At 40.2% G+C, this 121,896-nt stretch overlaps 2 long non-coding RNA genes across 5 annotated transcripts; one reads left to right on the forward strand and one right to left on the reverse strand.

Moving 5' to 3' along the window:
* Positions 1 to 47,288: 47,288 nt before the first annotated feature.
* Positions 47,289 to 102,214, reverse strand: LOC123593260. 4 transcript variants are annotated; one of them, XR_006710217.1, is made up of 6 exons: positions 102,118 to 102,214; positions 101,561 to 101,651; positions 92,248 to 92,358; positions 73,521 to 73,554; positions 58,698 to 58,996; positions 52,570 to 54,016 (listed from the first exon to the last, which is right to left on the reverse strand). It is a non-coding gene; the product is annotated as an uncharacterized LOC123593260 (long non-coding RNA). The 4 variants fall into 4 exon arrangements; XR_006710216.1 differs by lacking the exon at positions 52,570 to 54,016 and adding an exon at positions 47,289 to 47,440 and having other exon boundaries at positions 101,561 to 102,203; XR_006710214.1 differs by having other exon boundaries at positions 101,561 to 102,203.
* Positions 102,215 to 102,326: 112 nt separating this feature from the next.
* LOC123592874 lies at positions 102,327 to 120,933 on the forward strand. Its single transcript, XR_006709988.1, has 3 exons — positions 102,327 to 102,416; positions 120,140 to 120,239; positions 120,375 to 120,933. It is a non-coding gene; the product is annotated as an uncharacterized LOC123592874 (long non-coding RNA).
* The last annotated feature ends 963 nt before the right edge of the window (positions 120,934 to 121,896 follow it).

Below are 121,896 nucleotides of genomic sequence, written 5' to 3' on the forward strand. Positions count from 1 at the left end.
AGTGAACTTGAAGATATAATAATAGAAATTAAAAACAGCAAATCTGGGGCGCCTGGGTGGCGCAGTCGGTTAAGTGTCCGACTTCAGCCAGGTCACGATCTCGCGGTCCGTGAGTTCGAGCCCCACGTCGGGCTCTGGGCTGATGGCTCAGAGCCTGGAGCCTGTTTCCGATTCTGTGTCTCCCTCTCTCTCTGCCCCTCCCCCGTTCATGCTCTGTCTCTCTCTGTCCCAAAAATAAATAAACGTTGAAAAAAAATTTAAAAAAAAAAAAAAAAACAGCAAATCTTTAGTGACTTGCAGGACAATATCAAACACTGCAACAGGCATATAATAATTTGAGTATAAATAAGAGATTATGGGACAGAAAAACAATGGAAGAAATAATGGTGGAATCACCCCCAAATTTGGTGGAAGGTATAAAGACACAAATCCAAGAACATCCAAAAGGGAAATGAGAAAAATTCCCCCAAAAGGATAAAAGCGAGGAAAATGACATCTAGGAACATTATAGTTAAACTATCAAACATTTAAAAAAATATATTGAATGAATCCAAATAAAATGACACATCAGATATGGTAAAACAAGGATGTAAATGATCGGTGATTTCTCACCAGAATCAATGGAGAACGAAAGATGACATCTTTCAAGCACTGGGGATGGGAGTGGGAAACTGTCAAGCTAAAAGTCCATATCCAGTGAAAATATCCATGAAAAATGGAGGCAAAATGAAGATATTTTACTTTTTTTTAAAAATTGATATAATTTGTCTCCTAAAGCTGGAATTCAAGAAAGGCTGAAGGAAGTTCATCCTGCTAAAGGAAATTGACAGATTTTTAGAAAGAGGTAGTGGTAAGCATAAGGGCAAACAGAAAAGACAATTTTTAAAGTTTTCTTAGTATATTTCAATGCATATGATTATTTAAGGCAAATACAAGACATAAAAAAGTAAGATGGTAAACAGAACTCTACTGTTGCAAGGACCTTTCACTTTACTGGAAATAGTGACATTAAGTAGAGTGTCATAACTTAAGGGTGCATATTGGAATCCTTAAGGCAATGATTACCAAAAAAAAAAAAAAAAAAAAAAAAAAAAAAAAGTGAAGAGGTATAGCTGAAAAGCCAATAGAGGAATTAAACTTAAATGCTAGAAAATATTTGATTAACCCAAATGAAGGCAGTAAAGGACAAATAGAAAAGTAATAAGAAAAGGGTAGATGTAAATCCAACTATGTGAATAATAATATTAAATCTAGACGAACTCAGCATGACAATTAAAAGGTTAAGATTATCAAACTAAATAAAAAAGCAAGACGCAATGCATCAGGGAGTACTTCAAATATGAAGTCGCAGGTAGTTTGAAAGTTAAAAGATGCAATAAAAACACGACGCACACGTTAAGATGAAGAAAGCTGAAGTGACTCTATTAATATCAGACAAAATAGAGTTCAAGACAAGGAGCACTTTAATTTTAAAATTGTTTCAGATGTGTAGAGAAATTGTGAAGTGCTTTTAAGAATTTTTGTATACTCTGCACCCAGATTCTCCACATGTTAACCTCCACTCCTCTCAATATCACTCTTCCTGTGTCTCTTTTCCTCTTGTTCCTCCTCCCTCTCCTTTCCCTTCCCTGTGTGACAATCTGTCCACACACACCCAGGCCTGCAGATTTTGTTTTTCCTGTGCCCTTTGGGAATATACTACATACATGATTCTCATTTACACTTACATATTTCATTGTGTGCTCCCCCAAACCAGCACAGTCTCTTACAGAAACAGGAATACAATGATAAAAATCAGGAAATCAACATTGCTACCATATTATTACCTAATTTACAGATCCTGTTTCATTTTTCTCAATCATCCCACTGAGGTCCTTTTTTTCCCTTTTTTCTTTTTTCTTTCTTTTTCTTTTTCTTTTTTTTTTTTAGCAAGTGTAATTTTTCTTCTCATTGAGAATTTAATCTGGAATTAAATGTTGAACCTAATTATTATATCCCTTTACTTTCCTTTGACGTAGAAAGACACCTCGTCCTCTGGCCTTCATGACCTTTAGTTTTTAAAAAAATCACAAGTCTTCTTTGGTAGCATGCTCCTCAAATTGGATCAGTCTGCTGTTTCCCCATAATCAGGCTCAGGTTATGTATTTTTGGCAGAAGTACCTTGGTAATGATACTGTGTCCTTTTCTCTGCAAAATATTAGGAAGGAAATGTTGTCTATTTGTCCTGTTTCTGGTGATTAACTCTGATCGTTCAGTCAACGTGGTGTCTGATTTTCTCTTCTAATGTTGCCATTTGTCATTAATAACTATCTTATTGGAAAATTCTTTGAGACCACGTACCATGTGAATATCCTGTTTCTCATCAAGCTCTTACCTACTGGTTTTAGTATCCATTTAGTAGATCCTTACCTGAAACAATTATTACTCAGGTAGTTTCCATTTGAAAGCAAGGAGTATAGCCAAAGATAAAGAGCAACAATTGATATGGTCAATTCATTGGGAAGACATAGTGATCATAAATATATACATGCCTAATAACAGAGCTTCAAAATACATAAGGCAAAACTAACAGCATCGGGGGGAAATACATAAATCTACAATTATCACTGAAGATCTTAAAATCGTGAAGCAAACTGACTAAAGAAAGATAAATCCTGAAGCATAATTGAAGATTTCAATACTGTTCTTCAGTAAGTGATAGATAACAAAAAGTCAGTAAGGATATAGCTATGAGTAACACTATCAACCACCTGGACATAAGTGACAATTATACCACACTATACCCAGGAACTATAGAGGGTACAAACTTCTACTATATATATAATGTTCACCAAGATAGACTATATGCTAGAGTATTAAATAGATGTCAGTAAAATTAAAAAAAGATATCATATAGAGTATGGCCTCTAATCAAATGGAATTATATTAGAAATCAATAACTTTAAGATATCTAGAAAAGCCCCAAATATTTATAAATTAAAATGCTACTGGAGTGCACAATGCATTCGCCAAGGAAGTGACCTTATCAACAAGTTCTAAACATAACTTCCACTGTATGATGCGCTTAGAGGATCTTGAGAGATAAATACTATCATAATGTATTTTGTTATTGCTTGATATTTGCATATTTCAACATTATGAACAGGTAAAGAAAGGATGACAGTTATAACTAAGCACAGATGCAGATGCTTAATCCCATGACTTGGCAAACACTTTTATTGGTGAGGGAAGTAAGGCCTGGGCCAGACCCCATGCCACCCTACTGGCTAGACACAATGATTCCCCCAGACGTATATAGGAAAGAGACCCGGTCCATTTCATAGGACCTGCATAGGACCCCGTGGGTTCAGTGGCTATCTTCTCCATAATTTTGGAAGGAGGGGTACCTAACAACACTGCTTTCCCTAGGTTCCAGCTTTTAGAGAAGTTGACATTATTCTGGCTCAGGGAACTATAGAAATGAAGCAGCCGCCGAAGAATTACCTGGCAGCACATCTCTGCATAAATGCCACAGGAACTTTATTAGAATGGGAACAGAATGCTTCAGAGCGGCTGACCTCAGGGGGTTATTTCTGCCAGTAGACTGTGGAATGAAATTGCATCTATATCCAGAAATACATGTATATATTTTATTTTCTTTTGTTTCACCTCTAGTAACTAATTTTTCTATTATGAACACTATTCTTTATATAAGATACATATATGTGTGTGTCTATAGTTTTTTTTTTTTTATTTTAAAAGGAAAACTGAATTCAATGCTTATAGCAAGGGAAGTTTTTCTTTGTTCATTACCCTCTTAGAACATGGTACTGTCCCTGTTATTTTGGGAGGTAAATCAGTGCTTTAAAATGATTAGGAAACTAAAGGGGGAAAAGTCACACTTGATTTGTTTTTTTCAGGTGATAAACTTCACACTTGGGAGGGAGAAAGGGAACCGAGAATGTATCTGTGCAAGTTAGGAACCAGTGTGCTAGTCAAAATGGGTGTCAGGAAGAAAAAGGCAGAAGGGGGGCATTGCAAATTAAGAAAAAGCAATTCGGTGACGAAGTGACTCAAAAGGTCAGGCTGATAAGAGTCCCTGCAGGGCGAGAACCAGAAATCACAAGATGCAGCCCACGCAGGCCCACATGAAGGACCAGAATAATTGATGATACGGGAGCCAGGATCTGCGTAATTCACAGGATCTTAAACCACCCACAGACGTGCAGCCCAACTGTCTCTGCAAAACTCCCAGAGTCTGGGCAACCGTGGGAGGTTTGGGGACCGCAAGGTGATAGGGGAATGAAAGAGAAGGTTTATACAGACTGAGGCCAGAAACTCACCCGTTTGCCCTCCTATGGTTTGAAGATAAACAGGGACAGTGCTCACACAAGAATCAAACTCCCCACTCAGTGTGAGTGCGTGTGCCAGTCTCTAGTAACACAGGGCAGAAGTCTCTGGTCAGAAGCTGGGATGGAGTTGATGTGTGGCTTCAAAGGTTAAGGAGACATCCTCCTGCTCCTCAAATCTGACTTGAGCTGCCACACTCAAGCCTGCTTGGGGGAGAAAGACATGGCTGTTTCCCAGTGGGGACTCAGGTGTAACTTTTGCTTTCTGCCTCTTGAAGAGGTAAAGGGCGTGCAAAAAGATGCTAATATCTAGTCCCAGCTTTCTAAGGCACAGTAAGCCTGTTTACTATTAACTTGGCTCAATGAGTGACTCAGACTTAACCAATCAGATGAACAACTCTTCCTGCCTTGGAAGAAAGCCAGGCAGTGGGTGAAGAGTGGCCAGCCTGGTGTGGAGAGAGGGGCAGAACTGTCCCCTTATGCCATCCCAGGGAAGGAGTTGTCACCTTCCAGCATGCACATTTCAGCACGCGTGAGCCTGGGTGTTGTTTCCTAACCACTTGTCCCCTTGAAGGGACTCTGGCTTCTCTTGATAGCTATTCTCAGTGCTTCCTAAACCCACAGTCTTGTTACCTTGGACCTGACTCCGATGACCATCTCTTTGCGATTTCTCCAAATCAAAGCCAGGAAGGGTCAGCTCTTGGGCTGGTACAGAGGGAACTTGGGAAATCACTGAAACCCTCTGGGTCTGCCATTTTTATTAATGTTGAGATTCATTCGCCTGGTGCAAAGCCTAGTGCTAGGAACCTTGGGCACAAAGGTGAACAGCTGCTGTCTTAGATGTTCTCACAATTCAGTAGGGGAGGGAACAAAATCATACATACGGTGGCAGGCGCCAGTGGTCTGCTACGGCTGCCATAACAAAATTCTCACAGACTGGGTGACTTAAACAACTGACATGGTCTCAAAGCTTCTCACAGTTATGAAGTCTGGAAATCCAAAATCAAGGTGTCAGCAGTGTTGGTGTCTTCTGAGGCCGCTCTCCTTGGGTTGCAGGTGACCACCTTCTCACTGTGTCCTCAATGATCTTTCCTCCAGGCACACGCTCGTCTGTGTCCTAATGTCTTCTTATAAAGACATTGGTTGTTTTCTATTAGAGCCATCCATATGACCTTGTTTTACCTTAATTGCCTCTTTAAAAGCTCTCTCTCTAAATGCAATCACATTCTGAGGTACTGGGGGTGAGGACTCCCACGTGAATTTTAGGGGAGGGGGGACACAATTTGGCACATAAAATAGGCACTGTTTCAGGCATAAAAATCAAGAAAATATAGTCCCCACCTTTGAGATATTTTCAGGCCATTGGGAAAGGCGAGACGCCCATCTAAATATAAATCCGGAAGGGATTTAGCACTTTAGAAGCTTACATTAAAATTGAAGACATAAAACATGTTTGCAAATACATAGTATTACATGTATATTTGGAAAGTTTTCATGGAAGAGATAGGAAGAATGTTAGGCCTTGAATAGAAGGAACTTTCCCTTCACTCCCTACTAATAACATTGATCCTTATTAGGACATTTGTCTTCCTACCCAGGAGTAAACTGTCAACGCAATAATGCTACTGGGGTAGGTGGGGGGAAGCAGGAGGGGTGAGAATCTGGGCCCTGTAGTTCAAATTAGCACATCTCATTTGATAAATTCAAACTGTCTTTTGTTCAGCATTCTTTATAATATCAAAGATTGTTATTAAGTATTGCCATTCAGCTCAGCAGTCCTAATTCATTCAAATATACCCATGCCACGTAAGAGCTAGAAGGAGCCTTAGTATTCAGGGAAATCGAGAAGGAACGCGGATGGTATCTAGGGAGAGCTGGGATCCTCCAAAACAATAACCGATTTTGTGATTGTGTGCATTGTATTATGGATGGGGTCCAGATTTCTCATTGCATAAAGATCATGTCACTCCTTTACAGACGACCCCCAAAGGCTTCTTTCCATGGGACTTGGAATGAAACCATTCTTGTTACCAGGCCCTACATGATCTGACCCTGTTTACCCTCTAGCCTCATCTCCGACCACTCTCCCCCTCAACTCATTGAACCACAGCTACCCCAGCCTTCTTTCTATTCTAAAAACACACCAAACTGATTGCTGCTTCAGGAAATCTGCACTAGATGTTGCCTCCACATGGAACGTCCTTCCACAGATCTGTGTCTACCTCGTTCCTTCTGGTCATTCAGATCTTAACTTAAATATAACTTAAAAATCACCAAATTATTAACTTTCTCAAGCATTGTTTATCACATGACCCTCACCATCCTCTTTTGTTTTTGCAATAACCCTATCATGATCTGAAATTATTTGCTCTGTAAGTGGGTTAACTTGCTTATCTCCTCTCCTATGAGTAGAATGTAAGCTCCATGAAATCAAGGCTTACGTTTATCCACGACATCCAAGAAACTGCAATTGCACCGGGCACGTGGCAATTTGATGCCTGGATCCTCAAAGTGATCCATCATCCAGTGTTCTATCGAATGCTCATCAAACAAACAAATAGCAAAGAAGTAACACCGAGGAACACTAATTGCACTGAATCTGTTCATTTTTTTTAAATGAGAGGGGCGCCTGGGTGGCTCTGACGGTTAAGCGTCTGACTTCGGCTCAGGTCATGATCTCGTGGTTTGTGAGTTCGAGCCCCACGTTGGGCTCTGTGCTGACAGCTCAGAGCCTGGAGCCTACTTCAGATTCTGTGTCTCCCTCTCTCTTTACCCCTACCCCACTCACACTCTGTCTCTCTCTCTCTCTCTCTCTCTCAAAAATAAACATTAAAAAAATTAAAAATAAAATTACATTTATATTTAAATAAATAAATAAATAAATAAATAAATAAATAAAATGAGAAAATGAGGCCCAGAGTTCATTCATTTTAACAAGCCCTGTATCATAGCGTTCCAGCCCTCTTGCCATCCAGGAACTCTTGTTGGGGTCTGATCCTATTGTCAATATTCTTCCTGAAACATGGCCCCGGAAACACCTCATAATAGGGTGGCTGGAAGAGAACAGAATGATGTCCTCGCTTACCCTGCCCTGCCCCCCATACTTTGGATTCTCTTTCAGTATCTTCCTTGTGCCATCAGGCAGCTCATCCCTTGCAGCTCTTTTAGAAGCAGCTGCCATATTTTCTGTTATTCGTTATTACCAATCCAAACAAGCACTTCAGTTTTCCCAAACTCTAGCAGGAGATATTTTTTTAAAGGCCATCTTAATTATGCATAAGCAATGGAGAATCACAGAGGGCTCATTAACATAATAAACAGAAGTCAGTTTCCAGCATATCCGCAAAGCAAGGTGATATCAAAACAGCCAACCTTTGCTGCTCAGCAACTATGAATTTCTTTTCTAGTCTCCTCCTGGCTTCCTTAGTTTGGGGGGGACTCGCTTTCACCTGAGGGCAAGGGGAGGGCTTTATTTTTAAAAAAAAATTTTTTTTTTCAACGTTTATTTATTTTGGGGACAGAGAGAGACAGAGCATGAACGGGGGAGGGGCAGAGAGAGAGAGGGAGACACAGAATCGGAAACAGGCTCCAGGCTCTGAGCCATCAGCCCAGAGCCCGACGCGGGGCTCGAACTCACGGACCGCGAGATCGTGACCTGGCTGAAGTTGGACGCTTAACCGACTGCGCCACCCAGGCGCCCCAAGGGGAGGGCTTTAAAGAGGAGGTGGAGCTTGATCTTTGCCTTGAGAGAGAGATGGACATAACATCAGGAATTCAGCCCAATAGAGAGTCTTAAAACAACAGAGATGATGAAATATGAAGAGTGGAAATAGGGCACGGTCTTAGCACCAGAGAGACAGGAGATTCAATCCCAGTTCCACGACTCACTAGCAGTATAACTTCTCTGAGTCTATGGCATTATCTCCTGCTTCACTGGGTTATGAGATAAATTTGCAAGTATGGGTCTCCTAGACGAGTGCCTGGCACATCCTCAGAAACTCAAGTTCCCAGTCACCCAAAGTCTTCAGTAGAGTGCGACGCCCTTCCCCACCTCTTCCCCTTATCCCTTCTTGGGAAGTTGACCGAACTTGATTCTTCCCGGGGCCTCGGGGCTGGATGGAGAAGCCTGCAGGCTCTGAGTGGTAACTGCCTGCCAGTTGGCAGGGAAGAAGGGTGTTCTGGAGTGGAGATTGAAGTGTTGCCATTGGAGATGGCAACAGATGCTTCCTGGTTGAGACTGAGTTGGCTAAATCATGGCTCTGTGGTTTGAGACAGAATCCCAATTATTTCCAATTAGGAGATCGCAACGACAGCTGCTCTTTACCCAGCCCCTCCTCTCTGCTGCCGACCTGGCCTCCTTCACTGGAGAGCTGTAACCTGAACTAGAGATTTGTACGGGAGAGCATCTTCAACACACATTGTATTTGAATTCTTTAAATCTGCCTCTCTCTCTCTCTCTCTCTCTCTCTCTCTGTCTCTGGACCTGGCATCCCACATCTCTTAGCTTAACAGTAGTCCTGGGAGAAGGCAAAGGCCAAGAGAAGAATTGGATTCAGTTCCCAACTCTACCACTTGCTGGCTGTTTGACTTTGGGCTTGACCTCGGGGACCTGTGATCCTCTGTTTTCTCATCTGATATGAGGATGATAACTTGAGGCCTGTTTTGGTGCTGAGAGTGAGATGCCCAGTGTGAAAGGGCATTGGGAATAGGGAGGGCCTCTGTGCAGTCCTCCGTGTCACTGGCGGCCCCTTCACTCTGAACTCAGCCTGATGTAGCCAGTGGCAGGTGAACTTGAACTCAGGGCAAAGTCAGATCTGGATGATGCCAATATGCTGCAAGGCTTAAGCCAGTCATTTACCCTCTCAGAACATTTTTGTGTCTTTCAAATTGAAGTAGAATTAATAGTGGGTTGCTTGCCTCACAGGGCTTACAGTTTTATGAGTGTAATGTGGAGTCCTTTGTAAACTGTAAAGTGCTGTGTACACATGAGCAATTATTATTATGTTCTTAGGGCTTTTTTTGGTTTGGCACCAGTTGAGTCAGCTGAATGCTCTGAGCAAGAACAATCTGTTTTCTTTCCTCTTGGCAAAGAGCACAAAAGACAGAGCAGCTCAGAGAAACTGGGGCAGGAGAGAAAAGTTAACTCTGTTTCTCTCCTCCTCTCTCTTTCCCCTAGACACACACACACACACACACACCCCTATTCAGGACTCCCCCACAGATTCCCACAAGTCCAGCATCCCAAATACCACAGAGGAACGTGGGAAGTGGCCTCATTTCTTAACCGGTTTCTGTATCCCTAGTCCCGATGCTCCCTGCTCATGCCCAGATATAGTTAAGATCTAAATTAAGAACCAGTCCCTGGCAGCAGGCCTTGCTTGTCACATTGTGTGCAGCCCTAGACTTGGACCCCAGGTGACCGACTCTGCCACTTTAGCTTCTCCTCAACCCCCTAGTCAATCAGGCTCCAAATTATGTTCATTTTATGTCAGAAATCTCTGAGACCCACCAGCTTCTTTTCCATCCTAACTCAGGCCATTACCCCTCCTCTCACCCCTTCCTTCCCGTCCTCCCCTTCCCTCTCCCCTCAACTCCTCCTCACTCCTGAAAGAGCCTCCTTCCCACTCCCTGTGTCTACTCCAGCTCTTGTCCAATGTACACCCTCCACTCTGCACCAGAGGGAACTTCTTAAAATGCAGGAGTCACTCCTCTGCCTGAAACTCGTCAGTCTCCCTGCTCCTCTATGGGGAACCTACAAAGGCCTTCACAGCTCATAGGACCCTGCATGATCTGGCTCTCTCTGTTTTACCTCTGCAGTATTGTCCTCTGAACACCAGGAATACTGCCCCTCTGTCTGTTCGGGGAGCCCATTCTGTCTGCTTCAATCCATCTGGGGAATGTCTCAGGCAAGCCTCTCCTACCCTGCCTACTTTGGCCCACTTCCAGCTAATTAACCCTGCACTCCTCTGCAGGTGCTAGTTCCCAAGTCCGTCCACCAGGAGCATCTGCCTCAGTTTCTCAGAGTGGGTTAATCCTTGTACCGGACATGCTGATGGCACTTGACCTTTTCCCGTATGGCTGTATCCCCGCTTGCCATTATTTTTGTATTTCTGTGGTGACGTCATCAATGAATCATAAAATCCTGAGCTCTGGGAATGCAGGAATCGTATGTTTGCTGACCACACGGTTGTAGCTTCTCACACACTCCATGGAACAAAATATTTTTGAAGGAATGAATGTGAATTGGGGCAATTCACGTATCCTGTCTCCCTGTCTCCTTTCTCATCTACAAAGTGGAGATAATATTACTTTCCCTACCTATTTGAAACGATATATAGAAGAGACAAAGGAGATAATTCATTTGATAAGGGCAGTGAAAATAAAACATCATCTTTTGTGGGCACCTGGGTGGCTCAGTCAGGTAAGCGTCCTATCTTGATTTGGGCTCAGGTCATGATCTCATGGTTCAGTTCGTGAGATTGAGCACCTTGTCGGCTCTGAGCTTTGTCTCTCTCTCTCTCTCTCTCTCTCTCTCTCTCTCTCTCCCTCCCCTGCTCTCTCTCTCTCTCTCTCTTAAAAATAAACATTAAAAAAAAATCATCTTTTGAACCAGCACAATGTCAAGTGAGTCAGCAGAGGCTGTAGAAGTCAGAGGGAGGAGGCATTGCTTGGGTTTGTATCCCAGCAGTGACACTGTAAATTCAGCATAGGCATCTACAAAATTGGGTTATACACCAAAACTGCCGCATTATTGTGACTCTCAGGGATTATGTACATAATGCAGCTGGCAGCGAGTCTAGAGCATATAGGTGCTCAGTAAAATTTATTACCATTACTGGTACTATTATTATTACTGTAGGTACTCGGGAAAAAAGTTGATTTTTACTTTGCTCCGTTTCTTACCTCCCTCAAAAGAGTATTTCCTGCAAGATGTAGTTGGCATTGCCTTCCTTTTCTGACAAGCCATCTGCATTATGCATGTCAAATTCAGTATCATGAAATGTATGTATTTTTGTCATCCATTAATTAATGTATGTTTACAAATCCTGCCAGTCCTTAAGGGCAAGGACTGTTGTATGGAGCCATTTTATCACTAGCTGCCCAACCCCTAGTACAATATGTGTTGCAGGTGTTTGAAGAACTGATTCAGGAGATAGGAGTAAAGTTAACTCACTAATTCACACTTCAGTAATTTGCACTTTGCAGTGAGTGGGTCAGGAGCTGAAGTGTGTCTGTAGGGAAGCCAAGCATATTCACAGATAAAGCCCGGGTGTTTAAACTGAGGGGGGAAATGGAAGGCTTTAAGAAGAATTTTGGAATCAACTTATCATTAGCCTCCACCAAGAGGTGAATAATTCACAAAGTAGAGCGGAATTGGATCGAAACACAATCCACTTGGAGGGACGTCTAACACAGGTGACGGCAAGAGGTTGGTGAGTCCTCGCTGCAAAATCAGGTGTAAAACTAAATGCATTAAATTTACTCCGATGTCAACCTTGTGAGAAAGCAAGACAGAGATAGGCAGAGTGAGAAATATAAACATTAATATAATTTGGGAAAACGTTCTCAGCAGGCCACTCAATGTGCGCATGCTCGAGGCGCATCAGCAGCTCTCACACCAGGGAGGGAGTCTCAGTCCGCGGTTGCCCCATCATAGTGTGAGCATCTTGGCAGCATGGGTATGCTTCTGGTGCTTAAAGAAATGATGATACACCATGACCCCTAAATCAGGTCAGCTGCTGAAATGAGGAAGGCTATTTTATGGATAAAAGGCAGTAGGGTGTGGTGGTTAAGGGCAGTTCCTGGAGCCACGTTGGTTAGTTAGTTCTAACTCCCAGAAGCACCATTTAATAACAATAGGACACCGACAAATGATTCGATCTCTCTGCGACAACGTTCTCTTCTATAAAATGTGGATGATAATTGGGCTTCCTCATAGGGTTGTTCTGAGGGCTGACTGTACTCATATACAAAGTACTGGGCACATATTAAGTACTCTCTACTTAGTGTTGTTATTATTTGAGGGATTTTCAAGGGCAATTTAGATCACACACAATTTTTGCCTTAAGCATTGACTATGGAAACTTACACCCAAGGAAGGTACACTTCACTAAATCTATACGATAATTACAAATTATTTTAGGTGATTATTAAAGGAGATATTTCATGGACCTGGCTAAGGTAGTGATTTGTCATCCCGATTCAAATAATTGACTTTGTTTCTATATACTCTTTAAATGGTCATAGGATGCACCTGTATTTAGTACAAGTCCATTTTTTTTAATCCTATAAACCTGACTTTTCATTAATTTCTACTTCCTATCTTCCTCCAGTGTCATTTGAAATAATAGGGAAGATTTGTTTCACATTACTCAGCATAAACTCCAGTTGGAAACTTTGTGACTCACTGGGTAGCTGGAAGTCTCTGTGCCAATCAGCTGTAGCAGCATATGGGGAAGAAGAGGCATTTGGAAGGAAATAAAGCATAGGAATTCAAAACAAGTCCTCTGGATTTGGATATGGTAATTAATCCCTGAAGATTAATTTACTTATCTGGCAAATGGGGGATGATAGTGGCATAAGTGTCAGGAGATTTATTGAGATAATAAATGGATATCAGCTGTACAGTATAGCTGATTCATACATACTGTTATCATGAACACCTACCTATGCCTGTGAACATCCCAGTTGTCTGCTATTCATTTAGGAAGTGTTTGCTAAGCTAAATAAAACTCAGAGTTGGGAATCATCAACTAGACAGTTTGGGGAACTGATCTTTCAGAAGACCCTCCTCCCAGACACATCCCTTTTTCTCACAAGGAACATTCAAAATGAGTTTTTAAAAATAATTTTTACACATCTGTACGTCTCCTCTCCTCTAGAATTGTAGAAGACCTTGGGTCAAGAACAGGTTGACTGAGAAGCCCTGTTAAGAGCATATCTAAACATGGGTTTATGCCCTTCCTTTAGGACAAAGTACTTACCAATTACCTGAGGACCTGACAGGTTCCAGACGTGATGTCAGTGTGTTCGTTGCCCAAGAGAAATAAAACACTAGATGCAGATGATCTCAGAGGCTCTGAAATGTCCCTTCCTGATCCTCTCCATCTGACAAAATAACACCTATTTCTTAAAACACAACTCACTAGCCACCTCCGTGTGAATTTATTACTGATCATTTCCAGCCTAAACTGAGCACTGCTTTCTCTGAAGTCTTGCTCAGCACATGCTGACCATCTTCCATGAACACCTCTTGTATGCTTCATTGGACCAAAGTTAGACCCATAGATTTTGTATCTTTGTATATTCTTTTCAGACATCTGGATTTAAATCCCAACTTCTTTACCTGTTTGCTGAGTGATGTTGAAAAAGTTAGAGCCTAAGCTTCTGGAAGGCAGATGACAGGGCCTCACCAGAGTTTTCCAGGATGTATCTGATGAAAATGAAATAAAAGGCAACTTTTGTGAGTCCATAGAGTTTAGCTTTTGTAGGAGTCAAATATTTGGTAGTGTTTCCACAGAAACCTTGGCAAGTGCTCTCTGATGAATTTCTGGAAACTACACGTAAATAAGGTGTGGGCTCTGATTTTGTACTTTTTTTTTTCTTGAGCTCCCTTCAGTCTCAAGGATCTGCATGAACATCCTTAGAATTGGTAGACTTGGGATCCTATCCCACCTGCCAACTTTTTCATTTACTCTAAGACCTAGATTAAGTCTTGGTTTACTTATATGCAAAGAGGAATAATTTAATTTTAATTTTTAACTAAATATTTAACCCATAAGATCCTTATGAAAATTTATTTGGATCAGCAGATCCTCAAGAATGTTCTGTAAAATGTTATTCACAGAGCACACAAACAGATATTTTATTTGGCGTGACCAAATGTATTTGCAGGTTGCTGGATTAAAAACACAATTAAGCAGATTTATTTAAGGTAGAACTTTATAAGACTTTTATTGTCAATATGCATTATAAATCTCCAGAAATGATATGTAGAATTCAATGTCTTCCAAAAATACTGTTGGTAGAATCTGTGGTCACCAGAGCCCTTGATTACAAGTGACGGAGACCAACTCAAAATAGAGGGAGAGACAGAGAATGCATTTGCTCTTTAACTAAAAGGTCTCCAGGAAGGGCTATATTCAGAAGATCCAATGTGGTCATTAGAACTGAGTCTGTTTGTTGTTAAGTTCTGATTATTCTTCAGTGTTTTTATTCTGTAGATACAGAATTGGGTTCTTTATCCATCTCTGAACTAACCAGTGATTATAGTCAGATGGATTTGATGCTCGAACCCTGGAGCCTCAGATAAGCTACTTTCTTTATTACTTACATAGGTTAACAGTAGGAAAGGAGTGGCTTGAGGTCCCATTATTAGAATGGGTGCAAATAGGTTATACATAACATGATATATACTACCGAATTATGCCCTCTTCTTTTGGGTAGAAAATGAAATGACACAAATATACAATATTCCTTGGGAAATATGAGTTAGATAGGTGTTTAAAGGGCCTGGCCATAGTCCTCATGAAATATCCATCTCCTTTATTATTTTTTTTCAGTCCCCATATGTTATGTCAGTGTCTGGATGGGCCAATCAAACCATGTGGAAAATTCTGTTAATACCTAAAACTCAATCCAAGTGTCAAGTCTTACAACGTAAATCAAACTTCCAAGCACTTGAGAAATTCTTTAACCTTGGTCATGAGATCAGTCCTATAGGATGCCTGACTATATTCTACTGAGTATTCTTTAATTGAATACCAGAGAAATAGCCATGTTTCCAAATACCACACATCATACAGCCCCTAAGAGTTATACATATTTATTACTTTAAATGCCACAGGAAAGACTTTCACAACTTTTTTCCATTACTAAGGGTGTTTTTTTTCCCCCATTCTCTCTGAAGACATTAATACTTCAAGGTGGCCTTGACCTGTTTCTCCTTTCTTCTCTTCCCTAACTGTTTTGAGCTTCCACTTTACCTTTCTCACCTCCCCTGACCCCTCTCGATTTACGTCTTGCACTCCCCTTGCCCAGTCTCTCTCTGGCATCAGGGCAGCCTCTGCCCCTGCCTTCTTCTTGATCTTTATCTATTTTTGCCATTGTGTACCTCCTCTTGGACCCTTTGGACGCCTTTCCTCTTGAACTTCTTTCCTCACCTTAGGCCCTCATGGCATTGCATTCTTAAATATTGTGTCCCCCAAATGAGAGTCATATGACCTTTTGTTTGCAGAAATCATATCCATATTCATAAGTAGCAAGGCATATTTTATAAATCATCGTGAAATACATTAACCCCCTCCTGCTGTTTCAGCTTGCCCAAAAGAGGAAGCTGCAGTCTCTTGCAATTTTGTTCCAGGGAATACAGGCAATGTTTGGCAAATGAGAGCTCAGTCTAGCTCCTGCTATAGGGAAGATGCCAATAAATCATACTCTGCTAACCTGCTGGGGCTTTTGTCTCCTTAGTAGTTGCTCTGAGTGCAGGTAAATAATATAATGGAATGGAGTTCCACATACAAATACATTTGTCATCGGGAGGTTTCCCTCCTTATCCTCAAACACCTTCGCTTCTGGAACAGTTGTCAAGCCTCCAGCTCTGTTGTCCAAGAACCAAGAAGGAACTAACAGCCAACAAAGAACTAAGCTAAATTACTGACTTTTACGGTAAAACACAAGAGGAGATAAGAATTAGTGTTTATTGAATATTCCTTGGCAGCAGTAGGGTAGATATTTGACCTTATTTGAGCCTTAAAATTGTATCAATATGTATCTGTATCTATATCATCTGTATCTATGTGTAGGTATGTAGAGATATACATAGAGATCTAAATAGATCTTAGTCAGCGTAGGCTGCTATAACAAAATACTGTATACTAGATGACTTAAATAATAGGAATTTATACCATACAGTTTTGGAGGCTGGAAGTCTGAGATCACGATGCCAGCATGGCCCTATTTTAGGAAAGGCCCTCTTCCTGGCTTGCAGATGGCTGTTTTCTTGCTATGTCCTCACATGGCAGAGAGATCAAGCCCCAGGCTCTTTCTCTTCTGATAAGAATCCCGTCATGAGGCGTGACCTCATCTAAACTTAATTACCTCCCAAAGTCTCACCTCCTAGTATCATCACACTGGGGGTAAGGGCTTCAACATATGTATTTGGTGGAGGGGAGTGGGGAGGAGCACAAGCATTCCCAGCGCATAACAGTATAAGATCCCAGTTATTACAGAAGAGGGAACTAAAGCTCTGACAGAGCCCAAGATTACACAGTGATGGAATAGGGTGAGTTCTGAGCCCCAGTGTCTCGGGCCTGGTACATTTTAGGGCTGATTCCTAAAGAGAGAGAGAGAGAGAGAGAGAGAGAGAGGTAGACAGACAGTATAATAAAATAAAATAAAATAATTCAAGTTCACTGTGAATGTTACAGTGTTAGGGAGCACACTTCCTCTCAAGCCACCCTGGTGTTTTTATAGCGTGGGCATTGAGGCATGGATTGAGAATTGTTCTCACCTAGTGTTTAGACTTGCTGCCTCCACCAGTTCCCTCTCTGGGGCTCCTCATTTCCTAAATAAAGGGGTTAGGAGGTTCTGTATAAGGTCTTTGTTCTGAATGCTTAAAGCTCTTATTTGTAGAATGGTCACAATGCACAGGGCTTAGTAAGTGCTCATTTAAACCACCTACTGGCAACAAACCATTTTTCAGATGAGGAAAACAGGAGCTCAAGATGTTAAGTAACCAGGCCAGGTTAATCCAAGTAGCAAATAGAGGGCATTGGAGCCCAGATCTGACATCAAGCGTGAACTCAACCACAATTCCAAGCAAGAGTTTAAATATTCTTTCCCAAGGAATAAAAATTCCTCTCAAAATGTAAGAGGCAGAGCCAGTGTGGTCTTCCACATGGAGGTGGCCAGTGAACCATCACCCCATTGATCTGTCTGCTATAAACACAGACCCTCAAAATGAAGGACATATGCAGTCTGCCTCCAAGACCAAATCCAAGCCCCTGCTGAGGCCGAGGATGATTGTAGTCCATTCACCCAACCACAGCCAGAGGATGAAAACATTGAGGTTTCTCTGCTGGGATTGGAACCTGTGCCTCCCAGCCACCTCAGGTGTGTGCAGGTGTTGTGCTAATTAGGCCCTCCCACTGACTCTGCCTGCCTCACTGGCTGTATGTCATCTTTGTTAGTTCCCTGCACACCATGCCTATACTGCACCAAAACTGTGCACTCTGATAAAACCTTTCATCTTCATATCTCAGGCTGCTTTACAAACAGTAATTAATTAGGCCCCATAACCCCCTGATGAGATTATTATGTATAAACACAGTCCTGTGTGTGGCCCGGGGAATTTTGTCATCAGGAATTGTGAGTTCAATTCACACCTCCACCATCGACCTCAGGCTACCTCCAGAAAGGCAAAAAGAAACATGAGAAAGAGTGACATTGGGATTCAGATCATGAAACCCCTACTACTGAGCAAAAACAGAAGTATTTTTGAGCGCACGAAGTCCATCGGTAGCGTGACGGTCATTCGTGAAGCACTGGAGTTGGAGGATGGAAGAGGACCAAAGTCACAGTAGTGATGTCACCAGTGTGGTCTCGGGAAAGCTCATTAAAGCCCCTAAGCTTCAATTCTTCATTTGGAAGTGGAGATAATGAGTTCCTGTTTTTCAGACTTTGAAGAAGAATCCTTCAATCAAGTCAGGACATAAATAACAAAGTGTTTTGGGCCTGTGAAGTGTTACACAAACATGAGTATTTGCGTATCATTATGATCTGAGCTCAGGATAACCTGCAGGACAGAAAGATCAGTGTTGTTCCATTTGCCATGTACCCACAGAGCACCTGGGAATCCTTGCAGTGCTTTTGGACACAGAAGGTGTAGAGATAAATCGAGTTCATTTTCTGAGGGCTTGCTGCCTCCTTGGGTCTATGCCAGGATACTATGGAGACAGATTTTGGAATTTTAGTCAGCACTCGTTGCAATTCTGTAATCATTCCCTTGTTTGCTTTTTGTTGTTGTTGTTGTTGTTGTTTTGCTATTCATAGACGCTGTGAACACAACCTCTAGGTGGGGTAGCTATAGTATGAATATTTCTGTCCCCTCCCCCGATTTATATTGAAAATTTAACCCCCAAAGGTGATGGTATTAAGTAGGTGAGGACTTTGGGAGGTGATTAGGTCATGAGTGGAGCCCTCATGAATGAGGTCAGTACTTTTATATGAGTGATCACAAGGAGCTCCCTTGCACCCTCCACCATGTGAGAATCCAAGAAGTCTGAGACCTAGAGTACCCTCACCTCACTAGTTTCTGTTGTTTCTAAGCTATCCAGTCTGTGACTTTTTTAGAGAAGCCCAAAGGAATACAGCTAGCCCCTGATGGGGTTTTGGAGTGATGAGGGTCTGGAGCCAATGACCCAGAAAGAACTTTCCAGACATCTGTGGTGCAAAAAGGTGATTTTATTGAAGCATGGGGACAGGACCTGGGGGCAGACAGAGCTGAACCGTTGTGAAGAATGACTGGTTATTACTATGGAGTTGGGGGAGATAAATTCAAGAGGAAGTTTCCTAAAGGGATTTCCATATGCTAAAGAAGACTCACAGATTACTGCAGGCCTAGCTATTGTCAAGCTAAGGTTGTTTTTCCCTCTGGCAAACATTATCATTAAGACAGTAGGGAGTTCCTGGAGATTACGCTATTGATAAGATTTATAAACTGATGGAGACTCTATCAGTTTAACCACTTGTTTTCTGTCCTTTCCTTTGTTCTTGGGCAGCCAGGAGTGCCTGAGGAGTGTTATATATCCCACCTGGGGAAGGGGGTGGTTTGTGGGGTGTCAGCTTGCCTTATGCTCCCTCATCAGCCTCCTTGGCAAGGCTGTGCACTTTTCTATAACATAGGACAAGATCCTACTATCATATGACAGAAAAGGGAAGCAGTATATATCAAAAATCTGTTATTTGTGGTTGGAATATAAATAGCTTCTCTTGCTTAATAACATACTACCTGTATTGCTCACTTTGAATCTTTTTCATCAGATTCATGGTATTTTAAACTCTACGTATATAGCATTGTGCTGAAATTTATTTTTACAACAATCATAAATCTGAGGACTTCATATTTCTGAAAGCGGTTGGGTGATCAATTTAATATGTACAATGACCCCTCTCGTGACTCTATTAAGAAAAAAGAAACAATTTCTCACAGAGAAACTTGTTGTAGAATTATTTCATGGAAAGTTGAGGTCCTCTGATTCCATTATTCATTATTAATAAGGTAATTAATTAAGAAATTATTAACTTAACAAATATTTTTTGAACATGTGAAAATTAGTAGCCTCACTAGAACAGAGTCGGGAGTTTTCAGCAGGGGGCGTTCTCACCCTCTATCACTCCTAGTCAATTGCAGACCCAACAGGAAGAGAGGGACTTGACCTTATGCGGACTTGACCTTGTGGTTGGATACTACTCTACTACTCCAGCCAGAGGAAGAGATGCCTTCCTTATCCCCACCACAGGGCAACAATGGCTCAGCCAATGAAAAGCCACCACACTTCAAACTCCCAGTTTAGTCCAATGAGCTTTTAGTTTATAACAGCCTTCTGGACTCACCCTTGTCTCCTTTAAAAAGCGTGCCTCTGCTTTGTTCCCCTGATTTGCCTATGGTTTTGCTGCAGCTGCATTGTCCCTGACTGCGATTCTCTTTTAGTCATGAATAAACCCCATCTTCTGTGGGTAAAATAACTGTCAGTTTTCATTTTTAGGTGAACTAGCAAACATTACTGGTAGAAGGTGCAAAATGGCACAGGTTTTGACAAACGGTTGGGGAGTAGCTTATAAAAATAAAAATATCTGCCTACCCTTTGATCCCAAATTCCCCCAATAGAAATGAAAATATCTCTTTATCCACCCCCTGCCCATCCAAAAAGAGAAAATAACTGTTCACAAAAAAAAAAAAAAAAAAAGACTTATACAGGAATGTTTGTACAGCTTTATTTCAGCTTTATTTAAAATAAAGTTTATTTATTCCAGTTTATTCCAAGACCTGGAATAATGTCCAACAACTGGTGGCTGGATCAACAAATACGGTATATCCATAGTATGTGACACTAATCAGCAATACAAATAAACTCCCAATATATGCATCACATCAGTGTGATGGTTAATTTCTTGTATCAACTTGATTAGGACCCAGCTAGCTGGTTAAACATTACATTTGGGTGTGTCTGTGAGGATGTTCCAGATGAGATTAGCATTTTATTGGTAGACTGAGTAAAGTAGATGGCTCTTTTTAAAAAAAAAATTTTTTAACATTTATTTCTTTTTGAGAGAGAGACAGAGTGTGAGTGAGTAAGGGGCAGAGAGAGAGAGAGAGAGAGAGAGAGAGAGGGAGACACAGAATCCAAAGCAGCCTCCAGGCGCTGAGCCGTCAGCACAGAGCCAGATACAGGGCTTGAATTCACGAACCATGAGATCACGACCTGAGTGGAAGTTGGATGCTTAACCGACTGAGCCACCCAGGTGCCCCAAGCAGATTTCTCTTACTGGATGTGGATGAGCTTCATTCAATCTGCTAAGGACCTGAATACAGCAAAAAGCAGAGATATGTTGAATTTGCCGTCTGCCTAACTACTTGAGCTGGGACATCAATCTCTGACCCTCAGATCTTTGACTATATGGCTAGCTTTCCTTGATTTCCAGCTTATAGATAGTAGGTCTTAGGACTTAAATCCTACATAATTCTGTGAGCCAATACCTTATTAAAAGTCTCTTTATATAGATACTATATATGTATGCTACATAGACTAATTACTATACACTGTGCTATATTATACTATACTATACTATACTATACTATACTATACTATACTATACTATACTATACTATACAATACTGTGTATATATCTATATCTGTCAATCTCTATATATCTATATATTGTGGTAGAGCCCCTCCTTAAGGAATGTCGTGAAAACTTCAAGACAAGGGGAGGCAACCTGGCTATGTGTGCATGTGTGACATTCCTTACATCTCTGTAACATAGACCACCCTTTCAGACTGTATCCTACCATATATGGGAGACAAAGGAGCAAAAATTGTACAAAAGGCTATACCCCCTGCTCTTGGGGCTCAGGTTTTTTGCGTATGAATCCACTGAGCCCATGCCGGCACAACAAATAAAGTAGCTTTCTGGACAGAAAAGCCTCAGTGTCCCATTTCTCTGTGAGAATTCTGCTACAATACACACACACACACACACACACACACACACACACACACACAATTTCTCTGGACAACTCTGACTAATACAGTCACTGAATCTCAAAAACAGTATGCTGAGCAAATGAAGCCTGACACAAGAGAATATTCTGTGTGATTCCACTTACCTAAAGTTTTAGAATAGATAAAATAATCTATTGTAATAGAAGTCAGATTAACAGTTGCCTGGAACAATGGGTGGGGAATTGACTAGAAAGGAACAGAGTGGAGCTTTTGGGGATGATGGAAGTGATCTGTCTTTTGATTGAGGTAGTAGTCTTATTGTTGTGAATTATGCCTCAGTAAAGTTGATTTTAAAAGTGTAGACAATGATTTTTATCACATTAAAAATTGTCAATAATATTGGTTTCTTCCTCACAGTCTAACACATGACTTATTCATTAAAAGAGAGCTTTTAAAAAGCACCCCCCCACCCACCCATTGTGAGTTTCTATTGTATCTAATAACCCATTTGAAAGTCTAGGAATTTGAAACTCCACATGGAAATTTTTTTTTTTTTTCATATACAAAGGGATAAGCTGACAGCACCTGGTCTGAATTGTCAAACCAAAGTTATTTCTCCCATATGGTATCTCACAACTTTGGGAACTGAACCAAGCCTTTCAAATAGTACATGCACACATTCAAAGTATGTTTTGGGCAGGGGCGGGGGGAGGGCGTATATATATGTATATACACATACACACACACACATACAGTTCTACCTGTAAGTACCTGCTGTTCAGGTGTGCTTAACTCACGGAAGATTAAAATATCTCATTCTTAAACTTTCTCAGCAGAATGTCATGTTTTAAAAAAAAAAATTTATGTTGATTTGTTTATTTTGAGAGAGTGAGAGACAGACCACAAGCAGGGGAGGGGCAGAGAGAGAGAGAGGAGAATCCCAAGAAGGCTCTGCACTGTCAGCACAGAGCCCAATGCAGGGCTTCATCCTGCAAACAGTTGAAATCAAGAGCAGGACACTTAACCAGCCAAGCCACCCAGGTGCCCTGAATGTCATCTTTAATCGACCCCTCTTCTGTAAGGTATCTGAAGCATAAAGTTCTCACTTCAAGGCTAGGGTGCTATATAAGCTTCAGCTCTGGATAACAAGTAAAATTTGCTGAGTTCTTACTCTGTTCCAGGCACTATATTAATAATCATTTTATGGACATTACCTGATTTATTTCTCAGAGCAACTTGAGAAAATATGATGTTCTTCCCTTTTTGAGTGAATAAAGTGACTAGTGGAAGAACACACAGGGCACATAACTATGACATACCTGGATTCCAATCCAAGGGGAGTGGTGACAAGCATGTGTGTAAACCATGGAGTAGCCTCTCCTTCCTTGACGACACAGCATCTGCCAGAAGCTGACTTACGACTCCTGGTTTTGGAGACAGCCAAGATAATATAACTTCTATCCCTGGATGAAGTCCTATCATCTGAATAAAGTTGTCCAGAACATATGATCTCAGGCCACTGGCAGAAACATCATTTCTGTGATTCTCCCCTCAGTTGTATCCTCTGATTTGGCCAAGGCCAGGAGACTCCATTTTAACTGCATTTGTGTTTATGTTTTTTAAATAAAGCCATAGTAGAGCATAAGATCAGCAACATAGTTTGCAGGGATAAAGGCAAAATACATTGTTGGGTATTGGCCAAGGGTGGAAATGTCAGTCTCCACTTCCCACAGGTCCATTGCCCCAGCGCATGCCACAGAGGTTTCACTCTAAGAGATTTCCAATCCTCACTGACAACAGAGGTGTGTTAAGTGCTTTCTTGGATCATGGGTAAGCAAGAAATCACTGCTGTGACTTGCCCAGTGAATGCATCATGGTGATGCCAAGGCACGGCAAGATACCCACTACCTTGCCCCATCCCAAGATTCCACAAGACACATGCCTGACTCCGGCCTGCCCTGTGACTTCATGCAGGCCCCCAGTGGGGACAGGAGGTGGTGGTGAAACATGAACTTTTTGCTCTGTCAGTGTGATCTGGTCACCACCCTGGGTGAAGGGTGGCAGTGGCCAAGAGGTGGGGTCGAGAGGTGGAGTCTGGACAAGGCCCAGGACACCATGGATAGAAAGCTGAATCTGAGAACACATCTCAAGGAGGTGGAACCACATGTAAGCAGTGGCTCTCTACCCTCCAGACACGCTCCATCATCCCATCCACCTTCACTCACAAAACAGAATTCAAAGGTAAAATTACGAAGACTTTGAAGACAGCATCAACAGAATATTAAACCCCACACATGGAACCTTTCCAAGTCAGAGGAGGTCTCCGTGTGGTGTAAGTGCATTGGTCACACATCCACAAAGCCACTGGCTGAAGGCAGGGTACGTGATGAGTAGGAGCATGAATTTGGGGCTAAGACCACGTGGATTCAAATCCCATTCCGTGATTTAGTAGCTTTAAGACTTCTGGCCAGTTCCTTAACCACACTGTGCCTTACTTTTCTAATCTGCAAAATAGTGTCATTAAGAAAACTTCAATGTATAAAATGCATTAGGCTCACAGGCTATAGTACCTGGCACATAAAAATTTATAAGTGTTAGCTATTTACTGATTTTTTATACATTTTTCCCACATAAATGTCCCAAAGCCCTTGTATGCATGTCTCTAAGCGATTTTTTTTTACCTCTAACTCACTGATGTGAATTATAGCAAGCGTGCTTCTGTATTTAGTCATCTCCTGCTGCATGTTTTTATTATTGAATAGATGGTTTCAAAGCAATATTAAAAAACAATTTGTAAAAGGGAAAAACAAATCTTTAAGGGTACACCCGTACATAATTACTTCGGTGTTTGCATATAAGATGCTAGTAGTTGCCAATATGCATGCATATTTTTACAAGGCTTCTATAGTACTGTATATATCATTTGATATGTTTTTCACTTACCATGAAATTGTAAGCGTTTGTTCACGATGCTGCATTGTCATAATTATCATTGTAATGGTTGCATAATACCTTATTATGTTGATACATCATAATTTAATATAAATTATTCCCCTATTGATGGACATTTAAGTTGTTCCTTTTTTTTTTTTTTTTTTTGGCAATTACAGCTAATGCTATAGTGATGGGCTCTTAGCTTTATCCTCTTGTTGAATTATTTTATAGAGATCCATTTCCAGGAGGGGGATGGCTGGGGCAAAAGGAATACATATATATATATGTGGGTCCTTACTACTGAACCATTGTTTTCCCAAAGAGTAACTGCAGTAACACTAATAGTAATAATTATGGCAATAAGGGGCATTTCATCTGCCTTACTCTCTGTCCTAAACTCTCTGTACATATCATTGCATTCTATCTATGGCCCTAGGTACTATAATCCCCATTTTACATCTGAGGGAACTGAGGCCACAGTTCAATTACTGGCCCAAGGTATATACTTACTAAGTAAAAAAGCTGGAAAAGGAACTAGTCTAGTCTGGCAGTAAAGCCTGGTGGTTAAACCAGGCACTGAAGCCCTGAAGCCACTGACGTACTCCCTATACTTCTAGCTGTTGATATGGCTAGGATCTTATAAATTATCTCATAATTTCCCTTCAGACTCCCCAGAGAGAGCCCCCCCTAGCACTCACTCACAATGAATGCTTGCTCCTTTGAAATGCCTTCTTATCCTATGTAATCTCAAAAAATAATGACAATTATTTGTTCTGCCTTCTTCTCTTCCTTTTCCCTCCATTATCCATCATTCTTTTCCTTTCCTTCTTTCATTCTTTCTCTTCTTCCTTCCTCTCTGATTTTCTTCCCTCCTTCCTTACTGCATATTTGAAGTATGCATCTTTTATGTGCTAAATTTCATGAGAAGGTGATATGACATCCTTATTTTCTTTGTTTTATTCAGTGGCCATCGCATTTTTTCCCTTCCAAGTCTTTAAGCAATTGTGCCAAATGTTAATATAAATTTTCATCTACTTTGCATTTACTTTTTGCACTTACTTGTAGTCCTATTAAAATTTAATTGGTAAGTTCATATTTTTCTTTAAATACTGTAAGCTTTTAAAGAAGGTTACAGAAGTCTTGACTAATTTGTATCCATCTTGGGACTTGTTTTCCCAAAAGAACATTTCATCATATATATCACGTTTTCATCATATATATTTTCACAAGGTATGAGAGAATCAGTCTAGATGTAGGTAGACTTTCTTCACACACCTTTTAAGAATAATCATTTGAGATATTTTATTCTACAAAGTTCATACATTGTCTAAACATTTTCAGCATGGAGTTGCTCTAGTCCTATTGTTTTTGATATCATTTCTTTTTTTTTTTAATGTTTATTTTTTTAGAAAGAGAGAGGGAGAGAGAAAATCCCAAGCAGGCTCCATGTGGTCAGCACAGAGACCCATGCGGGGCTTGAACTCACAAACTGTGAGATCATGTCCTGAGTTGAAATCAAGAATCAGGCATTTAACCAACTGAAGCACCCAGGCACCCCTTGCTATCATTTCTGTTGCAGGAAGGGAATGTTCAGATGGCTGTGAGCAAACATTTACTTAGCCTCTATTATGTAACTTGTAAATAACTATGAGAAAAAAGAGATGGGGAATTAAGAAGTTAAAAAAGGAAACAAAGAAACAAAACACAAGAGGGATTTGAACAGGTTGCAGAATGTCCTGAAGTTGAGGAATCATTGCACGCCCAGCACATTCCATTACAGGTGTTCCAAGGGCACTAGAGACAGTCTCTCAACGTCCAACACATAATTCAGTAGTGAACTTTAGAACTAAGCCCAGCTGAGAAATAACTTTCTGGATCACAACGCCCATCTCTTGGGTCTCACACGTCCCTCTATCTCATTCCTTCCCTCCTCACCTCTTTCCCCCTTAATCCCCTTTCAATCTACAGCAAAATGAAACATTCAAATACATTATTCAGTCTAGGAGAAAATGTCAGCTCTTTCTTTCCTCTCCCTATGTATTGTTTTCTCTGGTTTTCCTCCCAGTCCTGCTGCAGACATGGGTCTCAGTGGTTTTTGCGTATGATAGTTTGGAACAGAAAAGTTGCAAGGAAATATTTCCCTAAGCACAGGAGAGTTGAGTGCTGAGAAGCAGAAAATCAGAGATTTCTCCTAGTGCCCTTTGGCTGTGGTTGTAATAGGGTGCCAAGGAGACAGGATGCAGATAAAAAAAAAAATAGGTAAATCTGTTAGCCTCTCCTAAGACCCAAGTCATCCTCAGGCCCCAGGGGATACTGGGGCCAAATTATCTTTTTCAAAAAAAGCCTTGAGAATACCCAAAACCTGAGAGACGTTTATAGAGCAGTAATAATAGTCAATTCCAATGGTTTTCTACCCAAACTGGGAGACACTTCAATTTTTTTTGTTTTTGCAATGCTCAATGCCTCAATGTCTCTATAATATTTGCATCTCATTTCTCCATCACATAGGAGGTCTCCACATACAGAACTGTGCTGGGTTATCTTTGAATACACAGAGAGTGCAGATACACCTTTGCTGAATGAACAGCCATGGGAGGCTCAGTCTCACAATTGTGAGATCATGACCTGAGCCCAAATCAGGAGTCAAACGCTCAACCGACCGAGCCACCCAGACGTTCCAAGGCCCACATGATATTTTTAAGGGAAAAATTTTTTCTGCATACAATATACAGAATTAACCAATTGTTCATACACACTTGGTTGTGAGCTAGAATAACCAGAGCCAGAAGAATGAGCTAGAGTAACTAGGAAGTTGTCTGTGTGGGCTGGTGTGCATCGTGTCATTAGGTCCTCGCAAGCCATCCCGAGAGACAGGTCGTGACATCCAGTCCCAATTTTTCTTGAAGAAAATGAGAACCAGAGAAGTGGCGTCACTTGCCCAAAGTCACACAGGTCAGAAGTGGCAGTGTGGAGACACAAACCCAAGAAAAAGAAATCCAGGGCAGTGCCACTGGCTACCAGATGCTGCCTGCCAACCACACTGTAAACAGTGGCGTCCCTGGGGGTGAGATCGTTGAGGAGCATTTACTTTCTATTTCGTGGACTTGCATTTTATTTCGTTCATTTTGACTTTAAGTATTGTGTTTATGGTAAAATAATTTGTAGTTTGAAAAATTAGAAAGCAAAATACAAAATGCTTTAGGGGTTAAGATAAACCATTATCCTGGTGCGGGGTGGGAGGGTGCAGAGTTTACAATTTCAGTGATGGGAGGAGTGAGGAAAAGAAGGGGAAAGTGAAGGAGGGGGGAAGAGGGAGGAGCAGTGAGAGCAGAGGGCAGGGGGAGGAGGAGTTGAAGCAGTCTCCTTTGCTTTCTCTATGGCTATGGGGCTCCAGGGAAGCTTAAGAGGGCCCTAAAAGAAAACAGCAACATCAACAGCACTAGTTTGCATTAGCAAACTACAACTATCAATTTCGTAATATTTATTTTTGAATCCTACAAAACCTCTTCTTTTCTTCCCTCTTCCCATGTGCCCTTTGTCACCCCCACATGACATGCCCTTCCATGGCCTGTTCTGCACCATCTGTGATGATGAATCCAACTCCAGGCTTTAAAAACTAGACTTTTAGTTATTTGTACAGTTCATTAACACAAGACTTTGTTGCACAATAACTGGTTTATATTATTTTTAATTGAATGAGGCAACCCTGTGTGTAACGTAGAACAGGAATTGGCCTCGCCCTACAGTGATGCCCAAGGAAAAGAAGGAAAGGAAGCAGTGCTGAGGTTGAGGCCAGGCAGGGAAAAGGGAACTCATACCCAGCATCCCTGTGACCTCGAGGGAACCCTCCTGTGCGGGGACTTGGTTGGCTCAGGTGATTGCGCTGGCACTACGTGCCAGCCTGGCACTAAATGGCTCCCCTGGCACTAAGATGCCAAGGTGAAAGCTCAAGTTAAAATGTAGGATAGGAACTCTGTCCTTGGACCGTGCAGCTGAGAATGAGTCTGACACCCCAAGGGATGCGGATAAGTAAAGGCAATTTACTTATTCATCCATGAGCACATGACTTAACTAACCTGGGCTTCCATGAATACAATGGGTCTAATTGCCCACCTTTCCAGGACTGGCACAAATACCAAGTCGGATAATACATGTAATGCTTCTGTTGAATAGTAGGTATAAAACGTTGTTCATGCTCCCCTTCTCCTTTCTTTGTGACTCCTATGCCCATGTCTTGCCAATGCCTGTTTCCCCCACCCAAGAGCTTCCCACTTCTCTTTAGGAAAAAAAAAAAGAAAAGAAAAGAAAGCCCAAGTTCTCCTTTAATATATGATTTAGAGCCTAGATTTCTGAAGCTTTTCTGGTCTAACACCAAGCAGCAGTGGTGCACATGGAATTGTATAGCCACTCCAAGACTCAGTTTCCCCACACGCAAAGTAAGATGGATTAAGGGAATAATTTGAGTCTTTTTAGATATTAAAATCCCTTAAATATGCATATTTTTGTTTCTCTTTCTCTCTTCCTTCCTCCGTGTCTTCCTGCCACTGTCTCCTCTCTGCATCACAGTCTGCTAGTGAGTAGAATACAAACCATAAATCAGCTTCAGGTGTTTACTTGCATCAGTCACAGATAGAAGATCCAATCGTGCAAGAATAGGTTCCCCTTTTTCTGATGGAATTAGTCAGTTCTGTGTCTTCCTCCTCCCTCCCTCTGGATCTTCCTTTCTTTCTATTTTTAGATAGACAGTCTGAAAAGTCTTAATATATCAATGACATTTATAACACATGTTAATATCTAAAGCGTCAAAGCTCTATTTGTAGAAATGACGGCTGATGTGATGAGATGCTTTCATTATATCAGTGACTTTTATGATAAATAGGATGAAGCTGTGCACTCTTTTTTTGGAAAATTAAATAATAATAGTAAACTATTCTCTGTCCCAGTTTGTCCAACCATTAGCTTCAAGTACTAGGTTTTACTTTTTTTGGTGCACTTTTTTATAAATTGCTCTTTACAACTTCAGGGTGAATATCTGTCTCCTGGAATAGATGACAGCAGGTTCTTCTGGAAGAATGCATTAGGGAGGTAAGTGCAGACACCGGGGGATCCATTTTATAATCTTTGTAGCTTTTCAGGCTCCCTAATGGGTCCCAGCACCTCAGAACTCTGGGGGTGGCCAGTGCTGCAATCTTTATATAAAATGTATAACCCCCACCTCTGCCTCACCACATTTCCCCTATCATTAAAGTGCATTTCACAATTATATGAGTTGGAAGTTAAGAGCATCTGTTTTGGGAGCACACAGACATGGGCTGGAGTCGCTGCTGTGTCCCTTACCAACTGTGTGATTTGGATAAGCCATTCAACCTGTCGGAGCTTCATTCTCTTCATCTGTAAAAAGTGGGAAGTCAGTACAGGTCCTCCAAAGAGATGGTGGGAGTGTACGTGAAGTAGTGTATGCAAAGTATTTACCAAACATTCAAGGTTCAGGGGTAGTAGCTATTGTTTATTTGGGTTGTAATTATGTTTATCACTGCCTCATCCATGAAGAATGTCTTTCTCGCTCTGCCACTCCCTGCAGACCTGCTACTCATCTGGACTTTCACTGACTTTTGGTTAAACATCACTTGTCACTTTCTGACTGTCCAAATTTGTGTCCCTTCCCAGACCAGAGCAGCAATGTGCACGTATCTAATCCACATTCCAAACATACAAAATTCCACTTTCATTCTTCAGACATGCCAGGACTTTGTAGACCCTCATGATTTGTCTTGCTTTCCCTCTGCCTACGTGTCTCCCTTTCTCGCCTTAGCACACTCTTTAAACTCAGCTTGGCTTTGAAGTTCTCGCTCTTCTGCTCAGAGGTTAGTCTACCTCTGTGATCCCACAACGTCCCCTGTGACCTCTAGCACGGCTTTTGCCAGAGTTTTCCATGCAATTGATTGTGTCATCTCCCAGACCATGAGATCATGGAGGACAGATCTTCTGACTCCCTTGCCTTTCAATCCCCAAGTCCTAGCACACAGACCACAATAAATATGTATTGATCAACGGGTTTCTGTGCATTTCTAATTCTTCCTGATTGATTGTGCAATTCTTTAGTTTGTGAATTATTACTCGGCTTTTGCTGGCCGCCATTGTCGCTAGCACAAGTCTTTATTTATTCAGCAAACACTCTTAAGCATCTTTACTCAGTGTGGACCTAACACAGATCTGTGATGAGGTATGGTGATACATAATGTAGAAGAAGCAATACTTCAGATTCTTCTGTCCATGGAAGCTGTGAATTGGGCACCCGGCAAGGCAGAAAACTATCTGAGTGGCAGAAGGAGAGACCAAGTCCCTTGGTGGCAAGATGACCATGCCTTAAATGCTTGGTCCCATACTTCTTATGTACTCAGTCAAAGAGTAAGAGGGCCACGAAGGACAGTCTCTTCATTTGTGCTTTTCCTTCTATTCCCTGTGTGGAATCTGTAAACTGAGCCACATGCTACTTCTTAGATGTGGCAATGGCATTGCCCATCCCCCATTTAATTCCCTTCAAGAAATCATAAAATTTCAATATTTACATTGGTAGGGACAGTGTGCGATCGAAGAAGAAAAAGGCTCCATGTAGACCCGGAACCATGGTCAGGTGCGTCAACTGAATCGTTACCTAGAGTATTGCACTGCAGCACGAGGTGTGGGGACAGTTATTAATAATTTAGTCCTGTCCTGTTACCATGAGTTGTTTATCTGGGAACTCCTTGGGGCCCCATGGAAGCAGAGGTGATTAACTCTACAGAAGCCTTACATTCCTAGATTTCTGATCCTGACACCATATGATAGCACCAAAATTTTAACCTGGATTTAGAAGAAATAAATCCAAGCTCTTGCTTACTTCAGTTGCCAGTGGAGACAGCCTGAACACAAATAATGCTATCACAGTGAGCCAAGTATACAGAGTGAGAAGAAGTATCAGTGTATAGTCAAACAGCATTAGTACACGAATGATTTTAAGGATCGAGTCTTACTCTCCCAGGCTGCCACTTTTATAAGCTGCGCGATTACGTTCCGCGTTTGGGGACCCTACAGGGTATCAGCTATTTGTCCTATGGCCTTTACAAAAGTTCACATACTTTCTAAAGGAGAAATTGTTCCAAACTGGCTCTCGATCTCGGCTTCCCTCCTCCCTCCAGATTTCAACAAGTTCATAAAAGCATATTGGATGTTACTCGTGCCTTCAAATGTCCCAACTCCGGAAGCCATGGCGAGTAAACTGATACAAAGAAAACGGGGAATGATTGTGAAATAGTCTAGCAGAAGGCACATTTGGCAAAGATGAATCATAGTGAGTTAGTTAGCTACTGCCATAATAATGATGTAATAACCAACCACCCAGAATCTCAGTGGCTGACAATAGCAAACATCCCTTTTCTCACCCCGGAGTCTGTGGGTTTGCTGGGACAGCTCCCAGTTCAGTCTGCAGATCTAATGGGGATGCTCCTAGGATTCAGGTTGGTTTTGGTCTGCTCCACGTGTCTCTCTGCTCTCCTTGAATCAGCACCTCCTGAGATATATATTTGCCATGGAAAGTCATAGGAGTGCAAGTGAACAAGCTGATGTGCCCAAGCACGCTTCTGTCTCTGCTCACATTATGTCTGTTAGCATTCTGCTGACCAAAACAAATTACATGGCCAGGCCCGTTACCAATAGTTAGGACTATGTGCACAGTAGGAGGGCATTGCCAAGTGGCGTGGCAAAGTGTATGAGTGAGTCATTGGGAATGAAGAATGGGGACCGAATATCCACCCCAGCACATGTGTATTCTGCAGTTCACTCCCTGTGCACACAGGGCATGTATCATTTCTCCATCAAAACAGTCTTTCCTTTGTCTTCTCAATGCACCGAAGGATGGAAGTTGCCATTCCTGACGCTGGTTGTTGTTCTTGCCAATAGGCAACCTCTTTCTATCTGTGTCTCTTTAAACAACTCATTTCCTCTCACCAGGTCTCACTTTTCTCATTTGTAAAAGAAAGTGGATTTGATGTTTTCTAACATTTCTTCAGCACCTGTGCTTTGGGGACTTTTATTCTTCAGATGGCAGTATGATACAATAATCAAGAGTGAAGGCTCTTAAGTCAGACTATCTGGGTTTGTAACTGGGCATCAAAAGTTTGTGCAACTTCAGACAAGCTATTTACTGTTTACGGTCCACAGTGTCTCCATCGGTAAAAGGGGAACAATAATGGCACCTATTCATAAAATGGTGGTGGGTAGGAAATTAATTGATGCACATGAAGTGCCTAGATCAGTGCCTAGCATGGAGGTAGCTGGCACTCAACACAAGTTCCCTATTATTTGAAGGTTTAAACGATCCACTACGGGTTGCTCTTTTTTCATATTTCTCTTCCCTGTCTCTTTGTCCCTCTCTCCATAGGTTTTTCTTTTTCTTTCTTTCTTTCTTTTTCTTTCTTTCTTTCTTTCTTTCTTTCTTTCTTTCTTTCTTTCTTTCTTTCTTTCTTTCTTTCTTTTTTTCTTTCTTTCTTTTCCTTCCTTCCTTCCTTCCTTCCTTCCTTCCTATTACCTCTGTTCAAATCCCTGTGAACTTGTATATTTTGTGGACCATGGAGAACTCTTTAAGATAAAGAGTGGTCAATAAGATATACTCTGTGATATAGAAAAGTACGGTAAACTCTGTGATAAGAAGTAGACATCAGAACAAAAAATAGAACAGTTCAGTTGGTCATCCACCCACCCATTCATTCATATAAAAATTATTTATTAACTACCTACCTACTGAAATTTGATCCAAATCAAAAGATCCCAAAATATGATGGCTCCACCAAATTGAAAGTTTATTTTTCTAGAATCAAGCTGTCCAAGACTTACAGGGAAGCTCTGCCATTCTCAAACATGTCTTTCACTTCTGGGTCTAATGTAACTCTACAGCTCTCATCCCCTTCCAGGCATCGGGGAAGGGGAAAGGGGCAGTATTGTCTACAACCATTTCTTTTATATAGCATACATCATTTCTCCTCACATACTAATGCTACAATTTAATCCCTTGGCAATAACAGGCTATAAGGGTACCTATGATATATAGTCTACAGTTCAGTGGTCACATGCTGTGGGAAAATTTAGGATCTCTTGAATTAGATAGGGGAGAACAGATATTGGCAAACAATTAGTAATCTCTGCCTTAGGAACTGTACTAGACCGACAACATTGTAAAAGATGGACATGTCCCTACCCTCATGAATTCTTGTGGTCCACTTGGGCGACATACAATTAATCTGGCTGTGTACAGGAGTTAACGAAGAAGAAAGGTCAGTAATAAGACCTGCCAAATGGGGAAGGTGAACCAAGTAAAAGCTGGGGGGAGGGGGAATAAAAGGCATCACCAACAAATGGGACTGCACAAATGTCCGGAGAGAATAAGTGATAGGATACATTTCAGGAACTGAAAGATGTTCTGAATGGAGGGGTAGGGACGGAGGAGAAGGTGAGGCTAGAAAAGCAAAGACAGCAGGAAAGAGGGGTTTATGCCGTATTAAGATCTTTGGTTTTTATCCTGTGATTGGTGGCCAATACTACATTTTCAACAAGGAAATAAGAGACCACAGGGGCCCTCACAAACCAGAAAAGAATTGGATGACCCTCAAAGTTGCATAATCAGGGAGCATGCTTTAAAACTATATGCTTTGTTTGGGAGAGAGGGTGAAGAGGGAAGTAGAATTGGAGCAGAGTAAGAGTAGGAAGACTACGTGAAGGAATTAGGATAGTTTAAGTTTAGCTACTTGAAGGCACTTTGCCAGAGGCCCAGAATCCAGTGTGCCGGAGCCCCAGGGCAGGTGACCTCACCTCACCTCCTGTGTGTTGCTGGCTTCCCCTACCTGATGGCCTTAAAAGATTCAAGAAGGGTGACCAGGGGGAATGGGGGTGGGGAAGCTAGCTGAACTTTCCTACCTTCCCACCACCCTGGTCCATTTGAGAAGTGAAGTGATAGCGGCTGAGGGCAAAGTTGAGACAGGTGCACATATCCTTGCTTGTGTGCTGCTGGAAGGAGCAGGCACCATGCAGAGGTATTGCGGACCCTGCCTCCTTTTGTCTTTAGAATAAACCCCCAAGGATTTGAGATGGGAGTAGAGCAGTCAGTGTGCAGGCCAGCCCCTCTCCCCTCAGAAGGAGTTACAGCAGCGCGGCCCCTAAAGAGAGCAAGCAGAAGGCCTCTTAAAATCGCGAGGATTCTGGCTTGTTTACATCTTCAGCTGGGTTTGGGGGACACTTTGTTCACCCCTCCACAAATCCCCCAAGGAATGCATACATCCTTCTTTTTTTGCTACTGTTCAAGAAAGGAATCATTTGCTTAGAGATCACCCACGTGTGCACGTGTTTGTATGTGTGAGTGTGCGTGTGTGTGTATGTGTGTGCCCGCCCCTCCTTAGCAAAAGCTAGTCTTTTCTTCCCCCCTTCCTTTTCCTCTTTCTGTGGCCCCACATTAAGAGAGCCTCTTGCCTGTCCCTGACAGGACATGTCGCCCGGCAACACCTCTGTTCCTGTAAGTGGTCTAAAAATATTTTGCTTGCCTGGGGGCCTGCTGACCAGAGTTGGGTTTGGGAACTTGGGAGTATTGCAAAGGGAAACTCAGAAAATAACTCTGGATTGGAAACCTTGAGTCCTAAGTATGTAAGAGTCATGAGGAGTGACCTTTAAAGGTCAGGCAGGATTTAGAGGTCATGGTGTAGACTAAAGGGATGTTCAGGTGTTAAAGCACAGATCCTCTGTTTATTTTCTTAAGTCTCCCTATTTTAATTTATTTTTTAAATTTTCATTCCAGTGTACTACTTGTTTCTGGTATACAGCATAGTGATTCAACCCTTCTGTTCACCACCCGGTGCTCATCACAAGGAAGCACAGACCCTTTAACTCAGCAGTTCGACTTCTGAGAATTTCTCCCGAAAGAACGATTGCAAAGGGATACAAAGATAACTAGCAGGACAGTGGTAACCTCATATTTACAATGAAAAAAAAATGAAATGAAATGAAGGGGGGCAAATTTTGCCATCCGGAGCCATGCTTCTTTGGCATGGGAATGATTTTAAGCTGGTTATTTTTAAGAAACAGCAGACTCAGGTGAAGCTCTAAAAATGGAATAGAAGTTACCCTTTTGTAAGAGACATTTACATTAATGAGGGAAATCTCTGCTGGTAAGGGTGTCTTCTTACCAGAAAATGGGAGATGTCAATCTTGGAAACTCTTATCAGTGGAGAAGCCAGGGACTTAAATCTGCATAACAACATTACCTTTGTTTACTGTGCTTTTCCTAGTGACCTCCCCTATCTGACTTCCCAACCCCAATATCTTCTTTTGTCTTCAGCTAAAAAACGGTATTTAAGTGACTTCGGCCATTTCAGGGAGTTAGTTTTCAATCTTCCTTTTTGCTTTTTTCTGGGAATTAAAAATAGATCTTTTAACAAAATGGAATTTAAAAATGTTTGTAAATAAATAACCTTGTTTTTGTACAATACTTTCATAATTACTATTTGTTTGCTCCTCACAGCTATTTATGCAGAAGGAGCAATGGGGGGAGAAGAGAGAAGGCAGGAGGGACACGTGCCACTGGGCAGGAATCTATCATGGGCCAGGTGTTTTACATACTTGACCTCATTTGGTCCCCAGGATACATCAGGGAGCCACAGGTGAATTGTTAATCCTGTTTGCAGTTGAGGAAACTCTCAGATCAGGAGGTTGATGTTCAGGGCAATTTTAGAACAGACACAAGTTTATCAGTTCACACTGAGGGGGAGCAGGATATAGCATTCCAAACTATGCCACTTTGGTATATTGATTATTTTGAATGAAAGTTACTTAAGAAACAGCCTGTGCCAGAGGACATTCTGATCTCCCCTGTCCCTCTGAAAGCAGGAAATATCTCTCCCATGAGAAAGGTGTTCTCCTGTCCCAGGAGGGGCGAAGGCATCCTCCTCACCAGACACAGAGAGTTCAGCACTGTGAAAAGTCTGTATAAACAAACCTTGTTACTTCTTCACTAATATACTTGCCAAGCCCAAATCCTTTTGTCTTATCAATTCTTCACAAATGTGTTGCTTTCTTGTCTGAAAGGTATGAAAGCTGCCTGCCTCACTCATGTCTTTGAGTCTCATATTTTTATGGGTTACCGTATATATGAAATTAATTTTTTTCTCCTGTTAATCTGTTTTATGTCAGTTTAATTGTTAGACCAGCTAAAGAAGCTAGAAGGGAAGAAGGAAAAGTTTTCCTCCCCTTCAGTACCTCCATCAATCCATGAAATTGAGCAGGCCCAAGTGAATTAGGGAACTCCAAATTGATATCCAACACTCCTCAGAAATCAAACACAAAACCAGCCTCTTGCTCAGTTTCCCCCTCTAATCCTCTACCCCATGCCAGTAGCTTTCCTTCCTCTGGTACAGTTTATATATCTGTAAAATGAGGACAGTAATAATTTTCTGAAAAGGTCAGTGGTAAGAATTAAATTAGTTAATACTTTAAAGCTCTCAAATAAGGCCAGATATATAGTAAGCTCTAAATAAATATAATCAATCTATCTATCTATCTATCTATCATCTATCTATCTATCTAATCATTATCATTGTTAGTATTAATTAGTTTTTGGCCCCAGTCTCTCGTAGATAAAACCATACACAATCACCATAGGGTCTTCGATTTTCCTCAGTGTCTTCCTAACCCTCTAATCAGGCACCCAGTCCTGTGGATTCCAGCCTTCATTGTATCTCTCATCTTGATAGCCTACTCTTCGATAACTCAGGGGAAAAAAATTACAGTAGGGATTTTATCGATATGGCAGTTATCTCTCAGGGCTTAAGCTGAAGGATCAATGCTTATGAGGCTCAGGAGGACAAGATGGCCCTCAGAGGGGCAAGATAAAAAATGGAAGGCTGATTAACAGGCAAGATAAGTGATCACTTCGGCACCTAAAGATGTCCCACTTCCCCTGGTTTAACAGGTTAAGGGAGAAAAGAAGATTCTCTATCTACAAAGGTCTTTTCAGCATCTAAACCAACCTCTGTTCTGCTAGCTTATCCAGCTTAACAGAGAGCAATCAAGCTACTCATCCTAGACTTGTGGATGCAGGAGCCATGTAGAAGGTATTTTAAAAGAGGTGGTAAAACAAGCCCAACATTGAAAGCAGAGAATATTGCTTTCATTACTGGCTGTGTGATTTTGGAATATGTAACTTCACCTCTCTGAGACTTGTTTCCCTCCTTGGTACTTAAAGATTATAATATTTATTTCATGGGGCTTATATGAAGATGAAATATATGTAATCGATCTGGCACATGGGAGGGAATCAATAAATGGTGGCTATTATCATTACCAATCATGGTGATAAAATGAGTAAGACACAGCTCTTCTATTCTGGTAGGAACGTGAGAAGCAAGTGAATGTTAATTGAATAATATTTAACGAATGGCAATTACATGTCATATGGTGTGAGTGTATGTATATATTCATACACGCATATAATCAATGCTTATTGTTAATAATTAAGAGTTGTTAAGAGCTAGTGGTTGTTAATTGGCAATGGTTGTTCACAGTGTCTTAGCTTTGACAATAGTATCCCACATTAGGATGATAAAAGTTCTGAACTCAGAGCTCAGAGGGGCTTCCTGGTCGGTGTGCACATCAGTGTTCTGGAAGGGCGATGTGCTCTGATTCCACAGGGAGAGGGCATGGAAGCCCTGTGTTTCAGACTCTTCCAGATCTCACCCTCTATGTGTTCACTTCGCTGTTCCTAAGTCGCATCCTTTATAATAAAACCGTATTAAAAGTGTAATAGCACTTTCTTAAATTTTGTGCATTGTGCTAGCAAAATATTGAACTTGAAGTGGTCGTGGGAACACTGGAATTTGTAGCCAGTAAGCCAGAAATGTGAGTAGCCTGGAGATGCCATGAACTTGTGGCTGGCACCTAAAGTGAAGGCAGTCTATGGATTCTTGTGGGGGATCTATGGTACATCTGAAGGGCTAGTGCCAGAATTAAATTGCAGTACACCCGTGAGTGTCGGAACAGTTAGGGCTGAAACAGAAGAGTTGATCTCAGAATCGTAATCCACCATTCACAAGCGAAAGAAAAAAATCACATGATCGTATCAATTAATGCATTTTTAGAATTTCACAAATTTCAACATTCTTGATAAAAACACTTAGAAAAATGGGAACAGAGGACTTTCTCAACACGAGAAGAAGTGTTTGTTTTTTAAAAAATAAACGATAGCAAACATTATGTGTAATAGTAAAAGGCTGGACCATTTTGTCTGAAGATTGGTAGCATGGTAAACATATCTACTCTCACCACTCTTATTCAACATAGTGTTGGAAGTTCTAGTCTGTGCAATAAAGCAAGAAAATGAAGTAAAAAGGCATACAACTCAGAAAAGAATAAATAAAAATTTCCCTATTGAAGATGACATGATTGTCTACATAGACTATCCCAAGGAATGTGAAAAGAAGAACAAGAAGAGGAAGAAGAAGCTAGAACTAATGAGTGAGCTCAATAAGTTGTCACAGAATATGAGATCAAGGTAAAAAAAAATTGTATTTATTTATACTAACAATGAACACGTAGATGCCAGAATTAATAATATGCTACCGTTTCCAATGACTGAAAAAAGAGGTTTAAGCATTACAAAACATGTATAGGACTTGATTACTGAATGCTACCCAATATAGAAGGAGGAAATCAAAGCTCTAGATAAACGGAGAGACATAGCACATTCGTGAATTGGAAGACTCCAGAAAGATGCTATTTCCCACAAATGGATACACAATTTTAACTCAATTTCTATAAAAATCACCCCAAGGTTACTTTGTAGATATAGACAAGATTATTTTTAAGTTCTGAAAAAAAGAAGAAGAAGATGGTAAGAATCCGTCTCCCTGATCTTCAGACTGACTATAATAAGCTACACCAATTCAGATAGTGTGGTATGGGCACAAGGATAGACACATAGATCAGTAGAACAGACTAGAGCACCTAGAAAGAGAACTACACAAATGTGCCCTACTGATTTTTGGCAAAGTTGTTATTTTAAGCCACTAAGTTCGTGGTCATTTGTTATGCCAGGAAGTGAAGATTAATACAGGGTCCTCACTAATTATTAAGATTATATAAATGGGTCCTGAGGCCAACCATTTGAGGACCACTCTCCTGTGATCTTGGGCAAATATTTTAAATTTTACTAGCCTCATTCAGCTTCCACCCCTGTAAAGTTAAGATAACAATTTTCCCAAAATAATAGGGCTTTCTGAGTACCAAATGAGATCATTCATTTAAAGTAGATAGCAAAAATGTTTGGCATTTGGTTAGTGCTAATATGTGTTAGCCATTATTATTGACAGAACTATAGTTGGTTAGATCAGAGTCACAGAGGAAAGAGGAGGGTAAAGAAAAGTACTAAAAATGAATAAACACAGTAAATAAAAGTCCTAAAAGTATCTTTTTCTTTAATGAACCAGATTTGACTGCAATAAAAATAAACTCTGTTGGGTGACCCTTCTCCTGAATCACTTTTTAGTGTTGTGAAAATATTGATCTGTTGAAGCAGGTTCTCCTCAAAGCGTATAAAATACTATAACTCTTCAAAAAACAACAACAGCAAAACTCACACCAACTCTTACTGATGTGAAATATATTGGCTGATCCTACACTTTTAATTTTATTTCATTTCTGCCCATCTTGGCAAATGTCTTGCATAAGAAAGGCCTGGCCTTTTCACAAATTATCCTGATGCTTAAGAGCACATTTTTCTGAGCCTGATCTTCTGTCTGCATGCCTTAGGACGGATAGACCCCCAAAGATCTCCTTTCTTAAAACCACTGGGTAGATCGAGAAAAAATGAAATATGGCCTTTTGTAGCAACGTGGATGGAACTGGAGAGTGTGATGCTAAGTGAAATAAGCCATACAGAGAAAGACAGATACCATATGGTTTCACTCTTATGTGGATCCTGAGAAACTTGACAGGAACCCATGGGGGAGGGGGAGGAAAAAAGAAAAAAAAAAAAAAGAGGTTAGAGTGGGAGAGAGCCAAAACATAAGAGACTGTTAAAAACTGAGAACAAACTGAGGGTTGATGGGGGGTGCGAGGGAGGAGAGGGTGGGTGATGGGTATTGAGGAGGGCACCTTTTGGGATGAGCACTGGGTGCTGTATGGAAACCAATTTGACAATAAATTTCATATATTAAAAAAAAAAAAACCCACTGGGTAGATCAACTGTCATCATCTGATCTTCGGGGATAGGGATGAACACGTTCTTGTAAAAGCGACCGGCTGGACCTCACAACCCAAAAAGCAAACATACTAACAAGAAACAGAATTAACATCTTTAGCCTTCCACTACCCCTTTTGATCTCAAAACCAAGTTCATGAGGGGGTGCTGTTCTTTATTCATGTCTCCAACCATTAAATATATTGAGCAGGTACCATGTGTAAAATACATTTCAAGGGGCGCCTGGGTGGCGCAGTCGGTTAAGCGTCCGACTTCAGCCAGGTCACGATCTCGTGGTCCGTGAGTTCGAGCCCCGCGTCGGGCTCTGGGCTGATGGCTCAGAGCCTGGAGCCTGTTTCCGATTCTGTGTCTCCCTCTCTCTCTGCCCCTCGCCCGTTCATGCTCTGTCTCTCTCTGTCCCCAAAATAAATAAACGTTGAAAAAAAAATTTTTTAAATACATTTCAAGTCCCTGGGAATGTGCCTCTTGCTGGTGTAGGTCTATAGTCCAATATTCACTATAGTCGAATCCTTATTCACGCACCACGCACCAGTAATTCAATTAAATATTCCATATAGCACTCTGTACCACCCAGGTCCTAAGACAGTGCGTGCTGGTTGTTATCATACAAAGTAAAGAAATGAATTCTTGTCATTCAGACGCTGTTCTGAGATTCTTCTTTTATAACTTGATCTAACCCAGCCCTCTCCTCCTTTCTCTGAGTTACTTTCTATCATATCAACCCAATTTTTTCCTCCTTCTGCTTCTTCATATCCTTTGGAGCTGTCTGAAATTATTTTCTCCACTGGTTCTTCTACTTGCTTATTGTCTATTACCCCCCAATTAACCATAAATTCCAGGAGAGAAGAGATGTCATATAACTTATCTCTGTAGCCACGTGCCCAGATCTCTATGTGCCATAGTTAGTGCTCAGAACACATGAGTGTATAGATAAGGGAATCATTTGCCAATCTCACTTCTTTTGGTCTGGAACTTCACTGCCCAATATGGTAGCCACACATGGTTGTTAAGTACTTGAAATGTGGCTAATGCAGAGTGAGATTATGTTCTAAGTAAAAAATACACATTGGATTCCAATGACTTGGTCCAAAAAAGCTTGTAAAATATTGCATTAATAATTTTTATGTTGGGGCGCCTGGGTGGCGCAGTCGGTTAAGCGTCCGACTTCAGCCAGGTCACAATCTCGCGGTCCGTGAGTTCGAGCCCCGCGTCGGGCTCTGGGCTGATGGCTCAGAGCCTGGAGCCTGTTTCCGATTCTGTGTCTCCCTCTCTCTCTGCCCCTCCCCCGTTCATGCTCTGTCTCTCTCTGTCCCAAAAATAAATAAACGTTGAAAAAAAAAAAAAAAATTAAAAAAAAAAAATAATAATTTTTATGTTGATTCTATGTTAAAGGAATACTATTTTGAATAGATTAGATTAAATAAATATATTATTAAATACGTTAAAAGTTAATTTCACCTTTTTTCAACCTTTTGGAGTGTGGCTACTAGAAAATGTAGAATTTCATATGTAGTTCACCTTTATAGCTCGTGTTATGTGTCCATTGGACAGCACTGGTCTACAATGGTAGCCATTGAAAACAAATTCCAAGAAATACAGAGATGTGGATAGGTTAATTACTACCAGGGCCCAGGAGAAGAAGGAAACATTTGGAATAAATTCAGATTCTGGCTCCAGGCAGCTTAGAGAATGATCATTCCAAATGAAAAGAGGTGGTACCTTTATGTCCAGTGAGGTGTTTAGTAGAAGCCAGACGCCGCACCCACAAGCCGCACTTTTGGGAAAAGTGGGCTAGGATTAAGGCTGCCACAACCACATTCCAGACCTCTTCAGAAACCGCATCCCTCCCCTTGATGTGTGACCCAAATACTATCAGGATGTTGGGCAGCGATTAATGGTGACAGTTTTACGAGCACAGTGGTGCATAGGGATACAGACAAGGAGCTCCCCAGCCGCTCAGGAGGGACTTTTAAAGGCCATTAAATCAATGCTGTGATATTTTATGTTTCACTCCAACGGTCCTGGCTTCAGACGGGCCAATTCAGAGAGGGATCTGTGTATGCATGCGTGAAGCTTCTCTAGAATTACAGTGGAAAGCTTTGATAACAGGCTGGTTCTGCTTTGCCTTAAACACGGGGCTTGGAGAACTTCTCAGGTAAGGAGCCTTGTCTTACGCAGTTTTCCCAGTGGAGAGAGGCTGCCTTTTGTTCAGGGTTCCTGATCTCTATTTTTTTCTTTGGACACTTGAAGTATGTGGACATCCGGAAAGCCAGGGATGGCTTTGGTTGATACGGCTCTGAGACTTTTCTCGACTACTGCTTTTATTTGTTATTTTTTTTTTTTACATTTATTTATTTTTGAGAGACAGAGACAGAGCACGAGTGGGGGAGGGGCAGAGAGAGAATGAGACACAGAATCCAAAGCAGGCTCCAGGCTCTGAGCTGTCAGCACAGAGCCCGACATGGGGCTCGAACTCACAGACCGTGAGATCATGAGCTGAAGTTGGACGCTTAACTGACTGAGGCACCCAGACTTCCCGTCGACCACTGCTTTTAAACTGCAGCGGGAGTGAAATTCCCCCACAGGAGAAACGGCTGATAACGCTCATGTTCTGCTTCCATCCCAGGTCTGGAGCTCAGGAATCTGTTTTTAAGCCCAAGTAATTCTGCTGCTGATGGTCTATGTAATTCACAGTGATCTGAGATATTTGCCTTCTAAGACAATGAGGGACTTGAAGTCCCCATAAGAAAAGGAGCTTGTCCGAATCTCCACTGAACCCCAACTTCTGGGGATGGTGTAGTCATGACGTTTTTAATGGCTCACTGAGACAAACCATGACCAGACTTTCGGCAGAACTGTTAAGCTAAATACTTGGGGGTGGAGGGCGGGTGGCACGTTATGATCTTCGGTGACTTCCCTGACTTGGAGGCTGATCCCACTCCTACCCTATGCTCAATTGTCTTTCAAAATAGAAGCTCTTTGTATGACCTCCCACTCCTCAAAACATGTGAAAGGGGACATTAAATGGTGCTTCCAGGAGACTGAGTTCAAGGGTAAAGTTAGATTTGGAAACTACTAGGTTTCAAAACCAAATAAGATTTTTGTTTCTTCATATATACTCTGTTCACTTATCGCAGGGCTTATCAGGGTCTTTAATACATTCATGGCATTCAATTAATTTAACCTCAGAAATCTCACAAAGCCCTAGGTAGGGAAACAACAAGGACTCTAGCATATTAAATGTTATAGTATTTTAATATTTATTACTTCTTGCAGTTGTGACCACTCTCATGTGAGGGAAGGGTTGCTACTAGGACCTTCCCCAGTTAATGGATGAGGGAAGCTAAGGTACAGGGGGTTAAGTCACTTACCCGGAAGCACAGAACTCACACTCAGGTCTTCAGCCATGAAATCTAGGATTTTTTCCCACTGTCCTGTGCACTGGGTTAGTGGAAAATTAAGGGGTCTTATTCAGGAAAGGGCACTTTCTATTTCGTTCTTCTCTCCAAATTACTTTGCACTTTTTTCCCCCTCCCAGACCCACCTAGAACCCTGCAAACAAAAACGTGCCAGTTTCAACACCCCAGATGTGAAATCTGTGGATGAATAGGTTCGCCACCTGCCTGCTCTCCACCCTTCACCACTGACTATGGATCCCATGCTTTCTTGATTGTCAATTAATATTTAACTTAAAAACAACACCAATACACACACACACACACACACACACACACACACACTAACAAAAAAACAAGAGCATGGAAAGTGCATGATGATTTCAGTGCTGACATTTCGGTGACCATTGTGACACCTCGGAACAGAGGAAAGTTGGGAATGAAGGGACCCTTCTCAGTGACCAACCCAAGCCTCAGACCCTCCATTCCTGTGAGGCTGGCAGTCTCCTCCACTCCAAATCCAGTCCAGTGAGAGTCAGATATGACCAAGAAACACAGTCCTTTTGGAACGTACCAGTGAGCAGCACCCAGGATCAAGCATGAGTTTCTGAAAGTATGTTGACAAGACACCAGCCACTTTGCGATAATGTGTGATGACGGATTGTCTCCTCCCCAGGTCTCTAACCATGGTGGCCTCCATGTTTCTGGCAGCCACACCACACAATGGAGTTCCCAATTTTTTTATTATAAAATGTTTTAGCATTTATTTTTGAGAGATAGAGAGAAACAGAGCGTAAGAGGGGAGGGGCAGAGAGAGAAGGGGACACAGAGTCTGAAGCAGGCTCCAGGCTCCGAGCTGTCAGCACAGAGCCTGATGTGGGACCCGAACCCACAATCCTCGATTGAGATCATGACCTGAGCCGAAATCAGGGGCTTAACTGACTGAGCCACCCAGGCGCCCCTGGGGTTCCCAATTTTTTGTCTCCTATGTACACGTATACCTCTGGCTGGTAGGCCTGAGTCAGAAGCATCATAACGTGGCAGTCTCTCTGGACCTAGATTCCCCATTTCTTTTTTATAGATTTCCATTTCCTTTTATTCTTGTATTTGTATGAGTACGTGTGCATTGTGTGTACATGAGTGTGCATATATGTGTGCAAGTGTGTGCGTGTGCCCCCACTGAGTGCACTGACGAGGAGAGACGTTTACTAGTTCGTTAGTGCCACGTCGTAGACTCGTGTTCTCTCTATATAAACACATTTCTGCAAATGACAAATGCACTCATTAATTATTCAAGACCACAGCTATCCTGGCATTCACCACTGGGAAGCCCTTGTAGAAGAAAGTAACAGACTTGCACAGGGGAAGCAGGACCCAGGGATATTCCCAAACACCCCCCACCATCTTATCTCCCGTTTCTACATCAAAGGAAACCACTGAGCGCTAACATTACAGACTAGTGCTCGATAGCACCATGGTTTAGATGCCCCTTGTGATGAAGAGCTGGCCACCTCGGGAGAGTTCCCCACTACTGTTTCAGGTTCTCTGTAACCGCTTCTGTTGGTCCTCAGTGGCTCTGTAGAGCTTTAAGGAGCTAACCTGTCCCTTCTACCTAATAGCATTTCCTATCTTTCCTCGGCCCCCGGCAGGAAGAAAAAAATTAAGTTTTAGAACATTAATAAACAACACCACTTTTCCTTTACAACGATCAGAGCTTATTAAGAAATGAGATTCAAGAAACACAGCAGTGAAACTAAAACCTCCCCGATTTGTTACTGACAAAGCTTATGTGGAAGGTAAACCAGGTCAGCAGTCATTAAGGGCTTTATTTTACCTCACCTCTGAATTAAATTTACCCACCCGTTGTATGCAGCACTGGGTCACTGAGTGCTCCCCATGTCCTGACCCCAATCTGGGCAGAGACTGCCTCTGTAAACTATCCACTGGGAAAAGGCAGACGTGTAGGTCCTGTGGACAGGGGCCGGCTCTACAAAGAGGTAGCTCAGAAGGGGACGAGATGAGCGAAGCCAGTGTTTTCCTCTCAGACAGCAACCATGTAAGTGAATACTTATCCTCTGGGGAAGAGGGAAAGTAAAACCAGAGAGAAACAGTAAGTCTCTTTCCCCCTTTTTTTTTTTTTTGCAATGGGATAAGATTTCCCTCCCTCGGCAGATACTTGAGTTGTAGAGAAGAGGAACATCCCTCCCCCTCCCTAGCGATTGATATCTCTTGTTCGGCTGGCCTCATTAACTCATAATCCTGGTTGACCTTCTCTGGAAGTCATTTGTGCTTCAAATTTCCCTTTTGCTTGTGAGCCTGAGAATAGATCAAACTATGATGTCTAGGCAGAGCAGGGTCCAGTTGAGGAAACTGAGGTCCAGAGTGATTAAGTGGCTCCTTCAGGATCACACATCCGCACATCAGACCCCTGCCTCCTCCCCATCAGGGTTCTTTTTTTGCCACAGCACCTCTCGCTGCCATGCTGGCTCCCCAGGTGAGGACCATTAGCAGGGCAGACTATTGTTACAGTATTATCTGTCAAATGAAATAATGATTCTGAGATTCTGGCAGCCTGAGCCAGATGAAAACTGGCAGCCCCAGGAGGAGAGAGTATTTGACTCAGCACAGTCCCTTAACCATCCTGTCTTCTACTTCCTCCTTGCCCGGCACAGGGGGAGAGTGGTGATCTGTCTGTATTGCCTTGGCAAACGAGCAGATGTTGAAAGCAAGCTGAGAACTGACGACCGGAAAAGCAAAATGGGGGAGGAGTCTGTATTCTAAAGGAAGATTTTAATTTGATCAAAGGGGAGGAAAATGAGAACAAAGGGATAAAAATGAGACAAAATGGTTTAAAGAGGGGGAAAGTTTCACTGTGCCAGAGCCCGGGAATAAGAAAATAGGGAAAGGTGATCATCCCTCATTAATGGAATCCCATGCCTTGCACACCCTTGGCGGGTGACATCCATGAGAATCTTGTTCAATTGGCCTGGTTTTGCAGCCAATCGGAAGTGAAGCGCTCAACGTGATCTATTTTAAATGTATTGCAGCTGAATTATTTAATTCGAAATTTAGCTGGTGCCACAGGCACTGGAGCGGGAGCAAGAAGAATGAACAAAATTATTTCATCGGAAAACGGTTTAATTTTTAATTATGAGAGGGAGCACTTTGGGGGAATGAGGTGATTGGTCCATGAAAGCTCTGTCTCCTGGATTCATGTGGAGTCATGACAAGCACTTCAGCGTATTTAATTATCCTGTCCTGGTGTCTGTCCACTGATTCTGGGAACTAACAGGGAGAAGAGGCACAAACAGCAGAATTATAATAATAACAATGATAATTGCAACTCATGTTTGTGTGGAGGAAACTTCCATTGATTTGCTTGTTATAGATACCATAAGGTAACCTTGAAGTCTTTTTGTCTTTTTGTATGAAAAGAGGAAAGGTTACAAAGCCCTGTGCAATAGTAGAAAGCACACTTGGGCTGGGAATGAAGAATACAGTATCCTCTCTTTATTATTGCCACGGTAACTATAATCATGCAACCTTGAACAGGTCACTTTACCTCCCTATGTGTCTGGGGACTTTTGTGATCCCTTTCAACGTTAAAATGTGCCTCTCCTATGTGACTCTAAACCAGAATCTGTTCTCTGTAGATGAGGCTCTTTGGGAATCCAATCCATTCTACTAAATATCATTCTTATAATGCATCATTTAATAACTCTTTACTAAGCAGTATGTGGTCCATATGACTTCTCAGAGTCAGGCAGACTTGGATTTGAATTCAAGTTATGATAGTTCCTAGCCTGGTACTCCTGAGCATGTTAGTTGATTTCTCTGAGCCAAAATCTTCCCAAAATAGGGAGAATGGTAGTGTAGCTGACTCTTGAACAATGCAGGGGTGTGGGGTGTCAACACTCCATGCAGTTGAAAATCCACATGTAACTTTCGAGTCCCCCAAATTCAACCACTAATAGTCTTCTGTGACCAGAAGCCTTACTAATAACATAAACAGTCAATGAATACCAATTTTGTATGTTCTATGAATTATATACTGTATTCTAATAATAAAATAGAGAAAAAAGTTATTAAGAAAATCATAAGGAAGAGAAAACATGTTTTTAGTACTGTACCGTATTTATTTTAAAAATTCATACAATCAACAAACTAAAAGACAACCTACTGAATGGGAGATGACATTTGCAAGTGACATATCCAATAAAGGTTCAGTATCTGAAAGGTATAAGGAACTTATACAACTCAACACCAAATCATCATCATCATCATCTAGTTAAAAAGCAGGCAGAAGACATGAATGGACATTTCTCCAAAGAAGACATACAGTTGGACAACAGACACGTGAAAAGATGGTTAACATTACCAGTCATTAGGGAAATGCAAATCAAAACCATAGTGAGATATCACCTCACACCTGTCAGAATGACAAAAATCAAAAACACAAGAAATAGCAAGTGTTGGTGAGGATGTGGAGTAAAAGGAGCCCTTGTGCACTGTTGGTAGGAATGCAAACTGGTGCAGCCACCGTGTAAAACAGTACAGAGGTTCCTTAAAAAGTTAAAGATAGATTACCATATGAACCAATATTTCCACTACTGGGTATTTATGTAAAGGCTACAACACATTGATATATGCACTGCTGTGTTTATTGCAGCCTTATCTACAATAGCCAAATTATGGAAGCAGCTCAAGTGTCCATCAATAGATGAATGATAAATAAATGGTACGCACACACAAACACACACACACATATGCACACACAATGGAATATTACTCAGCCATTAAACAGAATGAAATCTTGCTATTTGCAACAACATGGATGGATCTAGAGGACATAATACTAAGTGAAATAAATAAGAGAAAGGCAAATGCCTTATGATTTTACTTACATGTGGAATTTAAGAAATAAAACAAATAAGGGGCACCTGGGTGGCTCAGTCAGTTAAGGATCTGACTTTGGCTCAGGTCATGATCTCACAGTTCAATTCGTGAGTTCAGGCCTGCATTGGGCTCTGTGCTGACAGCTTAGAGCCTGGAGCCTGCTTCATTTCTGTATCTCCCTCTCTCTGCCCCTCCCCAACTCGCACTCTGTCTCTCTCACTTAAAAATAAACATGAAAAAACAAGTTTAAAAAAAAAAGAAAAAGAAATAAAACAAAGAAACAAAGATAAGAAAAGAGCCAAACAAACAGACTCTTAACAATAGACAACAAATTGATGGCTACCAGAGGGGAGATGGGTGGAAGGATGGGTGAAATAGGTGAGGGGGATTAAGAGTACACTAGTATACTTACCATGGGGCACCTGGGTGGCTCAGTCAGTTGAGCATCCAGCTCTTGATTTCAGCTCAAATCATGATTCCAGGGCCATGGGATCAAGCCCTGCATTGGGCTCCATGCTGACTGTAGAGTATGCTTAAGATTCTCTCTCTCTCTCTCTCTCTCTCTCTCTCTTTCTCTCTCTCTCTCTCTGCCCCTCCTGTTTGTGTGCACACACATGCATGCTTGCTCTCTCTAAAATATATATATATTATATATATATTATATATATATATAAAATATATATAATATATGTATATTATAAAAATATATATTAATATAAAAATGTTATAAGAAATATATATATATTCTTATTATAAAGAGCACTGAGTAATGTGTAGGAGTGATGAGTCACTATATTATACACCTTAAACTAATACAACATTGTATTTTAATTATTCTGGAATTAAACGTGTGTTTAAAATATTTATAAGTGGATTGTGCAATTCAAACTCCTGTTGTTTAAGGGTCAGTTGTACTTGCTTCAAGGTTTGTGGTAAAAATTAAATGATGTTGTCCTTGTAAAGTACTTAAAAGTGAAGTTCAGTAAATACTAGTTTTATTTGTCATTGGCATCATCATCCCCATCACCATCATCACCATCACCATTATCATCATCATCATCAGTAATATCATCACCATCAGCATCATCATCCCCATCACCATTATCATCATCGTCACCATCATCATCAGTAATATCATCACCATCATCACCATCATCATCACCATCACCATCATCATCATCATCATCATCGCCATCACCATCATCATCATCATCGCCATCACCATCATTGTCATCATCATCAGTAATATCACCATCATCATCATCACCATCCCCATCACCATCATCACCATCACCATTATCATCATCATCACCATGACCATCATCACCATCATCAGTACTATCATCACCATCATCATCATCACCATCCCCATCACCATCATCACCATCACCATTATCATCATCATCGCCATGACCATCATCACCATCATCAGTAATATTATCACCATCACCATTACCATCATCACCATCACCACCATCATCATCAGTAATATCATCACCATCATCACCATCACCATCACCATTATCATCATCATCGCCATGACCATCATCACCATCATCAGTAATATCATCACCGTCACCATCATCATCGCCATCACCATCATCACTATCCTCATCAGTGATATCATCACCACCATCATCATCACCATCACCATCACCATCACCACCATCATCACTATCACCATTATAACATGCTAGGTTCTCTCATAGACATTGGGAAAATGGAGCTGAATAAGATGTAGTTCCTATTACCAAAGGGACATTAATAGTCTAAGGAAAATAGACACAAACTGTAAATGTTGTCATTCAGGTTTGAACAAGGGACTCTAAGACTATAGAAGAAGAATGGGAAACTGTGGCCCATGGAGATCACATGACTTGCCCAAGAACATCCAATGCGTTATGCATAGTGCTGGAACAAGAAGCCCAGCATTCTGTCCTCATTGAAAATAAACACAACCTCCCCCCGCCAAAAAAACCTTTATAAGAAGATATTTCAAGAAACTAAATGAAATTAACGTCCTGAGTCTAACCTCTGCAAATTGTCCAATAGTCTCTTCTATTTTCCCACACCTCGGGGACTATCAAACAAAGATTTGTACTATTTTCTATTCACAACTCAGTTTTAAATCAGTAACAAATGGTGCAAAACATGGTACATTTATATACATATGTGTAATCTCGTGTGAATGTGTAAGTACAAATATTCAGAAATGTGTGTCTGTAAGCACATGTAGCTGTATATAGCGATGCATACTTGATCCCTATGCACAAACATTAGTCTGTTTGTGGATAGCCCATGTGCACATCCATATGTGACCATGCATATATTTATACACAGGCATGCATGTGTTCAAACATACATCCACACAGATACATATGCACAGAGGGTGTTTTGACAACACTGTGAACAGCTCCAGCAGCAAACACCGTGGAGATTCCTATAATTTAATTCAGCAATTGTCAGGAAACTTTGATTCTTGTTCGGGAGGAGCTGGGATCTCCAGCTGCACTGGAGCCTTAGCTCTCAATCATCTTAAGTCAATTAAAACAATGCTTTAAAGCATCAGGCTTCTGCCTTAACTGCACATCTAAAATATAAAGTTTGTACTTCGTCCCAAGTAAATCAGAGAATCCTAGATCAAGAATAGAACTTGACAATGGGTCTCAAGTGCTATAACAACTGCAGGAGCATGCTTGAGATGCCCATCACTCATTCTCAGTCCCAGAGACTCTAAGTCCAGACCCAGGGGTCTATGTTTTACAAGCCTCATCGGGGGCTTAGATGTGGTGGTTTGTGGAATATCTTTTGAGAAGGACTGCATTTGAGATGATCTAAGCCTCCTTATTTTGCAAATGTAGATAGCGATCCCAGATGGTGATGTGACTTTCCAAAGTTCTGCTGTTGTTAATGGCAAGATGGGATTTGCAACACAGACCTTGTGCCCATTTCTCAGCAGGTTTGTGTATGGTGTTACTATTTTACCTGTGCAAGTCCCTCATCTTCCAACAGGGTTTTAAGCTTCCCAGGGTAACCTCTTTCTCCTCATTCTCTCTTTCTATTTCTCCCTCTCTCATTTCTATCCCTATCTCTATCTCTATCTCATCTCTATCTCCAGTATTTGAATACACATGGTAAACCAAATGAAGAGAGCAAAACGTGGAGAAATGCATAAGAAAAATAGCTTGGTGGAAAAGGGGGTGGCCTGCATCTGGAAGAGAGTGAATAGTTACTGAGTTTCTATTTTGTGACAGGCAGTTTGTTAGAGCTTTCTATCAGCTAGAACTACGATTGCCTGCAAGTAACCGAAAGCCTAACCAGAGGGCTAAAACTAATAGAAATTTATTTTCGTTGGTCAAATATGGATCCAGAGTAAGGGCTTGACAGTATGGAGACTGGTAGCTGTATGTTAATAGTTCTGTTTGCCATTTCCTTGTCACCTCCTAGTCACAAGATGGTTGCTGCAGCTCCACCCATTGCATTTGAAATCAAGGCAAGAAGAAGGCTGGCTAGACATACCAGTTTCATTTTTCCTTTTTATTGAGGAACAAAAGTTTTCCTAGAAAATTTCATGAGGCTTTAGATTATGTATAACCGGGGAAATATTTAGCTGGAAGATTGTTCTGAGAAGTAAAATGGCTTATTTGTTGTTAGCAAAGACGAAGAAGGATCGGCTTTGGGATATTTTGCATCTTCACACTTATATCATGATGGAGAAGGGAAGGAATAATCCATGTGATATAAAGACAAAACAGTCGGCCCTTCTTTGCCAATGTTTTGTAGGTGATGATGGGAAAATTGTGTTTTCATGCAGCAGGCAGCATTCCAAATTTACTTTACATACCAAGAACTGAACAAATTTCCTTTACATACCAAGAACTAGGTGCTGTAAATATAAGATAGAAATAGACATGATTCAAGCAATGGTTACACTTAAGGACCAACCATGGGAGCAACATTGAAATTCAATATAACATGTGCTACAATGGAAACAAAGTGTTCTATTTTTGCATGCCATTTGCATGCCCCTCTAAGCCTTGATTTGCTCTCCCTATGTCTTAGGACAAAGAACTAAACCCCACAAAGTTCAATATGATCAAAACTGGGACCACCTTACCAGACTCATCCCTTCTCATTCTGGGCACACATCCATCACAAGCTTTCTGTAATTACTGTAATGGGCCAAGCTTCTTTGTACCTCAGGCCCCTTGCACATGCCATTCCCTCTGTTTAGAATTATGTTTTACCCACCTCAACACACTTCACCTATCAATCTCTATTCATTCAATCTCAGCCCTCATATGATATCTAGCCCCTTTGACTAGACCATATCCCACCCTTCTAACACTCATAGTGCCTGTCACATTTTGCTAGTATATGCTTGTGTGACAATTTGATTGATATATATTTCTTGCCCTATATTTTAGACTCTGTGAGGGAAGGGGCTATGTGTACTTGGATAACCATTTCACCTCCAGCACCTAGCACATAGTAGGTACTCAGTAAACATCTCTTAAATTGATGGACACATGAATGAGTAGAATGAAGCCTCAAGTTCTGTTTAGGCTCCATGAGGTCTATAGCATTTGAACTTGTCCTCCTCGATCCTTTATTGTACCACCTCTTAAATAGATAGGACACAGTGATGATCGCTCAGGGGTTTCCCAGCTTTATTTTTTACTGAGACCTACTCCTGAGCTCTGACTCCAACGCTGCCTTTCTATGTGACCCTGGGCAACACGCTTAACCACTCTCAGTCTCAGTCCCCTTCTCTGTGAAACCAGTAGAGATGATCTCTAAGGTTCCTTCCACACCTGAAACATCAGTGAGTTTTTGAAACTCCAGAAGGAACATGAAAACCACAGGATGAGAGCCGGAGGGATTCTGCTGAGTTGTGGGTTTTGCAGGTGTATCTCAGCAGGTTCCCGGGAGCCATTCTTGAAAGGACTCAGCGTGTTACCTGGACTAATTTATAAAGGAAATGAAAAGGAAATGGACTCGTTATAATGAACACCATTAATTCACCACTCCAGACTTCACTGTTTGAACAGCGAGTATCAAGCCATTCAATTGTCATCTGTCGATTGAATTCTGCTATTTTGCCTGTTGGAAATGACCGGCCAACACAACAGCGTGCAGACAACGACATGACTACTAATTAGCATATATATTGTTTGTCCTGGTATAAATTTATGGCAAACAGAAATATTTTACACTCCAGTAAAGTTAATAAATGAAGCTTTGGGCTATAAAAATTTCATGTTCCTTTGTGCAAAGGTCAATTATAAATAGTTAAGCACATATTCATTCAAAAGTGTGAGGCCTCGCAGCCAGGAGAATGAAATATATTCTGGTCAATTTACACTCTGGCTGGACTTGCCTCTCATTTTATAGCTTTGATGACGTCCCTCTTTGCTGGTCCACACTGGCTGGTTCCTAAAGAACTCCCCTGGCTAGAGAGACTGAATGAAATGAGTATGTACATGTTCCCAGGTCTGGTTTGACACCCACAGTGTATTCAACAAATGTTGGTTTAAACTGAAGGGGACAGCCCATGTGAGAGAAGGAGGAAGGGATCCAGAGCAACTCCTAAAACGCTTTGCTCATGGCAAGAACACTGGATAGATAGGGGTTCTGGTCCCAGTTCTGCTACGAATCCACTAAGACACCTTGGCAAAGTGACTTTCTCCTCTCCAGGTCTTTTTTTTTTTTTTCCTCTCCAAATGAAAAGAATGGATTGTATCAGTATTCCAGTAATCTATGGCTCCATAAAAATTACCCAAAGGTAGGTTGGTTTGTTGTTTTTAAAACATTGATCATTTTCGTACATCTCGTGCTTTTGTGGTGAGGAAATTAGACTGGGCTCCATAGCAGATGCTTCTCTTCTGTCTCAGTGGAGACCGTAGTATTTCCCTGGCAGACGGGCTGGTGTGGAGAGTGCAAGACACCTACTTTCATTTGTCTGGTGCCTTGGGACCATGGCTAGAAGGCTGTGCTCCGCTGAGACTGCTGACTGGAGCACCTATGGGTGCACACCCTTCCAGCACGGCATTAGCGGGATCATCAGACTTGGCATATGGCACCTCAGGGCTCTAAGAGAGTTTTCCAAGGGGCAGGAGGTGGATGCTGACAGTTTCTTACAATCCGCACCCAGAAAACTGGCATGGCACCATTTCTGCCACATTCTACTGCAGAAAGCGATCGTAGGGACTACCCACATTCAAGTAGAGACAACATAGACCCTGCTTCTTGATGAGAGCAAGATCAAAGATCTTTCAGCCACCTTTAAGCTGCCACCATCTATGCTTTTGATTTTGCTCCATATTGAGAAGTGTTACATGGAAAAGGATTTGGTGGATAAGTAAACTGAGGAAGTTGAACCATTGTTTTTAAACAACCAGACACCTCAGAGTCTTTTACTTATCCTTCACTCTCTCAACACTTACTGTTCACTTGTGAGGCTACAAAAAATGTAGCAGTGAACAAAATGGAACTTACCTTCTAGGGAGGAGGGGGAGTTAGGCAATAATAAACGCATAATGTCTGGTCCTGGTAGGTATGTATTAGGAAAGCAAGCTGCAGTGACAAAATTTACATTTTCAGACGGGGCAATTAGATGGGTTGAGAAAAGCATATGTCAGGAGTAGCTGAATAGTTAGAATGGAAGCCATACAGAGAATCTGCACCGTACCAACAGCAGGGTCCGAGGCCCTCGGGGTGGGTGGGTTATTGGTTGAAATGGCTGGGATGGCCATTTGAAAGAGAACCTAAGAGCATAGCGTTGACTCAGAGAAGTAGGCAGGGCCTTGGGGAGCCAGGAAAGACTTAGGAATTTATGGAAAGGGTAATGGAAAACAACTGGAGGTTCCTGGGTAGAGGTAGGATACAGTTTGACTTTCAAAAGAGCTCTCTGCCTGCTCTATAGAGAATAAACAATGAGGAGTAAACACGTAGAGGACTGGCTAAGAAGTCATTGCAGTATTCGAAGTGAGAGATGATAACGTTGGCACGACCAGTGATGGAAATGAGACTAGGAAGTAGGCGCACTCTCTCCTCAGATGAGTGTATTTTATTTATTTTTTTTTTTAATTTTTTTTTTCAACGTTTATTCATTTTTGGGACAGAGAGAGACAGAGCATGAACGGGGGAGGGGCAGAGAGAGAGGGAGACACAGAATCGGAAACAGGCTCCAGGCTCTGAGCCATCAGCCCAGAGCCCGACGCGGGGCTCGAACTCACGGACCGCGAGATCGTGACCTGGCTGAAGTCGGACGCCTAACCGACTGCGCCACCCAGGCGCCCCAGATGAGTATATTTTAAAGATGGCTCCCAGGCCCTTGGGAAAGACATTTCTGGGTTATAAAACTTGCAACAGTCTGGGAGAAGATTTACATCTCAAAGGGACAGAGAAAGAATTTAAGACTGGAAGTTTTCTGAAGCAAACGCTCTACGAAAAGGCAGGTCGTGTTCAGGAAGAAACCTGTCGAAGGCTTAGTTAGACTAGGGGCAGTGTTAAGACTGCCTGCTCACTCTGTCATCTGCTGCTTCCAGGTTCGGAAACTTTGGCACTTGACATGGAATCTCAGCAGCCTGGGGATGTTCTACTACAGACTGCAAGACCCTGCACAATTACACTAAATTATCTTTGTCTCCACTTGTTAATTCTTCTACCCCAAAGCCTTTGCATGCTGCTTCTTTTTTTTTTTTTTTTTTTTTTTGTTTCCGGAAAGGATCTTCTACCAGATCTTGGGGTGTCTGACCTCCTTATTTCCTGCCAGTCTTCAGTCTTAGTGAGGCCTACCCTGATCACTGTATTTAAAGCAGCAACTGTCCCTCTGCTGTCCTCTCTCCCCTTTATCCCTTATGTACTATTTCACTTATTTATTACATTTCTTGTTTATGATCTGTCTCCTTCTGCTGGAATGGCAGCTTTATGGGCCCTATAATGCAGCCCGTCATAGAATTACTTATGATAAGAAGAAATTTAAAATTAAAAACACTGTAAGGACAACATTAGAGGAAGCGTCAAGGAAGCTGATGCCTCTACTCAGAGGAATAGTATGCAGTCACTTAAATTATGTTTATAGAGAGAATCTATCAGGAAAGCATGCATATAGAGAGGATAGTTTAAAAGGTTCACATAAGTGCTATCTTATAAACACCAAAATTAAAAAAAATAACTATGAATAGAAAAAAACACTGGGAGGAAATGTGTCATGGCATTCATAGAGATTATCTTTAGGTGATATTATATCTATACTTATATATGTATATTTATATCTAGATAAAAAGATGCCTATCTGTATTTATGTAGATATATAATGTTTTATTCTTTTCTTAACTTTAATGTTTTTTTCATTTTTAATATGTTTTTAATTTATTTTTGGGAGGGAGACAGAGCATGAGTGGGGGAGGGGCCGAGAGAGGGAGACACAGAATCTGAAGCAGGCTCCAGGCTCTGAGCTGTCAGCACGGAGCCCGACGTGGGGCTCAAACTGGTGAACCACGAGATTGTGACCTGAGCTGAAGTCAGACACTTAACTGACTGAGCCACCCAAGCGCCCCTAATGATTTGCAACTTTTAAATAATGAGCAGGTTTGTTTTTAGTATGGAAACGTAAAATATTTAAAAAATTAAAGAGTCTATAAGACTCTTAAGATTATAAACTTCTGGTCCCAAATTTGGGACACATCCATGTCATCCAAACTGCCTTGGTGCTTATAATGAGCCATGTCTTAAAATTTTTTAAGTGATTTATTTATTTTGAGAGACAGAGCCCAAGCAGGGGAGGAGCAGAGAGAGGGAGAGAGAGAGAGAGAGAGAGAGAGTGAGAGAGAGAGAGAGAGAGAGAATCCCAAGCAGGCTCCGTGCTATCAGCATGGAGCCCGATACGGGGCTCGAACTCAAGGACTGTGAGCTCATGACCTGAGCCGAAACCAAGGTCGAATGGCTAACCTACCGAGCCACCAGGTGCCCCTAATGGGCCACGTCTTGATGTGTATGAGGTATTGAGAACAGAGAAAGCTGAAGCCTATCTTTTGAAAAACTCCCATGGAGCAGTTTGGGGACAGAAGCATGCCCACAGGGTGCTTGGGGGACCCTGCATACCACAGAGAGGAGCTGGGTACGCAATGCAGCAGGTATTATCAATATTAGCCCAGTAACTAGGCAACTAAAAGATTTCTAAAGAAAGCACAGCATCACGCGATATGCAGGGATGTGTTTTAAGGAGACACGGTGGGGATTAACAGCCCTGTGATTCATGGAAACAGCAATTTGTCACCGGCGCTATCTGCAGCCGGTAGGGGACAAAGGTAAAGACGATGCAGAACTGTGCCAAGGAGCTGAGTGATAAGCACAGACGGGCAAAGCACCAGCATGACTTTGCTTTAATTATTCTGAGCCTTCCTCTGAGCAAAGTCTGGGGGCATTGTTGTCCCACTTTGCTTTGTTTTCCTGTTTGTTTTTAAACACTGAAGTCAGTTTTTCTAGGCTGTCTCCTTGGACCAAAGGGAAGACTCTTGTTTTATTGCATACCTACTAGGTCCAGCCGTTAGCTACAGTGGTATCTTTTAAACCTCTCCGTTACCAGCAGCATGGGCATTACTGTTATTCTTATTTCAGACATAAGTAAATTAAGATTTACCAGAGGTGATGGTGCAGTTTTGTCACAAGATTATACATTAGTAGCTGTAGGCTCTTTGTTTACAATTCCTGTCTACCCAGACTTCCTTAATGTCCGCATCTACATTGCCAATTAAGTTATACTTGTGTATCGAGTGTTTCCTCTGGAGCTGGGTTCAGAGAGACCTCCAAACCTGTTGCTCAGAGTTGGAGAATTACAGACGATTGCAAAAGGAACCACAGCGTTTGGTGTTGGGTCTGTCAGTTGTCCAGGCTGCACACTGATGTGACAAGTTCACAGGCTTCTCCGCGCTCGATTTTCTAGCAAAATGGAAAATGCAATTACAGTATTCCATAAAACATCGTTGTTGGTTCAAATATAATTAAGCATCTTATTAAATCACTATTTTACCGAGTGGGATGCAGAGACTCTCCAGGGCTTCCTTAGAGAAAAACAGAGGCTGCTCTGAAAGGGTGGGGAGGGGGGCGGGGCAGTGCATCTCCAGGGAGTTATAGTTAATAACCAGAGTTCTTAGGACAAAGTGCTGCAAGGCGACTCCCTTATAGGGCAGACTCTCTTATTAAGAGTTTAATGGTAAAGTTGACTGAAGCTGACTCTTTCCATTACAATAGCTTTGGAATTTATTTCCTGGGGATCCACTTTCACTGCTTGACATTAAGGAAGTTGGCTGCAGGGAGAAGATCCAGGAGGTGAAACACCACTTGGGGAGATACTTACCTTGTCAAGGAGAATAAAAGAAACCTCCATTAGAAAGAACCATAAGGACTGAGCATTTACTGTGCACCTACTATGCTCCAGGCACTGGGTAAGGATATTGTCCATTTTATTTAGAGAGAAAGAAGGTGAGCTATTAATGTCCACGAACAGACTCACATGTCACTGAGCTTCTTTTCTGTGCCAGGCACTGTGCAAAGGTACTGATCAGGCAGTTTCTCACTGATGGCCACGACAGCCTGAAGAGGCATTTAGCAGGTGAGGAACCAGATCACAAAGAGATTAACAAATTGCCTGTGCCACGTGGCCAGTAAATAGGAGATATGCTATTGATTTCCAGAATCTTCATCTTTGGCCACTGTTTTTAATTGGCAGCTAAGAAAACTAAAGCTCAGACACTAAAGAACTTATTCCACACTAGAAAACACCTCATGCAACATTACAAGTTTAAGGGAAGACGAACCTCATTTCAAAACCTAGTGCTGTTCTAGGATTGTAGGCAATTTCCTTTGCCTTTCTGAGGCTCTCACCAACGTTACTGACACAACAGTAGTCGTTAGAGTCATGCAAAGGACTTGCTGAAAAGTCCAGATGGCTTGGTTCTACCCCCAGGGTTGTTGATTCAGTGTGTCTGGGTGGGCCAGAGCAGTTGCATTTCTAGCAAGTTCCCGTATGACACCGATACTGCAGACTGGGGACTCCACCTGGACAAACCCCACTCTGCCTTCTCAGAATTCAAACTCTGGTTGTCCCTGGACTTAAAGATAGACTTGGCTGTAGTATCTGGGACATTGATGTTGGAGACTTGGTCTGATCCTTCCTTCTTCCTTGCCTGGTTGTGTGGTCTTAGGCAAACTTACTGGTTCTTCTGAGCCTCATACTGCTTCCTTTGTCACCACCCTGCTGATGAGGATTATAGGGAGTGTTGTATTGGAAAGTATCTAGCCTATGATCTAGCTAAAATATTCAATAGATACCGATTGTCAACATTAGAAAATTATCAAGATTATTTCCATGGTGCATGGCTTCAGACTTTCTTTACTTTTTTATTCACTAAATATACCAAGCGCTGCAACATTTCTTGCAATATTTTCATTTCTTCAGTCTCTGTATTCCTAATTACCAAAATATGCTGTAGGTCCACTGTAAACCATACAGAGCAAACCCTGCACCTACACCTCCCATCATTATTGCTGGAGAAATATTACATATGTAGTTTTAGTTCAGAAGTCATAATTCACAGAATCCCCTAGAAGACAAGGTTCTAAGTGTTTTTGAATCTTAAGTTTCTGTAACCATCAAGGACCAGGAATCACCAGGGAGGAAGCCCAGAGATAAAAGTCAAGTTGGAAGACAGGTAAGTCCTTAATGCCAGAGGGACTGTGTCTCAAATTGAGAAGCTTCTCACCCTCTTCCATTAAGAAGGCATTGCTAGTGAATCTACATTAATAACTGTTGGCCAAACCAGTTAGAAACTCTATCGGATTAAAAAATATCCTTTAGTAGTTAAGATAAAACCTTACCTCTCCCAGCCCGCTCAACCCCAAGCAGAAGCCACTAAATACTACCTTCTTTCTGTCTCATCTTTTGTTCAAGTTGAAAATCAGTCCATCTGGTTCACCCTGAATCCTGAGCTGCATATTTTTAGCAGCATAAGAACCTATGTTGCCAGCATTGCTGGGAAAAAGGCAGAGCCCACGGTGTTCTCTAGCCAGGAGGAGGGCAGGAGGCTCAGAGGAGTTGAGCGCCTGAAGCTTGGATGGTTCACCAGCCTTGATTCTTAACTAAGGAGCATGCTGGCTGGTGCCATGACCGAAGGACCGTGGGCCAGGAGTTAGAATTTCCAAACAGGAACTCTGATCTCAGGCCACCAATTCTTTAATGATCAAGATCAGTGTGGGAAGAAGGTTCAGAGTAATAAAGAGGGCTCTCATGTACTATTATTGTAATTAATACCAAGCAGTATCTATTAAGGAATGGACATGTCATGTAGTAGGAATTATAATAGTTAACACTCATATATGCTTGCTGTGTGCCGCTCACTGTTCTAAGTGTTCTACCTTTGTTGGCTCATTTTATTATCATAACATTTCATAGATGAGAAAAACAAAAAACAAGGAACTGAAAGGTTGATGAACTACCAGGTGCTGTGTCATTAATTATCCTGCGATTTCGAGGGAAGGGTATTCTTGAAACCCTAATTTAGCAGATGAAAAAAAATGAAGGTGACTTCCCTGAGATCACACAGCTTGCTTGAGACAGAGCTGATAGATTCTGAGCCCACAGAGTAGAAATCTTTGCTAGATTAGTCTGAAGGTTTCCCAGAGGGGATGAGGCTTGATAGAGCTTTGAAAGATGGAACAAACCATATTGAAGAGTGTATCTTGTTAAGATTCAGGAAGCCCAAGTTTGGAGGAAGGTTTTCAGGATGGCCCACAGTCCCTGTGCTGGTTAGATGTCCAGGGTTATCAGAAAGGCCAGGTGTTAAAATGGATACAAACTCTGTCTGGAATACCCTTCCTCTGACAGATCCACATAACAAACTCCTGTCATCTCCCGAGCCCTCCCATCAAGGGTCATCACTCTCAGAGGCCATATCTTGCTCTCCTTCAGTCTTTGGGGAAGATTTTTTCTCTTTTTCATTTGCCCCCATGCTTTCTTTACTTACTGCCCTGCAGATCCTTAGCAGGAAGCCCTATGTTCTTCACTAAAGTGAGGAGAGCAGAGTCTTGCCTCATTGGTGTCCTCAACCCTGTCGCTAGCAGGGACAGTCACACAGCCAACACTCGGTAAGTGTTTAATTAATTGTATGAGTGGACTTTTCTCACCCAGGCAACATTTGCCTCTCCTAATGCAAAAGATGGCTAGACCATTAATTGCACAAACATTTATTGGGGTGCTCTGAGCAGGACACTGTGGCAAATGCGGGGGATACACGTGTGCACATGACAGAATAGATATAATTTAACAGAGGACACAGCCAATGAACAACTTATGTTTTTTATCCATTTGCATCCCCCCAAAATTCATATGTTAAAATAGGAACCCTCAAGGTGATGGTAGTAGGAGGTGGGGGCCTTTGGGAGGTGATTAAGACAGGAAGACAGAGCCCTCATGAGTGAGACCCATGCTCTTATAAAATAGGACTGACAGAGTTCCCTTGTCTTTCTGCCATGTGAAGTGATATTAGAAATAACAGCCATCGGGGCGCCTGGGTGGCGCAGTCGGTTAAGCGTCCGACTTCAGCCAGGTCACGATCTCGCGGTCCGTGAGTTCGAGCCCCGCGTCAGGCTCTGGGCTGATGGCTCAGAGCCTGGAGCCTGTTTCCGATTCTGTGTCTCCCTCTCTCTCTGCCCCTCCCCCATTCATGCTCTGTCTCTCTCTGTCCCAAAAATAAATAAACATTGAAAAAAATTAAAAAAAAAAAAAAAAAAAAGAAATAACAGCCATCTAGGGAGCGGGTTGTCACCAGACACCAAATCTGTGAATGCCATAACCTTGGATTTTCCAGCCTCCAGCATTGTGATGAATAAATAAATTAATTTATAAACCACCCAGTGTTTTAGTTACAGCAGTCCAAATAGACTAAGACATCCATATATCCACTGAATCATTCATCAAAAATCATAAGCATTTATTCTATGGCATGGACCATGCAAGGTACTGAAGGTAATCTTCAACGAGATCTAATCCCTGCCCTTAAAATGCTTACACCCTAGCCAAATCCCCAATTATAATCAATGAACATAGCCCTGGGATTTTAGCTACAAATATAGAACTAGCAATTGAAGCAATCTTGCCTGTTATGGCTGCAGCCTGGCTTGCAGAATTTCCTCACAGCTCCCTCTTTCCTCCTGGGAAAAGAGGACCGTGGTTCCCAGGACACCACGCAGCAGTGACATTTCCTCTGGCTATTAATCGGCACCTTGCCGATGAATCTGCAGCAGCACCATGGGGACAGGGGTATGGAGGAGGCCTCAGATGCTATTTACTGTCTCTCCAGAGAAAGTCTCTGACCTCAATTTCATTTCTTGTTTTTATTGACCCATTTCATGCTAGTGGAGTGAATTTCAAAGCCCTTTAGGGACAAATCAGCTTCTCTTGTCCTTGTTAAGTGGGCATACTCCATGCGGTCATGGCTGGACACAGCCTTATCATTGGAAAGATAAGTTCTGCAGTGCTTGATTTGGCTGCAGTTACCCAGAGTGTGTCTAAGTCCTCAGAAATCAGGCTCTAGTGGCTGCATTTCATGAGCAGATCCTAGGATGGGTTCCACATTCTGAGCCTTGTTTGAAACAGAAGGAGGGCAGACAGAATGATTCTTTCCCTAGATTCAAGTATACTCATGTTTCCCCAGGGAGACACCCCCACTGAAGGAAGACTGTAGAAAGGAATTGCACAGGACCAAAAGACAGAACGAAAAGTAGAAAGAAAGAGGTAGTAACAGAGGAGGAGATAGAAGACCTGGGGCGTTGTGATTAAGCAGAGAAGATTCCCAGGAGGAAGAGGCGGGACATTAAAATGAGCAAATTGGATGGATGCATCAGTTAAGGTGGACTGTTTCACTGTAGTAACAATCAACTCTGAAATCTCAGTGGCTTAAATCAACAAGAACTTATTTCCCATTTAAGCCACATGTCTATTGTGTGTCAGAAGTATGTTGTGGCCATTGCTGTCTTTCAAGAATCCAGGTGACAGAACAGGCAGCCTCACAACCACGGCTGGTCATTGTGTCAAGGGGAAACTGAGTTCAGAAGGGTCTCACACTAGCAGTTAAATGCTCTAATAGCGACACACATAACTTTTGTCCATCCTACATTGGATGACCTAGTCACATGGCCCCACTCTCCCAAAAGGGTCCAGAACCATGTGCTCAGAAGTCAGAGAGCACTAACATCTACCCCAGGGGAGCCAGGAATTGAAGGAAAGCCCTCGAAGGCGTTTATGCCAGTATATTGTTTCAGAAGTGGACAGGTCTCCAAACACTCTCTGATTAAGATTCCAGTCCTGGTAGGAACGTGACCCACGCTTCCTTCCAGTTGAAGAGGAAACCGGCAACAAAGCCTAGGAAGGAGCAATAAGTTCAAAGAGATAATGTTTAATGAGCTACCATTCTACTCTTTCATTTCTGTTTTTCTGTGCAAGTTTGAATGCCAGCTACAGCTTTTGCTAATTCTGTGACTTGAAGACTTTCTCACTCTATGCCATAGATTCTTTATAAAAATAGGGATAACCAAATTACCAAATCCCCAACCATTTGTGCATATTAAATAAGTTAATACAGGGCTTAAGACAGGTCCTGACACATAGTAATAAGTATCCCATGGTGTTAACCATTCTTCTTAACAACTCAATGCAGTGGGCTATGTGTTATGTTCAATGGGTTGGGAATCGAAACCTGGGGAGATTTAGAATAGTCAAGATCACGTACATTGTCAGTGGTGAAGCCAAGGTTCATATTCAGGCACTTTGATTCTGGAGGATGAAGTTGATATTCCACATCAAAATTATCATCCCCTCAATTGATCCCCTCAATAGCCCTGTGGGCTAGAGTCAACAATATTTTTCCTATCACCAACCCTCTTTCTACTATTATGGTCGTCACTACAACTTCCAGACATCATTCATAGAGTGCCCATACCTGCCTTCCATAAATCATGTCTAAGCCTTGCAACACTTCCCTGAAGATCGGGATGGATATCCGTCTTTATACAGCAGTAAACTGAGCCTCAAAGAAGTTAAATAGTGTATCAGTCATCTAGGGCTGTCATAGCAAAGTTCCATACACTGGGTGCTTTAAATAATAGAAATCTGTTTTCTTAGTCTTTCTTCCTGGAAGCTGGAAGTTGGAGACGGGTTGGCAGGGTTAGTTTTTATCTATCTATCTATCTATCTATCTATCTTTCTATCTATCTACCTATAGAAAGAGAGAGAGAGCCGGTGAGGGGCAGAGAGAGAGGAAGAGAAAGAACCCTAGGAAGGATCCATGGCATCATTGCTGAGCTTGACCTGGGGGCTCGATCCCACGAACCATGAGATTAGGACCTGAGCCAAAATCAAGAGTCGGATGCTCAACCATGTGAGCCACCCAGGCACCCCTGGGTTGGTTTCTTCTACGGCTCTGTTCTTGAGTTGCACACGGCCGTCCTCTCCCTGCGGCTTCCCATCATCATCCCTCTATGTGCGTCTGTGTCCTAGTCTCCTCCGTAATGACACCAGTCATATTGAATTAAGGCCTACCCGTATGAATTCATTTTACCTTAATCACCCCTTTAAAGGCCACATCTCCACATACAGTCACATTCTGAGGTATGAGGGGCGGGAGTTCAACATATGAATTTTGAGGGAACACAATTCAGCCTATAACAAGTGGCCTGCGTCCAGATGGAACATGGATTTCAACGTAAGATGTTCTGATCCCAAAACTGCATCATGCTTCCACCTTCAAGCCATTAGTACAGCCCTACCTCATGCTCAGCATGGTCCCTGGTGTTTTCCCTTCCTTTTAAACATACAGTCCTCAGGGCGCCTGGGTGGCGCAGTCGGTTAAGCGTCCAACTTCAGCCAGGTCACGATCTCGCGGTCCGTGAGTTCGAGCCCCGCGTCGGGCTCTGGGCTGATGGCTCAGAGCCTGGAGCCTGTTTCCGATTCTGTGTCTCCCTCTCTCTCTGCCCCTCCCCCGTTCATGCTCTGTCTCTCTCTGTCCCAAAAATAAATAAACGTTGAAAAAAAAAATTAAAAAAAAAAAAAAAAAACAGTCCTCAGAGGAAGTGTTGGTTCTTTTGGATAGATGAGAAAATTGGGGTTCAAGGTAGAGGGGAATTTCTCCCAGTCTGGTCACCCTCGATCACCTTGAGATGTGTTCAGATCTTCTCTGACTCCTGACGAAGAGAAACTTTCTCTCGTAGCTTACTCCTTTGGAGGGGAGGCAGTCTTTTTAAAATGATGCCACATCCATTCTGTCACCAGTAGTTAGCATTTTTAAAGTACTACTATGTGCGGTCACGAAGACAGGCACTTACCACACGGAAACCTTAGACACAATGCCAGTTTTCTAGGAAATTGCAACCGAGATGAAAGGACAAGTAGTAGGCAGTAAAACATAAATACCGCTCGATATGCAGTGAGAGGCTCTGTCAGTAAATCCTGTGAAAATCCAGGGGAAGATAGAAGTACTATAGCCTGCGTACTCAGGGAACGCTTTTTGCCAGTGTTTAAGGAATGCATTTGGAGGTTGGAGGGGTTCAAATGCCGGCAGCAACAAAGATGGAGGTTTGTGAGTCGTGTCCGTGGCATGATTTCTGGTCATACTCTGGCTTACGTATGAATGGTTCACCATTGTCTTCAAGGTGAAATCTCCGCGTACATGTTGCATCCGCCCTAGCTTATGCTTCAGCTTTATTGTCCGCCATCTCTGCACTGTGCAACCTTGGAGTAAGAGCCTCGCGTGCCTTTCCTTTCCTGCCTCTGGTCCTTCACCTGTGGACGGACACTGGGGCGTCGAGGTAGGGGCCCGGTTCTCCATCAGGCAGGTCTGAATTCTGGCCCTGCCCCTTACCAACCAGTGGGACATTCGACAGGTTATTTAACTTCTCACTTTCCTCCCCCATAAAGTAAGAAGAGTAATAACCTCCTGCAGGGCAGGTGTGAAGATTTAATGGAATGAAGTCTATAAAGCACCCTAGTTACTGCCTACTCTATCATGCATACTCGGGAATGGTAGTTATCATCATAATAATGATGTTTTTCTTGGGCCAGCAACTCATGACTACTGCTTCTTAGCCTAAACAATTCCCACAGCACTTTTTCATATTTATACCTTAGCGTTGTATTACCGCATCATCTTACTTACAGAGAGAGGCAGAGCAATGTTTAGGGGCTCGGTCCTGGCATCTGCCTGCTTACCATTTATTAACTGTGCGACTTTGGGCTGGTTACTTGGCCTCTCTGTGTCTCAGCTTTCTTATGTAAAGTGGAGATGAAGGCATTGTCTCTTCCACAGAGACAGTTTGAAGATTGGATGAGTTTGCATCACAGGGCCCAGAATTTAGTACATACTCAATAAACGGTAGGTATTGTGACCTCCACTGCAGAAAGGAGGAAAGAAACTAAGAATTTGACCAAAGTTGGATGACAAGCGGGACAAGAACTTTTAGCATCAGAATTTTGAGTCAGATGGCTCCACAGTCTGTGCTCTTAATCACCAGGCGTTTGGCTTCCCCCATGAATAAGAAACACGTCCACCTCCAAGTCCTTCCTCACTGTCATTATCAGATCCACATACTTGACAACTCCTCAGGCCGTGCGACAATCAGACTGGAGATACAGGACAAGCTGCCTCCCACAGTCATTCACTTTAGAGAGAACTCTGCATCGATACCACCCCACTCCCTTTATCCGCCCTCAGCTCGTCCAACTTTTGCACACGAAAACGGAAGGCTCCGAGGTAAAGCAACATGTGCAGGGTCCCATAGAAGACAAATGATCGAGGCCGAAATACAGATCACATCTAGGTGATTGTGTATTTTGGGGCTCCTGCTAATTGTCCTGGCCAGTGTTAGGCACTGGTGTTGGAGACTGGGACGTGTGTGTTTCATCGTGTTAGGAACTGGACCATGATTCCATGGCACATAGTGGGCACTCAGTGAACATTTATCGAATGAATGAATTCATACAGCTATCTACTCATCTCTCTCTCCCTCCCTCTCTCCATTTCTCTATCTACCTACCTAACAAAGCCCCTGCCTCATCGAATGGGGGAGAAAGAAATAAAAGCCACTACTTCCTATATGTTGCATCAGGAGCTGTGATAAGAGTGGGTGCTAAAGGCACCAAGAAAAGCTGTCATGACTAGCAAAATGGTACATTCTGCTCCGCCCAAGGTACCTTCCTGCCCACACCAGCACACCAGAAAAAAGTCACGATTACAGTGAGAGCTTATATAATGCCATAGTTTTGCTTTCAGCAAGCAGCAACAATCGTGAAAAGAACTTTAAATACAAATGAAACAAAGAATGGAAGAAATCAAGTTGCCTTCTCCAATATGGAAAAGTAGTACTTTTAATTCTTTTTTTTTTTTTTTTTTTGCTCTTTTAGGAAAACAGTGTGGTTCCGCATGAAGACCAGAATCTGTAGTACAAAATAAACACTGTTCTTTTTTTTCAAGTTTATTTATTTATTTTTGAGAGAGAGAGGGCAAGCAGGGGAGTGGGCAGAGAGGGAGGGAGAGAGAGAGAGAGAGAGAGAGAGAGAGAGAGAATCCTAAGCAGGCTCTGCACTGTTGGCACAGAGCCTGATGTCAGGCTCCATCCCACAAATTGTGAGATCATGACCTGAGCCAAAATCAGAAGTCAGACACTTAACCACTGAGCCACCCAGGTGCCCCTAAACACTGCTGTTTCTTAATGAGCTGAATCTTAGAGTCCGTAATATTTTTCTCTTGGCCAAAAGGTCTTACTAGGTACCTAAACAAGCTTGACCTCTTTTCTATTTTCTTTGTTAATTTTGGGTTTCTCAACTCTTCTTGTTGCTTACTCTCTTATTTACCAATAGCTTTTCTATCGCTTGTTTTGATCTGGTTTGGTTAACTTTTAAGTTATATCAATGTTTTTAATGAATCGTGCGAGTGTGTGTACTCCATAGATGTCTGGTAAGTAGAAAGCCTCTAGGTACAACAAGGAAAACATTACTTCATCTGTACGTCATGTGTTCAAAATAACATACTGGGGCTTCCTCAATGTTTTCCTCACTTTCATTTCTGCACCTTCAGAGTCACCAAGGCTTGTTACTTCTACACCCTAAATTTCTCTCACACTCAACCCTCTCTGGCCAGCCTTAATAACTGCCTTTTTGCAAGCTGTCACCAGTGCATGGACCATCACAAAGGCATCTGAAATATCCGATCTCCATTTGCTCTTAAGCAATGCCGTTCATCCCCAAAAATGTTGCCAGAGGGATGCTTCTGAAACCCAGATCTGATCGTGCTCTCTGCTAATTCAGTGGTTTTCCATCTGTTGGAAGATTCAGTCTCCTTGCATGACACGATGGACTGACCTAGCTTGACCTGGCTTTTGCTTATGTCTCCAACTTTGCCTCTAACCCAGACCAACGAAAAAGTAGAGATATAGTAACTTGACTTTCAATGTTTGTCCATTCTCTGCAAAACGGCTTAAATCCCCTTGTCCTTTTTCCATACTGTCTCTCTTGCCTGCTTGAAGAATCTCCACAATTTTTGAATACCTATTGTCTGTTTTTTTTTAACTGCGAAACTCAAACATCAACTTCATCCCTACAAAGAGCATTTGTAACCCCCTTCATTTTAATACTAGAATAAGTATTTTATGGGTGCTGTTATCTTTACACAGATTGCATTGAAATATTATTGCTCTCCTTTTTATTGTAAAGTAATATACACACCTTCTAAAAATCTTAAGAAAATATAGATACAGAATGGAATAATTAAAATCATGCATAATTTGATCACTCTGATGCAACTCTTGTTAACATTTTGGTGGACTCTACCTCTAGTCTTCTCTCCAAACATATGTAATTGTTTATTTTTTTGCAAAAATATGGTCATACTATCCATATTGTTTTATCACCAGCTTTTTGAAATCGAAGGGGATGTTGTAAAAATCACCTTGTCTTTAAAGTTATTTCCTAACATCACTGTCAATGCTGAAAAGTATTTCCTTGGATGAATAAAATAATTTTCTATTACTGGAACTACAGTTATGTCTAAAAGTTTTTATTACAAACAAGGCAATTTCTCTCTTTATAGCCAAATCTTTGAGTGTGATCATGATTATTTCTGTTTGATAAATTCAGCAGGAGTAATTTCTCGATCAACGAGGATATACAAGTTTAAGCCTTTTGATACACATTTTTAAATTGTCTTTCAAAAACATGCTATTAACTGGTACTCCCAAAAGCAATATATGTCCATTTCCTCACAAAGGTAATATAAATATATGATATTTAATAGCAATTGAATAAGCAAAAAGTATGACTTGTCTTAATATAATCCCTCTGTGAGGTATAATATACTTTCTTTGCATACTCAACTCATATATATATATGTTTCTTTTGTGATTTTCTTAATTGGGTCCTCTGATTCACTTTCAGCTGCAATGTTTATCTCTTTTTTTCATTGGTTTTATATATCATCCTTTGTCTGTCATGTATGCCTCACAAAAATTTTTATCTCTTTTTGCTGTCTGCCTTTGAATTTGAAAATGATTTATGATACAATTCATCCAATCCCCATTGATTTGAAATGCTACCAGTGTTATATATTGATTCATATATATGCTCAGATCAGTTTATGAACATTTAAAAATAATACATCAACCTGTTCCTCTACCACTATTCTATTTTTAAGTTACTTTGGTTCATATCAATATTATTTTTATGTTATTATTATTATTAACACCATTATTGTCATAGCTACTATTTCTTGATCATGACTCACATATTTCAGCACGCAATGCTTAATACTTTTACAAACTATATCTGATTTATTCTTTCAAACAGCTCTGTGAAATAAGTACAATTATTATATACATGTTTCAGCTAAGGAAACCGAAACATACTTATTATCTAGTAGAACTGAGATGAAAACTCGAGTTGTCCTGACACCAGACCTACAAACTGAAATTCAGAGCAATACTTTCTCTTTACTCATTTTCAAAGCATTTTTCTGCCTATTCTCACATGACTTACTCTTGGAGATAAACCTTAAAATAACTTTATTAACCTTATAAAGCCAGTCTTTGAATCTATTTAGTAGACTTTTTATTGTGGTATAGCATACATATGTACATGAGCCATAAGTGAACAGATATGTGCAACCCACACCCAGACCAAGAAATTTATCAGTGCATCAGAGGCCCCATGGTGTCCTTTTCCACTTGTTACTACCCCCCACAGGTAAGCCCTGTCCTGACTTCCACATCACACATTAGTTTTACTCAGTTTTGGGTTTTAAAGGAACACATGCATTATGTTCCTTTATGTTTATGTTATCGAGGGTCTTTCCATGTTCCTTTTGGCTATATGTAGATCTTCTAGTATGAAACATCTTTTATTTTTAAATTTTTTATTTGTCTGAGTTGAAGCATCCTTTATTGTTATACTAGCATTTATTGAAAATACTCTGTCTCTGTTGAATCATCTTGGAAACTTTCTGTAAAATCAATTAAGTATATAAAAACAGAGGTCTGTTTCTAAACCCTTTCTCCGGTTCCTTGGCCTGTAAGTCTTTTATTTTGCTAATATCACACTGCCTTGATTATTTCAAGCTATATAGTAAGTCTGTTACATAAACGTTCACTTTTCTCTTTACTTTCAAAAATTGTTTTAATTATTCTAGGTCCCCTGTACTTCCACATACATTTTAGAGCTAGCTTGTCAATTTCTAAAAAAAAAAAAAAAATGGGATTCTGATTGGGGTTGCAATGAACTCATGGGTCACTATGGGAAGAGTATTGAATCCTATTGTCCACGAAACTGGTATATGTCTCTATTTACTTAGGTTTTCTGTAAATTCTCTCAGTATACACAAGACTGACATATCCATTTTACTATGCTTTTACATCTGTGTATACTCAAGGGACTTCCTCAAAAAGGAGCTCTTTTGGAGGCACCTGAGTGGTTCAGTCAGTTAAGCATCCAACTCTGGGTTTTAGCTCAGGTCATGATCTCACTGTTCATGAGTTTGAGCCCTGTTTGGGGGTGGGGCTCCATGCTGTCAATGCAGGACTTGCTTGGGATTCTCTCTCTCCCTCTGTCTGCCCCCCCCCCACACTCACTCATTCTCTCTCTCAAAATAAATAAACTTTTTTTAAAAAAAAGTAGCTCTTTTTCATTGTATTTCTGGTGCCTTTGAAAACTGAGTCACTAGTGAGTATCTTTCTGTTTTATGCTTTCCTTTGGTCACCTTTTTTAACATGCCAGATAACTTTTAATTGAATGCTACCATGTTATTTTCCTCCAGAGATGTTTACCCTGTCCTTTGGTGGAAAATAGACTGATGGCAGATCACCTTAATCTGACTAGAAACAGGGTTGATATGAAGCAGAGTTGCAGTTCTTACAAAGTATCATCTACCTCTGGTTAAGCACACTCCTTAATTCAAGCTCTCCATGGATTCCCAGCTGAGATCCTTGGGTATTTAATAAGTTCCCCTGCCCACAGCTTCACAACCTTTTGTGGTTTCTCATCTCCAATTTTTATCTTGTCAGCTCTGAGAGATTTAAAGACAACTGTTCTACACTCAAAAGTTTTATGCCTCGCTTACTATTCCCCTGACCTCTACTATTGAAGAATTTAGCAAATGCCTCAAGGAGAAACCAACAATTATGCTCATTTCAGTGAACTATCCTTTTCATTAGAATTTTGGCTCCCTAGGTATTGGCTGCATTGGCAGTCACAAAAGCATTTTTTTTTCTTCTTCTTAGCTTTATGAGTTCACCAACAGTTCTGCTGAATACTTAACCACTCAGGAATGGGCACCTGGCTCCATGTTCCAATAATTAGCAAATGCCCTAAGGAATAATGTGGGTGCGTGCTGTATGTGAGCTACCCTCTCCATGATTCTCTTCACTCTGATTCTTGGAATTTCAGCCTCATTTCCCTCAGTAGTTAGTTGTCTTGTGTCTTTTTAAAAATTATTTAAAATTTTCTTCTCCTCCTTCTTCTTCTTTTCCTATTTTGTTCTTTGTGGGAGACTGGTCTTATACACAAGCTACTGCATCACAGCCTGAGAGAAATTCTTTTTGTATGTGATTTGCCTTTCAAGACATTGGACCATTTTATTTATATCATCAAATTTATTGGCTTGAAGTAGTTCATATTATTCACTTATTATTTTTCAATGTTTGTAATGTCTAAATGATGCCTTCTTTTGTTCCTGATATTGGTAATTAGGGCATTCTCTCTTTCTTCTTGATCAGTCAAGCTAGAAGTTTTTCAGTTTCGTAGACTTCCAAAAACAAAACAAAACAAAACAAACTCCAAAAACAAACCAGCTTTTGGCTGCAGTGATTTACTGTATTTGTTCAGTTTTTAAACATTTGATTACCACTCTGTTATTTCTTTATTTGTACTTACCTTAAGCTTACTTTTCTTCTCTTCCTTTAACCTCCTAAAGAAGAAGATTAGATAAGTGTTTTTAGACTTTTCCTGTAAATTAATAAACAATTTAAAGGTATAAAATTCCCTATAGGCGCTGATTTTTGATATATGACCTGCAATACCTATCTATATCTATCTATGCCTATATCTACATCTGTATCTATATCTTACACAGCTATGTTACACTCAACAATGCTCATGGAATAAAGTTTGCTTTCAATAGCCATATGTCTTTGGGTATGTTCTGTTTTCATGTATATTTGAATTCAAAATGATTTCAATTTTTTGTGTAATTTCTTTCATCCATTGGTTGTTCAGAAGTGTATTATTTAAATTTCCAAATATGTAACTTCCAGATTTTTTTTCTGTTGTTTTATCTCAAATATAATTATGATAAAAACATGTTTTGTATAAACTTATTATTTTAAATTTATTGAGACTCCTATGGTCTAAACAATTACCTGTGTTCGTGAATGTTCCATGTATGCTGGAAGAGACTGTAATCTCTTGTTGGGGATGGAATATTCTAGAAACATCAAGTAAGTTCAATTAATTAGTAATGTTCAATTGGTTTAGTAGTAATTTCTTCCATATGCTTGGTGAATTTCTTTCTGTTTGTTCTATCAGTTAATGAGAGACAACTATTGAAATCTCAGATATAGGGGGAGCCAAGATGGTTCCCTTCACATGGAAGTTTTGTGTGTGTCTCTCATTTGTGAAATATAGCCAGACCAACACTAAACCATCCAGAAAACTGATCTGAGGATTAACACAACAACCTGCACAACCTGAAACACAGAATTCAGCAGGTACACAGCACGGAGAGGTGAACTTGGGGGAGAGAGAAGCCACGGAGGGCAGGGAGGTGCTCTTGTGTGTGGAAAGAGGACAGAGACAATGGCGAGAATATGGGAAAAGCACCACTCCCCAAAAGCAGCTGGAAAGAAAGTGGAAAATTGGAAACAGCCACAGGGACTAAAATAAAAAGGGAGAAAGAAGAAAGGAGAGGGGTTAAATTCCATTAAGACTGTAAACAAGGGGAGCGCAGAGTCTGCAGCTCTGCAGCTCGATACCTGGTGGTGCTCTGGTGGGAAGGGCAAATCCCCAGGAGCTGAATGGGATCTGGGAGGGTCTCGGGCCACACGGGGAGAAGCGGCTCCATTGCTGGAAGGACATTTGGTAGAGACTGTTGAGGCCACCTGGTCCCAGCAGACCCCAGAGAACAGCCACATTCACTGGTGCTGGAACAAGGTCCTTAAGAGTGAAGTCTGGTGCCAGATGTGTGTTGTGATTTTGTGATTTTCCATAATCCCGAAACACTGCTGCTATGCTATCTCATGAACTTTTCCTGGGGCAGGCTGGCACTGGCTGCAGTCTCTGGGCATGGGCAGCAGCATAGTCCCGCAAATGTTCTTGGGTGCGGCCGGCATTTGGCCATTGCTTGGTGAGACCCTCTGCAGAGGGGCGGAACGGGTCAAAGCTGCAGTCCCTCAGAAGTAAGGGGACAGGGAAAACAACCGTATCTGAGACAAAACTAGGGAGAGAGGTACTAACTGGGGCTTGATAATGGACAGTGTAAAAGCAGAGAGTGGACTAAAGCTGAAGACAAAGGACAGGTGCACAATTGCTGATGGGAGAGAACAGAGTTCCAATACTAGAGACTGGGTAGCTGCATGACACCATTTTCACTACTCCTGCACATGAGCATTTGCACCTACAAGCGCCACAACAATCCACCCCAGTAGGCTAGTAGCGCCATCTAGTGGAGAAGGGAGCCGTTACACTAAGCCCCGCCCAACTGGGCCAACCTCGCTCTTCAAGAACAGAAGTCTCACCACCTGCTTAGTTTATGGACTATAAAGTGCTTCATAGTCTGACTTCTAGGTGAAAATGAAGTAATTTCAGTCCTATTTCAGTCTGTTAGCAGGTCCATCTATTCAATTTTCTTTCTTTCTTTTTTTTCCTCTTTTTTTTCTTTTCTTTTTCTTGAATAAAGAGAAAAAAATCATTTTTATTTTCAATTTTTATTAAAAATATTTTTACTTTTTTTACTATATTTTTACTGTTGTGTAAATTTTTTCACATTCTATTTTACTTCCATCATTTTATTTTAGTCTACTTCAGTGTATTCATTTTTTCAAATTTTGAAATGATTTCCTTTTTTTATTTTGTCTTTTTCATTTCTTTGTCTTGAATACAGAAAGAAAAAAGTCACCTTTATTTTTAATTTTTATTAAAAATATTTTTCTTTAATTTTTTTCTACTATATTTTTTACTTTTGTGTAAATTTTTTCAAATTCTAGTTTACTTCCATCATTTCATTTTAGTCTACTTCAGTGTATTCATTTTTTCAAATTTTCAAACGATTTCCTTTCTTTTTCTTCTTTCCCCTTTTTGCTCTAATCTATCAAGCCACTTTCACCACCCAGACAAAAACACACCTAGGATCTATTATCATTTATCCGATTGTTGTGTGTGTGTGTTTTTAATTTTTTGATTTTAATATTTTTTAATTTTAATTTTTTTAATTTTAATTTTAATTTTTCTACCTCATTAATTCCTTTTCTCCCTTCCAAATTACAAAATGAAGGAATTCACCCCAAAAGAAAGAGCAGGAAGAAACAGCAGCCAGGGACTTAACCAACACAGATACAAGCAAGATGTCTGAACCAGAATTTAGAATCACAATAATAAGAATACTAGCTGGAGTCGAAAATAGATTAGGATCCCTTTCTGTGGAGATAAAAGAAGTAAATATGAGTCAGGATGAAATAAAAAATGCTATAACTGAGCTGCAATCATGAATGGATGCTGCCGTGGCAAGGATGGATGAGGCAGAACAGAGAATCAGTGATATAGAGGACAAACTTATGGAGAATAATGAAGCAGAAAAAAAGAGCAAGACTAAGGCAAAAGAGCACTATTTAAGAATTAGAGAAGTCAGTGGCTCATTAAAAGGAACAACATCAGAATCATAGGGGTCCCAGAAGAGGAAGAGAGAGAAATAGGGGTAGAAAGGTTATGTGAGCAAGTCATAGTGGAAAACTTTACTAACCTGGAGAAGGACACAGACATCAAAATCCAGGAAGCACAGAGGTCTATTAGATTCAACAAAAACTGACCATCAACAAGGCATATCATAATAAAATTCACAAAATACTCAGGCAAGGAGAGAATCATGAAAGCAGCAAGGGGAGAAAAAGTCCTTAACCTACAAGGGAAGACAGATCAGGTTTGCAGCAGGCCTAGCCACAGAAACTTGGCAGGCCAGAAAGAAGTGGCAGGGTATATTCAATGTGCTGAATCAGAAAAATATGCAGCCAAGAATTCTTTATCCAGCAAGGCTGTCATTAAAAATAGAAGAGATAAAAAGTTTCCCAGACAAACAAATATTAAAGGAGTTTGTGACCACTAAACCAGCCCTGCAAGAAATTTTAAGGGGGACTCTCTCAGGGGAGAAAAGATGAAAATACAAATAAATAAATAAATACCAAATGCGACAAAGATTAGAAAGGACCAGAGAACACCACCAGAAACTCCAACTCTACAAGCAACATAATGGCAATAAATTCATATCTTTCAGTACTTACTCTAAATGTCAATGGACTCAATGCTCCAATCAAAAGACATAGGGTAACAGAATGGATAAGAAAACAAGATCCATCTATATGCTTTTTACAAGAGACACACTTTAGACCTAAAGACACCTTCAGATTGAAAGTAAGGGTTGCAGAACCATCTATCATGCTAATGGTCAACAAAAGAAAGCCAGAATAGGCTTACTTATACAAGACAATCTAGACTTTAAAATAGACTATATCAAGAAATGCAGAAGGGTCTTATATCATAATTAAGGGGTCTATCCACCAAGAAGACCTAACAATTGTAAACATTTATGCACCAAATGTGAAGCACCCAAATATATAAATCAATTAATCATAAATATAAAGAAACTCATTGATGGTAATACCATAATAGTAGGAGACTTCAACATCCCACTCACAGCAATGGGCAGATCATGTAATCAAAAAATCCACAAGGAAACAATGGCTTTGAATGACACACTGGACCAGATGGACTTAACAGATATATTCAGAACATTTCTCCTAAAGCAGCAGAATATACATTCTTCTCGAGTGCACATGGAACGTTCTGCAGAAAAGACCACATACTGGGACACAAATCAGCCCTCAGCAAGTACAAAAAGACCAAGATCATCCCGTGCATATTTTCAGACCACAATGCTATGAAACTCGAAATCAACCACAAGAAAAATTTGGAAACGTAAAAATACATGGAGACTGAAGAATATCCTACTGAAGAATGAATGGGCCAACCAAAAAGTTAAAGAGGAAATTAAAAAGTATATGGAATCCAATGAAAATGATAACACCACAACCCAAACCTGTGGGGTGCAGCAAAGGTGGTCATAAGAGGAAAGTATATAGCAATCCAGGCCTTCCTAAAGAAGGAAGAAGGATCTCAGATACACAACCCAACCTTATGCCTTAAAGAGCTGGAAAAAGAACAGCAAATAGAAATCCAAACCAGCAGAAGACAGGAAATAATAAAGATTAGAGCAGAAATTAATGCTATTGAAACCAAAAAACAGTAGAAGAGATCAATAAAACCAGAAGCTGGTTCTTTGAAAGAATTACCTAAATTGATAAACCGCTAGCCAGTTTGATCAAAAAGAAAAAGGAAAGGACCCAAAAAAATAAAGTCAAGAATGAAGGAGGAGAGATCACAACCAACACAACAGAAATAAAAACAATGATAAGAGAATATTATGAGCAATTATATGCCAATAAAATGGGCAATCTGGAAGAAATGGACAAATTCCTAGAAATATATATACTACCAAAACTGAAACAGGAAGAAATGGAAAATTTGAACAGACCCATGACCAGTAAGGAAATCGAATTAGTAGTTAAAAATCTCCCAATATTAGTAATCAAAAATCTCCCAAAAAACAAGACTCCAGGGCCAGATGGCTTTCCAGGGGAATTCTACCAAACATTTAAGGAAGAGTTAACACCTGTAGTATTGAAGCTTTTCCAAAAAATAGAAATGGAAGGAACACTTCCAAACTCATTCTATGAAGCCAGCATTACCTTGATTCCAAAACCAGATAGAGACCCCACTAAAAAGGAGCCCAATTTCCCTGATGAACATGGATGCAAAAATCCTCAACAAGATATTAGCCAACTGGCTCCAACAATACATTAAAAAAATTATTCACCACGACCAAGTGGGATTTATACCTGGGATGCAGGGCTGGTTCAATATCTGCAAAACAATTAACGTGATTCATCACATCAATAAAAGAAAGGATAAGAACTATATGATCCACTCAATAGATGCAGAGAAAGCATTTGACAAAATACAGCATCCTTTCTTGGTAAAAACCCTCAAGAAAGTAGGGATAGAAGGATCATACCTCAAGATCATAAAAGCCATATATGAACGACCCAACGCTAATATCATCCCCAATGGGGAAAACTGAGAGCTTTCCCCCTAAGGTCAAGAACAAGACAGGGATGTCCACTCTTGCCACTGTTATTCAACATAGTATTGGAAGTCTTAGCCTCTGCAATCAGACAACACAAAGAAATAAAAGGCATCCAAACTGGCCAAGAGGAGGTAAAACTTTCACTCTTCACAGATGACATGATACCCTATATGGAAAACCCTAAAGAATCCACCAAAAAACTGCTAGAACTGATTCATGAATTCAACAAAGTGCAGGATATAAAATCCATGCACAGAAATCCGTTGCATCCCTATACATCAACAATGAAGCAACAGAAAGAGAAATCAAGGAACCAATGCCATTTACACTTGCTCCAAAAACCATAAAATACCTAGGAATAAATCTAACCAAAGAGGTGAAAAATCTATACACTGAAAACTATAGGAATCTTATGAAAGAAATCGAAGAAGACACAAAAAAATGGAAAAAGATTTCATGCTCCTGGATACAAAGAACAAATATTGTTAAAATGTCAACACTACCCAAAGCAATCTACATATTCAATGCAATCCCTATCAAAATAACACCAGCATTCTTCACAGAGCTAGAACAAATAATCCTAAAATTCATATGGAACCAGAGAAGACCCCGAATAGCCAAAGCAATTTTGAAAAAGAAAACCAAAGCAGGAGGTATCACAATCCCAGACTTCAAGCTATACTACAAAGCTGTAATCATCAAGACAGTATGGTACTGGCACAAGAACAGACACTCAGATCAATGGAACAGAATAGAGAACCCAAAAATGGACCCACAAATGTATGGCCAACTAATCTTTGACAAAGCAGGAAAGAATATCCAATGGAATAAAGACAGTCTCCAGCAAGTAATGCTGGGAAAACTGGACAGTGACATGCAGAAGAATGAACCTGGACCACTTTCTTATGCCATACACAAAAATAAACTCAAAATGGATGAAAGACCTCAATGTAAGACAGGAAGCCATCAAAATCCTTGAGGAGAAAGCAGGCAAAAAACTCTTTGATCTTGGCTGCAACAACAGATTTCTCCTTGATTTCTCTTTCTGTTACTTCTAACTCAACACGTCTCCAGAGGCAAGGCAAACAAAAGCAAAAATGAACTACTGGGATTTCATCAAAATAAAAAACTTCTGCACAACAAAGGAAACAATCAGCAAAACTAAAAGGCAACCGACAGAGTGGGAGAAGATATTTGCAAATGACATTTCAGATAAAGGGTTAGTGTCCAAAATCTATAAAGAACTTATCAAACTCAACACCCAAAAAACAAATAATCCAGTAAGGAAATGGACAAAAGACATGAATAGACACTTCTCCAAAGAAGACATCCAGATGGCCAATCGACACATGAAAAATGCTCAAATCACTCATCATCGGGAAAATACAAACCAAAACCACAATGAGATGCCACCTCACACCTGTCAGAATGGCTAACATTAACATCTCAGGCAACAACAGATGTTGGCGAGGTTGCAGAGAAAGAGATCTCTTTTGCATTCTTGGTGGGAATGCAAGCTGGTGCAGCCACTCTGGAAAACAGTATGGAGGTTCCTCAAAAAATTAAAAATAGAACTACCCTACGACCCAGTAGTGGCACTACTAGGCATTTATCCATGGGATAGAGGTGTGCTGTTTCAAAGGGACACATGCACCTCCATGTTTATAGCAGCACTATCCACAATAGCCAAAGTATGGGAAGAGCCCAAATGTCCATCGATGGCTGAATGGATAAAGAAGATATGGTATATGTATATACAATGGAGTATTACTTGGCAATCAAAAAGAATGAAATCTTGCCATTTACAATGACGTGGATGGAAATGGAGGGTGTTATGCTAAGTGAAATTAGTCCGTCAGAAAAAGACAAATATCATACGACTTCACTCATATGAGGACTTTAAGAGACAGAAGAGATGAAGATAAGGGAAGGGAAACAAAAATGATATAAAAATAGGGAGGGGACAAGCATAAGCTACTCATAAATATGGAGAAAAAACAGAGGGTTACTGGAGGGGATGTGGGAGGGGCAATGGGCTAAATGGGTAAGGGTCATTAAGGAATCTACTCCTGAAATCATTGTTGCACTTATGCTAACTAATTTGGATGTAAATTAAAAAAAATAAAATTAAAAAAAAGAAATCTCACATATAATGTTTGTCTATTTCTCCTTTAAAGTTTGCCAGTTTTTGCTTCATGCAGTTTGTAGTCTTTTTGTTAAACATCTATAAATAATATATTTTTATATTTTTATTGTAGTCCTTTCATTGTTATAAAGTATCTCTCCTTTTGTCTAGAAATATATTTGTTTTAATGTCTACTTTGATAGTAATGTAACTACTATAGATTTCTTATACTTACTGCATGCAAGATTACTATCTCTGTAAATTTAATTTCCACTTATTTGTGTCCTTGTATTTAAAGAGTATCTCTTGTAGACAGCATGTAGTTGAATCTCACATTTGTATTGAATTTGGCAATCTAGGTTTTGATTGGAATATTTAATTCATTTACACTTAATGTAATTATTAAAATAGTTGGAATTAGGTCTAACAGTTTTATTATTTGTTTTCAAGTATTCCTTGTTTTGTTCTTCATCCCTTTTTGTTAAGCAAATATTTTCTAGTATACCATTTGAAATCCACAACCGAATTTTGGCTACATTTCCTTTCATTTTTATTCTTGCTTGATCTAGAAATTACAATATATCTATTTAAATGATCACAATCTACTTAAAATTAATACTGGATTTCTTCTGGCTAAAACAAAAAATAGATTATTCCAGCCACAGTACATTTCTGATTACCCCCTTCTATCCTATGGAGTATTTTGCCATATATGTTGCCATATGAATAGATAGGTAAATCAATAGAGATAACACCTGTGTTACCTATAAAACCTATCCATATACCTAAATTATCTATAACACCTATCTGTAGCTCTCTATACACATATCTACATCTATATCTGTATATTTACACAGGTATGTTACACTCAACAATGCTCATGATACAATTTTTGCCTTAAATAGCCATGTATCTTTAAAGGAATCAAGTATGATGACCGTGGAGATGCATTGATTTGATCTCCTTTAAAACTACATGCCGAGGGGAGCATAGTTAACTGACACCTCCCAGTGATGTTCCCATGAACACTGAGGTCATGCCTCCCCCAGGCTTCTCATAACCAGTGACTGAGCAAGCTAGAAAAATTAGTGCTGGTGCATTTCTGCCCAAGGTGGGATTACTCTGACAGGCAGCCTGGCTGAAATTTTCTCAGAAATGTACTGCGGGCCGAGCTTTTTCAATCCATCTTTTGTTAATGTAATTATTATGTTACATTTCCATCCATCTTTTGTTCTCTTTATTCATAGATGCTGGAGCTATACTATAGTCTCAAGGCTCTCTGCCTACTCAACTTCTCTCCTTATTAATTCTTCATAAACATTTCCTTAAAATAATCGATCATATCTAAACCCATCGAGGTATCTAATTCTTGGATGACTTAAACTGCCATAAGAAGAAAAATATATATAGCCATACTTTTACCATTTCCAGCGTTCTTCATTCCTTCCTATATACACAAGTCACTATCTGATAGAATTTCTTTTCAACGTGGAAGATTTCTCCTAACATTTCCGTAAATTGTGTACGACAGCAATGAATTCTGTCAGTTTTTGTTTATCTGAGAGCGTCTTTATAACATCTTTTTTTTTCTTTCAACGCTTTAAATATTTGAATCCAATATCTTCTGCCTTTCATTGTTTCTGATGATAATTCAGCTGTTAATCACCATTGTGTCTCTGCTTGTAATGTGTTGTTTTTATTTTTCCTGCTTGCAATTTTTCTTTTTTTTTTTTTTTGACTTTTAGTATTTTTACTGTGATTTACTTACATGTTTCATTTTGTTTAGTTTTGTTTTTCATCTGTATACTTCTTGGGGGTTGTTGAGATCCCTGGATCTGTAAATTAATGTGTTTTCTTCTACAGTTTGGGGAAATTTTGACCATTGTATCTTCAACTATTTTTCTGCCCCGTGCTGTCTTCTCATTCTGGGAGTTCATTTGTTGGACTGCTCAATACTGACCATAGGTCTCTGAGGCTTTTTATATATTTTTCCATGTGTCTCTTCTCTGATATTTTGATTGGGCACATTCTATTGATCTTTCTTCACATTTACTGATTCTTTCTTCTGCCATCTCAAATCTATCATCAAGCCTATTTAATGATTTATTTTTTCATCTTAGTTGTTGTATTTTCAGATCTAGATTTTTTAAAAATTCCTTTTCATAGTTTTGATTTCTCTATTCACCCATTAATACCACATTTCCTTTTAATTCTTCAAATTTATTTCCTTTTTTAAAAAAATTAATGTTTATTTTTGAGAGAGAGACACAGAGCACGAGCAAGAGAGGGGCAGAGAGAGAGAGGGAGACACACAATCAGAATCAGGCTCCAGGCTCTGAGCTATCAGCACAGAGCCTGATGGCGGGGCTCAAACCCACGGACCACAAGGTCATGACCTCAGCCGAGGTCGAACGCTTATCGGACTGAGCCACCCAGGAGCCCCAAACTTATTTCCCCTTAAATCTTTGAATGCATTTATATTAGTCGTGCTGATGATTTTGCCTGTAACAATCCAGAAGGTGAATGCACTCAGAGTCAGTTTCCATTTACTGGGTTTTATGGCTTTGTTTGTTTTCTTACATATTGCTCATACTTTTTGGGTTTTTGCATTTTTGGAAATTTTTGGTTGAAAAGTTGGTTATAGGGATTATGGAATCTGTCGTGTTCTTCTGAGTATTATCAGTTTGAATCCACATTTAACTTGGCTGTTCTCACACTGAGTGCTCTCTCCCTGTGGTTGCAGCAACTCTTATCTTTTTTCAGGGTCTTTGGCCTCAGGCTATTGCTTTTTTAGACACGGAGCTCGTTAGTGGTCAGCGAAGTTTGGGGCAGACTTTATACCTAGCTTTTTAGGGGCTCAGTGCTCTCTGTGGTTTTCATGAGTTAAGGCTTCTCCCTTACTTTTCTGCTTCCTGAAACAGTTTTCATTCATGCCTCTAACACGTCCAGCCGAGAAGGCTTCCACTTTCCTACAACTGGAGCTCTGTATGGGCTGTGCAGCACTAGTAGGTAAGAAAGCCGTGGCATCACAGTTCTTTTGTGGCTCAGTGGCAGTCTCTAGGTATAACCTCTTCCCCCATTCTGAGCTGCTGTGTACTGTTTTGTAGTGTCTCCAAATGGTGGTGGTTATTCATTTTGTCCAGGTTTATCATTATTATCTGTCTGAGAAACCACCTATCCTCATCATGTGGCTATTACTGGCAGTCATGGTCCCGATTTATTTATTTTTTAAAGTTTATTTATTCCGAGAGAGAGAGGAGAATCCCAGAGAGACTCTGCACTGCTAGCGTGGAGCCTGATGCAGGGCTGGACCTCAAAAATCATGAAATCATGACCTAAGCCAAATCAAGAGTCTGACCCTCAACCAACGGAGCCACCCAGGTGACCCATTCGGTACTGATTGAATAGCATTTTCTTCATGCTGGTTTCCATTTCTAAGTGTAGATAAAATTATATACTATATTTCTCACATTTTGGAATAAGTATAGTTTTTATTACAAGTTCATAAAATATATTAAAAAGCATCCCTCCATTTTTAGGCACTTAGGGAGTCTAGAAGTTACATAGGAACTGGATTTCCTAAAGATTTAGAAATCTTTCCTTTAAAAAGTCTGAGCTCTGCACTGTCTCTATATTGCTTGGATGATTTGCACATTTTGCCTATGATCACTATGCGTTTCAGACTTTCAACATATGCTTCCATCAACCTTGATAATTTGTATTTATTTAGAGAATAATGTTCTAGATATTTTAGAGTATATTGGCAAAGAGTTCCACATCGTATTATTTCAGCCATTTAAATGGCTCCTCTCTATCCAGAGTTATAAGTTCTTTCTGTTTCCTGGCATGGCATCGAGTTTCCCTTGTTTTCTATTACTCTCATTTAAGGTGGCTATTTATAGATCAGCCCTGTTCTTTAGGCTCTGAGCACCTTGAGGTCAGGAATTAGGCTTTGCTCACCTGTGTCTAAGCCACCAGCTACAGTGCCTTTCACACTGTAGGACTTAACTGTGTGCTCAAGTGAACCGCACAGACTTGGGGTTATTTATGGAGAAACTATCCATTAAGCTGAAATCCAAGAGTTTATTTTACGAATGGCAAAGCGAGAAGAGAGTCGACTTGTCCAAGTTTACACAGCAAATTGGTGGCAGAGCAGACGTCTTCCCAACAAACCATGCCGTCTTGCTAAAATGGATTGAACCTAAGACAGCCTCAATTACCATCTGTCCTGCACATATATATTAAAGTAAAATATGTACTGATTCCAAAGCAAGTTGAAGCTCTAAAATTGTGAAAGTCTTTGCATGAGTATTCTGCTTCGTAAGATCTGTTTGGGTTATTAATGACATCTAAATTAGGGCCTCTTGTTCGTGGTGTTGTGTCATCCCAGGAACATGTCAATGTGTGATGGATGTGGCTAATTTAGCGATTCTTTGCAACTTTATAGAGAATCATCCTGCCAGTTGTTGGCAAGAAGGCTTGCTTTATTAAACTTGGAATCCACCATCCAGGATAAATAATGTCTATGTCTGTCCCATTTTAGGTATGTGTTGCAATCGAAGGTAATACATAAGCTGTCTTTTTTTCCCTCTCTCTCTCTCTCAGCCATATCTGTTTGTTTTTATACAAAAATAAAACAGATATTAAAGAAATGATTAGACTAGAAGTCAGCAGACCTGGGTTCTTGCCCAAACTCGGCCATGAAGTTGCTGATGACTTCTAGGGATCACAGATTCCTTATCTTTAAATGAAGCACTTAAATAAGTACACAAAATCCGAACATACCTCAGAGGTGCTTTAGAGGGCTCTACTTAATGGATGCGGCCAGAAAAGCTTTCAGAAGCCTTATCTTTGCCTAACCCCAGAAAATAAAAGGGAAGCCCATTTTTTTTTTTTTGAGGGAAGCTTTTGCTTTAGAATCTGCCATTAATCAGAAAGTCAAAAATAGCATCCCTGTTGCAACAGAAGCCATCTCCCAAACATTTCACAAGGGAGCTACAACAAAAATGTTTTAAATGTCCAAATGACTGAGAAATCACTTTCAACACTTTTAAGATTGTGGCTATCAGGAAGCATAAGATAAAGCTGTATAGGGGAGATGGCATTTGAGATGGTCCTTGAGGAGCAAACAAGATTTTTTTTAATGTTTATTTATTTTCGAGAGAGAGAGAGAGGGTGAGCAGGGGAGGGGCAGAGAGAGAAAGGTGGACAGAGGATCGGAAGCAGGCTCTGTGCTGACAGCAGAGAGCCCGATGCAGGGCTTGAACTCAGGAACCGTGAAATCATGACGTAGGCTGAAATCAGACGCTTAATTGACTGAGCCACCCAGGCACCCCAGGAGCAAGTAAGATTTTTTACATCCATTTATTAGTCCATTAACTTTTCTAATGTTTCATTTATTCACTATGTACACATTGAGATCTTACTGTGTACCTGGCACGATGCTATTGTATGCACTGGTGGGAATTACGGAGCTTACAGTCTACAGAAGACATAGCTATGAATCAAATAATTACGTATGTATGTTATTACAAATAACTATAGCCGTTATGTAATAAGAAAAGTACAGTGTGAGTTGACAGAACTCGGTGGGGATGGTGAAGGATGATCGGGGAAGGCTTACTGCCTTCGTGAAGCGATACCTGGGCCGACATCTGCATTAACTGGGTTAAGGGGTGGGGGGAAGTGAGGGAGAGGAAGGGTCCTGAAGAGAGAGGGAGCGTGGTTCCCTTATGGAATGGAAACGAGGTCAGTGAGGCTGGAGCTGAGAGTCAAGAGGGGACGCAGGAAAAGGATATTCTGCACTAAGAAAACAGATCTAGAAAAGAGCATCCCTTGTCCTGAGAATTAGCGGTAATTGCATTTGGTACGGGCTTTCAATACCTGAGGAGGAAAAGTGGAAGTTTTTGAAGGAAAAGTAGGTTGAGTTTGTATTGCAGAGAGGTTGAGTTGACAAGTTAAATAATCTGGGCTAAGGTACTCTGTGTTAAAGAGAGACTCAGAAAAGTTATTGACCTTGGAGCCTGCTTTTATAACATTTGTTGCCAGATGAGATTAAAAAAAAAAAAAAAAGGAAAGGATTTAAGAAAAAAAGTCACTTGTAAGGGCTACGATGTGCACGGACAGCTGGATAACTATCTGCACTGATATTACCACACATTTCGTGGGTCCTTTTATGTGGCTACTTGCAAAATGTGTGAGGAATGGAAGCCTTGACTCGCCCTTTTCATCACTGATGCCGTTTGTTGTTGCTTTCTGCCTTTTTTTTCTTCCTTGAGGTGTCACCCCAGCAGTACAAAATGACATAGGGAAAAATAAAAGCATCTCTTTTTCATAGTTGGGTTATAGTAACAGATGGTCATGTTCGCTCGGCAAAGACAAATAGCTCAAGTGATAAACACCGCAGGTTTGAGAGGTGGAGGAGAAAGGTTTTTGCCAGGATCCCCATTCGTAGCTGGCTCTGGAAAGAGAGCAATCTGCCTTTACAGGTTCCAGCCCCCACCAAGGAGGGGCAGTGGAATTCCAGTGCTGGAAGGAAGGTGGCACCAAAAGAGAGGGGAGGAGGCTGCTGGGATACACGTTTCATCACCCGGCGGAAGGAGGGTTCCCGCTCACCCCCACTCAGCTCCTGCGTCTAATCTCCCACCAAGTCCTGTCAGGTGCATTTCCTAAGTTTCTGTCTGTCTCTCCCCTCTTCCACCATTTATTCGGGCCTCCGTTATCTCTTGCCTATGTCACTTCTTTAAAAAAAAAATTTTTTTTTTTAATTTTCCCGGTTCTTTATTGTCTTGATTTCAGTACTGAAATGTTCAAGACAATATCCACAGGATTTAAGTAAGCACAAGATAAACCGCTAAACCTAAATTATATATTTTTCTAAATCTGTTCTAAAGACAATACTTCTTGTTCAGCTTTCTTGAGGTATAATTGACAAAATTGCAAGATAATTAAATGTACATTGTGATGATTTGATATACCTATGCATTGTGAAAGATCCCGCCATTTATTAACACAGCCATCACCTCACATATTTACCTTTTGTGTGTGTGAGCACATTTAAGTTCTACTCAGCATATTTCAATATGCAATACAATTATCCACTATAGCCATACATTATACATTAGATATTCAGACCTCATTCATCTTATACCCGTACCCTTTTACCTCTCTATTTCCCCAACCTCCAGCCCCTGGCAACAACTTTCTACTACATTCTACTGTTTCTGTGAATTTTACTCATTTTTTTCTAGATTCCATGTGTAACTGATACCACGCAGTATTGACCTTTCTCTGTCTGGCTTATTTCACTTATCATCCATGCCCTCAAATTCCATCCATATTGTTGCAGATGGCAGGATTTCCTTATTTCTCATGACTGGATAATACTCCATTATGACGAATATTCCATATGATATGTGTTCATATATATATATATATATATATATATATATATATATATGCAGTTATATATATCATACAGTTATATATAGATATCATATCTTCTTTATCCATTTGTCCATATCTTCTTTATCCATTGCTTAGATTTTTCAATATCATAGCTATTGTGAAAAATGCAATGAACGTGGCAGTCAGATATCTCTTCAGTATTTTGTTTTCGTTTCCTTTGGGTATATACCCACCGGTGGGAATCCTGGGTCATGTCTATATTATACCAATAGCCTCCCAATACTTCCCTCCCCTTTGCAACTTCTGCCTTCCTTTCTAATAACTATGTTGCTGGCAGCAACATCTTTCTAAAACACAAATCTCATTTGAAACCCAATGAAGGATCCCTGTTGCATTCAGTCTACAAACTAAGTTCCGAAATTCAGCATGAATAATCTCCAGGAATCAGCCCCTCCCTAGTGTGGAACTTCATCGCTGCTTGTAAAAGACAGGTGGATTCTAAAAGAGGGTAGTTGGTTAATTATTCAAAGCTGTGGAAGCAAGCTCAAAGTGAGGCTCACAGGGAGGAAATGCTGAATAGGGTTTTGATAGGTGAGCAGGAGCAAGGAAAGTTACTCCAGTAAGAGCAAACCAGAAGGAGAAAGCATAGGGCTTGGATAATTTAGAACTTCATGAAAACATCAGTTTTTGAACAGAAGTATGTGCATGTGTGATTTCCACCTGTGTGATTTCATCATTAATAATTGTAATATGTTATAATTATTTGTTATGTGACAATTTCTCCCTTACTTGGGGGCTTCCTGGGGAAAATAGGCATTCTTCATTCATCATCATTTATCCACAGAGACCCTTATGAGTTCCCTGAGCAACAATGCTAGTAGCTAATGTTTATGGAGAGTTGCTACGAGCCAGGAATTGTGTTAAGGCCTCCTTTCGATGATAGCATAGGAGGAGTCTTTTTGATTCCAATGCTCATCAAATGGCATATGATCCATTTGCTGATTTAAAAATAATGGGGACATCAGATTGTGTCCTTAAAGCATTGACTGTTGAGGATTTGAGATGGAAGAGACAATTAGGAGATGAACAAAAGAGTCATATGAATGCTATCCAAGACATTCAGTCTAACTTAAGAGTATTGATCAAATATCTGCTGCGTACCCAACCTTGGACTAAGCAATTAACCAAGTGTTTGTTTCAATACAGGTGTTCCACCTTATTCAAAGCCAGCTTTTCCAATCTGTAAATGAAAATATATTAGTATTTTGATCATCGTGTTTTAATCCCATGCACATAAAAAATCACAGCAGGGGCTCAATGCCAGGCTATGTTCTGTGTCCAATGCCGACCGAGCATGTAGCATAAGAGAGAGCATGAACCTGGGAATCAGGAGGGTCCCAGCCCCTATTCTGCTCCTTTCTCACTGTGTGAGCTTGGATTAGACTCTCCCCACCTTTGTATCTTAGTTTCACCATCTTAAAGTTGAGAGAAATGACCTGGATGGGCTCTCTTGTCTCTTCCACTTTGATACAATCTATGGCTCTATGGCTCCCTCCTCAGAAGTTTCTCTACAAGTGCTGTTTTCTTTGCCTCAAATTGAAGCAATTTCCCTCCTATCCTTGCAGGTAAAAATATCAGGAGAAGCGGCCAGTGGCATCGGGGACTTCTCTCCATAAGATAATTATAAGACTTTTTTTGGAGGGTGAGATATATTCCTAACACCAAGAGATAGGCCTGCAAAGAGTCTGTTTCCAGGCTCCGTGTTATTCTGTTGCCACATAATGTCAGGCCAGGTGCTGGAGAAGTTAGAGAAGACGCCCTGAAGTCACAATATCTGGAATCAGCGGCACCTGGATGGCTCAGTCTGTTGAGTGTCCAGCTCCTGATTTTGGTTCAGGTCATGACTCCAGGGTCGTGGGATTGAGCCCCAAGATGAGCCCCATGTCAGGTTCTGCACTCCATGTGGAGCCTGTGTGAGATTTTCCCTTTCTCCCTCTGCTCCTCTCCCTGAACTTTTGCTCTCTCTAATTTTCTTTTAATGTTTTGTTTATTTTTTGAGAGAGAGAGAGAGAGAGAGAGTGAGAGGGGGAGTGGCAGAGAGAGGAAGACAGAGGATCTGAACAGGTCTCCCTGCTGACAGGCTGATAGCAGCAAACCTGATGTGGGGCTTGAACCCAAGAACCATGAGGTTACGACCTGAGCCGAAGTCGGACACTCAGCCAACTGAGCCACCCAAGTGCCTGTCTATCTCTCTCTCTAAAAGCAAAACAAAGCAAAACAAAACAACCCACAATGTCTGAAATCACATCCCAGCTCTGCCAGTGGTGTGCCCTGGGATGAGAAGCTCACTCTCTCTAGGTGTCATTTCTCTCAACCTCAGAATGGAGACAATGGTACATACAGCATAAGCTAAGTTTTGAGTAAATACATATATAGTGTTTAGAATGGTTTTGGCATATAGTGAAAGCTCCTTAAATATTGTTCTACTGTTACTATTGTGCGTATCATTAATCAAAGGGCTACCTCATTTAACAAAAAAGAAAATCAAGACCCAGGGAGGTGATATGAAATTATGACATTTTGATGGTCACAAGAGCAACCCCTTAGCTAATATATATATATATATATATATATATATATATATATATATATATATATGTGTGTGTGTATATATATATATATATACTATATTATATACATGCATATATAATAACAATAACAGAAACTGACATTTGTGTAACATCATAGATTTGCAAGTGTCATCAGATAGAAACTCCTTTTCTTACTTTGCAAGACAAAACCCAGACCTGGAGTGATTAAGTGACTTGCCCAAGGTTGCACAAATAATTCAGAACAAAGCTGGGATATGAACCTGGATAATTTAATGCCAAGCCTCTCCCCCATTCCATTAAATTCACCCCATCCCTTGTGCCTCCCTAAACTCTTGGCACCTCAGTTCCATAAGAAAGATTCGGAAGGTTTGGAGAGGAGAATGTAGCAAGGTCATTGTATGTGTCAGAGTATCTGTTCGTCTGCATATCAGTCATCCATCTTCCAGTTACTCCCAGTGGATAAGGGTGGGCAGTGAGGGGGTGCTACACCCTGACTGCGCTTGACTTTGCAGAAGAACATGCCTCCTTTCTCTCTCCAGAGTCTTGCTCGAGTCTGCCTCCCCAAGTGCTCCTTTGAGCCCATAGGGGAACCTTGAAGTTTCCTTTGAAATTCTGAGTCCCATACCCCCAAGCAGATGTGCAAGGACATTTGCTCACTTAATGGCCTGTTCAAGACGTTTGAGGATCCGCACTATCTCCCTATCAGCCTCTCTGAAACATGCATTATCCATCCGTCCTTGAAGCAGGTCCCCCGGTGCAGTGATTAAAACAGTCCTGTGTTGGATAAACCCGATGCAATTTTCCAAAAGTCATCTTCTCGGCATTTCCCCCGCCACAGCAGAGCACCTCGCCTCCAATTTCTGGGCTTGCTCATTTGTTTTCCTTCAGACAATCTTGGAGACACTCTTTCGAGTGACCTCTGCTAAGGGAAGGGAACAGTACACTCTTATCCTGACATTATGCAGACGCAGTGACAAATTGGTCTATTTTTTATGCTTGACAGAAATGGTGGGGGGGGGGGGGAACAGGAGAAACATATTAACTCACCATATCTTTGACCACTGGTGGATAGAGTTTGGAAAAGACTTGTTTCTTCTTTCTTTTTTCTTAAGTTTCCCTCCTTATGTCTGGTCTCATTGGTTCTTCTTTTAATTAGTCCTGGAATGTGACAATACTTCCAAAGTAAGCTGCAATCTTAGTAGATTTTTGAAGGTAATGTGATCAGAACAAATTTGTCATTACTCTCTTAAACTGGCTTCTTCTTACCTTGCTTCCTACCCACTCTTAAGACACAGTTACTCTCCAAATTATCTGTGATTCAAATGCTGGATTCCATTTTTCCCCACCCTCTTTTCCACTTCTTGTGTCATTAACTTTTATTGATTCTTCCTCAGAAATATATGTTTTTGTTGATCTCTCTTTGCATTTCTACTGTGTGCCCCTAGTGTGGGTCTATGAGGGGGTGACTCTCTTGCGTCGGTGTTTGTATAATTTTTGTGATCTCAATCACATTATCTTGATCACTGCATATCATCTGTTGTTTTGCATTGAATTGTAATGAAGGTAAAGCATGGTCGCTCTACTCATCCTTCCTCACCCAGGTGGTTGTGGTGTTGGTTGGTGTTCTTTCCTGAAAGGTACAGTCACTCAGGGCGCCATTGTCCACGATGTTTCTCAAACCAGAAAGCAACAAAAAGAATGAGCTATAGACAGGAGGCGTGATGAAAATTTATCTGTTGTATTCTTGATCATGGAGAGATCAAGGTGGCTGGAAGATAATTCTATGAGGTGAATTGTATGCTGGAATTGTACACTTAAAAATAGATCAGGACATAGAGGGAGAAAACAGGAAAGTGGCCCGCTAAATCATTCCTTCCTCTGGGCTGTCTTTCTTCCTTATTCCATCTACTGTTACCGGACCCATCTTTCCATATTCTCATTAACTCCTTACTCATCTCTCTCCCTACATAAGACTATGAGCTCCTCATGAAAAAAAGAATTCTGCCTTTTCTAATCAATGTACCCTTAGCCCCTAGCAGAGTTCTCAGTTTCTCTTAATAGATACTTAATAGTTTTTAATTGAGTTGAATTGTGACAGCCTTTGGGATCAGAGACTTTATAACAACTTTCATTTGAAAGTATCACTTTGTTGAGGTGCCTGAGTAGCTTAATCAGTTAAGCCTCGGACTCTTGATTTTGGCTCAGGTCATGATCTCACGATTCATGGCTTCAAGCCCTGTGTCAGGCTCTGGACTGACAGTGAGGACCCTGCTTGGGATTCTCCCTCTCTCTCTGTCTCTCTCTGTCTCTCTCTCTCTCTCTCTCTCTCTCTCTCTGTCTCGGACCCTCCCCCCATCACATGCTTGCTCTCTTTCTTGCTCTGTCTCAAAATAAATAAACTTTAAAATTAAACAGAAAATATCACTTTGTTTTTCTCCTGTGTTTATTTTCCTTTTGTTCTTGTTTGGCATTAAATTTTTTTGTGTATGTTTAATCCTAACAGGTCTAAGCTCTATCATGAAAATTGAAGAAAGGAGAACTGCCTAATACTGGTAGGCCAGGATATTAAATTGGAGAAATATATTGCTTGGAAACTATTGAATTCCAAGCAAGAGAATCCATAAAAGAAGGCAAAACTCCTGGAAAAGTGTGAGATCACTTGTTCAGAGTTTTTGCTTGTATAATCATGTTTGCAGGTAAAAAAAGAAAAACTCTGATATAAACTGACATATACAAAAATGGTATTTATTATTTCACATCATGAAACTCAAGAATTGAGATAGATTTGAGGGTGAACAGATTCAACGTCTTCAAGAACCTGAGTTATTTCCATCTCTCTTCTCTGCTGTCTTCAAAAGATACACTTTATCCTCAGACTCATTGTTCTAAAGTTCACAAGATTGTGGCTGACAGAAAATGGGGTGTTGTACTTCCTTATTTACATCTAGTAGGAAAACAAGATTCCTGACTTTGAAATCTATTCTTCCCTTTAGCCAATTAAGTAGGTATGTGGACCCCAAGATGAATGATAGGCATCAACAGGATGTAATACACTCACAGGCTTTTGGCTGGATTCCTGAAACCATCAATGGCAAAAAGGGAAGAATTACCAGGATTGGCTTAGACCAAAGTTTCTCAACCATTGCACTATTGACATTTTAGGACCAGATAATTCCTTGTCCTGAAAATGCTATCCTGTGTATTGAAGGAGCAGCATCCCTGGGTCACTAGATGTCAGTAGCATCCCTCCCCAGTTGTGACAAACAAAAATATCTCCACACGTTGCTATATGTTCCCTTGGAGATAAAGTCGCTTCCAGGTTAAGAACCACTGACTTAGACCAATTGACTTAGACTTAGACCAATTGACTAGAATATTTGAAAATCAACCACAATCTCAGCCATAATTAACCATTCCTCTTTTCACAGATTTTCTCCTGTGAGAAATAAGCCTTTGAAGCTGTATTTTTATTTTAAAATAAATGGTTCATGGGGCACCTGGGTGGCGCAGTCGGTTAAGCATCCGACTTCAGCCAGGTCACGATCTCGCGGTCCGTGAGTTCGAGCCCCGCGTTGGGCTCTGGGCTGATGGCTCAGAGCCTGGAGCCTGTTTCTGATTCTGTGTCTCCCTCTCTCTCTGCCCCTCCCCCGTTCATGCTCTGTCTCTCTCTGTCCCAAAAAATAAATAAATAAAAACGTTGAAAAGAAAAAAAAATTTTTTAAATAAATGGTTCACTTAAAAGATCTGTATCATGGGATGCCCATGCACAATCTAACTGGTCTCTGATGTTTGCTTCTAAAGTCAGAGAGTAGAATCTGCAATGGCTACCTGCCACCTAGCTCCCTACTTTTACCTAACATTAACTATGCCACTCTCTAGTATGGTACCTCCTCAATATCCAAATGGGAAAGGTGCTATCTGTGGAGGGCAACCTACTTCAGGGTAGTTGATGTTACTATAAGTGACAGACAGAGACAGAGACAAAAATAGAGATAGAGACAGAGACACAAAGAGAGAGAGAGAGACAGAGAAATGAGAGGGAAAAACATGTGAAGTGTGGTAGCAAGCTGCGTTCTCCACACTCCTGGAATAGTTACCATTTGGTTGGCTTCCATTCCGTGGACAGGCATTGTGCTGAATGCTCACTTTGCATTATATTATTTAATTCACAATGATACGAGTAATTTATGCATGTGCATAACAATTTTACAAGTGAGGAAACTGAAGCCAAGAGGTATTTTATGCTTGCCCAAGGTCAGAAACTCTTGCATTTGTGCAGCGAGTATAACATAGAAACACAATTTGAACCCAGTCCTCTGCCACTGTAAACTCGTTTTAGTCCAACGTCTGCCAATATCTCTGTCATTCTCCATTTATGAGCTCAAACCTTCTAGGATTCTGTCATTCACGAGGACAGGGATACTGGACACAGGAAGAAAGAGGAGTGTGTGTGGGGAGGGTCGGGGGGAGAGGCTCTGAAAGGAAAGGGAGGTTATTAGATGAAAGTCTGAATCCGCCTTACAGACTTGTCCCCACAAGGCTGCCTTCTGACTCATGTGATAAATCCTGCTCCCTCAAGTTGCTTTCTTCAGCCACAGCTGCACACAACACAGTAATCACCATCAGAGGGGTCATCTCCAAATTGCGAAGGACAGCACAGCAGAGGAAATTATAACAGATAACACACACCGCCTGTATATATCTGTCATGCAGACAAGAGCTGCATGTAGAATTCTAGCCCCATCCCCTATAGTTCTCCACTGTCTTCCATTTCTTTTGCAATTACAATGGTTTGAACCACATTTTTCAAAAGTCTCCCAACTGGTCTGTCTGCTTTTTCTCTTCCCCCCTTCAATACGTTTTCCTTAATTGGATTAATTTTTTTCCCCGGAACACCTAACATTTCATTTCTCTACTACCAAAAATGAACAAACAAACCAATAAAGAACTATGATAAAAAGACATCAAGTCATGATTTTTCAGTTCTTTGTGGCAACGTCCCTGGCACAGTATCCCTATCCTTCTACGATCTGGTCTGTTTAGATCTCATTGCTCTCTGTCAGCCCTACCAGATTCCACCGCACTGAGCCTCTGCATTTTACATGTTGGGACTGTGCCCCGCTGCCCTTGCCCAGGCTACTTCCTGCTTAGAAGGCTGTCTGTTAACTCTGTCCGGTTCACCCTATTTTGGCAATCCTACTTTCTTCTCCAGCATTAATCTGAGAGGCCATTATCATTTTGGGGGCGACCAAAAGGAGGATCAAAGATGTAAGAAATAAGACCCATGTCACGAAGTTTGTAGGTTGTAGAGCAGGGGACTGAAATCCACGTCTTCTGACCTTTGAATTCTCCGTTTCGTGTCATAATAGTCACTATTTTCACCATTCAGTCCAAGCCTGAATATGCATAGCCAAAACTGCACCCAGCCCCTTTCTCCCAGCTGCCTTATCTCCAGACTTCAGCTGCTAATATCAGCACAGCCCATTTAAGAGCATTATCAACAAGCCTTCTCTCCTGCTTCCTTTGTCCTAAACTCAAAGGAACCATCTCCATGAGATTAATTCCAAAACTGCTATCGCATTTTAGAGACGATGCCATCTCCAGTTATATTAATTGCATATTTGGGAAACCCGCCCTGTGTCTGTTTCATATGGCATGCCATTTGGTGTTTATGACCATCATACTGGAGTTAACAGCATATGGGGAGCTCACCCACTCTGAATACTAAGCTTATCCAATCCTTCTCTCAGAACCGACATGAGAAATAACTAATAAAAATGATTATAATAATAGAGGGTCATATAAATGCCAAATGCAAAAGCAATTCTTCATTCTGAAGTTTCTTAATATCTTTTCTCCACCAACATCATAAAAGTAGGGAGGGGGAAGACAAGATATTATACATAAATAATTAGAAGTGTTTCCTTAAGCTTTATTTCAAATCCTTCCATTAAGGGTTAAGATTCAATTTTAGGGTCAACTGGAAGGTGAGGCAAAGTTTTAAGGATAATTGAAGTAGAAATCGTGTGACCTTTGCAAAGACCTCTCTTTGTATTTATGCATTTTTCTCCAACCAGCAATAATAATAATATAAAAAGATACAAGAATAACACTTAACTAAATCAGATGCAGATGGCTGTTTTATCAAGCAGAGGCAATTTTTATCATTTTAAAAGCTTTTGTTTTTGTAAAGGAAAGAAAATGGGCCATGTTCCCTGGCTTTTTTTTTTTAAGAGAGGAAAAAGCATATGTTTTTTAATTTGAAATGGAGTATTAATGGTGTTATCTCCCGAGAATTGCTGCGCTAGAGTGAATTGTAGAAAATGCATTTACTTGCAAGCTTTCTGGTAAATTCTTCTCTGACTTACAGAGTTAGTGGCATATTATATCAGCCTACCTTTCCAAGACTATACTGTACACACACCCCGAGAGTCAATTTCCTGAGCCTCTTTTACTAGATCATCTTGTTTCCTTTGTTTATATTATTGATTTAGGGAAAATCATTTGGTGAATATTGAGTGTTCACCTAAATGAGAAGGTGGTAATATGCGGCAAGTAGACAGAGAGGGATATAATATAACTGGGATAATAAAACCTTGTATCTGCGCTGCAATTTGTGGTTTGCATTATCCTATTTGAACCTCACGATACCTCTGAGAGTTATGGGGACAGACTATCATCCCAATTTTATAGATTGGAAGTGAGAGCATGGAGAGATTAAGTGGCCCCCTTCCTGTGTGCAGCTGGTAATTGAACCAGGACTACAACCTTCATGAGTCAATCTCATGTTCCCTCTTCTGCACAAAGCTGCCTCTCAATTAACAACCACCCCAATCATTCAGGAACATTTAGGGAGCACCTACTGTTTACTTGCATTAGAGTTGAAACAGTGACAGACATAATGGTGTTTTTAGGTACTGTCCCAGTGCACAGGTGCATACCATTGGCTCAAAAAGCAAAAGTGAGATGTAGGAACTATTCTGTGAGTAAGATATGATAAGTGCGTAAGTATGAACAATTGCAAAACCAATATTGGCTGGTAATGTGGGAGGCCTTACTTGGAAATGAGTAGAAAATTAAGGATGACATTAGCTAACACTTATGGAGCGGTTACCATGTGTCACTTGAGTTGTAACTTCTTTCATTTGTTGGGCAAATATTTTACAGTTTTTACCCAGTGAAGGTATTTTGGACACTTACAGGAAAGAAATTCTAGTTCTGGCACTTTTAATTAATGACCGGGAACATGTGACTTCACCTCTTTGGGTCTCGTTTTATTCATCTGAAAGAATGTTTAGAAAAAGTACCCAATTTTTAAGGTTTGTGTAAATAGTGTGTAAAATAAAATAAAATAAATAAAATAAAATAAAATAAAATATTGCCAAAAAATAATGGCCCTGCAATAATTTGGGGGTTTTGGTAATACAGTTATTTTCATTATTAGTACTCTGTGATAAGAGCTGGAGATACAGAAATGAATATGAAAATGCCTCTTGCCTTAAGAAACTTCATCTAGTAAGAGAGATTCCCACATCCTTCCTTCCGTCTCCCTCCCTTCCTTCCTTCCTTCCTTCCTTCCTTCCTCTGTTCTTCCTTCTTTCTATATTCTTTTTCCATTTGTTATTCCTTCCTTTCTTCCTTCCCTCACTATTTACTGAGTGCCTCCTTTGTGCCAGACAAAGCACTAGGTCCTTGCTTTTTCAAGAACATATTAGGCATTGATCAAGCCCTGAAGGTGATTTCAGTATAGAGGAGAAATAATTCACAATAAAGAATTATGACAAAGGGTGCACCAAGATGCCAGGGGAACACAGTTCAGCAGCAAGAACATTTGAGAAAATTATAGAAAGCTCCTCCCAAGATAGGAGAATTATACTGGACCCTAAAATACAATTGGGAATTGGCCAAATAAATGAACATTTGTTACTTTACTAGGTCTGAACAGTGTTATTCTTCTAGGAGGCCGGAGCCTAGACCAACTGCATGTTTCCCGGGTTCCTATAGCCACTAATCCACCAAGCAGGATTACTCTGACTCCAAACTTCCTTCACCTAATCTAAATGTTGTTTGTTTTTTGACATCTTACACATCAGCTTTTCTAGCTGTAAGATCACAAGAATAGTCTAGTGTTTTAAGGTGATGTTTCATCTTGAATATTAAAAACTTCTGGGGCGCCTGGGTGGCTCAGTCAGTTGAGTATCCAACTCTTGATTTCAGCTCAGGTCATGATCCCAGGGTCATAGGATTGAGCCCTATGTCAGGCTCCATAGTGAGCATGGAGCCTGCTTAAGATTCTTTCTCTCTCTCTCTCTCTCCACAACCCCCACCCCCTCCACCGCTCTCCCCACCACTTTCTCTCTTTCTCTAAAATAAAACAAAAAAAAAAACTTTCATAGATGTTAGAGCAGTGGCCAGCAGGTGTCTATTTGGGGTCTCTTAACTATTTGTATCCTTTCCTTGGGGATTGCATTTTATCCCAAGGCTTCAAAGATCACTGAAAACTCCCAAACGTAGGTACTCAGTCACAAACTCTCTCTAGTTTGGGAATCATCTATTAAACTCCATAAATAAACTTGAATATCTAGTAGATGTCCAAAATCAAAATGTTGATTTTTCCCCATCAATCCCTTGTCATCCCCTAATCAATTAATGGGGTCAACATTTGTCTGGTGGCTCAGCTTAGGAATCTTCACTTCTACTTTCTGGTGCCATCTAACATCAAGTCTTACTGCCCTCCAAAATACCTCTACTCTAATGAAACAATGCAGATCAAGGCACCACATATTTATGGCTGTTAAAACTATTAGGTAAGAAGTTAATGGAGGAACTTCATAGAGAATGAGTCAGATCAATGGTACCCTAATACACCAATCAACCTTAGTGTCACTGAAGAGTGACCACTAGACCTTGTGCCCCCTGGGATGCAACAGGAAGTTCCAGTCACCATCTATTAACCTGAATGTAATCAAATCTCTAGATATAGCTTTCAAATCTTAGGAAGTACAGGGGATAGAGGAACATGTATGATGACACCATGAATATATAATCAGACAACTACAGAATGTGGGAATGTCTGTGTGACAAAAACCTTACTTTAAAAAAAGATAAAAATAATGCCAATTTTATGTAAGAGATGGAAGAGTTTTCTTTTAGTAGTAATTCAGTCAAAACCAATCTGTACTACCAAATACAGCTTGGTGGTTCCTTGCAGGGAATGAAGGGTCATGCAGTTTGAAGTTATCTGGCTCATATCTGGCTCGAAATTATCTGGCTCATATATGGGCATGCAAAATTTATTGAGCTGTACATTTAGGATTTGCATAAATTATACTTAAAAACATTTCAATTATTTTATATAAACAGGGAGAGAAAACTATTATAGATCAAGGTGGATTTAAGAGACAAATCAACCTAATTCAATGTGCAGATCTTGTTTGGATTCTGATTTGGGGAAAATAACTTGTAAAACACACACATTTTTTTGATACAATGGAGAAATACTGAACATGGGTTAGACATTAGATGACAATAAGAACCTTGTAATGTTGTTATGTGTGCTAACAGTAATATAGTAACAAAATAGCAATGAGGAGATGGAGAAAAAGAGGAATAAACAGTCATGATCTGTTAGAGATAGTTCCTGAATTAATTGCTGGTAAACATAAGATGTGTGATATTTGCTTCATAAGATTCTAGGGCAAGAGCAAAACAAAACTATAGTTCATGAGTTAAATCCAACTTCCGCCTGTTTTTGTCATAAAGTTTTATTAGAACTCACCCATCCACATTCATTTACATGTTGTCTAAGGATGTTTTGGCATCACAAGGGCAGAATTGAATAATTGTAATAGTAATTTCTGCCTTCAAGACTGAAAATATTTACTATATGGCCTTTATAGAAAAAGTTTGCCAACCCCTGCAGTAAGAAGAGAGTGAAAGAGAAAAAAAAAGAAAGGAATGAAGGAAGGAAGGAAGGAAGGAAGGAAGGAAGGAAGGAAGGAAGGAAAAGAGGCAGGAGGGAAGGAAGAAGGGAAGAAAAAGTGCAGGAGAAAAAAGGAAAGAGAGAGAGCCATAGAATGTTGATAAACTGTGTGATGACTACATACAAATTTATTTTTCTGATCTCTCCACTTTTACAAACATTTGAAGAATTCCGTCATATATATATATCATATATATATGGCTATATATATGATATATATATATGACTATATATGACATGTATATGACTATATATATGATATATATATGACTATATATAAGATATATATCTTAAGATAAGATATATGTAAGATATATATCTTAAATGTAGATATCATATATATAATATATATATATCTTAAATGCAGACATGTCTTACCATAATTCAAACCATCACGATCACCTGGAATTCTTCAATGGCTTCCAACTGTACTTCCAGCATCCTCTCTTGTCCTCCTACCCTCTTCTCACTAGACTTAAACCAAGATATCCCTTTAATATTTAAATTGAATCATGTCACCATGGATTAAAATCTCCAATGGAAACCCTAAAGTCTTTGAAAAAATTCCACCCTTTGGTCTATAACATGACCGTAAGTGAACTGGCATCCCCCTATCTCATAGGCTTCATTTTCTAACACTCTCTGCAATAGCCTCTTCTTAGTATTTGTGGTAAAGTCCAAACCTATCCCCAAATCAGGGCCTACTACATGCTATTTTACCTGGAAACACTCTTGTCTGTCTCTTTGACTTCTTCCATCATACAGGTTTCACTGGAGAAGCCTTCTACCTTATTAAAATAGCCATCGACCCCTCCCTAACTAATTTGAATTCTCTATTACCTTGCAGTGTTTTATTTTCTTCAGAGCATTTACTTGTGGCCTTGTGTTTTTTTTTTTCCACTAGAAAGTAAGACTACACGTAAGTGGAAACTAACCTCTCTTATTCCTTACTTCATTTTCAGTCCTTAAAATAGAAGCAGAGCAGAGGAGTGGAAAGTAAAAAGAAAAGAAAGAAAGAAAGAAACAATAAGCAGGAGCTAGCATATTTAAAATAAGTATACAGAGATATTCTAAAAGAATTCTAAAACATAAAGATCTCTGTGAGGTCAAAGAAGCAGAATGCTGATACTTATAAGAGAGCTCTATAGAGCTAAAGTCCAAGAGGGATGAAAAAAATAGCAGTTGACCATGATTCAGTTCACCAGACTCTTATGGAACCCTTACTGGATCAAAGGTGTGATATGATATTAGGAATTAGGGGTATAGAAATGTCTAATGCAAATTCCTTTATACTCAGTGACAATATTGGTGAGGTTAATAATAGGCTTACCTGCTAACCAGTATTGATCATTTCCCATATTCTGGGCCCTCTTCTAAGGACTCCACGTATATTTTCCCATTGGCATTTTTTCTCACAACACTATGAAGTAAGTTCTATTCGTCTCCAATTAAAAAAAAAAAAGGAAATTGAAATTCAAGGCAACAGTGACTCAGAGCCAGTGGGCAAAATACTTGTAGACAGCGACCGATGTAAAAGACAGTGTTAGTGAAGTATTTGCTAAATCCCTCTGTAGGATTGAAAGAATAGGAATGATTTATCAGGACATGTCAGGGAAGGCCTCATAGATGAAGCAGGCAGCATTTGGTCTGGGCCTGCTGGGATGAGAAAGGTACTGCTACCTGGAGACTGGGGTAATGGAAGGCCATGAGTACATTACAGAGATGTCAAAACGCAGTTGAGTGCTTAACTGCTGGAGCTATAGAATCTGCTAGTGCTCAAAGTTGGGATCCCATCGTGATAGGTACCAGTTCTATGACCCTATAAGCAAGGTCTTAGCCCCAGTTCCCCATCGGGCTGTATTAAGAATTAAGTAAACCTTGCATGTGAAGCCCAGTACCTGGTGCATGGGAATCACTGATTTTTTTTTTTTTCCAGCTGTTACTCCTTCCAATTTGGGAACAGTAAGTATAGTAAGCATATCACCAAAGAAGTCTGGTGTGATAGAAGTCTGTAAAAAGTAATCTGAGATAAGTTCATTGTAAGTGGTGAATGCGAAAAGCTTGGACTCTGTTTCAGATTCACATAAAGGGGAATGAGTGCACAGGGGAGGAGATCCTAGGAAGCTGTGGTTTTAAGATGAACTCAAAAGGGCACCTCAAAGTGTTAAATCTTATTTTTTATCATTATTATTAAGTAAAGTTCATGGCTAAATAAAACAAAACCTCATTAAGAGTCAAAAAAGCTCCCTGACAGAGGTCTTCTGTAGAAGGTCTCAAAGTAATGGTGATATTTTTAGAAAGAGCACCCTCCAATTTATTTTTGGAAATATCACTCAAGCAACAATGGGGAGAATGGATGAAGGGAGGTGAAACTTGGGTCAGGGGGTCATTTTGAATGTTTTTGGAATCAAGCAAGTAGTGAACCCCTGAACAAGGAGTTGCAGACAATTTTAGAAGACGAGGGCGAATGGACAAGCACTGGGTCAAAAAGAAAAAAAAAAAAAAAAAAAAATATATATATATATATATATATATATATATATATATATATATACACATATATATGTATATATGGCAGAACCAAAACTGAAAATTAGAAAAATAAAATTCAGACACTGGTTTTGATAAAAATTAATCCAGAATTTCCAAAAGTTATGAAGTTATCCAAAACAACCCTTAGGGCAACTGGATTTACTCCAGAAGACCTGCACATCATTCAGGGCCTAAAGTTGGTGACATTGGTGGCAAGTCTGAGAATGTTAAGACCTCCTATCCCAGGGTGCTGTTGGTGACTTTGCTGCAATATATCTCATACAGCTAAGAAGACAGAAAAATAGGCATTAGAATGTCAGAGTCAAGTATCAGAGACTGGCATTCAGGAAAGATGATGGGGGGTAACCAATTAAGACTTCCTGCATAGTACATCATATTCTTTTACATGACAGCAGAAAAGTCTATCTCTGAAGCTTCATAATCCTGTGTTTTCCATGGAAGCATTTAAGGAAACAATTCTTCCCAACAGACCGCGCTGAGTACCCCTGTGCAAATGATTGTACTGTAGGCCATGTGGGTGATTTCAAGAACAAAGTCCCAGCCTCTTAGCTACATGGTTTCTAGCCCTGAATTGTCCAATATGATAACTACTAGACACGTCCAAATCCAAATTGAGATGTGCTATAAATGTAAAAGTCACTCCAGAATTCACAGATGTACAATGAAAAAAAACAAAGGAAGTATCTTATTAATGTTTTTATTTGCAGTGCATTGAAATAATAGTGTATTGGATATATTGAGTTAAAATATACTGTTAAAATTGATTTATCCTATTTCTTCTTTGCTTTTCTAATGTGGCTACTTGAAAAACATTGCACCTGGCTTTCATTTGTGGCTCATTATATTTCTATTGGATGGTGCTGCTCTAGACTCTGGCCAATTAGACTTCCCGCTGCCCCCTAGTGTAATTGGCATTTCAATGGCTTCATGTCTCACCCCATGCTCATTTGTCAAAACCTACCTATTCCTGAAACCCATGTGAAAGGACATTGCTTCAATTTATTATTTTCTGAAGTCTCTAACTACATATGATATTCTTGAACTTCTCTCTTGAACTTCTAGAGGAATTTATTTGTCCTTATAATGTATTTATCATAGCTCTTTATGTTTTTGTTCTAATTTATTTTACCAGAATATAAATTCTTTGAAGGCAATCGTGTATATAACACATTTTTATGATCCACAGAGACTAGCACAGTGCTTAAGTTTTCTTTCTTCTGAATTTAAGTCATTCAAGAACCCTATAATCTATTATGGAGTCGTGATGCTTCCTGGATCCCAGAAATTCTGATACATAAAGGGAAGAAACTTATCCCTTTGTTTCTGCTTTTGTGATATGATAGCTACTAATGTAGACTGTCAGCAGCTTTGTACGGCATGGGGCGGGGGGGGGGGGGGAAGGATGGGAAAAAAAGAGTTCCTAAGAATAGGGAAGCTTAGACTTGGAACAGAGAGACTTGGAACTTCTCTAAAAGAAAAGCTAATAAAATGTGTATCCATGTACAAAACATGAAAGACAGAGACAGACGGACAAAGGTCAAAAAATGCTGATTTGTTGTTTTTGCTAGGGAATAGCACACAGTCCAATTGGTCATATTTCAGATGTACTACTCAAAGTAGGCTAACTCCTGTAACATGTAACCTTCAACTTTCAATGGCTTGATGAAATAAAAGCCTAACATTATTTTTCCTGTACAGTACAATCCAATGTGGAGAATCAGAAGTTGAAGGGATGCTTGCTCTACATAGTCATTCAAGGTCCTAGACTCCCTTCATTTTGTGTCTTCTCCCTCTGTTAGGTCACAGGAGAACTTGCCATCCAGCTAGTGCAAGAGGAAAAAGAGAGATTGGGAAGTTGATTAATGGGTCAGTTCTGGAAGTGTCATGTGTCACTTTTATTTACATCTTATTGAACCAAACCTAGTCATATGGCCACATCCCACTTTAAAGGAAGGGTAGGAAATGCAGCCTAGATGTGGGTTAAAGAGGAGATCAAGTGTGTTGGTCAATACTGGAGTCTCCAGCACAATAGAGCACATGTAGGATAGGGCTTTGATCATTTGTTCTTTCATTCATTCCTTTAAGACAGATTTCTCAACCTTGACATTCTTGGGCTGGACAACCCTTTGCTATACAGGGTTATTCTCTGCCTTGTAGGAAATTAACCAGCATCTTGGCCTCTACCTTAATGTGCCAGCACCACTGCCTCCCACCCCAGTCACGTCAATAAGAAATGTCTTCAAATATTTCCATTTGCCCTGGGGGTAGTGCTGGAGGGGATCACCCCTGGTTTGATGTCATATTCCTTTATTCAGTATTTTCCGAATGTCATGAAATATCTCCTATTTGTTAGGGTGGTAGAATTACAGAATTCTTTATTTAATGACATCAGGAGGTTTTTGGTTGTTGTTGTTTTTTTTTTTCCTTCCTGATCCTTTATACACAGCTGTCCCTCAAGCATCACAGCAAGGAGAAACCAACTGTAGACAACAGGTCTAATCTCAATTTTCAGCCCATTTATTTGCCTGCATGTAATATTTATCTCCACTTTCATCTCTCTGGATCTCCTGTCTCATATTCAATCACTGGCCTCTAGATTATCTTCTATTTTTAAATCCCTTTAGTCATCTCATCCTGGAATATTGAGTTCACCTTCTCACAACTCTTAAATCTACATGCTTAGTCCAAGATAATCTTTCTCCTATTCTCTAACAGAGAATAGGAATCGTACAGGAACTAAAAGCATCATATGTACACCAAGTACGTAAAAAAAAAAAAAAAATGGCACTCATGTTGTCATTTCCACATCCTGTGCCCTTGGTAGACATTGCTAATCAGCCTTGATACTCTTCCCCCCTGAGCCTGGAGTCCGCCACTGAATCAAGGAAGTATTTGAAACAGTCACTATTGATTGAACAGGGTTGTAACAAGAGATTAAAATGATTCGGTCTCTGAGTTCTGGTCCCACTCCTTCATTTCAGAGAAAAGGAAACTGAGAACCAGATTATGAAATGGATTGCTCAGGCCACATAGAATTTTGACATTTTGGCCTTTTGTTTCTTCTCTCGTTCCTGTGGTAAGAATTAACAACGAGGCTTGCCCAAGTCCTGTGGAAATGAAGCCTTGAAAAAGGTTGCTAAAAGCAGGACAGTTGCTTAGGAGTGTGTTAGGATGAACTTGAGTTCAGGCAGATTCTTTTTTCTCTGCTTTTTTGAACAACAAAGTACACTCTAGTATATTGAGCAGAGATTGGAGGGGTATAATTACCCCCACCACGCTGGTTTTTTAAGAGATCAAAGAAAAAGGAAGATTCTGAATACTAACTAAATGCCTGAATATAAAATTCAAGAAAAATGCCACATGAAAATAGGGTTAACTGCAGGAGAATTCGCCAAGGGTGAATGTGATATGTGTATTTGAATGATAGGATTTGAGATTCAATGTTAGGCAGAGTCTTTTTAGGGAAAAAAAAAAAAAGCATCAGTGTCTGGTGGGAAATCAGAGGCTGTTTATGCTTTATCATTTGTATACAATAAAGTACATTGGGAAGAAAAATTGACCCTGGTTCATTTTCTCATCTGAGTTTTATTTCTCTACTTTCAGCTTTCCTGGCCAAGGCTCATACCATCCATGTTTATGTGAAATGGGCCAGTGCGCCCATCTTGCCTTTCGATAATTATAGGTCTCCCCAGGAAAATGGCTTTACAGAGGGATTTTATACAGGTTTTAAAGATTTTATTATGAAGGATTCAGCTCTTCCACAATTATTAGTTTTAGAAGGTGCTTTGTAGCCGCTGCTGGTAGAACAGATATTGATCCCTTTACAATGGGAAGCCTAACTCTCATATACCCACGTGAGTGCTGTACTTTGGCATCTTTTAAACTGATATAAGAATGCAGTGAAGCAAAATGATCATTTTCCTTGTTGGAAGGCCTTGTATCCCCACTAATGATGACAGAATAAACTTAGACCTGTGGGCAATAGTAACCACAAATTTCACTTTGGTTTTAGCAGTTACACTGGAGGCTGTAATGAACTTCACACAGTTGCATGGCGTTTGCTCAAGAGGCAATTGCTAAACTTGTTAAATAGACAACATTCTAAGTATCTTTTCACTCAGTCATCTCCTCTCCATCATCTCTGCCTTAGCTACCACCTCCTTTGGTGACTCAGCTTCCCAGTGGTTATCTCTTTGGCTTGTTTGCTTCCCTGTTGTAATTATTTAGTGCCAGGATCTCCCTTGCTATAGGAGTGAATCCAAACTGTACCATATGTATTCCAAACCCCTGGCACTCTGGTTCATATATATTTTGTGTCTTAACTTTCTCTCACATGAACCTCATGAACCAGGCTAACAAATTAACAAACATAGCATATCTCATTTGGCAGAATAAAACAATTTATGGTGTGTATTTCAATGCAGCTATATGGTCCAAAAAATGGCATGGAAGTTTTAGAGCCAGCCTGATTACATCTATATCTATATCATCTATATCATCTATATCATCTATATCATCTATATCATCTATATCTATATCTATATCTATATCTATCTACATCTATATTTTTAATTTTTTTGTTTCTTCACTTGGTGAATGGCCTTGAGAAAATCATTTAACTTATCAGAATCATACATCCTAAAATGAGCATAACGGTGAAGAGAAACAGATGTAAGGGGCCAGATGCAGTGGCTGGCGTATCACTGGTATGCCATTAAAAAAGGGAACTATATTTCCTGGACAGTGCTGGAGCCCAGGCAAAGGTAGGGGGATGCCACAGGGCTGGAAGAGTATTGGCAGAAGGTAGGGGCTTAGGCTGGAGGTGATGGAGACCACTGAAGATTTTTGAACACCAGAGCAACATGGTCAGAGAAATACATGGTCAGATGGCTCTGAAAGACAGGATAGGGGAGGGACAAGATGGAGATTTGGAGACCAGTTAGAGGCTGTTATAATCCAGGTAAGAGTTAACAAGGGGACTGAGGTGTTTATCATGGAAATAAAAGAAAAGTCCAGATGTGAGAAAGACTGCAGCTGTTCTAAGGGAATGAACATTTAGTCAATTATTACTATGTGGGGAACACTGTACTTTTTGTTAATTATCGCTGTGTTCTGGCTTGTAAGCCCAGTAATTATTTTGATGTTTAGACAAGAAAAGTTTCTCTCATCCAAAGCAAATTTTGTTAGCAAATATGGTCAGGTGACTTTTCTATGGCCACCCTACAGTCGATGTTGGAACCAAGATTAGAATGTAGATTGGTTCAAAAAATAGAACTACCCTATGATCCAGCAATCAAACTACTGAGTATTTAACCCAACAAATACAAAAACACCAATTCAAAGGGATATATACACCCCTACATTTATTGCAGCATTATTTCCAATAGCCAAACTATTACTCAGCCATAAAAAAGTATGAAATCTTAACCATTTGCAATGACATGGAAAGAGCTAGAAAGTATAATGCTGAGCGAAGTAAATAATTCAGAGAAGACAAATGCCATACGATTTCATTTATATGTGGAATTTAAGAAACAAAACAAATGGGCAAAGGAAAAATAAAAGAGAGAGAGAGATACAGACCAAGAAACAGACTCCTTAACTATAGAGAACAAACTGATGATCCCATCACCAGAGGGGAGGTGGGTGTGGGAATGAGTGAAATAGGGGATAAGGATTAAAGAGGGCACTTGTAATGATGAAAAAATAAAATAAAATAAAATAAAATAAAATAAAATAAAATAAAATAAAATAAAATAATAAAATAATTGAAAAAATATAGGTTGACCTGGATCCAAAGTTTATGTACTTTCCATGTGTGTGTTCTATCACGCTGCCTTCTGGAAAGGCATGTGCTAGGGTACTTTGCTTTGCTAGGGAAGGTGTGATCAGAGCATAAAGTTCATGGAAGAAAGTGATGAGAGATGAAGCCATACATATAGACAAGGATTAGGTCCCAGGAAGCCTAGTGTGCCAGATGGTGGAGTCAGACCCTGTGGGTAATGTGGAATGCTTAAAGAGTTTGTGAAGTTAAGAAACAAGAACATGGGAAAGAATGGAGGCAGGGAGATAGGTTAGGGATTCTTACAAAAATTCAGGCAAGAAAACTAAGGAAACTTGAACTCAGTCAAGGCGGTGGGAGTGGAAGTGTATTTATTGATATAGAAGATATTGGCTATGTATTGCCAATGAGTAAAAACAAGTTTCTAAATAATGTGAATCCCACTTTGCATTCCGAAGATAAATAGATATGTCTGTATCTTTATATGGATCTTGCTCACTCTCTTTCTCCCTCTGTGTGTGTGTGTGGGGGGGGGGGTGTCTGTCTGTCTGTCCTTGTAATGTCTTCATAGATAATCCTGGAGTGAGAGGGTGGCTGGCATTTTTTCCTGCTCTTTTTGATTCTAGTTAATACATTTTAAGTAATTCCTATATCAGGAACTATGCTAAAAGCTTTATGGCCCTTTGCTTATTTAATAACGATACTAGATGAGGTGGATACTAATATGAAATCAAGTTTTATGGAAAGTAAGCAGTTTGCCTAGCTTTGTTGAATGAATGAACGCAGACTGTGTGTATTTTAGTGGTAGGGGGAGAACCCCCAAAATACCAGCATGCGTCTGTGGATTGATCTTTTAACCATTACATAATATTTTATAATTCATCTATTAGTTTATTTGAGGCAAAATACAGCTTGAACAACATGGGTCCACTTACATGTGGATTTTTTCCCAAAAAATACATTATAGTACTCTAAATGTATTTTTTCTTCCTTGTGATTTTCTAAGAAACATTTTCTTTTCTCAAGCTTATGCTATTGTTTTTTTTTAAGAAAATTTTTAAGGGGTATTTATTTTTCACAGAGAGAGAGAGACACTGAGCGCAAGCAGGGGAGGGGCAGAGAGACAGGGAGACACAGAATCTGAAGCAGGCTCTGGGCTCTGAACTGTCAGCATAGAACCCAACGTGGCACTTGAACGCACAGATCGTGAGATCATGACCTGAGTTGGATGCTGAAGTTGGATGCTTAACTGACTTGAGCCACCCAGGCGCCCCTTGAGCTTACTTTATTATAAGAATGCAGCATATAATACAGATAACATGTGTGTTAATTGACTATTGATGTTGTTGGTAAATCTTCTGGTCAACAGTAGTCTATTAGTAAAGTTTTGGGGGAGTCAAAAGTTATATGTGGATTTTCTACTATGTGGGGTTTGGAGGCCCCACCCCGTACTGTGCAGGAGTCAACTGTAAAATACATTGTATGTATTTGAAAACTGATTTAATAAGGTATAAAGTAGTTGTTACAGGGCGCCTGGGTGGCTCAGTCGGTTAAGTGTCTGACTTCAACCCAGGTCATGATCTCACGGTGGGTGAGTTCTAGTCCCACGTCGGGCTCTGTGCTGTCAGCTAGGAGCCTGGAGCCTGCTTCAGATTCTGTGTCTCCCTCCCTCTCTCTCAATCTCTCTCTCTCTCTCTCTCTCTCTCTGCCCCTCCCTTGCTTGCATTCACTCTCTCTCTCAAAAATAAATATAAATAAACATTAAAAAATTTTTGAAAAATATTTGTTACAAATAATATAGTTATCCAGCTCTCACTCATTCATAGAAAAAAATGACCATTTTGTCTATTTTTAAACTTTTATTATAAAAGAAATGCATGCATACGGTAAAAATATAAATCATTTAAATAATATAATAATAAAAAAGAGTCTCCCTGAAAAGTCAGCTTCACATTTACACACCAAAGAATACCACTGTGGATTGCTTATATGTGTGTATGCGTGTATGAATCTTTCCAGAAATGTTGAAAGCACAAGCAAGCATATGTATATATCCTTTATTTAATTTGTTAAAAACAGATGAGGTCATACTATATACACTGTTTGAAACATTGATCTTGTTTTTCTCTAAATGTGGATTAAAGATCCTTCTGTAATTGCACATAAGAAAGTCCTCAATCTTTTTGTAGACTGTAAAAAACAAAACAAATGAAGAAACACAAAGCAGAAACAGACCCATAAACACAGAGAACAAACTGGTGGTTGCCAGAGGGATGGGGAGTGGGGGAGGGATGGGCAAAATGGGTAAAGGGGAGTAGGAGATACAGGCTTCCAGTTATGGACTGAAGTCATGGAGATAAAGGTACAGCATAGGGAATATTGTCAATGGTATTGTAATAGCATCATATGGTGACTGATGGTAGCTACACTCCTGGTGAGCACAGCATAACCTACAGACTTGTCCAATCACTGCGTTATACACCTGAAACTAATGCAACACTGTGTATCAGCTGTGCTTCAATTAAAAAAATAAAGTCTCAGTTTTTTAAATGGAATAAAGAATTGCATGAGTATACCTTACTTAATTTGATTCATCTTTTATGGACATTAGGAAAGTTCTTACATATACATGACCAACAGTATCTAGGGATAAATTATTAGAAATTAAATTGCTGGCTAAAAGAACCTGTACATATTTAATTTTAATTGAGGTGGCCAAATTGACTCTCTCTCTCTTTCTCTCTCTCTCTATATATCTATCTCTATCTATCTATCTATGTCTATATATATCTCTCTCTAGAGATAGAGATAGATAGATATAGATATAGATATAGATATATCAGAAAATATATATATATATCCACAATTTATATATATCGGCAATATATGTATATATGGAAATATATATGCTGATATATACATATATATGTATATATCAGTGGTACATGATAATGTCTTTTTCCCCTTATACTTACTTGCTAACACATTTGCTCTTTGGCAAAATGATAAATAAAAATGGTGTCTACTTATTATTTTAATTTTTTTCCTTTAATTATGAGAAATTTTGGCCATCTTATATACATGTTCACTGGCTATTTGTGTGTGTCTGTGCATGAGTGAAATTTTCTATGAACGACGTTTTTATGTCCTTTCCAGCTTCTCATTGGGCAATAGTTATTTTTTTCTTACTGATTGGTAACGGTTCGTTAAATATTAAGGGGATTAACTATTTTCCCTGTGTTGCATATAAAATTCTCATGACTTATGTTTATATTTTGGCTATGTCTCTAAATGTTACACAAAGTATTTACGTATGTATAGTTAATAGTCTATATGTTGGTAGTTTGTGGTTTTAGGCCAAGTATATTAAGACCGTCCCAACTCAAGACTTTCTTTGATATTTTTCTCGTTATGTTTTCCACTTCATCTTGGATCTTTGTTCCATCTAGAATTTATTTTGGTGTGAAAAAAAGATGGGGATTTAGCTTCTACTGTGCTACTCACTCTAAATGGCTAGCCTGTTGTCCCAGAAAATCTATTTAATAAGCCATCTTTCCCTCACATTTGAAACACTGTAATAATGCATTTGTTCAATGTACATTTGGGCCCATTTGGAAAATTTTTATTATGTTCCATTAATTTGTTAGTATTTTCTTGCTACAATGGCACATAGTTTTTACTACTATTTCCTTGTAATACATTTTAGTATCTGATGGGACTTGGCCCCTCTCATGTTCTCTTGTTCAAAATGGTTCTCGCAATTTCCTCATGCTTATTTTCCAGATGGATTTTGGAATGACATATTCAAGTTCTAAGGTGAAATATTATATTAATATATTTGTTGGGGTTACCATGAATATTTAGATTAATATAATTGACTTTTTAAGCCATTTACACCTTCTTCTACAAGAATAAAGTAGGTCTTTTTATTCACTATTGTATTCTTTTATGGTTATCAGTAGAGGTTTACAGGCTTTTTTTTTTTCATACATGCCTTGTACATATCTTATGTTTATTTCTAGGAAATTAATCCTTATTATTACTTTTATAAATGAGATATGTTCATATGTTAAATTTATATTAATATAATATATAAGCATTATTGAATTTTGTATTAACAATTCTAACCAATTATCTTATGGTCCTCTTCTAATAATTTAAGTAATTTCTCTGTTTTTAATGATAGAGTCATTTCATTTGATGATAATTTTCTATTTTTCCTTTTACATATTTTTCTTTTCTAAAAATTTTTTTTAATGTTTTTTAATTTATTTTGAGACAGAGAGAGACAGAGCATGAGCAGGGGAGGGGCAGAGAGAGGGAAACACAGAATCTGAAGCAGGCTCCAGGCTCTGAACTGTCAGCACAGGGACTGAGTGGGGCTTGAACTCACGGACTGTGAGATCATGACCTGAGCTGAAGTCGGATGCCCCAACCAACTGAGCCACCCAGGCGCCCCTATATTCTTTTCTAAATGCAATGGCTAATACAACCAGAGCAATATTAAATAATAGATGACATGGTACGTCCCTTCCTTGTTCTTTATTGTAATGAAAAAGCTTTCATTACTTCAAAATATTAACATTTTGTTTGACATAGGGCTAAGGGAGTATCTATCTATTTCATACTTTATTAAGTACCAAAAAAAAATCAGGTATAGACAAATCTGATCATTTTTCTGTTTTGGTATTTATTGAGATAACCACATGCTGAGTGTTCCCCTTGATTTAGTAAAATATTGACTACTGTTAATTCATACTTAATCTCGAATAGTTCTTTCCTTCCTAGGTGAAGAAAAAATCTATTTGGTTATAATGTGTTAACGTGTTAATTCATGTGAAGATGGGCTCTATTTGCTAGAAGTTTAGGGTTTTAAAATCAGCATTCAGAGGGGCGCCTTAGTGGCTCAGTTGGTTAAGCCGCTGACTTGGTCTCAGGTATGATCTCGTGGTCCGTGAGCTCGAGCCCCACATTGGGCTCTGGCTGACAGCTCAGAGCCTGGAGCCCGCTTTGGATTCTGTGTCTCCCTTCCCCACTCGCGCTCAGTCTCTCTCTGCCTTTCAAAAATGAATAAATGTTAAAAAAAATTTTTTTTAATCAGTATTCAGAGATGGGATGTGTCTGCATTTTCCTATTTTGTCCTAATTATCTGATTTTGGAATCAATATTGTCTTTTTCCAGTCACTTCCCCCTGCTCAACATACATAAACACACATACACTCTTTAAAGTAGATAGTCAATGGGGGCACCTGGGTAGCGTCCAACTTCGGCTCAGGTTGTGATCTCACGGTCCGTGAGTTCAAGCCCCGCGTTGGGCTCTGTGCTGACAGCTCAGAGCCTGGAGCGGGCTTCAGACTCTGTTTCTCCCTCTCTCTCTGCCCCCTCCCCTACTTGTACTCTGACTCTCTCTCTCTCTCAAAAATAAATAAACATTAAAAAAAATTTTTTTTAATAAAGTAGATAATGGATGGTCTAATTTTTCCTGCAAACAACTGTCTTTCATTTTATTTATTCTACTGTGTTTCTGTTTTCAAAATCATTAATTTTGATTTTTACTTATTAATTCCCACCTTTTTCCTTCCTTTTATTTTATGTTGCATTTCCTAACCTTTTTAGTTGGATAATTAATTCATTTATTTTCATGCTTTTTGAATATAGCAATGTGTATGCATCTATGAATAGTTCCTTGAGCATAATTATGACTTTATTACATAAGGCCCTATCTATGGTATTTTCATCACTGCTATTTTTAAAATATTCAGCGTTTTTAGCTGTGCTTTTCTCTTTGTTCTAGGGGTCATTCAAAGAGGGTGGAATCAGTGAGGATTCTGATTTTGTCCCTGTCCTTACAAACCCATTATGACTTTACTGTGATCAGAAAATATGATCTTTTAAACTGTTTAGACCTTCTTTAAAAAAAATTTTTTTTTAAATGTTTGTTTATTTTTGAGAGAGAGACAGACAAAAGGACTGTGAGTAGGGGAGGAGCAGAGAGGGAGAAGGAGGCACAGAATCAGAAGCAGGCTCCAGGCTCTGAGCTGTCAGCTCAGAGCTCGATGTGGGACTCAGACCCATGAACCATGGGATCATGACCTGCGCTGAAGTCAGATGCTCAGCTGACTGAGCCACCCGGGTGGCTCAACTGTTTAGACCTTCTTATATAAGAATAAGGAACATCTTTTTATTTACTCTAATCTTCTTTTATGATTATGAGTAAAGTTTTATAGTTTTTTTTTCATATAGGCCTTGTATCTGTCTTGTTATTTCTAGGAAATTAATCTTTATCATTACTTTTATAACGGATATTTTCTTACTTTAAATTTATATTAACATAACATAATTATAAGTATTACTGAACTTTACTAATAATTCTGACTAATCATCTTATACATTATCTTCTAATAATTTAAGCCATTTCTCTGAGGTTTTGTTTTTTCATTTCTCTGAGTTTTTAATGATAAAATGACTTTTCCAATTTCTACCTTTGATCAATTATTGAAGTTTTAATAGTAAAGAAATACAAGACTGAAATACATCAATGTCCAATGGGCTCTTGTAAACAATAGGTGTTTACTATCCTCTGATATAGAATTAATATCTGCCTCATGGGTTTAGTTATTTAAGTAATTCTTTATCTCTTTTCTTCTACTTGAAGTGTCTTTCTTAAGCTGAGAGTTCATTTAAAAAGCTGTGTCGGGGTGCCTGGATGGCTCAGTCGGTTGAGCTTCCGACTTCGGCTCAGGTTATGATCTCACGGTTTGTGAGTTCAAGTCCCGCATCTGGCTCTGTGCTGACAGCTCAGAGCCTGGAGCCTGCTTCAGAATCTGTGTCTCCCTCTCTCTCTTTCTCTAAACCTCCCCCAATCATGCCCTGTCTCTGTCTCTCTCAAGAATAAATAAACATTAAAAAAATTGTTTAAGTTCTGTCAATGTTGTTTTTTGTAATTTTGACATTTTCTACATTTTTTCCCTTAATATCGATGCTGTGGTATTAGGGACGTAACAAGTGATGATTTTAAGATCCCCATCGTTGTATCATTAGTAAACCCCCTTCTTTATCTTATTTCGTTCTTTTTCCCCCCTGGTTTTGATTTTATTTTATGCTTGCAACTTAATTCCCGGTATGTTTTTGTTTGAATAGTATGTCTTCATTCGGTACTGTCATCTTTCAAAGGGACTTGTTCAAACTGCTTCTAACTTCGTGTTGTTTTATGAATCAATACAGTGGTCTTCTTGAATAATCCGTGGGTTCAGCCCATTGTAATTAAATAGTATGTGTGGGTTTTATTTCAGTTCTGTCATTTTATCTTATGTTAATTTCTTAGTTTTGTGCCCATTAGATTTTCTACAGTTTGCTTTTGGACATGCCCTTCTTTGATTCATCTTGTGTCTCTCATTTTCCTCTGAGAAGTTGGAAGATTCTTTGGAAAGAGTTTTTAAAACACCCTATTGGTTATATTTATAGTTAGTAATAATATGCCTAAATATGTTTTTCTCCACTTAACAAGTAGAAGTAATATTTTTGGAATCCTCCCACCGTGGTGGAAAATAAGAAAAATTAGCTCCGTGTATGCACACACAGACACACGTCTTTACACCTCCCATGTTTCCACTTCAATTTTTTGTTAGTTTCATGTTCATATATATTTTCATGGCTTAGAGGAGCTACATTTTGCACTGCAACCAAAATTCTCACAATTCTTTAAACTTAGTTCTACATTAAAATAAAGTGAGTGCATAAGAACTTTGCTTCTATAGTTCTTCCTTTCTATGCATTTTATTTTGCTTCGTTTCTTGGTTGACTGGATTGTATAACCATGCCTTTTTTTCAAGAAAGGCTCATGGGTGACATTTCCTCTGAGTTCTACCGTGTATAAAAATGGCTTTCGGGTGCATTTATGCTTGAACACCAATTTGGCATGGTATGAAATTCTTGGGTCACATTTCCCTTGCCTTGGACCAGAGTAGACATTGCTTGTATGCATTGCTTCGCTGTCTGCCAGCAGTGAATGTTGTCTAGACAGAAACAGAAGCCAGAGTGTTCCTCATTCCCTTCTCTTTAGGGGATCCTGTCTGTGTGTTCAAGTGCCTTCAGGAGGCATTCTTTATCTTTGAAAATTAAGAACCTATATGGCTGTGTCTCACAGTTGATATGCTTTTGCTTGTCTGGCTTTGTTAATCCACTCTCCCAAGACCAGTTGTGCCCTTTCACTTGATACATGTAGGTGTTTCTTTAATTCAATATGTTTTCTGTCACATTACTATAAGCATATCGGTGTGTTTTTTGGTCTAATATGTTCTCCTTTTAGGGAACATTCATCATCCATATGTTTTCTCTCCTCTAGAATGTGTCACTACATTTTTCTTTCTGATCACTTTTAGTCCTTATTCTTTTTCATGTTATTTTATATTATTTCTCTAAACCTAAATGCTTCGGTGTTCAGTGAAGTCTTAACTCTCTCTCTTTTTTACTTCTCATGATAATTTAATTTCTATAATGAAGTTGTAATTATTTGTCTGTTATTTTATTTGTTATATCTAATTATTTGTTATATCCTCTTCCCTGAGTTCATTCCTCTCTTTAGTGATTGATGTCTCTGTTTCTGCAAGAAGAAGTCTCTTGTGTTTCCCTGGAATCCCTCTATGATTATGGTGCTCTAGGTGATGATTTAGAGCTGTTTATCTTTACGCAGCTAATTGTGCCATGTGAAAGATTACAGAGCTGATCTAGCAGCAGACCTGTGTTTCAAAGAGGTATACAGGAGATGAGTTCAGACGAGACCACGGCAAAGGCCTGGTTGCAGTGCCTTAGGAATAGAGTCAGGGCAGAATTTTCAACCAGCTGATCTTCCAGACTTCTAGTGCAGGAGGATTTTCTGTAGCCTAACTCTGTAATCGCTCATCCAGTCATCATGGGGAAAATCATCTCTCCCTACATCATCACCTTACCAGCTACCCCCGACACCCCTGCCTAGAGCAAATACTGTGTATTCCATGGGGGATCTGTGAACCATGGCTGAATCTTCTCATTGTGACCCCAGAATAGTTGAAGCTGTGGAAGGATGCCTACCTTTTAGAATAGCTGCTACAAAAAGCTGGCAATACCAAATGCTGGTAAGAATATACAGCAGCAGGAGCTCTCTTTTGTTGCTGTTAAGAATACCAATGGAAAAAGCCACTTTGGAAGACAATTGGCAGTTTCTGACAAACCAAATACAGTCTTACCATGCCATCGAACATTTGCACACCTAGGTTTTTTCTCCAGTGGTTTGAAAACACATGTCCAGTTAAAATCTGCATGTGGGGGCACCTGGGTGGCTCAGTCAGTTAAGCGTCCAACTTCGGCTCAGGTCATGATCTCATGGTTCATGAGTTGGAGCCCCACGTCAGGCTCTGTGCTGACAACTCAGAGCCTGGAGCCCACTTCACATTCTGTGTCTCCCTCTCTCTCTGCCCCTCCCCTGCTCATGCTCTATCTCTGTCTCTCAAAAATAAATAAACGTTAAAAAAAATCTGCATGTGAATGTTTACAGCAGCTGTATTACAATCACCAGAAACATTTTAGATGTCCTTCAATAGGTCAATGCGACAAATCAATAGGGGAGTATATAAACAAATTGTGGTATATCAATAAAATGGAATACTTATTTATTTATTAAAGTTTATGTATTTATTGTGAGAGAGATAGAGACACAAAGAGAGTGAGCGGGGGAGGGGCAGAGAGAGAGAGAGAGAGAGAGAGAGAGGGGATCCCAAGCGGACTTCACACTGTAAGTGTGGAGCCTGACATTGGGCTTGAACCCATAAACCATGAGATCATGACCTGAGCCCAAACCAAGAGTTGGACGCTTAACCAACTGAGTCACCCTGGCACCCCAAAATGGAGCATTTAAAAGAAATAAGCTATATGGGAGTGTGGGGGGGGGGGATGGGTGAAGGGGATGAAGAGTACACCGAATATGTTGAGCACTGAATCCTGTATAGAATTGTTGAATCACTATATTGTACACCTGAAACTAATAAAACATGGTATGCTATACTACAATTAATTTTTTAAAAAAGAAATAAGCTACTAAGCCATCAGAGACACAGATAACCCTTAAGTACATACTGCTAAATGAAAAATCCAGTCTCAAAAGGCTACATACTGTATGATTTCAAGTATGTGCCATTCTGGAAAAGGTAAGACTATTGAGTCAACGAGGCGGAGACTGAAAGAGGGAGGGTTGAGTAGGTAAAGCACAGGGGATTTTTAGAAAGATGGGTCTATTCTGTATTATATTGTAATGGTGGATACATGACATTTTGCATTAGTAACACCCACGGAGCTTTATAGCACGAAGAGCAAATCGTAATATATGCAAACTAAAAAAAATTTCAGAGGTTGCGGGATCCCAGCAAGGAATGTACATCATGGCAAGAGAATCTAACTGTATCACAAATGTACGAAACGCCCTCAATGTCAGTGGTGGTGGGGAGGGAAATGCCGACCTAAGTCACTTTGAAATAAATAGTGTCTGTAAGACAAAAAGCAAAAAAAAACTGCATATCAACACCATACTCTAGTTGATAAAGTTGGTTCCCATGGGTATACAGGTTAACAATTCTGATATTTCCATCTAGTGAGAACAGACTCTGGACATACTGAGGCTCCATTTCAGCTCTGCTTCCAGAAAAGAAGCCACAGTGTTCTCATACTCCATTTCCTCTTCCTGGGCATACAGTAAGACTTCAGTAGGCTATAGCCATGTGGCTCTATCTGGGAAATAAAAGATGGGCTAAAGGGATGCACAGCACAGCCAGGCCCGGCTCCTAAAATCTTCAGCCACGTCCAGGTCCTCCCTTTCTTCTTCTATAGAGACCTGCAGAGAACACATCTTTAGGATACATACATTACAGGAAGAAGGGAGTCCAGATTTTCAAGTTACCACCTAGAGGGGAGCCTCCGAGGAGAACCACCCAATCCACATTGGAATATCATGTGAGAGATAAATAGAATTGTTACACTGTTATGACGCTGAAATTTGGGGATCATTATAGTCAGTGCAATCTTCCTAAGTGGTCATTCATCAGGGCATCATTCTGTCGATATTAAATATCTGAGCTCAGATTTGGGCTTTGGACAGTTAGGGTAGGAGAGAGAGAAAATATTACTAACATTTGCTTCACTGGACTCAAGGAGGGACGTGGACTCAAGGACGACTATGCCTTGTTTAAAATGGCACTCTTTGCTTCCAGAAAGGCCTAGTGATGCCTGTATTAAATATAAGCTCACGTGCACCATCTGCGTTGCATGCTTAGAGCTGTGAGGATCATGGAGGGGAAGATGTTACTCATTAGAAATTATATTACTCAGCCATCAAAAAGAATAAAATCTTGCCCTTTGCAACAACATGGCTGGAGCTAGACCGCATTATGCTAAGTGAAATAAGTCAATCAGAGAAAGACAAATCCCATATGATTTCACTCATATATGGAATTTAAGAAACAAAATAGATGAACATGTGGGAAGGGGGTGGAGAGAAGAGAGGGAAACAAACCATAAGAGACTCTCAACTACAGAGAACAAACCGAGGGTTGATGGAGGAGGGTGGGTGAGGGGATGGGCTAAATGGGTGATGCGTATTAAGAAGGGCACTTGTGGGGCACCTGGGTGGCTCAGTCAGTTAAGCATCTGACTTCAGCTCAGGTCATGATGTCCGGTTTGTGAGTTCGAGCCCTGCGTCAGGCTCTCTGCTGACAGCTCCGAGCCTGGAGCCTGCTTCACGTTCTGTGTCTCCCTCTCTCTCTGCCCCTCCCCCACCTCATGCTCTGTCTTGTCTCTCTCTTTCAAAAATAAATAAACATTAAAAATTAAAAAAAAAAAGGGCACTTGTGATGAGCACTGGGTGTTTTATGTAAGTGATGAATTACTAAATTCTCTTCCTGAAACCAATATTGCACTGTATGGAAACTAACTAAAATTTAAACAAAAAATAATTTAAAAAAGAAATATATTAATAAAAAGAAAATTTTCTGAGGTATTATAAACACTTTTTCTCGTTTTTTCTCCTCCTCAGCTATCTATGTTGATCATTTTACAGAAAACTGAGGTTTAGAGAGGTTAAGCACAAAGCCCAAAGTCATACATTTAATCAGTAGCAGAAGCTGGGCTCAAAATTCAAAATGTCCAACCACTAATCCCGTATTCATTCTATACAATGCACTTTCTCTGAGCCTAGAAATACACGTCAGGCTCAAGGAGCATTATCTGGTCAATCCAAATCCGTGTTTATCTCAAGAATCAAAGATTGAATTTCAAGAATGACCAGCAAACGCTAAGGACTCCTTAGAGTCCCGAGTCACTGGGTAGATAGATATTTGAGACAGCCAGGATGCAG

This window comes from Leopardus geoffroyi, chromosome D4, assembly GCF_018350155.1.
Source record: "Leopardus geoffroyi isolate Oge1 chromosome D4, O.geoffroyi_Oge1_pat1.0, whole genome shotgun sequence".
Lineage (NCBI taxonomy): Eukaryota > Metazoa > Chordata > Mammalia > Carnivora > Felidae > Leopardus > Leopardus geoffroyi.